The 110701-nt window shown below is 46.5% G+C and overlaps 22 protein-coding genes across 22 annotated transcripts; 12 read left to right on the top strand and 10 right to left on the bottom strand.

Moving 5' to 3' along the window:
• Nucleotides 1–20803: 20803 nt before the first annotated feature.
• Nucleotides 20804–22800, top strand: LAJ45_07625 (uncharacterized protein; the record flags this gene model as incomplete). Its single annotated transcript, XM_046117181.1, has 5 exons — nt 20804–20837; nt 20900–21974; nt 22051–22295; nt 22350–22645; nt 22726–22800. 5 exons carry the CDS (start codon nt 20804–20806, stop codon nt 22798–22800), a joined length of 1725 nt encoding a protein of 574 aa, XP_045969826.1.
• Nucleotides 22801–22839: 39 nt separating this feature from the next.
• Nucleotides 22840–23706, top strand: LAJ45_07624 (uncharacterized protein; the record flags this gene model as incomplete). The annotated part of the gene is made up of 5 exons (XM_046117180.1): nt 22840–23103; nt 23169–23249; nt 23322–23351; nt 23402–23524; nt 23578–23706. The coding sequence occupies 5 exons, from the start codon at nt 22840–22842 to the stop codon at nt 23704–23706; spliced, it is 627 nt and encodes a 208-aa protein (XP_045969825.1).
• A 3082-nt stretch (nt 23707–26788) lies between these two features.
• LAJ45_07623 (uncharacterized protein) lies at nt 26789–27265 on the bottom strand (the record flags this gene model as incomplete). The annotated part of the gene is made up of 2 exons (XM_046117179.1): nt 26789–26929; nt 27011–27265. The coding sequence occupies 2 exons, from the start codon at nt 27263–27265 to the stop codon at nt 26789–26791; spliced, it is 396 nt and encodes a 131-aa protein (XP_045969824.1).
• Nucleotides 27266–34120: 6855 nt separating this feature from the next.
• LAJ45_07622 (uncharacterized protein) lies at nt 34121–34803 on the top strand (the record flags this gene model as incomplete). The annotated part of the gene is made up of 6 exons (XM_046117178.1): nt 34121–34170; nt 34254–34271; nt 34388–34439; nt 34508–34618; nt 34664–34696; nt 34756–34803. 6 exons carry the CDS (start codon nt 34121–34123, stop codon nt 34801–34803), a joined length of 312 nt encoding a protein of 103 aa, XP_045969823.1.
• Nucleotides 34804–38349: 3546 nt separating this feature from the next.
• LAJ45_07621 (uncharacterized protein) lies at nt 38350–40340 on the top strand (the record flags this gene model as incomplete). Its single annotated transcript, XM_046117177.1, has 7 exons — nt 38350–38530; nt 38603–38738; nt 38794–39020; nt 39078–39492; nt 39549–39926; nt 39993–40117; nt 40171–40340. The coding sequence occupies 7 exons, from the start codon at nt 38350–38352 to the stop codon at nt 40338–40340; spliced, it is 1632 nt and encodes a 543-aa protein (XP_045969822.1).
• Nucleotides 40341–46219: 5879 nt separating this feature from the next.
• LAJ45_07620 (uncharacterized protein) lies at nt 46220–47146 on the bottom strand (the record flags this gene model as incomplete). The annotated part of the gene is made up of 3 exons (XM_046117176.1): nt 46220–46517; nt 46576–46747; nt 46807–47146. 3 exons carry the CDS (start codon nt 47144–47146, stop codon nt 46220–46222), a joined length of 810 nt encoding a protein of 269 aa, XP_045969821.1.
• A 3640-nt stretch (nt 47147–50786) lies between these two features.
• On the top strand, nt 50787–51775 carry LAJ45_07619 (uncharacterized protein; the record flags this gene model as incomplete). The annotated part of the gene is made up of 4 exons (XM_046117175.1): nt 50787–51037; nt 51099–51310; nt 51372–51551; nt 51606–51775. The coding sequence occupies 4 exons, from the start codon at nt 50787–50789 to the stop codon at nt 51773–51775; spliced, it is 813 nt and encodes a 270-aa protein (XP_045969820.1).
• Nucleotides 51776–51956: 181 nt separating this feature from the next.
• LAJ45_07618 (uncharacterized protein) lies at nt 51957–54071 on the bottom strand (the record flags this gene model as incomplete). The annotated part of the gene is made up of 5 exons (XM_046117174.1): nt 51957–52006; nt 52319–52358; nt 52466–53411; nt 53513–53819; nt 53885–54071. 5 exons carry the CDS (start codon nt 54069–54071, stop codon nt 51957–51959), a joined length of 1530 nt encoding a protein of 509 aa, XP_045969819.1.
• Nucleotides 54072–54835: 764 nt separating this feature from the next.
• LAJ45_07617 (uncharacterized protein) lies at nt 54836–59038 on the bottom strand (the record flags this gene model as incomplete). Its single annotated transcript, XM_046117173.1, has 9 exons — nt 54836–54985; nt 55059–55184; nt 55242–55352; nt 55407–55853; nt 55918–56228; nt 56289–56524; nt 56584–58234; nt 58297–58388; nt 59028–59038. The coding sequence occupies 9 exons, from the start codon at nt 59036–59038 to the stop codon at nt 54836–54838; spliced, it is 3135 nt and encodes a 1044-aa protein (XP_045969818.1).
• Nucleotides 59039–61179: 2141 nt separating this feature from the next.
• LAJ45_07616 (uncharacterized protein) lies at nt 61180–62936 on the bottom strand (the record flags this gene model as incomplete). Its single annotated transcript, XM_046117172.1, has 6 exons — nt 61180–61428; nt 61480–61609; nt 61667–61958; nt 62012–62372; nt 62435–62634; nt 62711–62936. The coding sequence occupies 6 exons, from the start codon at nt 62934–62936 to the stop codon at nt 61180–61182; spliced, it is 1458 nt and encodes a 485-aa protein (XP_045969817.1).
• A 3365-nt stretch (nt 62937–66301) lies between these two features.
• Nucleotides 66302–67477, bottom strand: LAJ45_07615 (uncharacterized protein; the record flags this gene model as incomplete). The annotated part of the gene is made up of 3 exons (XM_046117171.1): nt 66302–66585; nt 66645–67234; nt 67344–67477. The coding sequence occupies 3 exons, from the start codon at nt 67475–67477 to the stop codon at nt 66302–66304; spliced, it is 1008 nt and encodes a 335-aa protein (XP_045969816.1).
• A 2978-nt stretch (nt 67478–70455) lies between these two features.
• LAJ45_07614 (uncharacterized protein) lies at nt 70456–70837 on the bottom strand (the record flags this gene model as incomplete). Its single annotated transcript, XM_046117170.1, has 3 exons — nt 70456–70561; nt 70621–70717; nt 70780–70837. 3 exons carry the CDS (start codon nt 70835–70837, stop codon nt 70456–70458), a joined length of 261 nt encoding a protein of 86 aa, XP_045969815.1.
• A 3042-nt stretch (nt 70838–73879) lies between these two features.
• On the bottom strand, nt 73880–75297 carry LAJ45_07613 (uncharacterized protein; the record flags this gene model as incomplete). Its single annotated transcript, XM_046117169.1, has 3 exons — nt 73880–74278; nt 74357–74803; nt 74878–75297. The coding sequence occupies 3 exons, from the start codon at nt 75295–75297 to the stop codon at nt 73880–73882; spliced, it is 1266 nt and encodes a 421-aa protein (XP_045969814.1).
• Nucleotides 75298–76578: 1281 nt separating this feature from the next.
• On the bottom strand, nt 76579–77585 carry LAJ45_07612 (uncharacterized protein; the record flags this gene model as incomplete). Its single annotated transcript, XM_046117168.1, has 5 exons — nt 76579–76651; nt 76717–76862; nt 76948–77139; nt 77207–77316; nt 77384–77585. The coding sequence occupies 5 exons, from the start codon at nt 77583–77585 to the stop codon at nt 76579–76581; spliced, it is 723 nt and encodes a 240-aa protein (XP_045969813.1).
• Nucleotides 77586–77605: 20 nt separating this feature from the next.
• Nucleotides 77606–78407, top strand: LAJ45_07611 (uncharacterized protein; the record flags this gene model as incomplete). Its single annotated transcript, XM_046117167.1, has 5 exons — nt 77650–77652; nt 77794–77850; nt 77918–78102; nt 78246–78336; nt 78405–78407. The coding sequence occupies 5 exons, from the start codon at nt 77650–77652 to the stop codon at nt 78405–78407; spliced, it is 339 nt and encodes a 112-aa protein (XP_045969812.1).
• Nucleotides 78408–79263: 856 nt separating this feature from the next.
• LAJ45_07610 (uncharacterized protein) lies at nt 79264–80013 on the bottom strand (the record flags this gene model as incomplete). Its single annotated transcript, XM_046117166.1, has 1 exon — nt 79264–80013. One exon carries the CDS (start codon nt 80011–80013, stop codon nt 79264–79266), a length of 750 nt encoding a protein of 249 aa, XP_045969811.1.
• Nucleotides 80014–86741: 6728 nt separating this feature from the next.
• On the top strand, nt 86742–87934 carry LAJ45_07609 (uncharacterized protein; the record flags this gene model as incomplete). Its single annotated transcript, XM_046117165.1, has 7 exons — nt 86742–86754; nt 86802–86850; nt 87153–87188; nt 87241–87331; nt 87413–87446; nt 87719–87769; nt 87834–87934. The coding sequence occupies 7 exons, from the start codon at nt 86742–86744 to the stop codon at nt 87932–87934; spliced, it is 375 nt and encodes a 124-aa protein (XP_045969810.1).
• Nucleotides 87935–89188: 1254 nt separating this feature from the next.
• LAJ45_07608 (uncharacterized protein) lies at nt 89189–91298 on the top strand (the record flags this gene model as incomplete). Its single annotated transcript, XM_046117164.1, has 7 exons — nt 89189–89209; nt 89272–89317; nt 90473–90578; nt 90649–90663; nt 90716–90751; nt 91097–91110; nt 91177–91298. 7 exons carry the CDS (start codon nt 89189–89191, stop codon nt 91296–91298), a joined length of 360 nt encoding a protein of 119 aa, XP_045969809.1.
• A 1025-nt stretch (nt 91299–92323) lies between these two features.
• LAJ45_07607 (uncharacterized protein) lies at nt 92324–93206 on the top strand (the record flags this gene model as incomplete). Its single annotated transcript, XM_046117163.1, has 3 exons — nt 92324–92352; nt 92518–92817; nt 92876–93206. 3 exons carry the CDS (start codon nt 92324–92326, stop codon nt 93204–93206), a joined length of 660 nt encoding a protein of 219 aa, XP_045969808.1.
• A 3888-nt stretch (nt 93207–97094) lies between these two features.
• On the top strand, nt 97095–97359 carry LAJ45_07606 (uncharacterized protein; the record flags this gene model as incomplete). Its single annotated transcript, XM_046117162.1, has 2 exons — nt 97095–97262; nt 97327–97359. 2 exons carry the CDS (start codon nt 97095–97097, stop codon nt 97357–97359), a joined length of 201 nt encoding a protein of 66 aa, XP_045969807.1.
• Nucleotides 97360–102616: 5257 nt separating this feature from the next.
• On the top strand, nt 102617–105390 carry LAJ45_07604 (uncharacterized protein; the record flags this gene model as incomplete). Its single annotated transcript, XM_046117160.1, has 5 exons — nt 103630–103746; nt 103812–103819; nt 103877–104171; nt 104230–104509; nt 104564–105390. 5 exons carry the CDS (start codon nt 103630–103632, stop codon nt 105388–105390), a joined length of 1527 nt encoding a protein of 508 aa, XP_045969805.1.
• LAJ45_07605 (uncharacterized protein) lies at nt 103284–103596 on the top strand (the record flags this gene model as incomplete). Its single annotated transcript, XM_046117161.1, has 2 exons — nt 103284–103458; nt 103526–103596. 2 exons carry the CDS (start codon nt 103284–103286, stop codon nt 103594–103596), a joined length of 246 nt encoding a protein of 81 aa, XP_045969806.1.
• Nucleotides 105391–110701: the final 5311 nt, after the last annotated feature.

The raw sequence follows: 110701 nt of genomic DNA, 5'->3' as shown, positions 1-110701 counted from the left end.
AACTAACCCTAACTAACCTAACTAACCCTAACTAACCCTAACTAACCCTAACTAACCCTAACTAACCCTAACTAACCCTAACTAACCCTAACTAACCCTAACTAACCCTAACTAACTAACCCTAACTAACCCTAACTAACCCTAACTAACCCTAACTAACCCTAACTAACCCTAACTAACCCTAACTAACCCTAACTAACCCTAACTAACCCTAACTAACCCTAACTAACCCTAACTAACCCTAACTAACCCTAGTTTCGTGTGTAACCCTAGCTAACCCTAGTTTCGGTGTTTAACCCTAGTTAACCCTAGTTAACCCTAGTTTCGGTGTTTAACCCTAGCTAACCCTAGTTTCGGTGTGTAACCCTAGCTAACCCTAGTTTCGGTGTGTAACCCTAGTTAGCCCTAGTTAACCCTAGTTTCGGTGTTTAACCCTTGTGAGCCTTATATTAATACCTATTGCTATACACACATTGGACAAACTATAACTCTTAACCATGAGACTGTATTTCCTTCGTTGGGCTTCAGAGGCCGTTGGTGTAACATCTGCCGCTTCATCTAGCTCCTTTGCCCTGTCACCCAGTCATAGCGACATGGAATATTATCCACCTTGCCCTGCTCGACCGCATCTCTATCTCCTTGAGCTTTGCGAGTGGCCTTTGCAGCCCTCCACGCCGTGATATCTGCTGCCAATACCTCAGCATCTTCCTTCTGCCCCACCTTCTCTCGAATCGTTTCTCGTATCACTTCTAGAGTGCCCACTTCGTTCTTTACACTTCTCTTCTTCCATGTATCCATCATCCTAGAATTTGTTGCTTGACATTCAAAAGTCAGCAGGAGCCTTTCACAGGGCTGGAGACGCCTTACACATGATATCTATATTCTGGCTCGTGTTGAAGTGCAAACCTTCTACGTAATCTCCAGTTGTCTACCATCGGAGGACAAACCAGATCCCAGTACAGATCATGCATCTGAATTCCGGAAAAATACCATTGATGAAATCAGGATCCTTTGCACCACGCATCTTTTCGTATTTGTAATACTTCAGAAATATCACGAACAGGATTTCTGGAGCCTATAATTGGCGATGGCCTGTCTGAAGTCCATTGGAGACTTCTAAAATGCTAACAGAAAACAAGAAATCTTTACCAAATAATTGTCAGGGTCAGTAATGAAACGTTTCTTTTCGAGTAGATAATTGACTTTGGTGGCCCATTTATCAGCTGTAAGAAGCACATTCATCCCATATAGGATACCATTCGCCATATAGTCTTTGATAGCATAAATAAGGTGTAATCTCACTTATAAAAATATAATTTGAACCTAGTCGCACAAGCAAGGGCTCCCTGAACCTTATAGAAGGCTTTAAACCTACTCACGTCTGTTCTAGAACTTTTAGTCAGATTTGAAGTTGTATTAAAATGATTGTTTGATTCTGTCCAAAATCTTCGAATATTAACTATAAGACAGTCTAGTTGTGGCCAAGGCTCCTCAAGCAGTATATAACACTTGAGACGCTCTCCAGTGTGTTTAATCATTAGTTTGTATTCTGGCAACTTGCTATCTGACCCGCCAACTGACTCCAGTACATGTGTTCGATATTCGGTGGAGGTCCTGGGTGATGTCCCTGTAGAGCATCCAGAGCAAAGTGGGCAGCTCCAGAGGTTCAAGGGAGTGAGCAAGACACGAGCATCCATGGGAGATTTGAGAAGACAATTCGCCTTAGCAGCTGTCTCTAGAGACAAGTAGAAATCTCTGGAGACATACGGTAGCTTGCTGATGTAATCTGATTCGTTGATAAACTAAACTTTCCGGTTCCTGTTGATGATTTATGGTTTCAGTTGTAATCATAATTATATAATTGGATTGATTTGCACCCTTTAGACTACTATCCAGAGGGTACGCCAGTTGCTCGCTTGTTTGTCCTTACTACTCTTGTATTACTCCCAACCTTTCCGCTTGGCCCTGGGATAGATTAATTGCCCTGACGCCTCCTGAATTTGCCAGATCAAGTGCTTTAGAACCTGAGTCACGCATGATGTACCGCTTCCTATATGTCGGTACTCTATTCTCTCCTGGAATACACCTCTCCACGGTACCAGGCTCTAGGATTCACAATTCCCCAATGAGATTACCAAAACATCATTCGGAAGATGATCTCTACTGCCTCCATAGCACCCACGACTGCACCTTTAGCATTGGTCCATTCAACACCGTGATACTCCACCTAATACTCAAATGATATACTATTTAAATATCCTAACTAACCCTAATACCGTATACGGAAAAGAACAAATCCTTCACTATCTGCCTTAGCACTCGCGATTGTTCTACACATCCTACTCTCCCTCCTTTCCTAATCCCTCGCTACAGGTAATCCCGGCTACTCCTCTTACTCCTACCCCTCCTCTTCGGTGTCAATACCGCGAGGTTGGGCATTAATCACTTTGTATTGGGTACTGTCGGAACCAACCCGACCTCCTGAAGCACTCGTGGGTGTTCTTTGAGCATCTTGGAAATCGGCAAGATCCGCAGCCAACGCTTCATCATCCTCGTTAAAACCCTCCTCCGGTAACACCTCAATAGTTACCCCCTTTTTATCTCGTATCTATTAGGGTCATCATTTAGAATACCGCTCGCAATACTGGCATCTAGAAGTATCATTCCTTTTCTCAAACATTGTCTTTGATTACCTTCAAGGTGGCCTCCTGGTTCTGTTTATTTCTCACCTTCTAACTGTTGCTCATACTGTTGAACGTTTCTACTCGAGTTTGGATATCAGTTGGGCAATCCCGTATAGCCCTAATAGCTTCCCGCATTACTCCCAAGCCACTCGCCATATCAATGAGTGCATCGGGCCATACTTACTCACAAGACTCTCATTCTTTGACTGAAAATTATCAGACTTCAAGTAGCTCCTTGTGGACTAGGCCCGGTTGCCGTGCTAGATCGCTGTCGATATCAGGCAAATAAGGGTAGGGGTTATGCGCTCTAGGAATTCGGGATCCCTAACTCCTAGCATTCTTACCCCATCAAAGTATTTAAAATACAATATATCGATAATTCCCGTAACGGCTGCTCACAGAGTGCTTGCCAATTCCCTCGCTACTCGGTAAAGAACGATATGTCCGGTAGGTGGGAGACGACCTTCTGTTTCGAGAGTGCATGAAGGAACAATTGATATAGCGCATAGAAGAGGTATACTCATATAGATAAATAAGTGCAGAGCGCCTAGACTGTCAGGGTGTTGGGGGTGCTCTCTGGGGTGCCGGCAGTGCTCTCTGGGATGTCGGGAGTGCTCCGTAGCATGCATTCTGACTGGGTGCTACAGTGGGTGCTACTCTCCTTTGTTTACGTATTACTTTAGCGCCCCGACGAGTTCCTCTCTAAACCGTTAACCACTAATACTAACATGTTGAAGAGCATCGAGGGGCGAGATAGAGTCGAACCTGTACCACGTCCACCGATACGTCAGAAAAAGCAAATACCTCCGCTACCACGGCAGTTGGTTTCCTTTGAGCATTGCCCAGTGCTCTGGCATTGATTGATTGAACTGTATGAGGTCTCTTTCTGACAGTCAAAGACCTCTGGATGGAAGATTAAGGGGAGGGCATGAGGTTCATCCTACTGTTCATCCTCATCCTCCTAAGAGCTCTCATGGCCGTTTATCGGAGTCTCATAATAGTCTGAGTCGCTAGTATCAATTATTTGTTCCACCTCAGGTAACTAAATTGCCTCAGGCTCCTTTTGTGTTTCAAACTTGTCAGTATGATCCTCGGGGAAATGAAATTCTACCCTCCAAGGACTGCTCCTCCCAGTGGAGATTTCGGAAGAACCGGGAAAACCTTTTCATGTTATTTGGGTAACAGTTGTCAATTGACTAGTGCGAGTGCGGGGCTGGCAGTGGGGTTAATAGTCAGTAAGATATCTCACACTCATCAATCTCTTCATCTTCTTCAAGTCGTGTTAGGAGTAATAGGCGCTTTGGTACAGGAGGTGCTGTACTGGAGGAGTGCTTGGAGGAAGCCATTTTGATGACTGGTAGGAATATCCGCTGTACTCTACAAGCACTCGCGATATCTTCAATTAGAAATCAATTATTGGCGAGAAGATTTGCGCCGCTGTATTCATATGACAGGGATCATCCGGTGTTACCATTATTTCCGAACTCAACCGAATCATTTATCATCACTCGTTTTACTGCACTTTCTGAAGAGGTACCGGGTACTCTTAGAACAATCTAGGAGTTTGATTCCACTTTGAAATAATAGTAATGCAGTGACTACCTGCACTAATCTAACCACAACATATAGTTCAGCTCTATTCTGGCGTTTGATTCCTGGAGGACAACCCTTAAGTAGATGTAGTAATATCCGGGTGTGTATTGTTCATTGTATGGGGTGTGTTCTGCGAAGATGAAGAATGGTTCATTGTTCAGTTAGATTTGTTCGATGATAGTAGATTGAGTTGATTGAGCTTGTTGGGTTTCGGCGAAATGTGGGGGAACAAGAATTCCTGTTGTTAGGATTCTCACGAAGCAGAGGTTCAGTACGCCTTGTTGGGAGATGACGGATATCCCGGATCGGTTGGGGGTAGGAGAGACTTGTCAAAGTCTTCTTTTCCTGCCTGCAGTGCTCGGTGGGGTAGAGGGGCGTAAGGGGGTTGTGTATGCCAGGTTATGAGTGTTTTACTCCGGTTACGAAGATTGTTTCCATGTGTTAAACAAGTGGTTTGGGAGGGATAAGAGTTCACAATTCAGGTACCAGAGTGTCAATAACTTGCCGTACAAATAGATATACGATAAGATTTTAGTATATTCTGCGGTCTACTGACACACAGGATCGTGTTCCAAAAAATTTTATCGGTGTTGTTAGGATTGTAAGTTGTTAATATTATATATAAGAATTTAGTTTATGAGTATATTTGAAAATTTTCTTTAGGTTTCGGGGTTAGCGGCTCTCAGACAAAACTAAGATGTTTCAAAAGAATTCGGTGTGTGGGTCGGAAAAAATAATCCAGTAAGTTACCAGAAGTAATCCATTGCCTTAAAATTTTGAGCAACCCTAACAAGGAGATATATAAAACCAGACTGCAACAATACACAATATGGAATGTCGGTCATGGATCGTCACTCACATATTGGGTTTCAAGTATTGCGAATATCATGGTCCGAGATTGAAATCTGAATTACTGTTAGAAAACACACCCGGGCGGTAAGCTGAAGACCAGAATCCGAGTCGGTGCAATAAAACACACCGGAGTCGAGGAGTCACGGTGGGATTCGTCCGATGCGGTAACCTAGAGGTCGGAATCCGAAATTCATGTATTCCATCGAAGCGGAGGATGGGGAAACTCGGCAATCGTTAAATTTCGAGCTCCGTCATGATCGTGGGCTTGGGGCGGTGCAATCGGTACCATGCAGGCATCGATCGTGGTACCCGACCGGTGAGTGACGGCGCCGGAACTGCTCCAGGACAGGCCGCCAAGACTCATAGGGAGTTACCCTACCCAACAGACCCCAACCAACACCTACGCCCCTGCCATCACGACCACGACCCCCGGTACCTACATACTTGACGATGGTGATCGACTCGGGGCGGCCTATTTAATCGGTAGGCAAGGAATCGGGAATTGTGGGGCGACGGTTCCGGGGCAACCTCGAAATTCGGTCCGAGATTGCGCTACCAGACTGCAACAATACACAAATGTGTATTTGGTGGAGATTGAATCTGTGTTGTGGGTACTTAGGGTTACAACCGTCCCTCTCAAAGTGTAATACAGAAATCTGTATTTGGTGGAGGTTGACACTGGGATGTGGGTAGTTAGGGTTACGAGCGTTCCTCTCGAAGTGTAATACAGAAATCTGTATTTGGTGGAGGTTGACACTGGTATGTAGCTAGTTAGGGTTACGAGTGGCCATCTGGAATTGTAATTCAGAAATGTGTATCTGTCGGAGATTGAAGCTGGATTGTGGGTAGTTAGGGTTACCAGCATTCCTCTCGAAGTGTAATACAGAAATCTGTATTTGGTGGAGGTTGACACTGGGATGTGGGTGGTTAGGGTTACGAGTTTTTCTCTCGAAGTGTAATAGAGAAATATGTATTTGGTGGAGGTTGAAACTCGGTTGTGGGTAGTTAGGGTTACGAGCATCCCTCTCGAAGGGTATTACAGAAATCTGTATTTGGTGGAGGTTGACACTGGTATGTGGGTTAGGGTTACGAGTGGCCATCTGGAATTGTAATTCAGAAATGTGTATTTGTTGGAGGTTGAAGCTGGATTGTAGGTAGTTAGGGTTACGAGCGTCCCTCTCGAAGTGTAATGCTGAAATGTGTATTTCTTGGAGGTAGAAGTTGAGTTGTGGGTAGTTAGGGTCCGAGATACACCAGACGATACAAAGAGATTTCTTAACCCACCTACGGAGACTTGGATGCCCCGCAATGAGAGCTTTGTGTCATTTTATTAAGGGATATCGTCGTAATATATCTAGATGCAAAGTAAACTCCTAGTGTCTGGAATTATTCTAAATAGTGTGGTTTGGGATTGAAATCCGAATTAGTTTGAGAAAAGACATCTGTGGCATGGAGTAGGATTCGGCTAATGATGTACACAGGAGGTAAGAATCAAGAGTGTTTCAACAAGGTAACCTATAGGTCAGAATCCGAATGAGTTTAAGAAAACCCACAAGAGATGAGGAGTGGGATTCGCCCGATTCGGTCGCCAAGACTCACAAGGAGTTACCCTACCCAACAGCTCCCAACCACCCCCTACGCCCCTGCCATCACAACCAAGACCCCCGGTACGTACATACTTGACGATGGCGATGGACTCGGGGCGGCCTATTCAATCGGTAGGCACGGAATCGGGAATTGTGGGGCGACGGTTCTTGGCCAACCTCGAAATCCGGTCCGAGATTGCCCTACCAGACTGCAACAATACACAATATGGAATGTCGGTCATGGATCGTCACTCACATATTGGGTTTCAAGTATTGCAAATATCATGGTCCGAGATTGAAATCCGAATTACTGTTAGAAAACACACCCGGGCGGTAAGCTGAAGATCAGAATCCGAGTCGGTGTAATAAAACACACTGGAGTCAAGGAGTGGGATTCGCCCAATGCGGTAACCTGTAGGTCGGAATCAGCAATTCATGTATTCCATCGAAGCGGAGGATGGGGAAACGCGGCATCGTTAAATTTCGAGCGCCGTCATGATCGTGGGTTCGAGACGGCGCGTTCGGTACCATCGAGGCATCGATCGTGGTACCCGCCGGGTGAATGGCGGTGCCGGGAGTGAACCAGGACAGGTCGCCAAGACTCACAGGGAGTTACCCTACCCAACAGCCCACAACCACCATCTACGCCCCTGGCATCACGACCACGACCCCCTGTACCCACATACCTGACGATGGGGGTGGACTCGGGGCGTCCTGTTCGACCCATAGCCACGGAATCGGGAATTGTAGGGCGACGGTTCTTGGCCAACCTCGAAATCCGGTCCGAGATTGCCCTACCAGAACCCTAACTAACCCTAACTAACCCTGACTAACCCTAGGTGGCTGACCACTTTTGTTTAACTGCTTCTAAAGTGGTCTTTCTATTGTGCTGGCATTGATGTCTCCCTCCCCTCAATTTAGCTTTGTTTTGTTGCAGTTTTGTAAAAATTTACGTTTCCGGCTTGTTACTTGAGTTAGTGTACAATATGGTGCCTACTTGCTATTGAGACAGGGTAATTTAGTACACAATCTGGCACCAAGTAGATGTCAATTAAATCTCCGTTGTACAGCTATTTGTGACTCGATCTAGCCATTGCTTTGGTTCCTACATCGGTTTTCGTAAAGTTATCTAAATCTAATAGTAGATGCAAGCAGAAGGTGGTAATCAAAGTAGCAGGTAAGGTACCAACAGCTGAGGTATGAATGGGGAATCCTCACAGTATATTCTGTAAAATTTGATATCATTCGCCACTGACCAAGGAATCAGAACTAGGTTACGGCATATATTGTATTTCAGATCACCCAAATACGCAAAGCATGATTGGTCATCTCAGAGATTGGTTAACCATGGTAGGTGAAAACCACAGGGAGCATGGAGAGCCCAGATTAGTGGGATTAGTGCACCGTTGACAGCTAATTATATATGACTCCATTGTTTTTTACTGATCTGGATTTGTTGGCGGAGAGGTGGTGGTGCAAGCCCAGGCTATGAAGGTGTAGGCTGTGGAGGTGAGAGTTATACATGAGAAAGTAGTGAAACCTTGCAAACCTGTATGTATTGCAGGTGCAAACTTGCTTTCGGTCAGGACGCAATGCATCCATACAGGTAAAACAATCGCTTCACGACGCTTGTTCTAGGAGGCAAAAGCAAGTCAACCGTACGTCCCCTATATAACAAAGGAGAGGTGGGTGAAGGGGACTGTACAGCACGTAGAACTGCATACTATAGGGGTCTCCGTGTTTTTGGGGATGGGGGGGGCTAACCTTAACCCTAAGTTCACCCCATCAGAAATGAGTATAATGTACTGCGCCAACCCCGGTCACGTCTTTGCCAACTGCCCCTCCGCCAACCGCCCCCGTTGCAACCCACCGGCTATGAGGGGTGCCCTCCTCGCACCTGTCCGCACCACCGATGACCCCGCCCCCCCGCCGATCGCTAGCCCCGCCTCCTCCGAGTCGGGTTTTCACTAGTCCCGGGCTTGATCAATGGCCCCTGCCCGGGACCACCTAATGTTTTTCCTTTGTCTGCGTTCTCTATCTCTGGCTTTTCGGTATCGTCTGTGGAGGATAAATTGGATGGTGATCATTTTGTTGCTTCTTGTAACATTGTAAACAATAAAACTCCCATTCAAACCTACGCATTGATTGATACTGGTTGCTCCGGGTTCGCATTCATTGATGAGACATTCGCGCGCCATAACAACTTCCCTCTACTCCCACTCAAATCACCTCGCACCCTCGAAGTCATAGACGGCCGACCCATATATTCTGGTCAAATCACCCACCTATGCTACTTGCCTATGTCCATCGATGACCACCGTGAAACCGTCCCTTTCTTCGTCACCAAACTCGGCTCCTACCCCTCGGTACTAGGAATCCCCTGGCTCCAGTTGCATGACGCCACTCTGCGGTTTAAGGAGAACACCATACAGTTTGAGTCAGAATATTGCAAGCGCAAGTGCAACGCCTCCAAGAAAGCCGCGCCCGTCAAAGCAATCGCTCCGCCACCCCGCTTCCACCTCGTCAGCTCCGCCGCCCTCTGCCGCTTCGCTCGAAGGGATAAACTTCAGATCTTTAGCGTAACCATGGGGGAGATCGATCAAGCTATCGACAAAACCCCGAAGGACGACTGGAGAACCAAGATACCAACGCAATACCAAAGGTTCCACTGTATGTTTGACGAAGACCTCGCTAATGAAATGCCACCACGCCGGCCATATGACCACAAAATACCGCTCAAAGAAGGGAAAGAACCACCGTTTGGTCCACTATACGGCATGTCCCGCGACGAATTGATCGTCCTCAAAAAGTACATACAGGATAACTTGGAAAAAGGCTCCATACGAGCCAGCTCCTCCCCTGCCAGTGCCCCTGTCCTATTTGTTAAGAAGGCTGATGGAACTTTGCGTCTTTGCGTTGACCACCGCGGCCTAAACGAGCTAACCATAAAAAACCGGTACCCCCTACCACTCATCAGGGAAACACTCGACCGACTGTCCAAAGCAAAATGGTACACCAAGCTCGATCTCCGCCAGGGATATAACCAGATTCGAATGGCCGAAGGCGAGGAATGGAAGACAGCTTTCCGCACCTGATATGGCCACTTCGAATACACGGTAATGCCCTTCGGCCTCACCAACGCACCGGCCACATTTCAACACTTCATCAATGACTGCGTCCGCGAATACCTCGACCTATTCTGCACGGCCTATCTCGACGACATCCTGATCTACAGCGACACCCTCGAGGAACACCAAGCCCACGTCAAAAAAGTCCTTGAAGCCCTGAAGTCAAATGGGATACTGCTGAAACCGGAGAAATGCGAGTTCCACACACAGAGCACCACCTACCTCGGCCTCATCATCGAACCCAACGGCATCCGGATGGACCCTAAGAAAGTAGATACAGTTCAGAACTGGACAGTCCCTAAGACGGTCAAAGATGTACAAGCATTCCTCGGATTCGCTAACTTCTACCGCCGATTCATATACGGATTCTCCAAGCTTGCTGCACCGCTAAGTGGACTGACGAAGAAGGACAGAACATGGGCATGGATAAGCGAAGCCCAAGCCGCATTCAACACCCTCAAAGAAGCTTTCACTACCGCCCCTGTTCTCGCCCACTTTGACCCCGAGAAGGAAATCACTGTGGAAACCGACGCTTCGGGCTACGTCTCCGCCGGCATACTCTCACAATACGATGACAATAATACCCTCCGACCTGTGGCTTACTTCTCCAAGAAGCACTCCCCTGCCGAGTGTAACTATGAAATTTACGACAAGGAATTACTGGCAATCATACGATCCTTCGAGGAATGGCGCCCGGAACTCGAAGGAGCCGCACACCCAATCGCCGTCATATCGGACCACAAGAACCTCGAGTACTTCATGAGTACCAAACAACTCAATCGGAGACAAGCACGCTGGGCAGAATACCTCTCAAGATTCAACTTCGTCATCAAGTACAGGCCGGGGAAGCAAGGAGGGAAACCGGACGCATTAACAAGGAGATCAGGAGATCTCCCTGGAGAGGGGGATGAAAGACATTTACATCAGAGTCAGACCGTGTTGAAGAGGGAGACCTTGGAAACCAAACTAAGTTTGTTAGCGGGCTCTTTATCAAATGAACCCGCTGAAAAGAACGCCTCACTGGACAAACTATTTGACGAAGGATACAAAGCTGACCTATTCCCACAAAAGATACTAGACATGCGAAACAGAGGCAAACAACAGTCGGAGGAAATATCACTGGCCGAATGCAGCGAGAACGAAGGACGACTATTTTACCGCGGTAACCTCTACGTGCCTGAATACGACTCCCTGAAACTCCAAATCCTCAAGCTTTACCACGACGCTCCCTCTGCAGGACACCCCGGACGCGAAAAGACATTCGAACTCATCAGTAGGGACTACTACTGGCCTTGCATGTGGAAATATATTGGCCGCTATGTCCGGAACTGCCATACCTGTCGACGAAGCAAACCAAGCACCCACGGAAAACTCGGCGTACTCCGTCCCCTACCAATACCCGAACAACCCTGGCAGGAAGTATCGATGGATTTCGTCACTGGCTTACCGGAGAGCGAAGGATACGATGCAATCATGGTAATCGTGGACCGACTGACGAAGATGCGATACCTCCTACCTTGCAATACAACCGTTAACGCAGAAGATGTCGCCCAACTATATTTACGGAACATCTGGAAACTCCATGGTCTCCCCACGCACGTCACCTCTGACCGTGGCACACAGTTCACTCCCAAATTCTGGAAAGAGCTGTGTAAACACCTCGAAATCGAAGCAAGAATGTCCACTGCCTTCCACCCGGAAACCGACGGTCAGACCGAAAGATTAAACGCCGTGATGGAACAATACCTGCGAGGCTACGTGTCCTACCAACAGGATGATTGGGTCAAGTGGCTGCCTATGGCCGAGTTCTCTGCTAATAACCAAGTCTCCGCCTCCATGAAAGCCACACCTTTCTTTGCAAACTTCGGCTTCCACCCTCGGTTCACCGTAACGATCAAACCTTCCGATAAAACACCGCCCAGTCTCGACGCCAAAGACTTCGCCGGGAAGATGTTGGAACTACACGAATACCTACGCACCAATATCCGAACAGCACAGGACCAACAAGAGCAGGCCACCAACGCGAAGCGTACCCCCGCGCCCCAATATAACGTCGGCGACATGGTCTTTGTCTCAGCCAAAAACATCCGCACCACCCGCAACTCGAGAAAGCTCGACTGGAAAAAGCTCGGGCCGTTCCCCATCAAGGCAGTCATCTCCCCCTACGCCTACCGAGTCGACCTCCCCCGGAGCATGAAGGTACACCCTGTCTTCCATGTGTCGCTATTGGATCCCGCCGCACAGGACCCCGTACCCGGTCAGGTACAACCACCTCCGCCCCCGGTCATTGTCGAACAAGAAGAGGAATACGAGGTCGAGGAAATTTTGGACTCACGGGAAACAAGGAATAATGGCCTACAATATTTCGTTAAGTGGACAGGATATATCGATCCTACCTGGGAACCCGCCGCCTACCATAATGATACCGCAGCAGTCGATGTCTTCCATGCACAGTACCCTGGGAAACCGGGGCCGTCTGAGACAAAGGCTAGGACTCAGGCTCGCAGGAGCTCGCGCTTGAAGGGGGGGGCTACTTTCATGGATCGGTTGATGGGTCTCAAGGGGCGGTGATAGCACGTATTCCGCAGGGTACGATATGCGACAGTAGGAGCTGTTGATTTAGTCAAGCGAGGTCAAGCGAGGTCAAGCGAGGTGCGAAGGTCTTCGTGAAGAAGAGAAGTAATAGCGTATGTATTGAGAACCAGCGTAGATATAGAAGTGGTCCTGCCTGGTATGATATGCCAGGTACGGACAATGGTTGCGATAGAGAAATACAGAAGACGTTGCGTAAGGAAACAAGAAGAGAAAGGAAAACAGGAACGAAGCGAGGGAGAGCCCCCTTATTATACCCAAGGAAATCCTGCGATGACTAATCCCCAATGACTCACACCACGCAACCGAACAGAAACCCAAAGAACACGATAGAAACCTCCTGACTAATCCGACTCCGCGTAATCCGACGACCCTATCAACCGATCCATGAAAGTAGCCCCCCCCTTCAAGTGCGAGCTCCTGCGAGCCTGAGTCCTAACCTTCGTCTCAAGCGGCCCCGGTTTCCCAGGATATTGTGTGTGGAAGACATCGACTGCGGCGGTATCATTGTGGTAGGCGGCGGGTTCCCAGGTAGGATCGGTATATCCTGTCCACTTAAGGAAATATTGTAGGCCATTATTCCTTGTTTCCCGTGAGTCCAAAATCTCCTCGACCTCGTATTCCTCTTCTTGTTCGACAATGACCGGGGGCGGAGGTGGTTGTACCTGACCGGGTACGGGGTCCTGTGCGGCGGGGTCCAATAGCGACACATGGAAGACAGGGTGTACCTTCATGCTCCGGGGAAGGTCGACTCGGTAGGCGTAGCGGGAGATGACTGTCTTGATAGGGAATGGCCCGAGCTTCTTCCAGTCGAGCTTTCTCGAGTTGCGGGTGGTGCGGATGTTTTTGGCTGAGACAAAGACCATGTCGCCGACATTATATTGGGGCGCGGGGGTACGCTTCGCGTTGGTGGCTTGCTCTTGCTGGTCCTGTGCTGTTCGGATATTAGTGCGTAGGTATTCGTGTAGTTCCAACATCTTCCCGGCGAAGTCTTTGGCGTCGAGACTGGGCGGTGTTTTGTCGGAAGGTTTGATCGTTACGGTGAACCGACGATGGAAGCCGAAGTTTGCAAAGAAGGGTGTGGCTTTCGTGGAGGCGGAGACTTGGTTATTAGCAGAGAACTCGGCCATAGGCAGCCACTTGACCCAATCATCCTGTTGGTAGGACACGTAGCCTCGCAGGTATTGTTCCATCACGGCGTTTAATCTTTCGGTCTGACCGTCGGTTTCCGGGTGGAAGGCAGTGGACATTCTTGCTTTGATTTCGAGGTGTTTACACAACTCTTTCCAGAATTTGGCAGTGAACTGTGTGCCACGGTCAGAGGTGACATGCGTGGGGAGACCATGGAGTTTCCAGATGTTCCGTAGATATAGTTGGGCGACATCTTCTGCGTTAACGGTTGTATTGCAAGGTAGGAGGTATCGCATCTTCGTCAGTCGGTCCACGATTACCATGATTGCATCGTATCCTTCGCTCTCCGGTAAGCCAGTGACGAAATCCATCGATACTTCCTGCCAGGGTTGTTCGGGTATTGGTAGGGGACGGAGTACGCCGAGTTTTCCGTGGGTGCTTGGTTTGCTTCGTCGACAGGTATGGCAGTTCCGGACATAACGGCCAATATATTTCCGCATGCGAGGCCAGTAGTAGTCCCTACTGATGAGTTCGAATGTCTTTTCGCGTCCGGGGTGTCCAGCAGAGGGAGCGTCGTGGTAAAGCTTGAGGATTTGGAGTTTCAGGGGGTTGTATTCAGGCACGTAAAGGTTACCGCGGTAAAGTAGTCGTCCTTCGTTCTCGCTGCATGCGGCCAGTGATATTTTCTTCGACTGTTGTTTGCCTCTGTTTCGCATGTCTAGTATCTTTTGTGGGAATGGGTCAGCTTTGTATCCTTCGTCAAATAGTTTGTCCAGTGAGGCGTTCTTTTCAGCGGGTTCATTTGATAAAGAACCCGCTAACAAACTTAGCTTAGTTTCCAAATTCTCCCTCTTCAGCACGGTCTGACTCTGATGTAGATGTCTTTCATCCCCCTCTCCAGGGAGATCTCCTGATCTCCTTGTCAATGCGTCCGGTTTCCCACCTTGCTTTGCCGGCCTGTACTTGATGACGAAGTTGAATCTTGAGAGATATTCTGCCCAGCGTGCTTGTCTCCGATTGAGTTGTTTGGTACTCATGAAGTACTCGAGGTTCTTGTGGTCCGATATGACGGCGATTGGGTGTGCGGCTCCTTCGAGTTCCGGGCGCCATTCCTCGAAGGATCGTATGATTGCCAGTAATTCCTTGTCGTAAATTTCGTAGTTACACTCGGCAGGGGAGTGCTTATTGGAGAAGTGAGCCACAGGTCGGAGGGTATTATTGTCATCATATTGTGAGAGTATGCCGGCGGAGACGTAGTCTGAAGCGTCGGTTTCTACGGTGATTTCCTTCTCGGGGTCAAAGTGGGCGAGAACAGGGGCGGTAGTGAAAGCTTCTTTGAGGGTGTTGAATGCAGCTTGAGCTTCGCTTGTCCATGCCCACGTTCTGTCCTTCTTCGTCAGTCCGCTTAGCGGTGCAGCAAGTTTGGAGAACCCGTATATGAATCGGCGGTAGAAGTTAGCGAATCCGAGGAATGCTTGTACATCCTTGACCGTCTTAGGGACTGTCCAGTTCTGAACTGTATCTACTTTCTTGGGGTCCATCCGGATGCCGTTGGGTTCGATGATGAGGCCGAGGTAGGTGGTGCTCTGTGTGTGGAATTCGCATTTCTCCGGTTTCAGCAGTATCCCGTTTGACTTCAGGGCTTCAAGGACCTTTTCGACGTGGGTTTGGTGTTCCTCGAGGGTGTCGCTGTAGATCAGGATGTCATCGAGATAGGCCGTGCAGAATAGGTCGAGGTATTCGCGGACGCAGTCATTGATGAAGTGTTGAAACGTGGCCGGTGCGTTAGTGAGGCCGAAGGGCATTACCGTGTATTCGAAGTGGCCATACCGGGTTCGGAAAGCTGTCTTCCATTCCTCGCCTTCGGCCATTCGAATCTGGTTATATCCCTGGCGGAGATCGAGCTTAGTGTACCATTTTGCTTTGGACAGTCGGTCGAGTGTTTCCCGGATGAGTGGTAGGGGGTACCGGTTTTTGATGGTTAGCTGGTTTAGGCCGCGGTAGTCAACGCAGAGACGCAGAGTTCCATCAGCCTTTTTAACAAATAGGACAGGGGCACCGGCAGGGGAGGAGCTGGCTCGTATGGAACCTTTCTTCAAATTATCCTGTATGTACTTCTTGAGAACGGTCAATTCGTCGCGGGACATACCGTATAGCGGACCAAACGGTGGTTCTTTCCCCTCCTTGAGCGGTATTTTGTGGTCATATGGCCGGCGCGGTGGCATTTCATTAGCGAGGTCTTCGTCAAACATACAGTGGAACCTTTGGTATTGTGTTGGTATCTTGATTCTCCAGTCGTCCTTCGGGGTTTTGTCGATAGCTTGGTCGATTTCCTCCATGGTTACGCTAAAGATATGAAGTTTATCCCTTCGAGCGAAGCGGCAGAGGGCGGCGGAGCTGACGAGGTGGAAGCGGGGTGGCGGAGCGATTCCTTTGACGGGCGCGGTTTTCTTGGAGGCGTTGCACTTGTGCTTGCAATATTCTGACTCAAACTGTATGGTGTTCTCCTTGAACCGCAGGGTGGCGTCATGCAGCTGGAGCCAGGGGATTCCTAGTACAAGGGGGTAAGAGCCGAGTTTGGTGACGAAGAAAGGGACGGTTTCACAGTGGTCATCGATGGACATAGGCAAGTAGCATAGGTGGGTGATTTGACCAGAAGATATGGGTCGGCCGTCTATGACTTCGAGGGTGCGAGGTGATTTGAAGGGGAGCAGAGGGAAGTTGTTATGGCGCGCGAATGTTTCATCAATGAATGCGAACCCGGAGCAACCAGTATCAATCAATGCGTAGGTTTGAATGGGAGTTTTATTGTTTACAATTTTACAAGAAGCAACAAAATGATCACCATCCAATTTATCCTCCACAGACGATACCGAGAAGCCAGAGATAGAGAACGCAGACAAAGGAAAAACATTAGGTGGTCCCGGGCAGGGGCCATTGATCAAGCCCGGGACTAGTGAAAACCCGACTCGGAAGAGGCGGAGCTAGCGATCGGCGGGGGGCGGGGTCATCGGTGGTGCGGACAGGCGCGAGGAGGGCACCTCTCATAGCTGGTTGGCTGCCACGGGGGCGGTTGGCGGAGGGGCAGTTGGCAAAGACGTGACCGGGGTTGGCGCAGTACATGCAAAGGTTATTGTCTCGCCTCCATTGCTTCTCAGCAGTGGAGGTTTTCCGTTGGCCATTGATGAAGGTGTAGCGTTGTTCGGGGGCCGGTCGTTGGGTGGGGCGAGCCTGCAGGGCGGAGAGGTCCATGGGGGCGAGGCCTCCAGCAGTGTGGGACGGATGTGCAGTGGCGGGGGGAGCGGTAAATTGACCCATCGTGTTACGGATGGCCTTTTGTTCGGCCTTCCGGCCCCGGATCTGGTTGTCGATGGTCATGAGGGTGGTCGCATAGGCTTCCACAGTGTTTGGCCGGTCCGTCCTGTAACTCATAGCATCCTTGAGGTCCTCGGATAATCTTTCGGCCAGAGCATCGATTTTTGCCCCCTCATTGTAATCTAGGTATGCCACGATGCGGAGAAACTAGGAGTAGTACGTAGCAAAGTCTCCTTTGCCTTGTCTGAGTGCGACGAGTTGGCGGCGGGCGGTTCCTCGGGGGTCTGGGTCTCCGAACGAAGCTTCCAGGTGGGCGACGAAGGCGGCGACGGAGGAGAAGGGTGCGGCGGGGTTGGCGTTGACAAGAGGGACGACCTGGTCTAGGGCCCTTCCTTCCATTCGGCTAACAGCATAGATAACCTTTGCTGCTTCGTTGCGGAACCTGTCGTCGTTGACCTCGAGTTTCATCCGGAGTTGGGTGATAAACCCAGGGAGCTTGGAACGGGTACCATCGAATTTTTCAGGGTCCGGGAACTTTTCAGACCTGAAGGCGGGGGCGGCATTGGACTGTGGGGCGGCATTTTGGGGGGCGATGTCGATGGGAGCAGGGGCGGCGGCGGCAGCACGGGCGATGTTGAGGTTCAGGTTGAGCTGGTTTATCTGCTCTTCCAGGTTATCGATGACCTCGTTGGCGGCGGCGAGTTGTTGGCGGGCTTCGTTTCGCTGAGCGATGCGGAGCTGGGAATTTTCGGCGAGGTGGGTGAATAGGGCGGCGGGGTCTTGTTCGAATTGCTGTTTGAATTCCTCCACATTATTGGGAGGGAGCCATGCAGGTGGGTCGGCGGTGGACATGGCGTACGGTGCGGATGATGACGCAACGTAATCTCAAGGGGCGGTGATAGCACGTATTCCGCAGGGTACGATATGCGACAGTAGGAGCTGTTGATTTAGTCAAGCGAGGTCAAGCGAGGTCAAGCGAGGTGCGAAGGTCTTCGTGAAGAAGAGAAGTAATAGCGTATGTATTGAGAACCAGCGTAGATATAGAAGTGGTCCTGCCTGGTATGATATGCCAGGTACGGACAATGGTTGCGATAGAGAAATACAGAAGACGTTGCGTAAGGAAACAAGAAGAGAAAGGAAAACAGGAACGAAGCGAGGGAGAGCCCCCTTATTATACCCAAGGAAATCCTGCGATGACTAATCCCCAAAGACTCACACCACGCAACCGAACAGATACCCGAAAAACACGATAGAAACCTCCTGACTAATCCGACTCCGCGTAACCCGACGACCCTATCAACCGATTCATGAAAATGGGGTCGTCGGGTTATGCGGAGTCGGATTAGTCAGGAGGTTTCTATCGTGTTCTTCGGGTATCTGTTCGGTTGCGTGGTGTGAGTCATTGGGGATTAGTCATCGCAGGATTTCCTTGGGTATAATAAGGGGGCTCTCCCTCGCTTCGTTCCTGTTCTCCTTTCTCTTCTTCTTTCCTTACGCAACGTCTTCTGTATTGCTCTACCGCAACCATCATCCATACCTGGCATATCATACCAGGTAGGACCACTTCTATATCTACGCTGGTTCTCAATACATACGCTATTACCTCTCTTCTTCACGAAGACCTTCGCGCCTAGCTTGACCTCGCTTGACTAACTCGACAGCTCCTACTGCCGCATATCGTACCCTGCGGAATACGTGTTAACACCGCCCCTTGAGAGCGGATTGGGGTGGGGGAGACCTCTGAAAGAGTTCTTTTCCTGCCGGTGAAGTTTGGGGGAGTGGTCGGGCGGGAGTTTGTTACCGATACCAGTTTGTTGTTCCGGTCGCGAGTTTGTTGGTTCTCACTTAGAGTGTGTTGGTGAGGGGTGGGGTTCACAACTAAGGAACCAGAGTGTGAATAACTTCGCGAACGAATAGATGTATGATAAAATACCAGTAGATTAGGTGGTCTACTGACATACAGGATCATGTTCGAGTAAAAGTTTTATCGGAAGTGCGAAACAGAAATGTTTGTATTCGAATGTTTTGATGTTACGAGAGACATGAGCCGTTCCGTATTGAAGGAAAGAAAAGGAAGGGAGTAAAACCAAGAGTGGTGCCTCCTAATATAAACAAGGAAATCTCAGCGATGACAAATCTACAGTGATTCATAATTTTGTAGCCAACAGAACCTGACAGAACTCAACAGAACCTTTCTGACTAATCTGACTCCTCATACGCCAGTTTTTTAACTAATCGATACATGAAATCCTATATATATAAGCACACCATCAATGCTGCCTTGAAGAGATCCATTATACAGTGAAACAGTAATTGAGTACCCAATATCTTTACTGTTGTCACCATTTTGCAGCTCTTTCACCAGATTTTCTGTTCCTACTTTACCTAACTATACTACCAAATCTGTCTTTTTCATTAATCAAAACTCTCTGGTATATAGTAAAAGTGATTTAAAGTTTATTTAAAGCTTATGAATCCGAATCTTATCAATTATCTTCGCTATATAATAGTCCTAATATCAAAATCTTAATTCTCCTATAGCCTAATGGGTAGATTCAGAGATTGAGGTATAGTACTAGTATACTTCCAATGCTTTGGGTTCAACCTCTCTCCTCCTCATTCTGGCTTAAAAATAGAATAAGTCTCAAGATTGAATCAGCCTAAAATTGAACAAGGCTTACATAAGCATTCAATCAAATAAGTATTAAAGAAGCCTTAAATCAAATAAGTCTGAAAAATAAATAAGGTTTAATTGCTGGAGTTCGCTGTTAGTGACTTGAAATTAGAATAAGCAATACTAGTATACTCCCAAAACGGTGATATCTGCCTTATTTGAGCCTACTTTAACGATTATCTTTTTACTGCTTCCCGTAGTCAAGGTATGTAAACACTGCTTGGCAGGGAGTTAAGCTTTTTGTAATCAGTTAACACTTTTTATATTTTGCTCTGACAACTGCGTCAGCGATATAAGTAATTGCCATTGAGCGATTCTATTCTTTAATTGTATTTGGGTATATATATTTGCCCGGATAAATGGCTAACCGGTAGATGCTCCAATTGTGGGGAATTTTATGGTAGATCCGTACAGTGCAAATGCTAAGCCCTCTAGCTGAAGGGCTGTGTCATACATACTGCATGCATTAATATTTGAATGTGTACATATGGTAAGCCTGGAACGTTCCACCGGTTCGCATTTCAGCTCTAAACTTGTAGCCTTTGTGCGATGGAGGCGAGATATTACTAATACTGTGTACTTATGAGCTGTGCAACGGGGCTTATTCCACGCTGTATATATACGACGGGCCCAGTTTTTTGTTCTCCCTCGCTCCCCTACTGTGACTCTCTGGTTTCTCGTGTATTGGTACCTATCATTCAGTATGTGCTACATTCATCAATTGATTCTTTGAGAGCCTTGCTTATCCAAAAGAAACTTTTACCGACGCAGAATCAGGAGAGTCAAGGTTTCGAGAGGATATTTCGAAAGTGTAGTTTCTTGCATCAGCGGATTTGGAACCCAAGATATATCATTGGGGCTCTTGTTACCACTGGTAAATAGGCATTTCCACATAATCATATCGAATACACTCATGATAAACTAAGATTCCTAGCGTTGATAGCCCTGCCATACACTTACGCCCTCTCCAAGTTATCCGTCCCAATCCTATCACGGCCATCTAGCTCCCTCCCTGGAGCCTTGTCGAGAATCAAAACCACCCCCGCGCCTAATTTCCGGTAAACCTTCCAAGTGATGCGGTGAGTTATTCGGCGAGCGAGGAGCTTGGCGTCGGTAGCAGGGCAAGCAAAACTCAACCGGGCTTTACTGACGGCGGCGGAGAGGGGGACAGAGAAGCCGTCAGGCTATATCTTCAAGAAGGGGCAGATATCGAGGCCCGTTACTGGTCACAGCTCGGGGAATTTAACAATGGGTGCGTTGTTGTTAAAGCTGAAATTTATAGGTGTGTTACACGCACATCTAACGTGTGCAAGCTTGGGAAATATATGTGCTGGGGTAGCCCAGTCCATCGGACAGACCCTCATGACCTTTCTCGAACAGCCTTGCAGGCTGCTGCGGACGGAGGGCACACGAGTGTGGTGGAGTTGTTGTTGGAAGCTGGTGCGGATGTGAATGCACCACCAGCGAGAATATTTGGGAAGACCGCACTACAGACTACCGTGGAAGGAAGACATGAAAGGATAGTACAGCTACTCTTGAGCGAAGGTGCAGACCCTAATAGACCAGTCTCATCGTATGGAAGGACCGCATTACAGGCCGCCATAGAAGAAGGACACAAAATGATCCTGCAGTTGCTTGCATACAAAGGTGTCGATCTCAGTGGAGCTTTGAGAGAAGCTATTGAAGGACAGAACGAGGACACTTTGCAGTTACTCTTAGACATTGGGGCCAACATCAACATCAAATATCCGGACGGAGATACGCTATTGCATATTGCTGTCAAATGTCGGTTCGAACGCATAGTGGAGCTACTTCTATTCTCCGCATATAACCAGCTGCAGCCCAATACTGACGGCCCCCACACAACTGGGCTTGGGAATGATCTACGCCTTGGCCCGACCTTGAAACCAATTGATCTCATCGCCGCAATAGACCATCAACAGAGGGATATTCTACATGCAGCATGCTCGGATTATAATGAAACTATATTCCGTTTGATCTTGGGGAAATGCGCGCCCAATCACCTCAGTGCTCGAGACACCTTTGGCTCAACCCCACTTCACCTTGCAGTCAGGCATGGGAGTCTACCGGCAGTACACCTATTGGTTTCCTGGGATGTCGATATAGATACTCGTGACCTTGGGGATCAGACTCCGTTGCAGATTGCAGTTGATAAGGGACTCGTCGATATCACGCGTCTTCTGCTAAAGAAAGGTGCTACAACTGACCGTCTAACGGTGAAGCATCTGCCAATCTTGATACACGCATATGATGGCGGCAATCCTAGTACTGGTCATGTTGTGTTGTGTCGAACTCCCGGGAAAGGAACCTCTGTTGAGTCTGTCTCTGAGCCAGACTCTATCGTGTCCCTCCGGCGAAGGTTTCTTGATACAAGGTCGTGCTCGATTCATTTTGTGGCGTAAGTACCCAACTCTATGATATAACTGTGATCATAAAGATCTCCGCAGCTTACATAAAATACATCAATATTGTAGTCTAAGGGTTAAACTAGAATTCAACTCAGACTCTCAAAGCTCTAGGGGCGAAGTATCATTCGTAGACCCTCGAAGCTTAATCAATCATAAACTCGCGCTGCGTCATTATACATGCGATTATTCGAGGATAACGTCTGTGTCCTGGCTCTGGTCAACCGTGGATGATCATGGCTCACTATCCAATCACCAACCACAATTTTCCGCAATCCCCAACAAGGATGTTGTAGCCTACAGTGGAGAAAGAGGTAAACATCACTTCGTCTGGCGATCTCTCCCTTATTTTTGACCATTTCTTCCAGTAATATTTATCGGTTATGCATACTTCTGCTGTCCAATCCGACGTAAAAACCACGTCTCGCAATCGTTCACACCCGGCGTGAAGGCAGTGGAGATATCTTGGATCATGCTCGCCGCCGATACCGCTTCGAGGTCACAAGTTTGCTCTCTACGGATGGTGCAATACCGGGGCACTTTAAATATGAGAAACATCACAATACCACGACATGCAGCCGAGTTTGTGACATGGTTTTTTCAAGATATCTCTGAGAGGTGGAGAGTTCTTATTGAAAGTGCAATGTTGCACATCACTGAAATAGTCCGTTTCTCCTGCTTTCTTTTTACATGTCCATTCCGTTTGTTCTAATTCGCTCAACTAATTCTTCTCGATGATCGTAGCGCCAAGTTCAACTAAGTCAAGGGGGGAGAAACCCTTTTGTTATACAATCTTTACTTAAGGATAGCCAGGAGTAGTCAAAGCTCCGCAAGAACCACAAAGAGAATCATTTGAAAATGATAGTGCTTTTGGAAGCATTCAAGGGAAATTATGCGCTCTATTCCGAACTACTCCCCACTCCCGATTCATCCGATGTGGGCCTTGGGCTCGATACCGAAATACCCAAGTCGTGCCATAGCCCGGTAGTCGAGCCACGCACTCAAGATATAGAGGCGCTTCCTCCAATCCGCCGGCTGTCAGAGCAGATAATGGAGTTTGATGAGATATATAAAGCCGCATTATCCGAGCTCGACCGAGAATCGAAGGAGATGATTGAATTGGTGAGAATACGATGTACTCTAGCTCCTGTGAGATCGGGAATGGAGCTAACCTTTACGTTGGTTAGGAATTTAACTTAGTTTCAATATACGAAGCCCGGCGTTCCATTGAAATGTCCGAAAGCATGAAACGCCTCAGCTGGATTACGGTTAGATAACACATATATACCGAGGTTGTTGTAAATACAATTGTGGTCATGCGCTTACACTAAATGATCTAGTTCATATTCTTACCACTGATGTTCATCACGGTAGGTGAATCCTCATGAGATTGATTCGAGTTTTGCTGACCCGTATTTAGAGTTTCTTTGGAATGAATGTGGATATTCTCGCCAAGGACCCAAGCTGGCACCTCTACTTTTTTGTGTCTATACCATTCTTGGCGATCGTGATTGCTATTTGGGTTTTGTGCAAATATCTTCCTGTTCGTCCCAAAGTAGATCATAATACTGTATCATGAGTACTAACTCCATTTAGACCCCAGAGTTCTTTGAAAGAAGCGTCGGTAACTACTTGAGTTGGGCTTTTGGAGAAGGAGAGAGACGGCCAAAACCCCTTGCGTTTGAATCTCAGGCTATAGATATAACTCCAGGATACAAGTGTTAGTACGCCAAATCTCAAGGACTTATTGTGATATGCGTATATCAAATCGAAACTCATTGTTTTCTATAGCTTCAATCGGGGGTATGGCTACAGGTTGGTTGTATAACAGAAGGCGATCCTCGCTCCCTATGAACCATGCTCATGTATATGTATGATAGGTATGATATGTTGTAGGCAATTGCAACTGATACCATACATCGGTCTTGCTTCTTGGTTGACAAGGCCTTTCGAGTAACTTCAGTAGAATACTTTGGGCTAACTATAGAGATAATACTTCTAGGTAATACTTGAAGTGAGTAGTTTACTTACGCTACCTTTTCTTAGTCCTTGGTTGCTTCGGGATTTAGGCTTAAAGATCTGATGGTTCTTGGGGCTGGCGAATCCGTTGCTTCAGTAAGTCAATGTTTTATGGCCATGTAGGGAAAGATTCTCGTTCTGTTTGCAGAAATATATATACGTTTATTACTGTATATTATTTATTGTAATCATCAAATACATTTCAAAAGCTATAGCGCTTTCATTGACTTTCTCTCTAAGAGTTATAATATCCGGATGAGCAAAAGCGAATAAAGCTATATCAATTTCTTATTAGCTCTTCTCTTCGTATATGTATCTGTTTACTCTCTGCGATCGAATAATCTTTTTTACACATATAATTCACCTTAAGCAAGCCTTCACTAAGGGGTCCGATATAAAACATATAAGGCTGACCCTCTGTACGATCTTAGCGACTAGGTACTCTGTCTACCGGTTACATCGAAAGCTATTGGCTAGCCCCCAAATGCGGATATATTTACGGTGTGCCCCTATCTAGTCACATTGCCATAACTGTAAGGTTGGATGCAATTATTGAATTAAACAAAAAAAAGAGAAAAAGAAAACAAAAAAACCCCTATCTAGTCACACCGCATCACTCGTGAGGGTCAATGATCCCTATCGCAGTACCAGAATCCACTGCGGCGATAGGTCAGTGAAATCCCTTGAAGTAGATATATATTACCTAAAGATTGCTTGAAACCATATCATCTTGTATCTAACAAATTATGCTTACAGTAACAGCTGGCATTATTAATATATGCACATGCCAAATCTTCACAGAGAGATCCACATCTACCCCCTTAAGCCGCCAGACCGGATTATAATTATAATGCCAGTTTCTAGTCTGGTTTATTGTTCAGGGCATGGTGAACGTTCAACCCAAATGTTCCCAGTGCAGATTTGCGCACTATCTTTGGCATCTAGTAATTACTTATAGCTGGCGTACGTGAGAGCCTGCGCTACATGCCAGTATAATGGCAGCATTGAAGAACACATACATACAAACATACCTGATAGTAGACGGTTAGAACTGGTATTATGATCCGGCTTGGCTGCTGAAGTGATACTTGTCCGTCATTCTCAATTCTTGGTGTGCACGGTGGTAGAAATTAAGGTGTGCAAGGTTGCTCAAAAGGACGGTAGGCTTGGCACAAGAACCTCACCCGCAGTGCCCCACCCGCAGAGCCTCAACGATGAAGATGACGCAAGTCGTAACATCAACACCTTCTTAACTCTACCATCGTTCGGTTGAAACCACTCTATCAAGATTTCCCATGCCTTGCTAGCTAGTATTTTATTAGGTGGGAGAACAGCACAATGTCTCCACAGTGGCTAGAAGTACATGCCTCCTACTCATATAGACTCGGGGATCGGCTCGACACTTTAGGCGTCCCTCGAAACATGACCATCCTCCTGGCTTGCAATGTGCTTTCTTCCCCCTTCTAATTCTCACTGCTTTCATTCCTCTGACTCTCATCACTCTAGATCTGTTCATCCCATATCTTAAAATACCTAATACCTACATAACACTATCAGAGAAGACCCCCGCTACACTGCGCCTCACCTCCGAATATCAAAACTGAGGCCCTCTCAACACATATATGCTTCTAGTGTAAAACAAAACAATCTCAGGTTGACTTGTATGTCCATACTACCTTTTATGGGGGTTGCAAAGCCTAGGCCCTGCGCAGAGGAGGGTGTATTATCCAACCCATGAGGGTTAGATGCGGAAGCCCAAGGTTAGTTAGGTTTAGTGTCAGGTTATATCTAGGGAGGAAAACAGTATTTATTTCCTGCTCGTATTCCAGCAGACTTTATGATGTTTTCTTTTGCACAGGACACTTCGCGCCCGATTTCACCAATTACCCACTACTGACCTCGTACCAGATTTCCTCATAAGTTCATGCAAAACTGAATGAGGGGCCCCCCTCTGAACGACGACGAACCCCAACTTGTATACTTGAGCTTAATTACTAACTTTTAATACTACATTCTCCGTGGCGCAATTGGCTAGCGCGTTCGACTGTTAGATATCCAAGGATCTTCCCTGGCATGTTGTGCAATCGAGAGGTTGACAGTTCAACCCTGTCCGGGGAAGTTATCATCATAAACTTCAAGTACTTTTTGTCTTAACTCGGCGCGCGATTAACTTTCCCTAGTCGCTTCTCGTGGGCTTAGATACACTATCCCACCTTTTGTTTGCCCTCGCAGGCATAACGGATAACGATCCCTTCAATCCGTACGCCTTACAATGAGGTTAGGTTAGCAATTCCGGATTTTCAGCTATAAATCATCGCCGTCTAGAACTCTGGAATAACAGAGCAGGTGATTTGCATTATTATTCCACTCATTTTTATCACTATCCTTTACAAACGCGAGCACACTTTATTCACCTACGGGTGGGAACATGTAAGCGATTCCTAATACAAATCACCAATACCCAGCTACATGAGTTTCTTTCTTAGGTCTTCCCCGACTCAATACAAGTTCCCAGATTGGTGTATAAAATGCTCAAATTCGGACACAGGACTCAATGATCAAAGAACGCATCGGTTCAGGTACTTGTAAGTAAGGAAGGTTTATAATTTAGACAATAATTAATCCTCATCCTAATTACATATTTCTCGGCCTCGATACCACGCCATCAATCACACCTCCTGATGAACACTCCCCATTGAACTATCTTTCCTCCAGTCTCTGCATCCAGAAACCCCCCCCCCCCCCCCCACCGATCCAATTAGATCGACCTCGCGGTAGCGTTCTAACACTAAGATTTCACTGTGACCGTGACCGTCGCGGTGGACGCCACACAACCAGTCGCTACACTAGTGACTGGAGCGGCCGATGTTGCGGCCGATGTTGCGGCCGAAGTAGGTCCAGCCGAAGTCGCCGCGACACCAGAGCAAATCTACATATAGGGAACATATATAGAGTTAGCCACTGCAGGACTTCAATTGTTGCTAGCACGGAGGAGGTGGAAATATCTTACCCAGTAGTTGGCCCACATGTTTGTACAGTCGGCGGTCAAGAAGGGGTTGTAGGAGGTGAGCTGGGCGAGAGTGATGCCGTACTTGGTGAAGATGTCGTAGCAGGTCATACCCGAGGCGATGTAGTCCCAGCGGTTGCAGCTCTCGACGGCAGCACCCTGGGTTGGGCCTGGGGCGGCGACGACATATCTCTTGTCGAGAGATGCGGAGGCGAGAGTCGCGGTGAGGAGGGTGGTGGCGAAGAGAGTGAACTTCATTGTGAGGTTTTGGAGAGGTGGTTATTAGGATTAATTAGGTGAAGATATAGTTGAAGTTGAGTATGAGGATGAGGATGTCAGGCGAGGTGAGGATTGGTCAATTGGAGGATATTGGGGCGGTATTTATGTGAAAACTGTACTCTTCTCGATTTCCTTTCACGCTCTCCTCTCGTCTCCTGAGATTTGACAATATTCCCGTACCGTCTGTCTATCGTCTGGTTAAACTCAACCCCTAGCTAGCATCACCATCGAGATAAGTCCCCGTTAGAGTAATTTCGATCATTACCCATGTTGTTGCTACCGTGCACTTTCCTAAAGCGGATGCTGGCAATAACGGGTGAGTCAACCGCTGCTGTGCGGTCCAGGATATTGTAAGCAAGTAAGTCCTGCAGAGTGCTTAGTGTTCCAATATAGGACAATGTAGGTACGCCTGATCATGAGCGTACCCGTGCACAGGCCAGTGTGCAGGAACGCGGCGAAGAGCCTCAGGGGCAGAATTATTATGACGGCAGTTTACGAACGTATTTTCCCAGAAGAACTGGGAACGGTTGCATGAGTACCCGTGAGTATATCAACTCATAATATAGCATTGAGTTCTGCCTCTATTTCTGGAAGAAATAGAGTTCCAATTGGACTCTGGGGATCTTGATATACTATTAACAAGCTTCGCGATCTCGCCATGTAGTTACAACCCCACATCGAAGCTTTAATGTCCCCCAGTTTGGCATATATATCCATGGAAGAGGGCTACAAAATCCAATAAGGTACCGAGGTTCGGATAATAAAACAGGAACCAGAATTCTTGACCGATTGATTGGTGGCCAAGCTGGGGCACAGTAGAACATTAATTAATCAAATCTGTCCATATTAGTACTGCAGTCAGTCATCAATAATATAGCTAAGTAGTACCCGATGCCGGCCCTGCAGGATGCAAATGCTTAGTACACACCTTGCTAGTACCCTATCTGCTGGAGATACTTTATTGTGGTGATCCCCTATATACTTTATGTCTATCAAACCCGGATCAGGGTGTGTGAGTCAAAAATATCAACAAAAGTAGCTAGCTTGCAGAACCCTACCAGGGTAAATGTACAACACATCCCTGGACATCAATCTAATAAAGTGGGTACCATGGCTCAGATCCACTGCTCGCTTATAAAGAAAACATTTAAATAACAGCCGAGAATATATATGTTGTTAATTCTTCCCGTTGAGATCTAGGATTCAGGTTATTTATATGTCATCTTGAACTCTGCTAACCTGTATAACACGCTCCCTTTTACGATCAAAGTACACATGGTGCTAATTTCTCCGGAACCCTTGTGACCTGGTAGGTCCGCTAGCCTCTGGGGAGTCATGATTGATAGGCATGGATATTTAATCCTACCTGTGACACAAAACCTTCAGGGAGATTTTTGAACGTAAATTGTTCGTTAGCGCTATTTGGCATGGAATTGAACCCGTTCATCCCTCAAGTTGCAATTGGTGATGTCGAGGATTTTCGCTCGTGGTGGCTAACAAGCTATAGCGAAGCACAGCATCCGGTTACAATTGTTGAGAGCCTCTTCCATGTTGGATAATGTGTTAGTGAGGCCACATTTCTACTCCTAACAGCCCAACGACGTCCCAAGGATAGCACAGGACACGGTGGGCACACCCGTATAGTCCTTATCTTGACTGATGAGGTATTGACCTTCTAAACTTAACACATACGGTATCTAAGACGGAAACGAAAAGATACTCATTTCCGGCCTTGAGCTCATCTGATATATTGACCCATTAAACTAACTGCACTAGGGTCAGGATATAATACCTTAAAGTGCCCTCGCTGCTTTAACTTTTTATACTACTAGCTAGCTGTGAGTCCCAGTTAGCTTAATTGTAAGACATACATACCCTGCATGGTTTGTAACGACATCATGGGAGGCAGACCACACGTCTTGTACGACTACAATGTATGGACTAGTATGTAAATGCCGATGCCCTATGGTCCCTTACATGCAATACATGCCCTTTAGTACGCCAAACAAAACAATCTTAACCAATTCAGTCAATCGCATCATATTGACGTTACATCCGGCCGGGCGGTCATCGGTGGTGAACAAAGTGGTCCACGATGTGCACTCCTTCGACTAAATTCAAGTTTGCCATACACACGCTGCGTTGGTATAGATTAAGTGATCAAATCCTCGCTGACTTTTTAGTTAAACGCCCTCTTCGACTCATCCTCAAAAAATGCACGACAATGTAGCCCATAAATAATACGATTATCCTTGTTCTATCAATTAGTGGCATATGAGTCTATTGCTTCTCCCATCAAACCTCCCCACGGTGGCTCGTAACGAATTGGCATATCACGGGTCAGTCTATCAAGACCTATTAACTTGATCCGTCACGCTCACCATTTTTGCAATATGGAACTTAAGATCCACCCCGAACCACCCCCCCATACAAGATTCATTTTCCCGTCAAAGACGGTCGATTTAAACACATTTCCGATGATTCGTTTCACACAATGTTTAACGTGAATATAAGATGCGATCTTTCGATTCAATTCCATAATTGCTTAGAGTGTATAAGCTGATTTCGTCGAGATCACCATATTTACACCGTGTTAGGGGCCATGGTGTTCCCTACTGGTTCTAATATATAGCCATGTTAATGTACCAATTGATTCATTAACATACACAAGCTGGTTAGTTCGTGGAAAAATACTCTAAAGATTTATTTACACGGCGGCGAATTGATTGTCGATCAACGTCGAAGAGAATGTGTTTTTAAAAGTAGAATTTGGAACTAAAAATTTATTGAGATTCATTTCGTCATCAACACCAGATAAACATCTAATAAGTGTATAATTATATAACTTGCATATACATGTGCTTTTAAAAGCTTCTCATTGGCTCATTCAGTCAGATTATATTTCGCTTGAAACATGTTGTGTTGAATATGAACACAGGGTGTTGTTGGGTCGTGTTGGGTTGTTAATAGGTTTTCTTCAACTGGAGAGATTTTCTGACATATTCACTGATGGTGATATCAAAAAGGCACATGTTGAAACATTGCCTGCCAGAAGGGGTTGAGGGCCGCGCAGCGGCCTGAGAGCCCCTAGTTACAGGGAAATATAGAAAATAAGCCGTAAGGCGGCTTGGCTGTATATTAGACTAATTGATATACATACTACTGGCCAAAGGCCAGAAACCACTCGTATTTGTTTACAATGATTCATTCCATGCCAATACTTAACGTGAGAAATATTTCAAAGCTTAACTAAAACATGCTATATCTAAATCACAAACAATCATCCCCTCAACAGCTGAACACTGTTTATATATAGCAAACCTCGTACATCACTGTTGACTCAATAAGGTTTCGAAATGCATTATTTGACAAAAAAGGCTACTTTAAGTTGGTCGTTTCCATGATAAACTTTGTTTGGTAAAGTTTACCCTATTAGCGGGTGTAAAGTTGGGATGAGACACGATATACAACTAATCTTCACCAATCCTCAGATAGCTTTTAGACAAAAACGCTCCAAATAAAAGACAATGCCGAGGGTAGTTTCTTAGCTAAATTGATCCTATCGCTCTATTTTAATTCCCTACCTATTTCTCACCAAACCATTATTTCCCCTCACCCCCGATTGCTCCTTAAGTGCCCACTCTACGGATCCAGGGGTGTATCGTTAAGAAAGCAGCAAGCTGTGCGATGCAGTAGAGGGTAAACGCAAAGATCCATTTCCACATCTCTTAGCGAGATCCAAACTGACTACATATATATACGCTCCGAGTTCCAACCCTAACCAACTCTAACTATTCTCCTCCTAGGCCCCTAAACTATCCACTTCAACGATATCCATACTCTTTCCCTACAGTCCATACTACCACCCCCATAAATCGTTACATATCATACCATACTCCATACCTTCATGGGTTCGCTAAACCTTCAGACACCTCCTTCTAACCAGCAGTGAAGCGAGACTGTTACCCGTGCTTGAGAATTCCGTAGTCGTGTTGCTAGGAAGCGGAATTGGTGTCACAACCCATCACTCGAGTCCTTTCCCGTTCCCTTGACAACCAACTTCCACCGCCAACCACGGGCCTCTTTTCCCCGCCTAGAGTCTCTACCCCCTAGTCTAGCGTTAAAAAACCAAAACCAATAGCATCGAGGAAATAAAATAAGTCAATACCCATCCCGATGTGTTTGCAGCACCAAGGTGTATTATGTACACAGCCGAGCGAGGTGAACCTACGCCAGTCATGCATGCACCCCCAACTACACACATTCAATCATCTGATGAGCAAAAAGATAATTGACAGGCCCTAATCCGGGATTGAACCGGAGACCTCCTGCATTCAAGAGAACCCAAAGCAGGAATCATACCACTAGACCATCAGGGCTTATATCAACCAACTCTGGTGATCACTGAAATTCAAATCATTACTCAGACTCTTTATCTGTTGTTCGTGACCGAAACTCTTATGTTCAGCTCTTGATTGGGCTTAGCGCTTAGTGAGTCCAGGTCAGATATAGAGGTTGCAGTCATCAGATCTAAGGGAGCTGACTATAGCCTTGATACAACGGCGTTGGATGTGACGATAGGCCGAGTTTCGTTCTGTAGAGATTGTGCTGACTCGAGACAGGGCTGGAGACAATATCACAAGTCTCCCCCAAACCCAAAAACCAGTGTAAGTTATAACGTATCCAAACAACAAATAGTCCTCATAGGGCTCCTCGTAGCCCTCTCCCAAGAAGCAATAGGAGTCCTGCTCAATTGTGGCCATAGCCAAAGTACCTCCCTCTCTCCCATTGCAATGTCGAGTCATGATCATTGAGACACTTCTCGATGACTCACCTCCAAGGAGTTACTCACCCTACACCTATACTCTTCACAACAGGAGAGTTCACCTGCAAACGTTGCTCTATTCCACTCCACTCTTCTTCTTTATCCCTCGTTTTTTCAAACGCGGGATATATACGGCACCAATCTCATGAATTAAACAAAAAAAAAACCGCACCAATCTCGAGATATGGGTTAGGGTTGTTAGGGTTAGGGTTTCTTCTTCACCGAAGAATTCCTCAGTGACAGTCATGAGCACCAAATACTCATACGGAGGGCTATAAATACCAAAGACCACTTCTCCAATGTACCAACTAGCAGTCGTTCTAACAAAAACATTAAACTTCGGTCTCAACCCAATTTTTGGGTAGCGAGTGATATCTCATGTCTCGCCTAATCGCTATATTACAAGCCTCACTCTCACAACCATATCATCCCAACCGGCACTTTTCCCGGAGAATACTTTTGACGGGCGGAACGACGCCCCGCCCCTTCGGCCGGTAGTACGCAATGTACTCCTACCCAGGGGCGTTTTTGCTCCTGTTCCTGATGCTGATGGTGGTGGTGATGTACTCTACAGAGATGATATATGACATGACGGCGGGAGCAAGGAACTAAGCGAGTGCACTGTGGGGTGTAGCACATAGAGTGTTTGCGACCGTTTGGCGATCAGGTGGACGCTGGGCATGGGCTTGTCTATCGTGGGAATCTCAAGGGAAGAAAGCTGGAGGCGAAGCCAAACAGGCGTCGGGGGAATTCAAGCCCAACACCGAGACTCACTGGCGGGGAAATGATACTTGTGTGGGATGGGGATCCCAAGTGCCGTCAAACCGGTCAGATTAATACAATATTGTCCCTACTCAGAGGAATAAGACAATGCAATTAACCTGGGAGATGCATAGGATTCGTGAGTATGAGTACTACGTATTTACCTGCATGGAAATAAACAGTAAAATTAAATTCAGAATGATTAATAAACCCCGCGCTCACTGCCACGGCCGAATTCAAGGGCATTGTTCATGAGGGGCGTGTACGTAGTTTCACGCCCTGCATGTTCCCATTCGAATCGTATGTTTCGCATGATCCAAAGCCTGAACCTGCCCAGGAACGGAGCTTTGCATTAACGTAGGACCGACATGATACTCTTTTGTGTGGTTGGCGGCTGGGAAATAGGCACGAGTGAGTAGCTGTGCGCCAAGCTATTCACACACAAATCCCTAACGTTGACAGATACACCACTTGGGGGACGAAATGAGACTACAAAAAACAGCCATTGACAAGTGTATGCAAGTTGATAGTAGTAATAAAAGGACCCTAAACTCAGCTGTCAACGGGACCTTCTCACTAACATAACGATTGGTATATATAACCTGGGGAACGTACACTCCTTACCTTCTAAATAATTCACCCCCTAGGCAGGATCTGCATTCGTCAGTTGCAATGAAAATGAATCGGGATAGTCTAATAAAAAACTATAGCTAATTATCACAAAGCCTGACAACTGTGACACAACAAATGAAATCCAAAGTAAACATACACCTCTTGCATTCGTATAATAATGCGAAAACACCTCCAATTAATAGACAATAGGCGGGAAAAGACACCCAAAAGGCAGAAGGTCGAACCCATCAAAGGATTATATCCCCCGAGAACCGGTCCCAAGGACAGATTAATACCCACAGACACATATATCTCCCCAACCCCTCCCCATAGAGAGCTAGTACAACCTCTAAATCCAATTCGCTCTCCAATTCCCCGCCAGTACCACCACCCCCGCCCTCACCAAGCTCAATTAATTTCAAAATGAGATCTACGCACCCGCGCGGCACCCCATTACTTATCCACCGTCCGTGCAACATACTAAACGTTATGTCAGCATTATAATTATATGTACCTCCCTTAATCTCTTCTCTCTCTCGATCCCTTACTCTCCCTATCTCTCCCTATCTCTCCCCGATCAGACTTCCCGTGCGTGTCGAAACTCCAATCAGCTCATGATCACTACTAATCCATTAATGCATCCTAACACTATAATATCCCTTCCTGGCGCGCGCTCGAGCAGAACGTAGGTACAAAACTCTATAATCCCAGATCCCAGGACCAGAACTTTACTCTCACCGGCGGCGGGTGGAAATTAAGATTATGTAGGAATAAGTACTCAAGCGGGTAAACTCGGGCGCGCGCGGTTATACCAGTAGGTTTTGGGTTTTGGTCCCGCGAGCGTCTTGCTGTACCGCTGGGTCTCACCAGTCCCATATATTGGTTTCTTCTCTTTTTGACAGAGAGTTAGTATACCATGCATTTAACGCGGGTAGAGAACCCAAGGGCTTGAACGTATATCCTCATAGCCCCTCTACACCGCATTATATATGTAGCTGAAAATCGAATCAATCGGACCGAAGGATCCAAAGGAGCACTCATCCAATGCATCTCCAGGCCACCAGGATCATGATCATATATACACGTTCGACCAAGCGCGAAATGCGCTGCTTCTAGAAGCACTTTTGTGGAACGTCTAGGTAGTGTAATCGCACTTGGGGTTGCCGTTGCTCGGATAGGAGGCCGTTCCTGTAGTTGAGAACAGACTGCTGGTACTTGTTCCCATATACTCATTTGCAGCAGACACCTGTCCAATCTCACTAATTAACAGTACACGCGCGTGTGCAGCGGCATGCGCGAATCTGCTCCATCTCACTAGTATCTCCTTCCACATCCACCACAGCACAATCTCTCTCTCTCTCAACTCCCCGACCACGATCAAGAGCTGTAGGTACCCGGCACTTTACTCTCTACCTGCACTGCACTGCACCCCCACGGACAACTATATCAGCCAACCAGCCCTCATATTCTCACTCTCCCGCCAGCACTTGCCCTCCCCGTCCCCAGCAGCTAGGAGTAATATTAATCCGTCCGTCCGTCTGTCTCACGCCTCTGTCTTACCTCACACCACTCTCACCTATCCACCAGCCATTACCCATCACCCATCACTTCCACCCTCAGCTCTCCCCCTTCCCTCCTTCCTTCCTTCCTTCCTTCCTTCCTTCCTTCTCTCCTCTTCACCGGACACACACCCACAAATTAAGGTTATTCCACGCACCCACGTGTGCCCGCCTCCCTTCCCCCATGTCCATTTCGGCTAAACACATGCATCCGTCACACACCACGGTTTACTCATCCGGTGCCCGTCTGCCAATTTTAGTCGCTTGGGGGCGGTGTTTAAGGTAGGTATGGGGTTAGGGTTACAACCCATCCTCGTATCTATGCATCTCGAGTTCGAGTTCTATATGGAGAAGACTACTCGAACGGGGCAAAAGAATGGAATGGAATGGGATTTAATCAATGGAATGGAATGTTACTAGTATAGTTGGCGCGGGCCGTGGTGTGATCTGTCGTGATTGCGGGTGACTTGTCCATACTTCTCTCTAGCTGTGGAATTCTGCTAGTGTTTTCCTCTCTGCTCGCGACAGCCAATTGTCTGGCTGTCTGGTGACGACAGGAATCTGTATGTGTGTGTGTAATGTGTGCAGAGGCCCATTTATCCTAATCTGGCGGATGGGGGGAGTGTGTGTGTGTGTGTATCGGATAATAGTTTGAAACGGTGGACAGTACCACAAGGCTGAGTGTGAGTGTGGTGTCATGATCAGGGGTAGGAAGGCATATCCAGACAGACAGATTACAGTAACACCAGGGGGTAAAGAGGTCAAGCAAGTAATGATTACATTATCCTGCCCTCCCGCCGCATCTGTAATCTGAAGATGTGCTGTATTTAAATTTAGCAACATGCACCTCTCAAGCATTGCAGCGAGAGTAGGTATCGTGAGAACTAGCACTGTTGCAATTGTTGACTTCCCCCCGTCGCTAGAGTATGAACCTGTCACTGTCGCTGTCACTGTCACTGTCACGGCACCTGCCCGACCAAAGTGCACTTCGGCGCCCGTAGCAATGCACGGGGCACACGCTGGCTTTTGGTCACTCAAGTCAAAAAGTAGCACTTAGCTACAGGGCTATGCTACCGATTCGCCGGTGAGGACGTACGAGGACGTCAACGCTGTTTCGGGTAGAGAGCACTGTTCCAAAGATACGATAACTATAAAAAATATGATCTATAACTCAATGGATTATAGACAAGATTGATCCCCACGTGTGGGGTATCCAGGCCTTGGTCGCCCGCTTATACACAGATAAGATGCAATACTACACACCGTTATGCGGTCGCTATTTTCTCCACCATTTTTTCCCTGCTCTGCTTGCAGTCTGGGGGAGTTTTGCATGTTTCGTTTAATTAACAATACACAGCATGATCAGAGGCAGGCTAGCAGACTTGTAAACTCGTAATGGCAATGCTATAGCTATTCTATCGATATGCCGATATGCCATAAATAACCACTACCAATTCTCGATAGATGTCCGATAAGCCCTACTGCCTACCTGTCTGCCCCCCGCGCAGTCAGCAGGCACGACGGACAGAAAGACTACAACGACAGGCACTCCCGAACCCTGCCGAAGCTGCTCTACGCAACGAGAAAGTGTAACCCCCCGCGACCTGTCTGTCTTGTCTGTCTTGCCGCCCAAGCCATGTCTACTGTCGGTACCTGTGGATAAGGTTCGCTCAGTCGCATGAAACTCGCTGCTTATCCTAGTATCTTAGACGAGCGGGAGAGGCGTGGGTGGGCGCTGCACGACGGTTGTTGAGCCTCATCCTGAATGAATCAATCTAACCAACCCAACACAACCCATCAACTAGAATACTCAAAGTGCGTATTTTTAGCACTGCTGATAATCAACACTTTCAAGAGCGCCGTCATCAAGCACTTGATCTTGACTCGAAAACCCCCCCCCTGTTTATCCGTACCTACTCTATATGTGCCATATCCGTCTTCCCGCGCCGCCGCCGCAGGACAAGTACCCGTTCGCTGCAGTATTGGCACTGTACACTGTACCCTACGGCCACAGGCATCGTTAGAGTAGATCATTTCGGTGCCACTTTAACTGAGTTTCCCTCTCTCTCTCTCAAACCAGATTAATTAATCCTTCGCAGCGAAACCTAGAAGCACAAATCCACCACCGCAATCCCAAAGCGGTAGAGTGGTCAGATTAACTAGCGGACATCTGGCGCTCTTCCAGAATCCAAAGACCCCGTGCGGGAGCATATCGCTACCAATGGGTCAATCTTTGATAAAAATTTCTGATGTGGCTCCTGTCCTCTATCGTAAAGACAAAAAACAAAAATGTAGAGTAGTTGTGTAGTATGTGGCCTGGCGAGAGTCGGGCTTCTCGGGGTAATCAAGCCACCACAATATCCAGACCACAGCCTATGTTGTAATAGAGACAGCAAAACAATGATTTAATTTTTTTTTTTCCCCAGCTCTTCGTCGTAACTATTGGCGTTTGGTCCACCACATCCAAACCTGCCTAACCAACTTGGATAGAGCGCTCACCCCCGTGCCTCCTTCTCTAATCCTCAGCCGCATCGTCTGATGCGGGCACATCGTCCCAATGCTCTGGTTCTTTGATGGGTCAGTACTGGATATTTGCTCAATCCACTGGCAATGTTCAGATACATGCGGCGATAGGGCAACATGCGTCAAGGCTATCTTTTAAGGTCGCCTTGGCACCCGTGTGGAAGAAGAGATTCGAGAATTGGGAGTCTCGTTACGTACTAATATAATACTGAGTGTTTTTATCCGTAGCCAGATCATAGCGGGATGGAACGTGAGATGAAGTCAACGAGATTCGTGGATCGATCTTGCATTCCTGTATCTGGCACTAGTCCTTCGGCTTGGTTTGGTTGTTGTGGCTGAATTGGTAGAAAAGTATCCATGCCAGAGGCACTTACAGTAGAGTACTGCTAGTAGAAACGGCCGGGGTCTGCTGCTACTGCGGTACGTCTAATATTCGTCCCCGATTTGGGTGTTCAACGGACGTGGGTAATGATGATGGGTGGTCACGGATGGTATGGTCCACATACCTGCTCTACTATGCCATGTCTTATGCGTCTCCGCCTCCCTCATATCGACCAGGGAAGGTCAAAAGGCACATACTATATTGATTGTAGCCATTATTATAACCCGCGGGTGTCGTGCCAAGGATAACCACACAGCCAGGCATTTTCCATTATACGTAGAGACGTAGAGCGTACTAGATATAAACTGCATCTCTCCACGCTCTTTTTTCTTCTTTAATCAGTCAGTCACCCAACTAGCCAGTCACCCAAACGACACGGATAGAGACTTTACCTGACAAGATGTCTTCATCATCACCAACACTCAACGTCCCCAACGCAACACCCATTGCCAGTTCCCAAAACTCGCTGTTCAGCAATGACACCACACTCAATGAAGGGCCACAATTGACGCTACCGGCGCTCCAAGAGGAGAACGCAGTAGACCCAGTACTCTCGCCGAGGAACTGGCCAAATGGCAAGAGTAAGCTATCATCTCTTGGTTCATGACTATTTCTCTCATCTGAATTTACGCTGATGGAAATTACTTGAAAAGAGACAAAGATTTCGGCCATCATGTCCGTCATGACTTTCATTGTCACAATGAGTGCCTCAGTAGTTTCCCCTGCTATCCCAAACATGGAAGTCTACTTCAAGACCACCAGGATTGTTGCCATTCTCTCGCTTAGTTTGTAAGTATCGTCCTCTTCCTTCCTTTCCTTGATGGATACTAATGAAAAGTGATAGATATCTTCTCGGTATCGCCTGCGGAACCATCGTCTTTGCCCCTCTGAGTGAGGTTTACGGCCGCAACAGGATCTACCGGCCAACCTGGTTCCTCTTCTTTATCCTCCACATCCCCATTGCGCTCACAGATAGCTTCACGGCTCACGTCATTGTCCGCTTCATCTGCGGGTTCCTGGCGTCACCTGCATTGACGGTTGCTGCTGGGTCCTTTACTGATATTTATACCAGTAAGTTCTCGACCCTTCTTTCGCCTAAAAGTCAAGTATTAATTCATCATCTTATAGCTGAGGAAGTCGGAATCCCTCTCGGGTTCTTCATTCTTTCTGCCTTCCTTGGTCCTGTCGCTGGCCCCGTTACCGGTGGTTACCTAGCGCAGTACGCTCCCGGTGGTGTCTTCGAATCATGGCGCTGGATCATCTGGTTCATGATGATCTTAGCGGGGACACTTGGACTTACTCTTTTCTGGCTGCCGGAAACTTTCTACCCTGTGATCTTGGAGCGTGAGTCAAGGAAGGTCAACTTCAAGGACATCAGCATGGAGCCTGGCATGGACGCTGGTATCGAGAAGAAGCATGCTGTCAAAGCCGTGGCTGGATGGAAGGAAGTTTGTGGAAGTATGGGCAGGCCGATCATGTTGCTGATCAAGGATCCGATTGTACTTCTGATGAGCATGTACCTGAGTTTGATCTATGGTATCTTGTAAGTCTTCTTCTTCCCTCTTTTCTTTACTATGGCCTCATACTGACGGATCATAGGTTCTTGTACTTTGGTGCCTACCCATACGTCTTCACAGGCCGCTACGGATGGAAGCAGGGTCCTTCAGGTCTCACCTTCCTCGGCATCGGGCTCGGCGTTCTCCTCTCGCTGCCCACGGCCGCACTTGGCAACAAGCACTTCTATCTCAAGAAACGCCACGCACGTGAGGCCATGGGAATTATGGGTGCATACCCTGAGGGAAGACTCCCGCTGGCAATTGTAGCGAGTGTTGTGGCACCTATCAGTGCTTTTTGGTTTGCGTGGACTGGATTCAAGGATGTGCACTGGATGTGGCCAGTTGCTTCGGGAGTGCCATTTGGATGGAGCATGGTCACCATGTTTGTGTGTGTTCTCGGCTATCTGGGAGAGGCATATTTGTGAGTTTCTCTTTATCTTCTGCTTGGATATTGTCTTGGAATTAGGAGACTAACTGTGGGTTTCAGCGATATGTCGGCCTCTTGTATGGCTTCTGCCACTCTCCTCAGGTGTCTATTTGCATTCGGCTTCCCGCTGTTTATGCCAAAGATGTATGGCAACCTTGGTGCCGAATGGGCCGGTACTATACTAGGTGAGCCCTCATCCCATCATTCGATATCTTCTTCCTGCTAACAAAATCCTTAGCCTGTCTCCTTGTTGCCTTCGCACCAATCCCACTCCTCTTCTACAAATTCGGTCCCCGAATCCGTGCCAGAAGCAGATACGCCACCTCCTCCGGCACAGTGACCCAGCCAAAGTCCTCCGCCTTCAACTCCGAGACCTACATCCAGTCAGCAGAGGTTTCGCCAGCTTAATATCACTCCCCTTTTTTTTCTCTCTCTTCCTTTTCCTTTCCCTTTTCCTTTGGTTCTGGTGTCGGAGTTGTAAGGGTGTATATATAGAATAACTTAGACCAAAACGACCGTGTTTTCCTTTTTTTTTTCTTTTGTTATCTTTACTTGAGTCTTTCTCTCTGGAGTTAGCGGTTTCTTCTTGTTGGGGGGAGTTTTCAGCCGTACGACATGCATGAGCGAGGGGAGAGAAGGTCATCAGCTGGTCGTGATGCTGATAATGATGATGATGATGATGGTTGTAGATGGAGGTTTCCCTTATGTTAGATAGATGGATGCTTGTTAGTGAGAGCACAAATAAAACCTAGTTACACACTGATCGAAGAAGAACTAGCTGGTGATATCTGTAACTTGTACACGTGTGACATTCGGTGATGAGAAGTGCGACGACGGTCTAGTGAATTTGCATTTCCCATCTTTCCGCACCGCATCTGCTCGGACCTATCGAGCGAGAAAAGATATGACTCGCAGTGCGCCCGATAACACCCAAGAACCTCCTAGAGACACTGCCTGCCTGAGATGCGCGAGTGAGATCCAGTGAACCGAAATAACCCTAATCCTGGAATATCTCGACCGTCGATGTTCCGCTAAATTCTGATATCGGGCAAGATCTTCAGAGGGAATTGTTGCTTACTATATAGCCCTTCCTCTCTCCCTCTCTCATTCTGTTCTCCTGTTCTGACGTTGGGAAAGCCACCACGGCCAGTGAGATGCGGGCCATAGCGAGCTGACATTCTGTTTATTTTTAGTACCCGACACCGCATATCCTACGTCCCGTCTGGGACAATATATATCCCAATATCTATGCACGCAGAAAGCCATAAATACTTGACTCCGGCACTCTAGAGTAATCGTAATAAGTCAACCCTTTTGTTTCCACCAATCCCCACTCAGGTTGCTCGAAGAACCAATAGAGCAAATCCCCGAGTGCGCCAAGAGCCAAGGAATACTCACATGCCATCACTCGCCCTTTAAGCATTGTAATTTCTTTCATTTAACGAAAGATCCGATTTCGTTTGCCAAATTAATTCCATGCCCGCTTACCTGCCCCATCGAGTTCGAAATTAAACCGCCAGTTTTTCTCTCTCCCCGAGTATCACTGTAAAATTATCCCAACCCTAACCCTTTGTTCGGGGTTTGGTTTCTTCGGATCCCATCTCTGGCCAGTCTGATCATGCATGGGACTCATCGGCTGATGTAACTTGCTATGTAGATTATCATAGCCCCGCACGCCAACTTTAGGATGGGCGGGGTGGTGTATATCGATGATGATACATCTCTTCTCCTCTTTCCACCCAATATGCCCTGCCAGTACTCAGTCGAAAGGGGAGAATCGGTCTTCGCGTGATTATCCAGCTGGCCAGGTTAGAGAAATGAACCCGAATAGCCACTTTGGTCTCCCGCTCACGTCTGATATAACGCCGCTCAGTTCTCTTGCTTCCCTCTCATATAGGTATGCTGTTGCAGCACCCATCATTGCGCATCGAGGGGTGCACGTGTCATCTGTTTTAGAGTGCTTTTGTGCAGCAAAACTCCAGTGCCGAATTTCATCAGTCTTAAGAGTCGGAGTTGCCAAGACTCTTCAGTGTTCTTAAAACAGGTTTGGGCGGTCAGGTACCAAGATCATTCAATGTTACCACCACCGGCTGGTTAGCGACTATAGAAAATTTTGGATTCGCTGATCGACGGTGCCGATTCAATCACTTCCGAGCGCCGTATAACTCTCGTCCGTGCGTAGCTTTCTGTGAATGTACGTTACACCCTTCTTAGAATCGAAGAAAAGGTTTTCACATATATGGAATCATAGATACTCACTCGGTTTCTCATCCGCCTCACCTAACAGACTTTATCGATTATTATACTGCGAGGGGGCATTTAACTATAGTTCCTTATTTTTTGCAGTGTGATTCTATCGGTTGCAGTTCGTTCGGATGCTAGTTGGACCATTCAGAAGTATTCAAATAGGCAACGAATGCGGCCATGCAAGAATTGAGTACCACAGATAGACAAAAAATAAGCTACTTCATGGGGCCGGACAGGAGAGCGAACAGAGTGAGAGATATGAGCTGTTTCTAGGCTATTGATGTCACCTTCTACCCACCACGGAGGTTCGGCCTTGTAACTTGATGGTACATAGCAAAACAACATCCACTGCAAAATGAAGGACACACTTATGGATCTCTTCAACCTTCTCCCTCACCCTCCCCCCGTTTCTATCCGAAACCCACAAGTACTGTCTGGAGATCGAAGATGGCCTGGAATAGTGTTCGAGGATGGTGTACTTACGCTCATGTTCCTGAATACCCTCGCCATATATGTATTAGTTGGCACGTGTAGTTTAATTACGTATTTCACATTCCTGTGTGGACAATCTGTCACAACCGCGAAAAGGACACTTGGCGCACAAACGAACTTTCTAGAACCGCCTGAAAGTTACAATTAAGAGTCCATTCACAAACCATCACTCGATAACGGAGGCTACAAGAAATTGTTTTTTGGTTTTGTTTTGTTTTGTTTAATTCATTAATTTACAAGAAATTGTTGATTTCTAGCTTCCGAGTAATCTTGCAAACAGAACTGGAAATTTCGAGACCTGATCCGGATATCTTGTCCAGAGAATTGACGAAACTAGTTTCTCACAATGTGGATATTTTCAGGCCACTTTGGTGAGCCCCGAGTGATAGGAGATGACGCTGACCATTCTAATTTTAACTATAGCATGGAACGAGACGAGACGAAGCGATAAGAGATTCGGCGCGATAACTTAGTCTTAAATCTCTTTCCTTTTATTACATTAGCGTCTAGACATCACTCTTTGGCACTTGTATTTTTTTTGTTGGCGTCGGATGAAACTTCCATGTTGTCCAGACGGCACGTGCTCTCTCAGTGGCTCTCTTATCAGATGATTCTGTTCTTCCTTTTCTCCCAACATCATATCATTCAATTCAATACTTTGTCAGCTTCTAAAGAAAACCTTCATTACCGATTTAATAACTCTATCAAAGGCAACTATAACATATATTCTATTGACATTCTCACTCCAGATAACGCTCCGAAAAGACTAGACTCGGGCCTCGTACGAGAAAGCCCAGTCAGGTCCCAGGTCAATTACACAATGTTTCTAGAGAAAGCTATAACCCAGGCCAGTCTCTTCGACCGTTTGTCTGTCCCTTTCACCGTCACGTCAAACTGTTGTATATATAGAGGCCGCGCAAACCCATCTCCCTCACAATCCATAAATATATAATCTTGCACTTACAAGCTTATTCAGCATAGTAGGGACAATATTTTGTATTCCAATCTCCCGTTAATACCTCTCTAAAAGCACTTCACGGTAAACATTACGGTGTTACATAGAATGCGGATAAATCCAAAGGTAAACAGGGCCGAAGTACCCCAATGCCGTCCTTCGAACCTGCTGTGGTTTTTCTACCGGACCACACCAAGTAGTGATACAGATATGCTACTTCCGCTGAATCCATGAGTACAAGTAGCTCCTTGAGTTGGTGCCGTGCAGACGACTTAGAACCACCGAAACCACCCATATAAAGATATGAGTCCTACATAGAGTCGCCTCTTTCTTCTTCAAGAAACCGCCGTGGAGCTGCTCTACCCCATCATAATATTAACCAAAATACTAGCACCACTAGATTCCCCCAGCCAATCGGCCGGTCCAATAGCGCACTGATACAATATTGATCCTAATTTTAGGTACTTTAGCGATGTGGGAGAGACACACCTTCCCCGCAATTGAATGCAAGTTGAGCTTGTATGATAGCTTGCAGCTAGGCGTATGATGATACTTACTTTCTTCATAAGAATATCCCGGTCATAAACTTATAACGGGAGTGGCTGTGTATCTGTACCTACAGCTGGTGGTGACACGAGATCTCGGTGTCTTGGCGCCATTTTGAGAAGTCATTCCAAATACTGAAACCCCCATGCACGAGGGATTAATGAGAAATAGAGCATGTAGACGAATCTTCTTGAGAGTCCCAGTGCTCATCTACCGTTATTGCACTTTCCACACCGAACTCGCTAAGGCCGTAGGTCTATCCAGCACCATTGCATGTCGGATGCTATTTTTTGCTGGGGCCAGTGATAGTATGGATTCATGATTCTTTTCTTGCAGGATTGGATAGTCTCTTTATTATCCATAGAAATGAAGAAACTGTTTTATTGAGACGAGTCAAAAAAAAAAGATCCAGTTAAAAACAGTGGATTCAGTGAGATTTGAACTTGATAGCAACACCCCGTTTCGATCGGGGGACCTCCGGGTTATGAGCCCGGCGCGCTTCCGCTGCGCCATGTTGCTGTTAGAACAACATTATTTTTTGCTATTTGGCCCACTCAGTAAATTCATAATATGAAAGAGATTTTTGGTGCGGCTCAACACTTCGTCCCTGGAACTAAGCTTCACGCTAGAAACGTCATCCCTGTCTCGAATCGCGGGTTTCCCATGGTCACGGTTTCTCTAGCTCGTTAATTTGGGCGTTCCTGTAATTTTGACAGGGACGAGGCGGTGGATCTGATAGGCGTGGGCTTGTCGTCGTAATCTAGGATCCCCTTCCAGTTGCAACTCAGTGTTGGGAGACAGGGCCTATCAGATGAAACTCCAGAGCGGCTATCCAACGAGCTAGACCATGGTAGAGCTCAAGTAGAGCATCCTCGGGGCAGACAGGCAAGGAGAACCAGGAAATACACGCTGCAGGGAGTGGCTCATTTTGGTGGAGTTGGTGAATAGGCGCGAATCAGAGGCTGTTGCCATCTAAATGCCATTTCCAGATTTGGTATCGTCGACTAGTCAGGACCAGGAACGAGGCCCAATCACCAGAACAAGCACTACTACACCAACCTCAAGTTATATACAGTCGCTCACCTACTGACGGCGGGTCCTGTCTGATGGTTCTGTTTGCAGTAATTTGCCCTTGGCGTCCATACCCTAACTCTGTTATTGGCCTCAAATCCCTGACCGCCGTCAGACAGGATCCGCCTTCACCCCATGAGTGAGTGTATCTCCATACCTTTCGGTAATCGCCACCCGGAAGAAGCTCTGCTATACCCCTTATCGATTAGAACTATGTATTGACAGTGGCCTCCAAATTCCAATACGGCACGTAACCCCAATATATGCCCATAGTTGAGGCCTTTGTAAGCTTAGTGCTCAAGTAAGCCCTAAGGTACGTACCTACATGTACTATCCATCCCATCTCAGCTGCCAGTTCCGCCGCAACGTGAATCCCCCCCCATTCTTAAAGAAGGGGAGTATTCAGGGAATAATACGAAGCTTAATCTTAAACGCGCAGATTCGGTCATGATCTGTACCAACAAGCGGGACATGTGATACCGTGCGAATCACTGTTCAATGAAGCCTATGGCCTGGCCCGGTCAATATATCCGTAACCACCCCTGCCGTTCTTGACCGTAGTCTTGGCGTGTTTGGTCGGTGCACCGTGAATCCGTGATGCCGTTCCCGAGAGAGAGATAGTCTGGTCACCAGGGTTAGGTTTGGGGTTTGTTGGTTTCTCTATGTTTTGGGGACGCTCAAGAATCATTGGTTGGTTCACAAGTGCAAAAGGACCAAAAGTAATAGAATAGAATAATATGATTCATTTCACAGAGATTGCAACGTAGAAATTTAATGAAATAATTTTTTGTACAGATGCCCCAGAAATGTAAGTTCTAAAAGTACATACAATGACAAAGGAAATGACCCCCAAAAAAAGAGAATAACAAAGGGATAATGCGTAATAAAAGTTATCGGCTACGTAGTAAGTAACCAGTTATAGAAATACAGTCAATGTATCATGCAAGTCCACCACATTCATCACACCCCCCCCCACTTAATACCCTGAGGGAGATGCGACACCAGCAGAAGAAGCAGCAGCTGTGGTGGTAGGCGCAACGACGGCGGTGGTGCTAGATGTTGCGGTGCACTGGGTTGGCATGTCCATGTCAGATGGCTTCAAGGCCGAGACCGCTGTGCACCACTTTGCGGTCCTGTCCTCGGTGATATCGCCTGCATCGATGCACAACTCGATGTAGTTCTTGAAACCCTCGTAACCATCGGTAATGAGTCCTTCATAATGCTCGCGTTTGCATTGCTTGACCAAATACCATGGTGCAGCTTTGAATGTGAGGCTGGAAAAAGACATATTAGCATGGATATCCTAAAGCAGAATGGGGGCTAGAGACATACTTTACGGGAAGAACAAGTGCACGGATGGAGTTCATGGTGTCATTGCTGAAGGTAGCGGTCTCGGCTTCGGTGACCTCTGCAGCAGGCTTTCCAATGATAGTGCTCATCTCCTCATCAAGCCCACACCAGAGAGCGAATTTGTAGACCCATTTGAACATCAACATCGCCTTGGCTATTCAGTTTGTTAGCAAAAAAAATCCTACGCTTGCCGGGGAAAAAAGGTATACAAACTTCCTTGTCCAGGCCTTCCAGGGAAATGATTGATATTGTAGACAAAGTCGCCAGACTCAAACGCGATGAGCGATGCTAGCGCCGCCTTTGGACCCAGCGACCAAACTTTGTATGCCTTGAAGGCATTGTTAAGTTGCTCCGTTGCAACAGTGGCGTCTGTGCATTCATCAGGGAATGAAGCTTTGGTGCAATCCGCAGAGTTAGGAGCGATTGCGAGCACCTGCGCTTCGGTCAGGGCGCCGATCTTGGTGTTGGTTGAGAAGATCGTCGCCGTGACGCTGTTGACGGCGACCAAAGATACTAGGGAAGCGAACAAGACATTAGAGCTGGAGAAATACATTGCTGCTGTTGTGTGCGAGTATGTGTTGGGAAGCTGTAGTAGATACTGTGTTTTGACTGGTTGATGGGTTGAGTGTCGGTGCAGATGTTGGAGGGAAGTTGTAGTTTATGTAGTTTTTTGTAACTGTGTGAGAAGGAGGACCCTTGCGAAGCATCTGCTATGTACTTGTTATATAGCCACAGCATCTACAGCTTGAATGCGGTTGCCAACCCCCCGCCCCTCAAGTCCCCTGCCTACTAGGCCGAAACTGCACCCACAAAGGCACTATTCTATGTGACAGGCATACACCTACACACTTCTTTCCTCTAAACATGGATCCTTACTCACTAGCTACCTAATTGAATTGACACCCCACTCGACGCTGTGGGTTGTGGTGGTTGGCGGCGGTGGCTCTGTCAGCTAGAATAAACTGTTGTGAGTTAGCTGCGGGAGGGATCGATTGGACGAGAGTGCTTCTCGCGACCAGCTGGCACAAAACGTATGTACCCCTGAGAAAGGAAAAAAAAGATTAAACGCATGATGATGATACCTAAAGGAAGTTGTTGTTGTCAGTCAATACCCGTCTAATTTCTTTTCTTTTCTCACTTCGCCTACACAGCCGTTTTCCCTTCCTATTTTCTCACTGTGATGTCTCTTACTCCCTCTTTTGGAGTATATTCTAAGAACTGTCGAAAAACAGTAACGTTGGTGGCTAGTGCTTAGTTTCGATCGTGGCGCTGTCTAGCTTTCCACTTTGGGGCTGCAGGATAAATTTCTCTCTGCCAAGCCACCCACGATCTACCCCTCTCAGGGCTGAAGGAAAAGCGCTCAGGGTATATAAATAAAGTTACCCGATATTTTATTGGTTTTCGGTAAGGCGCGTGGGTTTGTAAGGGTCTTGCTTGTTTGTGCCTTTACATACAGATCATAGAGTGGATTAAATGGGGTAGGCGACGCAGCTGGGGAGGGGGGCGGTGTGCCACGCCCACCCACCCCAACTTGGCAATTTGAGAGTGAAAAATTCAGGAACAAGATACAATGCGGGTTTCACATATGGGGGACTGTTACAGGCAGGCGGCTCAAAGAAACAAGTTTCTGTCGATGCTACTGGTCGAGGCCCGTTTATCCTCAACCCTAACCTTTGGTAATAATCTGCGTAGCTGAAACGCTCGGCTCCGTTTGTCAAATTGCCAGGACCGCGGATCACAGAAGATCACTCGGTTGTTTTTATTGGGCTAGCTCACATGCTTGCCAAGGAGGAAGCCATCACAGAAATAAATGTGCAAAATACGGTTAGAAGGGTCAAGCAGGGTAATACCGAAAACGGATGTGCGTAGTACTAATGTGTAGCAAGCATGTCACCGCCCTACATGTGTATATTTGCGCGGTCAGCATCTTTATGACCGCTTTTCTTATGGGTGCCAGGAATTGTGACGGGTGAATAATTTGTTTTCATATCGATTGACAGTACATAGGATCCTTAGGCGAGACAAAGTCTCCTTTTGAACTAGATCTTACTGTGCATGAGCCGTTCTGACTAGAACCGAACGCGGAATGCATTATTCCTAGCAATTACCAATTTGACTTAGCCTCAAGTCCAGTTTAGACTCGTGCCGCAGAAAACCAGGACGATCAGGAATCTAAGATTTGTAAATGGATGTCCAGGCGAGCGAACCTACATCTTCAGAGAAAGAGACATCACAGATACTCGTGGGAGAGAAACTTGATGTCTCAAGACCACGTCTTTTCGGCCACGCTAAAAAGAAATTACCATCGAAGCTAAAATTCCGGGATATGCTAATGAGTCATGCACGCACTATCAATGTTTGCTCAAATAGCAATTTCCAAAGTTGTTCTAACAGCAACATGGCGCAGCGGAAGCGCGCCGGGCTCATAACCCGGAGGTCCCCCGATCGAAACGGGGTGTTGCTATCAAGTTCGAATCGCCTCCAGGCAGTTCATTTTTTTTATTTCTCATTGACATCTCCTTCTCTTACGAAAGGAAGACATATCTCCATTTCTATGTGTAACCCTGGAACCATGGGCTCGGGGAATTCACTGTAACGCGCGCTTCTTAGTTAGGCCCATTCTCTGGCGCCGCCCAGCCGGCAATCAATCACAATTTATCACCCGATCTTAAAAGTTGATGTCGTAGATTTAGGCTTAAACTAAATATTTGTCGCGCTTATCTAGAAATTTTACAGGCTCAATTGCCGTGCCCAAGCCGATTCGACATCACAAAAGAAAACTCACTCGCTGCAAGTCGTTCGTATCGGACGGATAAGACACTTGACTTAGTCTGTGGAGTAAGCCACGTGCATACAGCCACGTACAAGGCTCTGGGATTAAGTGAGTGAACGGATCCACACCAGTCAACACCCCATTTAGTTCACTCACTTAATGCCAGAGCCTTGTACGTAAAGAATAGCTTAAATTGTTCGACCACAGACCACAGTCGGGAGAGCGTTCATCACAAAATCGGCCATAGCTCACTGTGCTCTCCATCCCGTCTGACAGCCTTTTTTTCTTTTCTGCACGTCGTGACTTAAGCTTCCCACATACATAGATGCGTCTGCAACAGGCTTAGCTTAGGATATATCCACAGTGATATAGACTAGAGCATCGTGGCTGTAGTGGCTCTATATATAGCCCCCAGAGCCTGGTACCTACTCGAGAGCACTCAGCAGGCCCTGTACCTAAAGTTAGACCCTCTTTGCTGACAAAGCCTTATGTGGCCAGCACTCTCTCTCTGTCACGAGACCTCGACTGCTGCAAGAGGAAATGCAATTATGATAAATAAGTGTCGAAACGGTTTCATGATGAGCCTACATCCGAAACCCTTCCAAAAAAGCTTGATTTCCACGCGCGCGGCCTTATTGGATAGGGCAGCCTATATTTCTACCCCTCTCGGAGTCGCAATCAGGGGTACATATATTGTAGGCAGCAGCGATCAGGGGGGCGTGTGGCCAGTTAATTCTTCTTCTCGGGTCGTTATGATGGCGAAGAAATCTGCCACGCGCTTTCACACTACCAGCTTGTATGTACCTACTTTATTTTACCCGTCCGTTCCGGTCAAAGGTTTGTCCGTTTAGCTGTCTTTTCGGTGTTTCAAGAAGCGCCACGAAATCTCTTGAAATCCATGTGAATATAGAAGCAATTATGCATTTAAGGTTAGGGTTACCACAACGACCGGCGTTGTTTCCGGGGCAACGGTTTATCCTTTCCCGCTATATACCAAGACATGGCAAACATAGACGTCATACATCCAAGATGTGTAGGTATTTCGCAGCAAATTAAAGTGTAAAGCAAGCCCAAGTGGAATCGAGCCATGCTGCCGCCCCGCTACTAACTACTATTGTGTGTCGGTTGTGGATGCAGGTAATGATCCATTACACGGTTATTAGACAGGTATGAGGTCACCTGTAGTGGTATCAAAAATCATCTAAGACGGCCTTCGGAAATGTTTCACAGCCAGCGAGATATGAAATCCGCAGAGATTGATTTATAAACTGAGCATGTGTGGACAGAGAAGGATTTGATATTTATATAGCTCCCCGTGGGAATTAGAATGCGTCCTCACATCTTCAAACTCACAGTAGTTCGTCCAACAGTTGTGCCAAAAAACTTTACTTTGATCCATACCCATATCTTTAAAAACGCAATGGCTTCTTATACATCCTTAGACCCCTCAGCTTACCCCAATACCGGGCTCCTCGCATCGAAGCTCTTCGACGTCAGCGGCTTTAAAGCTGTCGTGACGGGTGGTGGAACGGGTATTGGGTTGATGATAACCCAGGCGCTGGTAGCCAACGGAGCGACAGTTTATATTTCCGGGCGTCGTAAGGAAGCATTGGATACGGTTGTAGAGAAGTATTCAGGCAAGGGTGGTCCACATGCTGGAAAGATTATTGCGTATGTTGTTCCTAGCGTAATTAGGATGAATATGAAGAAACTGATAGTGGTTAATATTTAGGGCGCCAGCGGATATTACGGATAAGGAAGATATCAAACGCCTTGCCCTCGAGATCAAGGAGAAGGAGCCAAACGGTATTCATCTCCTTGTTAACAATGCCGGCGTTGCAAAGGAGAAGGAAACCACTTCATATAAGACTGGAGAGCCAGACTTCTCCAATGCCGACTCCATCACCGAGCATCTGTGGAAAGCAACCCCGGAGTCATGGGCAGGTTAGTACTACCGCCCGATTTCTCTTCCAGGTGATCTTGAAATAACACAATTATTATATAGAAACCTTCGAGACAAATCTGACGGCCCAATTCTTCTGCTCGGTTGCATTCCTACCACTCTTGTCAAAAGGAACTGCAAACACATTAGGTTACTCAGCATCCATCATCAACATCACCTCCATCTCCGGTGTTCTTAAAGGAAGCAGCTCGGGACAGTTCGCATATGCCACTTCTAAAGCCGGTACCTAATCTCTTCCATCGGCATGGCGACGTCCAAGTGTTGACATTTATACAGGATTTATCCACCTGACACGGATGCTGGGAACCACATTCGCCGAGTGCAAGGTTCGTGTCAACTCCATCGCACCCGGCATCTTCCCAAGTGAGATGACAGCCGACAGCTCGGACGAGAATCAAAAGTCGGAGCTTAAGGGCATGGGAAAAAGTCTTCCTGCTAGTAAGTAAACCCCGGGTATTAGTATGTATTTCGAGTGATTGTTAATGATCCTTTTGTAGAGCGCACTGGAGGTGATGCTGATATGGTTGCTGCGGTATTATATCTTGCTGGCCCTGGAGGTGTCTTCCTTAACGGACAAGTGTTATATCCCGATGGAGGTATGTTACTTCATACTGTGTCCCCAGGATATCAAATACTAATTGCTGTTGTAGGAAACATCTTGACAAGCCCTTCATCAACTTAAATCCCCATGGGTGTTAGCATTTGCGTCTAATTTTAATTGTGATTAACGAATCCATGTACTTTTACTTGACGAAATTCAATTCTATGTTTGTTCAAAATAAAAAATCCGCTTAGTGGGGTATAAAATGAAGATAAAACCAACAACGCCTAAACATGCCAGAAATTTCGTTTCTTCGAGATGCGAAGAAGAACCAAATAACGGCCGCCCCCCCCCCCAAAAGTCGGCTCTCTAACGCCTAAAAAAACAACCAAAAACCAAAAAATAGCCCCACAAAACGTGCTACTGCCGTAAAAGAAGATCTGCCCACCTTTCAAATATCGTCTTCTCCTTCCCCCATTTTTGTTCCTCTATTCACTCCCCATCCGTTCCTCAGCACACTCTCAATCTCCTCCATCCTAAGACCTCTCGTCTCAGGATAAATCCTATAAACCGCCAGAAACCCGCCCCCACACACAAGTGCATAAACGACAAACAGCCCCTCAGCTCCGCCCCACATCCATTCTACAGCAGGAAGGAAAGTTGCCCCAACGACAAAGTTGAGCACCCAATTTGTAGCTGTAGCCATACCAGTTCCGAGCCCTCTGACACGCATAGGGAAGAACTCGGATTGTACGACCCACGGGATAGCACCGACACCGATTGCATAAGCTGCCACATACGTCATCATAAATATAATAAGTAGTGGGGTCCATATGGAAGGTGAAGGTTCTGAAGCAGTGGTGGTCAGAATTGGCAGATGGTGGAAAGCTATCGCACACAATAATAGCCCCACTATCATACCCGGGATCGACCAAAGTAAGATCCTTCTCCTCCCGATACGGTCAATCAATGTGAAGGCCAACGCAGTAAACACCAGATTTGTTCCAGCAACGACCATAGCAGTAGCGGTAGGGTTCTTGAACCCCACTAGGGAAAATATAGTGGCAGAGTAGTACATGAGAGAATTGAACCCGCAGGCCTGTTGAAGGCCTTGGAGCAAGCAACTTATTGCCAGAGCACGCCGATTGGCCCCAACTGCAAAGATCGCTCTGAGCTTGGCCATGAAGGGATCTTTTGACACAGTCTCAACACCCTGTTCGATACCACCGAGGACTTTCTCAACTGACGTTTCAGAGAGGTCGCCATAGACCTTCCGTACAACTCTTGCAGCTTCATCGCGACGAGAGTGCTGCACTAGCCACCGCGGCGTCTCTGGCATGAAAAACATAAACACGAACTGGAAGCATGCAGGGACACCACCGAGTCCAAGTATAAACCTCCAGCTAAGGTCTTGAGAGAGCGTTGGAGGGGAAAGGATGAGACCAACAGCATAAGCAATCAGCTGCCCGAACGTGATAAACAAAACATTAATAACGACCAGGCGACCTCGGTGGGATGGAGGGGATAGCTCGGAGATGTATCTGTTTTCGTTAGCAAATATCGAACAAGAGCCCGGCCATACATCGCAAACGGGGGGGCGATGGGTGCTCATGTAGGAAGATTTCCATCCGGTTTCACTCACAGCGGCACAATCAGACTTCCAACACCAACACCCAAGCCCACCACAGCCCGACCTATCACCATGCTGCCCACACTCCCGGCGAGAGCCTGCCATAGGGCACCAAGAATGAACAGAACATCTGCAACCCAGATGACCCCTCTCCGCCCAATGCGATCTGCCAGCAATCCAGCAAACAAGCCACCTACTAATGCACCGAGTGATGTGGAGGACGTTATCAGGGACTTATCCCACGTTGTTACAGGCTTCTCCGGCGTGGAGAGCGACGGGCCAAGGTGCAGTAGTGCAGCCGATATGGAAGCTGTATCATCTGCAGGACGTCAGTCTTGTCAGTTGCAGCGTCGTAGTCGAGATAGGGAGCCTTTGTATACTCACAGCCGAACAGCAGACCACTTATACCAGCTGTCAAGGTGAGGAGCCATATCCAGCCTGTCATAGCCCCATCTTCGGGACTGTCCACGTTTTCCGTGGGATCGGAAAGGACATCTGGATTCGCTATCAAAGGCTGGGTACTGAGTGACTGTGGGTCATCGTCGGTATCGAGGCGAGAATATTGAGACATCTTCAAGTGTGGAGCTATGGGGAAGCTATCGCATCCAGTTAGGTTCCCAGGACGGATATCCGATACGCTCTGTTTCGTTGCAGAGATTGGTTTAAGATCCGGTGGCTCCTTAGAGGAAGTAGATATAATGTAAAGTGATGAGAACGATTAGCACCTTTGTGAGCAGGAATGCTCCCAGGCGAGCGCACAGGATCCGGCGATGTTTTACATGGTGTTTCTCGGACCAAGGGGCTCCGCGGGGTTAGGGCTGTTGTCCAGGGTTAGGGTTATTCTGACCAATAGACGACCTCCTGGCCTAGCTACTCGGACACCACCCTCACTCCAGAAGTCACTTGAAACATTGATCTTCTCTTTTCTACACTAACTATCCGAGTGAGGGAGGTGTCCGGGTGGCCAGGGAAACAGTCTATATTATTATGATGGTCTGCTGATCTGCTAACCTTCACATGACGTTTTTTCCGCGCCTGGGCGTGATCACGTACGAATAGTAGAATTTGCATTCAATCCTTATAAAGAGACGGATCCCATTAAAGATAGTCCCAAAATATCCATATAATAAACATAGTAAACGGCAATGACCTTGCCAGTGGTAAAGAAGGAAAGATAGAAAAAAACGCCAGTAGAATCATTACCCCGCCCATTTTTACCATCCCCATCCATTTCGTACCCCATCCATTATCAATCATTACAGGTTTATCCGTAAATATATGCCAATCCATTGTAAGTTTCAATAATTCGCAATTGTCGTAAATGCTCGTGTGTCGTTAAGTGAACTTAAACTTAGGGTTCTTAAAACTAAACCCATTTTCAAGATCATCCATAGGACCGCTCTTTTCTCGAAGTCTAGGTGTAGGAATAGGTGGCAATTTATTCCAAAGCGTCATAAACATAGATTCACACCACGTACCAACGTCCTGGAAAGTCTGGCCTGTGAGTAATCTCGGAGTAGGTCTCGGAAGCTGGGACATCGGGAACGGGAAAACATACGCTGGAATATTTGAACATAGCCCATCCGGCGAGGACCATTACAAATAGTGAGAAACTCAAAACCACATACCACCACCACTTAACCGGACCAGTTTCCAATATATCCAAGTTCATACCAAACAAACTCTTAATTCAACTATTAGCTTTTATCTCCCAATAAGTGTTGCGGAGTATGATGCTTACAGCTACGAAAAGCAATGGTAGAAAAATAAACGTGATCCAGGTGAGGCGTTTCATGCTCTGAGCAGTTGTGGTGGATATACGTGCTTCGAAAATGGAAACCAAGTTAAATTCCTGTTACGAATTAGCCAAACCACATGACAATACTTCATAAAGGTGAGTTCTCACGAGTTCGATCATGTCCTTCGTCCTTTTCTCCAACTTCTTTATATTTTCTCTGCAGTCCTTCTTCATAGCATCTATCAATTCATCCAAATGTTTCGTCTCGTGATATATTGTATCCTTTTTCTCTTTGGGATCTTTCCCCTTTCTGTCCTTCTTCCTTTTCTTCTTCTTCTTCTTTTTCTCATGCTCGGGACAGTCGGAAGAAAAGATTGATGACGTTTCGCTCTGTGTACCGTCCCCAAGGGATTCCTCTGTTAATGTTGCTTTGTCTTCGAAGTGGTTGACTTCATCATAAAGCAGTCGCTTCTCGCGGAAATCTTTCACCAAAGCTTTGGCTTCTCTCACGTGCTGCTTATACAATGTTCTGAAATCCGACCATAGTTGCGCATCTCTTAAAAACGTTCGTATAAGACTTGTGGTTTTTCCTTCTTTAAGCAAGAGGTTTTTCCGCTGGGTGGTGGAAATTAGAATAAGTTTACAACACCAGTATATCGCTAAGGTATTTGATACATACGCTTTGTTTGAGGTGTTCCTCGGCTTTATGAAAGATATCCAGCCACTTTTGATGTAGATCTTCGATGAACAGAGTAAAGAAATCAACTCCATGCCTTGGCACACAGCCATACTCCAAAGTACTCCTGTAGTTCATGGAGCGGAATATCTGCTGGTCCCCAGATCCAGCCTTTCGCATGATCCATGAGATCTGTGTTTTCTGGATCTCAGTATGGAAGCACGATTCCTGTGGGGTTTCATCAGGTTCAAGTTGTGCCACTTCTGGAGGGATGTGAACGACAAAGTCAAATGCAACATAGCAGACCAATAGCGCTTTGAATTTTGATCAGCCATAAGATCACGACACTTGAGGTGGATGAGATAGAAACACACCTTTAGTATGGGCAGTTGTTGCGATATTTCCAATGTTTGGGATCCCAAGACCATAGTTCCGTGTAGGGCCGTGTAAGTCTTTCCTTGGGTTCACCAGCGCCCATATCCATTGCACATCAGCACCGCTGATTTCTGGGCGAACATTACCATGTAAAGCCAAATATTTCGACATGAAGTTCCAGGGATCAACGAGTCTTTTGCACCTTAGATCATCCCATTTGAGCCCATTTGCATTACTATTATAAAGTAGTTAGTATAGTTCTTTTCAATTATTTGTTGCCTGTAGTTTACTTACTAGAATTGTTTCAATGGTAGCAAATCCTCTGTCTCGATCCCAATTTTCGCATTGTCGATGTCAACCTTCTTGATATCGTTCGCACCGGACGTACCCTCGCTTATCATAATGATGTCGGTGTCACCTGCGTTCAATACTGCTTGCCAACTCTTTACACGCGATTCCCGAATATTATCACCCCTGCCAAGCATCACCTTCACCAAGTCCTCATACTTCTTCTCCAGCGCCAAATGCAATGGCCTCCGAGTTCTATTATCTTCAATCTCCATATCAGCGCCTGCGTCTAGCAGACTGATAAGAAGTTCCTTGCACCCATTCTCAGCAGCATAATGCAGCGGTGTCATTCCATCGTAATCCGCATGGTCGATAAATGCACCTAGTTTCACCAGCTCCTGCAACGTCTCACTACTCATCTTCAATGAGAACAGGCACGTTCTTCCCATAGAGTTTCTAGTGTTTATATTCACACCAGCGTCCAGCAGCATCCTCACAATCCTCAGTTGCCCAGCATTTACAGCAGCCTCCAGTGCTTCCGCTCCATACGATTCCGTTTTCGCCGCTCCCGTAGAAATCTCTGCTTCCAGGATGAGCCTTACAATTTCTTCATAGCCCCCTCCCGCTGCAGCCTGCAGTGCCGTTTTTCCGGAAAATTCTGATGTTGGAGCATCCGTGTCTGCACCGGCGTCGATCAATATTTTCACGATTCTCTCATGGCCGGCCTCTGCCGCAGCCTGTAGCGCAGTCCTCCCGGAAGAGTTTGCCGGCGGTGCATTTATATTCGCCCCCTTTCTTAAAAGCAGAGAAACTACACTTTCTCTTCCCTCCCCCGCAGCAGCCTGCAGCGCAGTTCTTCCAGAAAACTCGCAAGGTGGGGCATCGATGTTTGCATCAAATTCCAGTAAGATCTTGACAATGTTTTCATGCCCTGCCCCAGCTGCAGCCTGCAACGCTGTTCTACCATGGAAACTCGATGGATATGCATTGACGTACGCCTCCGCCCTGAGAAGCATCAGTACCACTTCGTCATGCCCGCCCTCCGCTGCAGCTTGTAAAGCTGTTCTCCCGGACGATTTGGATGGTGGGGCATCAACGTTTGCGCCGCAACTTAGCAGGATTTCGACTACATCCATGTGACCGCTTCCCGCTGCTGTCTGTAGGGCAGTTCTACCAAAATCTCCAGTTGGGAGAGCATCGATTTTCGCCCCAGCGCTTATAAGCCTTTTCACAATCCCACCATATCCCCTCTCCGCCGCAGCCTGCAACGCCGTCCTCCCAGAGTACTCAGCAGCAGGTGTAACCAAAGATGCCCCAGCATTCAACAGTAGCACCACCATGCCCTCATGGCCGTTCTCCGCCGCCGCCTGCAAAGCGGTCTTCCCGGATATTTCCGCGGCGTTGACATTTGTTCCTGACTCGAGGAGTTTCTTGACCAAACTCTCGTCACCGTCTCGAGCTGCATTTATCAGAGTCTCACGGGCCGCATCTGCTATGAATCTTCCGCTACCGTCCACAACCTCGGAAATATCTGAGACTGAAACTGTGAGGCTGTGTCGCTTGGGAGTTTCTGGGGGAGGGTGGAGCGAGGACAGGGCGTTCGCCCTCATGATGGGTGCTCCTGGAAACGACATTGCCGGTACACCTGCTCCTCCTGCTGATGGTTGTGGGTACGATGACATTTCCTACGGGGGGGTGGGATAAGGGGGGTGTACGTACTCTCTTGCTCGAGGGTACGCACGCTTTTACGGAATGGACAGCTAGATTCGAAGCCGTTCCGACTATCGGGGGGTGGCTGGGAGTCCTCCAAACTGTCTATACTCTAGACAGTATAACAATAATGATTCTGGGTACTGCGGTAGGTATGTGGGTGGTGATGCCGATTACTCAACTCCAACCTATCAGGTCTTAGGTGCCAGCTAGCTGAGCCGTCGTCCGTTAACCTCGTGGGATTAAAAAGGGTGCAGTTCTTCTTCCTGTTCTGCTTCTTCTTCTGGAAAACTGGTACAGATCAGAGAGAGATACACATACCCGTCGAGTTATTTTCCCAGCTGACGGTCCGTTGTTGGGAGAAAGAATCGGTCTGGTCCTGGAGAGCAGGATCTTTTCTTCTTTTCTTTTCTCCTATGTCTTAGCCTTCCAGGCTAGACGGGCGTCCTTTGCTATTAAGGAATTGGAAATTGAGGATTAGATTGAGGTCCTCAGTCTTTACTTTCCTCTCCCTCTCACCAGTGCGTCTTGCTTGTACCACTGAACCAGCCATACAAGGCTGAAATCGCCTCATAGAGTAAGGTAACGGAGCACGAGCACGGCATTGGGTCCAGTTGTCTTAAAGAGCAAAGAGCCGGGGGGGGGTGAAAAACGTATCCACTCGGCTCATCAGCCACCCACCAACCCAACCAGAGACGGCCACAACAATTTTTCATGACAGAACAATGGGATGCACCCACCGATCCCACATTTTGGACCAATTTTCCTCCCCACCCCGGCCGGCGGGGACGGGTTGGTTGCTGCTTCGCTGTCAGTTGAAATTTGTCTCAGCTGCAGGGACCACTCCTATTAGAGGGTACACCGTGCGCATTTCAACTTTAGAGCTAGGATCAGTGATGGCTCTCTACATAAGCCTCCTCCGGGGTGGTTGGGGTCTTGGTATGGATTACTAGAACGAGTATGGTATGCGAGTGCGAAAAAACCGAAAGAACAAAGGTCGGAAAGAATGATTCGACAGAACTTCGATGTTTTTTCAGCACATCTGCTCCATAAACCGGGTAAATTGCCCGCGATAGAGATCGGGTATGTAATGTATGCAGCACATAAAATGCCCACCTACTGCAGGTGTAGATAGAGTGACTCTCTCCCTTTATCAAGGGATGATATGACGTCTAGAAGACTGCCTATCTCTCCGTCTGCGGGGATGAAGGTTGCGGGGACCCTTGAAAGGTAGAGTACTCTAGAGCAGACTGAGCTGAAAGACACATGGATCCAGCAAAGGAAAAGCAAAGTCAAGGTTAACTGCCCACCACTCCAACAGCAGCGATGTTTCCGATTGTTAAACACATGCATGAGAAGGAACATATGTGTTTTCCCTGAGGAGACCGAATTAAAATCTTTGCTAAGTAAGCGTGCACGTCCTATGGGTGAGTTCGTAGGAGAGCCAATAGACAGTGCACCACAGGAGTATCTGTGCATGTGGGGTACTCTATCCAGAGTATGAAATGGTTGTGTATGATAGCTCACGTGCCGCGCGTAAGACGAGGAGATTAGGTCTCATATGGATGATAGATAATCGAAGTCGATTTTACAAAAGCCAGGTCTTCATGACCAGCCAATAATTATCGACGGGTGTAGTTGTCCATTCGAGCCCCAAGGTGCAGGGCAACTACATGTGCAAAGAAGCCCTGATAGGCATGTAGTCAGGTTACACTTTCTACTCGTGTCGGTGTGACATCCGAAACGATTAACTGTAGCTGAGTAATCGACCTCCTCCACAACCTCTCACTCGTTGGGCCCAAGCATTTGTCAGCCAGTGACAACAGCCAGCGAGCCATGCCTGCCTGTTTATCCTTTCCAATACCAGTACTTACAATAACCCAGTCGAAAGGTATCCAGCACAACTGGATCGTCCAACCTCATTGATTGAACCCAGAGATTTCTAGGAGATCCCATCCATGGTTGATCAATTGAGTCCACTGTATATATATATAAGAACAATCCCTTTGGTTCCCGAGGTGGATAATATCGAATGCCGCAAAGCACGACCCCAATATGCAATGTTTATCGTCTCGAGAGTAGCATCCATCGGTAGTGCCTATACCAAGGGTTTAGTTACGACGGGAGTCAATCCTATGCATAGTGACATCGTCCTCGACGACGACTACATGTAGCAACTAAGGGTTGGCTTGGTGTTACCACCGCAAAGACTGATTGATGACCTAGCTATAGTTAGATATAAGTACGTTTTAAACTGGCACCGTTTCAGACCTCAAGACTGGGAAATGGGCCATTGACATACAAATTTGGTTTTGATTAGACAATGATGGATCCATAACTGAAGTCCCCAACGAAACTACCTGTTATATTGTATGATCATATCAGCAGCAAAAGCAAGAAAAAGAAGTGGCCTGGAGCGGAATGCAAGAACGGGAAAGTAGGATGTGAATGCTGATGGTGAAGAGGGCCCTAACCAACCCCCTCCCCCCCCCCCCCTTTTCCCCTCCCCCACAATCATTTTCAAGTTACTTTTACCCCGCAGTTTTAACAGATGGCGTTACTAGAGCCCAGCAACAGCTTTGATTATGTCCTCAAATATCGGGACTATTTCGTCCCGGGAAGCAATCTCGGTCCAGAGCGCGAAGTCTACACACCTCTAATTGATACCGAAATATATCCAACTCTAAAATAATCAAAGAAAAAAACCTTCCGTTATCATGCAGAATGAACACATATGCGCAGCACCGTGGCCAAACCAAAAACCGGTACAAACTCTAAACTACCTATGGGGAGTAGAGATCTAAAGACGTAAAATTACAAATGCCCCACCTTTTGAACACCAAAAAAAAACAATCAGAATCTATGTAAAGTATATATATACAGACCTCATAATCACAACCGCCCCCGCGGGCCAAGATATGCCCCTCGCCGTATGGTGAAACCTCTCTCCGTTATTACTGCCGTTCGCGGCGCTGGCTCGCGCTCGGGCAGAGACCAATCTTCTAGGACCTCCCGTGGTTTTTCGGGGGGCTCGTCTGGCTTCTTGAAGGGCTGCCGGTGCAAAATCTCATAATCACTCAAGGGGTCTCTACTTAGAGACCGACGGAAGACTGGCCGCACCAGCTGGTTCTTCTCCCGCTGCTGTTTCTTCTGTTCATCTCTCTGCTGCTCCGGGTCGCACGTTGTACTTACCGGGCCCAGATATCCCTTCCCGGGAACATAGATCTGTCGAACTGTTTTATCTTGAGATATCCGGGCGCGATTTGGCACATCGTCTCGATACGCCCTGTCCTCCGCCATTTCCGTCCGATCTTTCGACATCCTATTTCCGCTCACACATTAGCCCAAACCTTTATCTCAGGAGCTGTGGATAACAAACCAATCAGTCCCCATCTCCAAGTGCGCTAGCTCTACCGCCACTTGTGCTGCTACTCGAGCATTGTGCATCAGCATCACCTTCTCCGCTGCTACCGTTCTGTCTCTATTATTAAATTGCCGGATTGTAGACACTATTTTCTCGACCACCTCCTTGTCCTTCTTACTGTGTTTCTTGCGTTCCTTGAAGTATTTATGAACACTCTTCTCGACTATTTCGAGGTTCAATTGGTTTTCGTACGGGATGGGATTGCACAGGAGCTGTCCCGTTTCGAGTCCCCATTGGTGACTTGTATCTATCACCCACTCATTAGCTGAGACTAGGATAAACTGAAGGGTATATGCTCACAGATCATCCTCGCGGCATCTTTTGCGTCCTTCAGCACCAACGGACTCTGAAGCACTCCCTCAGTACTATAATGTGCTGGGAGCTTGACCTCCATCGCCCCCCCTCCAAACGTAGCTACTGGCACACCCTTCGTTTCCAGGTACTCTATCGTCCCTTCCGCATCCATATAAACCTTTGGCCCCGAACATACCACTGCCACGTTCCTCCGGCCGAGCTCGTTAATATCAGCGGAGATGTCCATCAGTGTTGTCGCCGATCTATGGACACCCCCGATCGCGCCGGTTGCGAGGACCTTGATACCAATCATCGATGCAATCGTCAATGCCGCAGACACCGTAAGACCACCGCTACGTCGACCTGGCTGCAGTCCGCAAATCCTACAGTTAGCCCGCCACCGAAGAAACCGGAACGAAGCAACCATACCATCCCAAGCACATACGGCAACTCCCTCTGCGAGACCTTCATCGTAGCTCTACGCGCTATATCGTAATAGAGAGCTGGGTCCTCAACACCAACATGCACCCTCCCAGCCAACACCATCATCGTTGCCGGTATCGCGCCCATCTTCCTGATCTCCCGCTCCACCTTGGTCGCATATTCTGTGTTGTGTGGCTCTGGCAAGGCTAAAGAAGAAGAGAAAAAAACCTACTTGTCAGCACTCAATTCCCCGCGCAGACAAGAAAGGGCAAACCAACTAACCCCCCACCTCACCCGGGCAAGTGATGTTCGCCGACTCGAGTGCTACGACGGGCGCCCCACGCTGCAGCGCAGTTTGGATTTCGGGGGAGATCGTGATGAACTGGAAGGACTGTGGCAAGGATGAGAGCTTGTGCACGCTGCGGCGGTGATGGTGCGGGCATGATCTGAGTGTTGGTGGTAAGAGCACATGTCGCGTTACTGTCGTGAGAAGTTTGGTTGACGACATTTTCTGGGTGTATGAGGACCCTGTTTAATTTCCTATGGGTGGATTTTGGTGGGGTGAAACTTCTAGGGGAGGGCAGGGTAACAATGCATGCTAGTGGGGTGGATTAGGGCTTGGGGCATGGTGGGAAATGTGGATTTGAGTATACCTATTCCGTAGATGGAATGAATGCTTGTACAGAAAGATGCCCCCATTGTTGAGATGTTTCTTAATTATCGAAAAATTGATGGTATGAGCATCTCCGGGCTGTCAACGTAAGCCGAGTCCTAAGGATTCAATCCGAGTACGTCGATCGACTACCACATGCACAACGATTAATCCAACCCAACAAAGATTTCTTCAATTGATCAAGCGTTTCACTAATCTCCAACCAATTACTTATCGGCGGAGATTGGCCAGAAGGACTTTCAGTAGAGAAACCGGATCACTAAGCCCGAGACTTTCTTTTTGGCGGAGATTATTATGATACATGTACAGTGGGGTTTAATAGTTGCAACAAGTCTAAGTCGGAGGAGGCTGTTCAACTTCAAATCCAACCTTAGCTACTCTAGATCATCCGCATAGATATAAGCTAAATATAAACACAGGGAACATGTCCAGTAGATCTCGTCGTAAAATTTAAGCTTGACTCGTCTATCTTTCCTGCATGCACGTGCGCATTACTAGATCAGCAGTTCGGACAAGAGTAGTAAGAACCAATGATAATCTGTCAGGCAAGGGGGAGAGCCTAGTACTCCTGTTTTCCCCTCTCTCCTCTAAATACATGTAGTAGTGCATCAAAACCGTTCCTGTGTAGAGCAAAACGTTCTTCAGATCTAGATATTAGTAAGACTGCGCTTCTGAAATTGGGATCAGTTCTTGAATTTCAACTCAGTGCATAGTAATGTAATCTTCTAAAGCTCAATTATGATTATTAGAGATTCGTCTTCGTCCTGCTCAGTGGATATATCATCGCCAGCCAACAATTAAAGACTAAAAAGGAAAGAGAAAAAAAGAAGTTGGTTCACCGTATATACAAAATGGAAAGATGATTCTGTGTGAAGAAAAAGGTATTGCAGCCAACCAAGGAGGTTAATTGGAATACTTTGAGAGGTCCTACCCGGAGTCGAACCGGGATTACAAGAATCAGAATCTTGGGTGCTAACCATTACACTATAGAACCTTGTGTGACCGAGTCAATTTGACATCTATGAAGAATTTTCAAATTCTACATGTAATTGGTTAGTTCCATTTGCTAGTGGTGGTTAGCTTGGCCTTGGCATGGCTACAATTGTCGCTGTTCAGGACAGCGACAAGCAATTACAAGTCGGGGGCCTATCAAATAACAATACCTGAGTTAGGCAAACAGTTCTCGGCTGAGTTACGTACACACGTCCTAGCAGTTGTGAAATAAATTTTGTGAGATATCTACAGGTCAATGATAGAGGTTACGCAATCCCCAGAGTCAAAGAAATTAAAACCAACGCCGCACGCGTCATGAGCAGAGGCTAGAGTGTTTCTACATGGCCCATTCTCGCTACTGGTACCATTTTTTCTCTATCATCTCTTAAGATCATCTTTTATCATGGATACTAACTATATGTTGTAACACCACCCGTCAAGATTCAATTACCCAAATAACCAGTTATGTAGCTGTCCGGTCCCCGCTGCAGAATTGATTAAATTTCAATCTATTTGCCAGGCCAGACTAGACCAGATGGGACTACATGCGCGTGTAATCTAGAAGCCTACTCAAAGTACCTAGCTCGCCTGATTAACCTGGGAATATTTAAGATTGGACAATTTACGTGTCGTGGGATGACCTGGGCTGTCTTTTTTTGCCAAATGCTTCTTTCCCCATGCCCAGAGAATTAGAGCGCCGGAACCTGATACGGGACTGATACACCCCCACAATTCAGAAGTATCTTCGCCATCCCTTCCTTCCTGCCTGCGAGCTCTCGGGCCGTTTCAAAAAAAGCTTACCATGGCATCCCTCTCGGCCCTTGAAAGAAAGGAGATAAGATTATATGCATCACCGACTCCTTTACAGGATAGATACAACCATCCTGGGGCCTGGAGGATAAGATAGCTACATCACGTCCACAACCCTGACCCTCCAGCCACCTCCGTATTGTATCCCTTGAATTCGATTCTTTTCCTTTATAATTGTAGGTATAAGTATCTACCCATCTCCCTAGTATCCTGTATCTAATCCATGACCTCTCGCGCATCAGAAAAATAAAATGGGGAGGTACAATTAGGAGTACACGTCTTGAAATGCTAGTATCTGCTTTACATCGCAAATGCCTGTACGGATCCTTGATATTGTGAGTGCATAAAAAAAAAAGCTACGTTGAACTTTCTTATACACATAACCCTACCCTTATTATGTGCATCCATATCATTACCACGTGTTTTATGCAACCAAAAAGCTAAGGTTGCCTGCAAGCCTATCGACGTCAGCAATAAACGACGCCAGGGACGACCCATCACGACGCGGAATGAAAGGAGATGAGGAACTTGCATATCCCATGGTAACAAGCTGTCCCCCACTGAATTCCTCTATTTGTTTCCCGGGTTGAAGGTGTACGTCGGTAAACAAAATAACATTGCCATTGCCATTGCAAACAAACTACTTATATTCCATACCTGGCCATGGCCATGGCCATGCCGATACCGATACCCCATACCCATACCATCCACAACACAATTCCTCTCCGTGCACGTGTCAAAATATCATACCAGTGGATGGATCGGGAAGGCAGCATAATTTAAAAATAAGGGTGATGAAACGCGCGGCTCTTTACGCAAAACACCTTCCCCACAAATCAGGTCAATCACAACGCGGAAGTGAGCAGTCTTTTTTTCGTATGTGCAAATGAGTGAGTGATAATGCCTCTATTTTGTGCGTAATAACGCACTGACACTGATTTTGATATATATGATGTGTAAAAACAATAAGAACAGGGACCCCAAAAAAAACCAGACCAGCACCAATAGGGCGATGCAAATACAGGAAACAAACAAAAAATAAAGTACAAATAATACAATGTTCTTTCTTCGTCCTCAAACAAGCCCCCAATGAATACAGTAGGTAACGTGATACCGTGTTTTGAAGGGTATGAAATCTATAACTCGATTTGAATGAGGGAGAGAAGAAAAATAGAAGAGGAATAAATACTACAAATAGAGTACAACCTATGTCGTTCGGTCCGAACAGTAATACTTACAAAAGCTAGGTCATAAACCCAAGACAACCATCAGATCAAAACAATAAATTCCGCAAACTAACACCACCACCCAAGCTCATCGAGAACAGAGGTATCATAAGACACTAAAAATTTGAGTAAGATGACAAGGAAACCGGTCTATCCAAAATTCTTTTATATTTAGGCGAATGGGGCACGCTCGTGCTTCAATGCCCTCCTGGTGGCCTGCTTCTTGGAGCAGTCGAAAGCGCCACCCCATGGGCAAGAGCCAGAGGAAGTGTAGTCGTAGCAAGAGATGGATCCGTCGGTCTGAGACTTGTACCAGCATGGTGGGCAGGCAGTTCCGGTGCAAGGCTTGTCAGACATTCCTCCAAGGTATCCAGTGGCGGTAGAGCAGGCAGCAGCTTCGGCATCTTCGTCTTCGTCAACGTAGCTGGAATCATCGGAGTTGTCGTAGGTTGGTCCTAGAATGAGATGTTAGTACATTGAATAAGATAAATTGGAGTATATGGGCAGAACTTACCAACGAAGTCAGAGTCGACGATCTCAATATCGAAGCAGGTGGACCAAGAGTTAGCCCATCTGCCGTCATAACCGGTCTTCTCGTTAAGAGCACCGAAGCCAGAATCCCAGGCCCAAACCCAGACCATAGAGTGTCTTCCGGCCTCAATGTCCTTCGGGAGTGTCAAATCGAAGTAGTTGGCCTTCTCGTTCATGGTGTTTCCAGTGATGAGAGTAACGGCATCAGCGCTGAAGTTGGCCTGAGCACCCGGGAGCCAGTTGGCCTCAGTGAGGTCGGACTTGTATTTGAGCTCGGTTTCCTTCTGACCAGCCCAATAGACACGGACGAGACCGGGGTCACGGTGGTTGGGGGAACCGATGTCCCAGCGTGAGTGACCGTTACCCCAGTGACGCATGCGAAGAGTCTGGCCAGGCACAGCGGTGGTCATAGGGTACTCTGAAGGGTATGTTGCTGAGTCCTGGCTCCCGGGACGGCAAGCAAGGCCCTCGGTGTTGCTGGCGTTGTTCAAGTTCCATGCGTAGAATGAAGACTCCTTGATCCAGTCGTAATCGTAGATCTTGTTACGCGGGAAACCATTGCAAGTTCTCACTCTACAGAGAATAGAATATCGTCAGTAAGGTATTCATCATTCCAAGAAATTGCTTGTGAAAAAAAGAAAGAAAGAAATTGTTATTATGTAAGGGGTAGATGAATACTTACGGGTCAAGGTTGGGGTTGGCAATGCACTCGTCGTAGTTGGTGACATTGGTGTCAACACAGGCGAGCCATGAGTGAGCGGCGGCGGATCCAGCCATGAGCGCGGAGGCGAAAAGAGAGGTTGCTTGGAACTTCATGTTGATGATTGTTTAATTATTGTGCTGGTTCGAATTAATTGACTAATTGAGGATGTTAAAAGCTGCAAAAGAGTGTGCAGAAATCAATTCTCAAGAGAGTGTGAGTAACGACGAAAAGAATGAATGTCAAACACAAGTGAGTGAGTGAATGTGTTGGTGGGAGAAGGATGAGAGTGAGATCTGTAGGGAAGGAAGTCCCTTGGTTCTTGTAGTCAGAAAGGTTGAGGAGGGAGAAGGGGAAAAGAGAGGAAAGGGACTAGGGCAATGGGAGATATGCCGAGAAAGCGTGTGTGTGTATGGAAAGGGGAGGGATGTGATGGGTGGGAAAAGAGAGGACGGTGCGGCAATCCCAGTCTCGGGTTCCTTGGATATGCAACTGCAGCATCCTTCCCACTCCAGGCTGCTAATGATGCACAGGGCCTGGCAGTCTGGGAGCTTTCTGCAGTTCTGCTGTGACTTGCTTGCTGCCTTCACAGTCCCTATTTTCTGCCCCTCTCCCATAATGGTTACCAAATGCTGTACCTTTGTGCTTTGTGCCCTGGCGGTGCTTTGATAGGCATCCACCCTCGTTCCCCCCCCCCCCCCTCCCCTCCTTGACCCCAGTAGGTTGTCAATCCCTGAATACGGACGTTTCAGCCATTCATTGGGTTATTTCCATTTCAGGGGAGGCTCTATCTGGATGCAAATGTTTCCTCCGATTGTCGCCCACTCACAGCATGCGCTTAACCTGCGTTTCCTATTAACGGTTTGTTCGTAGTCAATGGATCCCATTCCCCTTTAGGAATCCTTCTTTCTCAACTCTATACCTCATTTCACTTCCCCACCCACTATTTTCTCGTCCTCCTCCGCTCAAGATTCAAGAGAAGCGTCACGTCTCTCTAATCTCGTTTCATATCAACCCTTATACCCGCCGTTACGGGTGATCCGGCACTCGGTTGCTGCCTCGACCACTAAGCTAGAGCATGATGTAGCTTTTTTAATTCTGTCTGCCCTGTGCGAACAGCCTGTCTCCTCATCTCTCAGCTGTCACGACGGTTTATAACATTAGCGTATAATTGGTCAATGGGGGTCTCCGTTAATACCATCTATCGTAATTTACATAGCATCATCGTCTGCAGCCCAGTCAGGCAATCAGATAGCCTGCTGTAGATGTTTAGCTGTTGTTGTGGGGGGACCCCATCACATGCGGCTGTCGAGTGTACCTGAGTGGCACAGTGGCACAGTGGCACAGTCGGGGATTTGATTTTCTTCCTTCTCTTTTCTCTCCTCAGCCAAAAGCCTCGCCGTTCCTGCATCTCGGTTGCTCCCTGCCCCTGTTGCGTTCGTTGCCCCTGAACCTTACCACTCTCTGTCAACTGGTTGACTTTTGGGTGGCAACCTATTCGGTACGCTAGACCGTTGCTGGCCTGTTTCCATCTCTCAACTCTGTTCGGTTGTCCCGTCTCTCGCTCTCTCCGTCGCACTCACTTTCTCTCTCTATGTACTGCGGACCTTTCCCATACCCATGAATCTATGTGACCACCATACTCTACTCTACATGCATGCTCTACATACACGAACAAGCCAAAACAAAGCACACGGCTCGGCTCTTTTGTGAATACAGCTATGCAAATACATACATGGACCTTATGTATGCTGTGTGCTTTTCTGCAATCCTGTAACAGCATATTTTAATTTTTTTTTTTTCTCCATCAGTATACTTATTTGATGTTTTGTTTGATCTCGGACCGGATTCGACGGTTACGGCCTTGACTGCTGCTTCCCAGCAGTCGCTTCTCCGGAAAAAAAATGGAATTTTGATTCATCCTGTTTGTGTTTGATTTTGTTCTCTATATCCATTGGCTGCTGCTCGTTTATTGCCGTTGGTGATCTTTAAAAACAAGGCGAGATTTCGTACCTGACTTGGACTGCTCCGTGCTGGCTGGATGGCTTGTCTGGTCTCGATCTACGGACAGGCACGTTACAAGATCCAAGTGCAAATGGCGGGCTTGGCCACCGCAGCCTCCTTCTTCTCTGCCTGGTGAATGGGCGAATGAATAGAAAGAAAGTCAAAAAGCAAAGAGAGAGAGAAAATCACCCTTGGCACAATCTCTTCAAAATAGAGCTTGTTAACTTCTAGAGGGTTCGTCCAACCGTCGAGAATTCCATCCCATCTCACGTCCCCAGCCTTTCTATCCTTTCCTAGACTAAATCATATTATTCCTAGCTAGTCCAAATCAACTTCACCCCCAGACTTTCAACTTCCCTCACTCAGCCCGAGTCAGCCGGCAATCCACTCCCGTCACCCTGGATTATTAACCCCCCCGGGTCTTCCCCCCCCCCCCCCACCTATCACCCCCGACAAGGGCGTTTGGTGGGTTGATGAACCTAGGCCAGATGAAATATATTAGCCCAACGTGGCCACGCGTCCGCTCTCCTTCTCGGTTCATAGGGCAGCTTCGTCTTCTTAATCTTTGTCTCTATGGACCATCTCATCTCCCTCCCCCTACCATAGTCAAACTAACGTGATTATCAGCAAAGAAGCTTTTCAAGATCCCACATCAATGTTGAATGAGGAAAGGAAAGAAATCAAAACTAAGACCTCGGATCGATGGCCTTGCGAGTCTTGCTTGTCCTTCCCCTCATTCAATCGGTTAGCCCCTACACATACCTGTAGATATGTAGGTACGCAAGGCAAATCTCCCAGGGAATAATACTATGTGTGCAACTCAATCCGAGTAGCCGTAGGGTGAATTCCTAAATGTTACAAAGTAGCATCTCCATGATCTCTTGCCCAGAGAATTGACCGCAAAACTGGGAAATTGAAATTAATACGGCACCAAGTCTTTTTGTGCACCGATTGATTTGCGTCGCTACCGCTGTGATGGCATTTTCGAAATGGCTTCTTTGAAAAGAAGGCACCCTACTCCATTCTACATGACTAGGTGAATGTGGAGATGATGGGCTGCTAGCTTTCTTGAATTTTACAGTCAAAGATTCTAGCGTCTCGGCGGCATCTCCGATCCTTCTTCATCATTATCATCATATTCTTCTACTTTGGCTCTTGTTCCGACTCTCCTTCTATTGCTCTTCTCCTTCTTGTTCCTGTTCCTTTCTCCGCAGAAATTAAACTGGGGAAATACTCGGATGTAATCAAAAATCACCTTCCTGAGCCGTACACGCATATCGACCAATTCCTAAATCCAAACAAATGACGCCAACTATAACCGACCTCCCTAGAGTACCATAGGCCCATCCCGACTCCAACCACCACCAACCAGCAAAAATAAGATATAGATCGACAACCGTTAAAGATTACCTACCTGAATCTCCCCTCTTCTCTCCCTCCTCTCGCACTTTCCCGTGGTGCAGCTGGCCCATACATAGAACAAAAAAGGGATCGTCGTCCTTCCCGAAATACAAAACATATGCCCCCAAAATGGTGGCGGCTAGAATTGCAAGCAAGTGTGAGTGAAGTGAGGTGTCTTACCGCGCGCGCACGCCCAATGAGGTGTTACGGGGGGGGAGCGTTTCTTTTTCTGGGGGACTCTATGCAGCTGGTAGTTGCCGTGGGGAGAGCGGTGAGTACCACAGCTCTGCATATGGAGAGGAGAGTAGAATTATCGGAGGTGCGAAATGCAGGTCCGCCCGACGGGTGGCAGACGTACACGCGCGCCGACGGGTAGGTTGAAGATGTATTTCAAACAAACGGCCGACATACATATTCCATGTATTCGCACCAGGGTCCCGTGAAATATTCACGAGTAAGATACTGGGAGTAAGAAACCTAGTTATAAACCGGTTATAAACTCAGCTCCGGTTGAGAGGGAGTAAGATACTGATGCAAGGTTAGGGTTATTTAAGCAGAAACAATCCAACGAGTGACCGTAAAGAGTGAGGAAGAAAGCACTAGAAGAGGCAGATACAACTAGCCTGACAGTTGAAGAGGCATTCCGCGTTTTTTTTTTTGGCTTACATTATCGGAGTATCATGCAGTTATAAACATCAGTTTCCAACAGCTCGAGTATTTTGCTCTGTTTTAAACACGGTCTCGAGTATCTCACGGGACCCTGATTCGCACTGCGTTCTACCCGTTATACAGTACAATCCAAATATGAAGTACAGCGATTCACAGTCATTTGGCGAATACACCCATTTGGCGAACAGGGATTAAGGCCAATAAGAATCAAGATATCTTAGTCAAACTCGAGGTTTTACTGGTTGCTGGCTGGTTGCTACATACAAATTCGCCAAATGGGTGTATTCGCCAAATGACTGTGAATCGCTGTATCTATATATGGCCCCCAAACAATGAGGTAACTAAGTTACGTAGATAGTAGATACCAGCCAGCCTCCTCACCCACAACCGTCTACCCGTGGTTCAGTCCATTGGTACACGTTGTTACTATGTCCTCACGGCACAATTGGAGAGATCCGATCTTGTTATTTGTTGTATGTGTCTGTTTTTTGTTTTTGGGTTGCGGTACAATCAATAAAAAGGGATGAGACGAGGTGATCTTGTGGAGCTTGTGGTGGTGGTGGCGCCGCCCGACCGCCTGTTATCGCGATAAAGGACGTTTTTGACGGGTGGGTGGGGGTTTCGGTTTGGGACAGGTTGGGGGCGGCGTAGTGGTTACTGAGGAAATAGCATCGTGGGGAAACATTCGTGGAGTTGAGCAATGGCGGTCAATTGCAATTTTGAGGTGTGAGTGCACTGCAGTAGTTTGCGTGAGGCGCTCAGTTACCATGCCCGGGTAGAGCACCCATACGTGGTGCCTAAGTGTAACTGTACCTGATGCCCCTGAGGAATCGAATTGAATTGAACAGGCGAGAGCAGTCGGTACACGTGATATTTCAGAGCAGCAGCAAGCCACACGCACCGTACTCGTATCCGTATCCTTAGATGGTGTTTAGTTAATAATCCAGCCAGGTATGTTAGGTTCCCGCACAGATATCGAATCGAATCACCTCAGAGCGCACGGCACAGCTCGTCTAACAAACGGCCCGGGTACTACTTCATACCGACCGCGCCTCGAACTCGGCAAAGGCCTCATGCCGACATATGCTCTGATGCCTGGTGCTTGTCCGTGTGTCGGTGGCGATATACAAGTAATCATTTTCGTCTCTGAAGTTCGAAGTAGGAATGGAATGGTAAATCGAGTGATAGGCGATGATCCGCGTCTTCATGCCGGTTTTGGGTGGTTCCGGTATAACGGGGTGGTGGTGCAAGGGGGGTGCGAGTGATTGTGTGTGAATTGGTCGAGGGGATTTTTGGTTTTGGTTGGTTGATTGGTTCTGTGGGAGTATGTAGCTGAAGGTGGTAGGCTCAGCGGCGTGAAGTTGTGATTAACGAGTTGATTGATGAGATTTGATTGACTGATTTACTGATTTACTGGTTTACTGATTGACATTGACTAACCGATCAATTCACCCACCAAGCACGTACAACCTTCCGGTAATGGCATCAAAGTAATAGAGTCCTCTAGCTGTGCGGATACTTTCATGTAATTTCCTCACTCCATATATAAATATTTCCAAGCAAGTTGAATCTCCGGATTACCTACCACAAGTCAAAGAAACAAGTAACACCAGAGCTTAGTGTGGCATTTTTACTATCCCTTTTGGCCCTCAGGCTAGTCTCGTTCCCAGCCTGTGGTGTAATGCTCCAGCACAGAATCAAAAAACACAGGCTGGGCGCGAGACTACCATCAGGCCATTCTCAACTTACAAGTATAACTCAATGTGGCGCTTTCCGCTCCGGGAGGCTCTCAGAGTATTCCTGCCAAAGCATTCTATTGAAATAGATCCATAATTTATGTTGCCGGTTATGGTCTACTTGAGCCTAGTTTTGCTAGACTTATGGGTTGGTCTGACGGCCAAAGGGGTAAGACTATACAACTTTGTGACTCTGATTTGGTCGGAATTGCTGTTTAAAGGATCCAGAACTGTTCCTAGCATCCCCGTAGTGCGGAAAATCGAGTGATAATCCATGAACGGGACAAAACCTCAGATTACATTTATACGTGTAATGCAGCGTCAGAGTATAATCATAGTCGCATTAGAAGATCTCTACAGAGCTGGATTTATGTTGGGTGTGCCCGTTGTGGGTGATTGCATGGGATGTCACTCGTCCGAGTGATTCCACGTAGCCGGATTTCTGGGGTATTTCTGTAGGCCAGAGAGTCGGACGATTTGGAGTGAGTGTCGGTACCCGGGGGAGACAAATGTGTTCAAGACTGCGGAAATCGACTGGAAGCGCAATAAACAGTCAATTATGAAATAAATAACTTGCGGAAGAAATTGACTTTTTATAGCACGACTCTATTCAAAGAAAGAACCTATATTACAAACTAAGAAAAAAGAAAAAGAATGATAAAGATCCTCTAAACTAAATAAATATATACCCAAGCAATCACCTCCCCATCACGCAGTCGCCTCCCAATCCAGCTTCCCCATCAGCACATAACTCTCCCAACTCCGGCCCCTCTCCTCCAGCTTCAACTCGCCTACCTCCCCGCCCGCGCTCGCCCACCCCTGAAACAGCTTCCTCCAATAACACACCTCGCCCGCGGGCGTCAAGTACCAGTCGCGGAACAGCCGCACCGTGTTATTCGCGATGCGCTCCGCCTCGATGGGGTGGTCGAGGTAGTACTGCACCTTCTCCTCGAGGTCGGACCAGTCGGGGGCGACTTCGACGTAGTTTTGGTCGGGCCCTGAGGACTGCAGGAGGAAGGATTGGTATTGGCGCCAGGCGAGGCGCGGGGTGATGATGATACTGCGGCAGTGTTGGAAGTAGCGGAGGCGGCCGGAGTAGGTTACGCCCTGTTTATGAATATTGGTGTTAGTATCATCCACAATATAGCACTCGAGCTCCTAGGTAGGTGGAGGGGGAAGACAAACCTCGGTATAGATCAAGAACTTGTATTTGCAAAACTCCTCAATCTTGAGCGCATTTGTTTTCCAGTCCAGCTCGGCAACATCGCTCCACGGCTTCCCTTTCGCCACCTCCAACAGCTTCCCTCGAAGCTCTCCATTCCAGTGAACTGTCCCCCGCCACACCGCAAGACCCTGCTTGTCCGCCCAACTGAGTGGTCGGTCCACCTCCTCGATCTTTTCCTTCGCCTCGGCGTATGATCCAATGTGCGGTTCCGGCCAAGACCAGAACCCGTAGTCGGGCATGATCCATGTGTCGTGGACCTCGCCATCGTTGCCGCTCCATGCCAGCGACCACGTGCTCGGTGCCGGATGGTCGTTGACGAGGAATTGGAACTCGATGTTGGGGATTTCGGATGGGTTAGGGGCGGTAAGAAGGGAGCGATGAATCTGGTGTAGAATTGCGTATTGGCGCTGTTTGTTCCCCCCCTAATGTCAGCAAAAAAGAAGAAGATTTGGTCGGGTGCTATTTAGCTAGCTCTACTTACGTGCCAGACATCGTCGCCTTTCGCGACAATGTAGAGCTTCCCCTTGTAGATCCTCGCCTTCACGTAACCCTTATCGCCATCGTGGAACGGGATCTCGCCGATATCGCCGCGCGCCTTCGCGACATCAATCTCCGTGAAGAGGCCGGGGAACTTTGCATCGCACTCCTCCGAATTGTAGAAAAGGTTGTCACCGTCCGTGGCCGGGTCAAAGGGGCGCAATGAGGGCTTGATCCAGCCCTTGGGGTCCTCCGGCGGCTGCCCGTAGTTGGGGTGGTTTGGCGTTTGCTGCACTTGGGGGAGCAGTGGGGTGTATTGGGACTTTGTAAAGTGCGAGAGACTGAAGAGGCATATGAGCAGGAGCGAGGCGGCGATGATGTAGAGCAGCCGCGGAGGCAGCGAGGTAAGGAGTGGTGTCTGCATTTTAGGAGACCTGCAGCTGGGTAGGGAGAAAAGGAAGGGAATGTCTAGACCAGTGGGCAGGTGCTTCTAGGTAGGGGGTAGGGGGTACAAATAGGATTTCCTGGAAAAGCTCCTCTCGAGCTTTCTCGCCTCGAGTCGCGTCTTTAGATATCTCGGGACGTTGATTGACTGATTGACGCTCAGGAGGTCCCTTCGTTAATTGTTCTGCACAGGCTGTTTGCGATAAGGTAACTGTGGTAGGTATCCTTGGCCCTTGGCGAGAAATTCGCCGAGAGACTTGCTCTGGTTCATTACTGGATCTGGAACAGCACGGGACCGATCATTGCCTATGCTATGCTGCCATGGTAGGTAATTGGCAATTGCTGCTGGTGGTGAGGATCAGCAGTTGTGAGGGCTGCCATTTGTCGCGAGTATAACCCAAGCCTTTGTGCGAAACGCAGGGTCATTTATATCCATCACCACTGTATTTAGTTAGAGTAGGGTGTGTGAGGATTTGGAAGAGGAGGAATGATTGTTCGTACTTTGATGAATATAGAATATTGCCTGAAGGGTGAGGAGGAAACATGTAGGTAGGACGCGCTTTATGAGATGATAGTGCCAAGAGGAAATGTGTGCTCAGAGAGAGGTACAGATGCAGATGGTAGATGGAGGAGAGCGTCTCCACTCAATAAACTTGACTCGTTCAATCCAGCCGTGCAAACCTCTGATAGGAAACTTCTCTGTACTGTGCCTATTCTCGTGGTTACGAAGAGTCCTCTTTGAAGAGGTTTACTGTGTTTCTTCGACGCAGACAGCATCCTCCACAGACGCATTGGCTAGTCGAAGTGCACGCAACCAACTGATCTCTGCCGTCCTGTCAAAGCTCTCGATCTCTAGAATATTTGAAAAAGAGCCGCACAGCACAGGCCACATCAGGTTAGACACATACCCCAAAAGGCGTCAGGCCAGCCATCAATTATACAACCATCCCACCACCACCACCGCCATCACCCCCACCCTTTCGACTACAGCAACCTCTATTCTACTTGAAACTGGCCGGTCGATCTTTAATATCGAGTTTCGGTCCTTCTGGCCGACGTATCGACACACATCCGTAGCAAAGCTCGTGATTGGACACAGGGTCCAATATAACCTTCTATTCACATGAATAGTAATCTAATGTAATATGATCTGCTCTATTGGACTCTAAGGTAAAGCATTTTGAATCTTTCGTTTTTTCATATACACAAATACATCGTCTCACACACATTCTAGGAGTTCCATGAATAATAAATCTACAATCTAACCAGTCCACTTGGCCGGTCCAGGGATGGTGTAGGTGGTCGCCGTCGATGAGTAGATATCGATCGTGATACTAAGTGAAGGCAGTACTCGTTAGCATTCCGTTCTGTCAATAAAAACCACAGGATGCAAACTCACCCAGGATCACTCGCGGCATAAGCACCCGGGAACGAGGTCAAGTAGGCTCCCGACGGCACCCCCGTTCCACTGCCGGTAACGGTGAGCTGAGCACACTCGGGATAGAACTGAGGAGTGTTTGCTTGGTGGAGCGCAATAAGCTCGTGCTATGATTTCCGTCCCATGCATTAGCCTCAGGTACACCAGGAAAAAGCGGAAGAAGAAGCTGGGCGTGAATAGATATACACATACCCTGATCAAGTAGTTCCCTGGAGCAAGGTTCGCCGGGATGGTGGTGGTCCACTCCAAGGTATCCAGGACCACCCCGAGACCCCAGGACCCGGCATTGACAGTGCCTGACAGGAGACCTGCTTCGTCGATCTTGAACCACTTGAGTCCATCGCCGTCAGAGTCTGCAAAGGTGTCTCCTACTTTGGCCATGTACTATATGTGCACCACACGCATCTCGTCAGCGGATTGAATGCACTGATTGGTGATAACAATCACTCACGACCAAGACAGGGCCTTCAGCGTGGGTCCATTGCGCCCATTTGGCAACAACGGTGCCACCAGCTGCAACAGTAGCAACTAGAGCAGCTGGACCAGTCCCGGGAGTGTTGCCTATGAAACCAACCAAAATGTTAATCACTACTTTTGAAGTCATTTGAGAGGAACATGTGTTACGAACATTTGAGGAAGGCATCAGTGGGCGAGTACAAAGGATCGTAGGAGCTATACTGCCTCTGTATCGTGGACTGTCCAGTGGCTGGGTTGTAGGGCGACCAGCCGGGGTAGCTGGTGCCGTCGATAACGTATGTGGTGACACCGCCGTGGGCGAGGGCCTGCCCGACGAGGAAGGCGGACGTGGAAATGAGCGTGGAGAACTTCATTGTGATGGATGGTGATAGTGATGATGATGGGTGAGGGCGAGTGGTCAGATTATTGGTGAGGTAGATGGTGGGTATTTATACTGATTTTCTTTAGGATTTTTTTTGGTTTTTGATTCTGGCTGGCTGGCTGGCATGGGGGCCCTATGTTCACGGACGTGAGTGAGTGAGTGAGTGAAAAATTAAGATAAAACTTACATATATTACCCAGCTACTGTACTCACCAGACAAAAACCCAGTCTACCATCCAAAACACAATAAAAACCAGGTACGCACCCCCATATAGACGCTATACTACGGAGACTACAACCGGCCTACACGACCTCTCCCCCTAGGAAAAAAACAGAAAAAGGAAAGAGCAAGAGCGAAATAAGCCTTTACCGGAACAGCCGTCAAAATGTTCCGACGGAGCAACCATGGATCACACACCTTTTGGGCAGGGTGCGGTTGATTACCCCACACTCATGCGCCGATCGCTGTCACTTCTGTCACAAATCTCCGCAAAAAGATGGGCTAGTAGGTTAGAATTCCCGTACTCCCGTGATCTTCGCTGGGTAGAGTAGGGTGCTTGAAGACATGCAACGGGGAAGAGGTTGTTGGGCCGGAGATAGAGAGAGAGAGAGAGAGAGAGAGGAGGAGGATTGTTGGAGCTGATCTATCTAGATCTGCACAGCTAGCTCTAGCTGTCGCTTTTGATACCCTTGAGCCATGGACAGCATGTACAGGGAGCTGGAGATTCAGGAGTAAAGACGCGGTATGTACCGCTCAAGCTAGCATCCTGGACGTGAATGGGGGTTTAATTCGGAGCTTAATATCTGGCAGTGACGTAATTACTTTTCTGTGTTACAGAAAGCTCTTTCGAAGTTGCGTGCATGGTTGCGCCATCAGGGCAAAAAGTTTCGTTACTTGGCCATGGCCTGTAGGGGGGGTGTTGGGCGCCGAGTGAGAAGTTATGAACATAGCTGGAAGGGACTAGTTTGCGATATCCTGAGGAGCACATGGTCATGGCCAGGGAAACAACGAAGGCTGACCACCCTTTTTTTCGCCCTTTCTTCCTCTAGGAGAAGGTTAGACTGCCGGCAATATTTCCCGCAACTCCTCAGGCACGGGTAGGTACCTACGGATATTAGAAGCACTCGTCGTACTCCTTGCAAGTGAGTATAAGCATTTTAATCTCGACAGCATCCAGATCTACAGAAACAAGGCGAAACTCATTAGCAAAAAAGACAAGTCTCGATCCTGAAGCTACTTACATGTAATTATGTACTAACCCTCGAATTCACTCTTCCTCTATCAGGTGATTGGGATAGGTATGTAGTTACTTTCTAACTATCTCTACCGGAATGCGGCAAACACTTGGAAACCTTCTCCCCGGGGTCATTTGATCTGGTTCTGGATATCAAGCTTTCATTAAAGATATGTTTTTTTTTAACGGGAGGACATTCTAGCTTTGTTTTGTAAAAGGACAAAGCCATTCGGCTCGTTCCTCGATTTTACTTTTCGACCGAATCATTGGTAGTGCTTTGCACCGCCATAACTACTGTCAAACACTCTTCTAAATTTCAATACTATCAAACTAATTCTCTGATTGATGGGTTAGGCGAAAACAAAAACAAAAAACTAATTCTCTGATCTCCACCCAGCATCGACCATACTTACCGCATTGATTCAAAAGCTTTACTTACGCCTTCTTGTTATCCTCCTCGCATGCATCAAAACATGGATCTGCAACTGAAATCGAGTACCAGTTCATAATACAAGTAACCACTGCTATCCTGACCAACTGGAAAAAACACGGATTCATCGTCATGGTCTCTTGAAAGACCCCCCACCCACCGAGTCCTTTATTCTCGTCGGCCCCCAGGAAAGCATACGTCTCCTCCACAAGCAGTGCATCAGGGACCTCTGGAGCAAACCCCGTAGAACCCTGAATTATAATCCGCCTCATCTCCCCAGTCACAGCAGCAATCCTCTCCCCCCTATCATTCAAGAACACAGTAGCCCGCGCCACAGCACCCCCACCCACCTGTGGACGCTCCATCACGGGCACGGGACCATGCTCCACACCACCCCCCAATTGCAAACTATCCATAACGACCTCCAGAACGTCCCTCTCCTGTCTATCAGTGCTGTTCTTATACTCCCGCACCAGCACCTCACGCTCATGCAGCTGCTTCGCAAACTCCATGATCTTCAACATCGCCACGAACCGCATCGTCTGCGTCCGCGAGGTAAACACCCGGATCACCTCCGAAAACCGCGTATGCAGCAACTCCCCCGCGCCGGCGCCCCGCATTTGATCAGCCAATCGATCGCGAGTGGTGGTTCTGGCCCGGCGCTGCTGCTGCTGCTGGGAGATAAAGTTGCGGACGATGTAGGCTACTGCGGACCGGAAAGCGGCTGCTGGGCCGGGGGCGGTTTGGTCAATCATTTTGGTGGAAGGATTGTGATTTGATGTGGTTGAGTAGTAGTGTGGTAAGTTTGTTTTTGTGGTAATAGTTGCTTTGATAGCTAGCTGTACTGTGTGATGGGGTTTGGTTTGGTGTGCTGGACGAGGGCATTTATATGATCTGGCTGGGGTTGGTTCTTGAAATTTGGAATTTTCAAGTGGTGAATTTGGTCTGCCACTTGAAGCAATTTAGTAAGAGATATAAATTTCTCTTCTCGAATTCATATTTCAAGACCGAGCCCGGGCCCTCCATACTGATTTGCCATTGGAATGAAGAGCCACTGAGGACTCATATTAGCTGGACCGAACTAGTGAAAATTGAGGGGAGAAAACTCATACATTATCCCACCTAATGTTCGATAAGAGAGCAGACGTCAAGTATATTATTTATATTCGTGCAAAAAAGACTGTTCGCCCTTGAAAAGGTGATGGAAATGATATACGGTACGAGCAAGTCAAAATAAGTCAAAAGGTCCTGCCCGGAGTCGAACCGGGATTACAAGAATCAGAATCTTGGGTGCTAACCATTACACTACAGAACCATGACATCATTAGCATCTTATGTAATAATAAAGAAAATTTTATAAGCATTAAGCGAGTATTAGCATAGGGAACGGGACGTAGAATGGAATATGGATCCCGTGTTCCGCGTCATGGACAGTCACTCGTTTCGCGGCTAACCGGTAAATTGATAAGCGTAGTCGTGGGTTTTCTGGCCATGCTTGGGTCCGCGCGGGTAGCAAGGAACTTGTTGGAGTGTCACTAAAGCCGGAAGCAAGTAACAATAACATTGACAAGCAATTATATGTAATTAACAAATGCGAATATCTTTTCTTACTTACTACATGTACCGACCGCAACGGCGCTGCGGCCGGAGGCAATTAATAGAAATCGATAAGTGTAAGAGTGATGACTGTCTGGGGACGGCACGTACTAAAAGGAATTGTCAATCATTCCATACTACACCACAGTCAAGTACATGTAGTTATGACTTAGCAGATGTTGTGGGATGACATGATATGATCCGAACATAAATATATTTGTGTGAGGTAAGTTGGTGTATTTGCTGCCCTTGATTAAAATATATATAAAAGACTACAATACCATGGCTTTTTGTTATATATATCCAGGATGCTATAAATGGCAACCAGCACATGTACTAAAAATATAAAATCAAACTAACCTAAACTAACCTGAAATAACTGAATGCAACTAATTGCAGACCGTAGTGGCTACGATCTGGAGTTGGGTACTATCGGTGAAAATAACACCGTAGACACTACGGTGTCAGATATAGTGTAAGCGATAGAAGTAGCACTGTAGAGTCTACGGTGAACCGTATAACATAAGAAACAGATAGAGTAATATTGAGTCTACTATCTTCAATACAGGGTAAACAGTGAGAAGAACACCGTAGATTCTACGGTCAACCGTGTAACATTGAAATTTCGAATTAACCGGTTATTGACAACCAACACATGCACCAAAGATTCTAGAATCTCACTATAAATGAAAAAATAACAATAAAAGTAACTCTGAAGTAGATGATTTACATCCATTGAGACAACCTGGAAAACTTTTGGGTTTTGGGCTGGTGTTTTCGGGGTGCATTAGACGGTTTCTATGGTCAGTGGCAACCTTGGTTACAATCTGTAAAGTTGGAGTGAAAATAGCAGAAAGTTAGGGAAAGAACACCCCAAAGCCAATTTTTTTCTTTGACACCTATGGTGGAGGGTATTGCGTCACGTGTGGTGGGTGCCATTATATATCACAGAAGTCCGTAGCATTGCGGCCTTCTACCGTTAAAATAATGAAGTTTAACATTTAAATATTATAACTACAAACTTGTCGGTGGCTGCGTCGTAGAGTATGTTGCGCTGCTTGAGTCTTCGGTTCAAAGGGATTTGAGAAGAAAGCAAAAACCGAAACTCAAAAGCCGTCCAATTCTTTCTCCAAATACCTCTCGCAAAACAAGACATATTATATCCCGGTTTTTTCGATGATGTATGATACTCCTCCCAATTCCCGTCCTCGACAGAAGTACGTATATTTATGGGCCCAGCCGTCAACGATCAAGAACACCAGGGAAAAAGGAGCGTTAAAGAGCTTACTAGTACTACAAACAAAAACAAAACATGATAGTAGAATAATGAAAGTAATATATCGGAGTCCACACGAATCAATTTCTCCTCCGACAACGCAATGCGTTTGTTATTCCATCCCCGTCTGCTGTCTCGGGGATCGCGGTAGAGTTCACGCGCGCCAAGAACGTCTAGCTATCGAGCATACCGCGACACCCGAAGTAGCCTTAACTCTCAAGGGTAAACGCTGCGCCCTAGACATGCTGTGGCCTAGTGTAGCAAAACCAACCGACTAATGTCATGGATGCCGCGCCTACTTCTTCTCAACACAAGCATCGATTTAGGGGCCGGAGATGCGGATAGTAAAAGCTAGGCAGTGAATATTGCGACCGACGAGAAGCGGAATGAATCCATCTATACTCTAGCTAAAGAAGCCAAATGAGAGGAAATAGGTGGATGAACTGGCCTTAGAAATTGCAGCACTTCTTGATCACGGCCAGTAATTACTATCTAAGTTGAAAAAAGGGGTATAAGTATCTTAGGCTTAATCGACTTAGTCGAGTGCACCTGGACCCTAACATGTAGAGCTGTAGATACAATGCGGTGAAATGAATGATCGCATTCGGGCCAGAAGCAACCAAAACATGGCTTTTACCCACAACGCATTAACGCCATAAATGTCTGGTGTTGTAGGAACAGGTAGAGGTATTTATAAGTACCCAGTGTTGTAAATTTGGTACATGCGCGACAGTTATTGAAGGTGCTACGTGGCTTAAGATGAGAAGGGTTCATGATGTTGGTCAAAAACCCATACAAACTTGAGGTTTAGCAAGTCCGCCCACAAAACTCTGTAAAAATTGATGGAACTATTCTTCCTATTGATAAGCCTATATTATACAAGGCCTCATGTTGCCGCCTTCAGAGTTCGTGGAGGAGGAAAGGGTCGAAAATGTTAAATCTGGCACTGATCTCCGACTAGGAGTTATCCACAGATATCATGCATACAAGAGTGTGAAACTCAAAAGCAAAGTACATATGTCTAGATCTATCCGTGATGAGGGGTGATAGAGGAGACTAGGATTTCTTCTTTTGTATGTGCGAAGTCTTTCGTGCGTGCAAAGCCGTGAGCCGGTCGCGATGGATGAATTAGGTGCACGTGTTCCGAAATACCAACACTCTGAGCTCCGAGTAGACTAGAAGGTTAGATCCGAGAGAACCTCGAGTATACTCTGGTCCTAAGGAAAACGAGTGATCCAGGACGAGCTGATAGAAAACTAAAAGATAAAGTAGACGAAGAAGGAGAATGATCCGGTTGTGTCTGAGATGATTGAGGCTTGTTCCCGTAGAAACTGGCCTTGTAGCTTAATGTCAAGTAAATGAATCAACAAGCCGAGAGCCGTCTCCCGAACACTCTCTCCTTGCACCATTATAATTAGAGACTCTAGGTAGACGTATGAGAATCGTGACTCTATATTTCTTGTTGGTAGATTGAATAGGTGGCAAGGAGCACGTGGGGAAAGGAAAGAAAGGAAAATGCGAACCCGCATCCGGGGCGAAGCCAACAAACGAGGTAATTAAACGCAGGGGACGAGCAAAATTTGGCTAACACAAAGCTTTTTAAGCCCCCTCTAGTACTTGGACATGAGACTCACCCTCTATCAAATCGACAAGTAACACCCCACTACCTGTGCGGTATGTACCTAGAGTGGGGGGTTAAACGTGAGACGGGTCTAGATAGGACGAAAGAAAAAAGGAAGGAATGAAGGAAGGTAATCTCATTGTCCGAAATTTGGTGCTCTCGACCCAAGTTCAGATTCAAACCTAGAATTAACTGGCCAGCTGGTAAGGCTGTAATTAGGAATATTATTCTAATTCCGCATATTACTTAAACATTCAAAAACCAATGTAGGAGCGTATGTAATTAATAATAGCTTGTGCTAACTTTATAAAATTGGTGATATATAACAGCTACATTGAACAGTGACAAACTGCTCATCTGGAACCTGAGATATGGCCATCACAAAGAAAAATGTGCTGAGATCTGTACACATCTACATCAATATTGTGATCGAACCAGCACAAGTATGTAATCCTCCACTGCCAAGCGCGGGCGTCATGATCACGGGGCGCTCAGCGCCAACTCCGCATAGTTGCATACTTTACAGCCGCATATCCCTAAGAGCCGATGTGCCTTATTCTAGGATGTAGATAGCGCAAAGCCTTGCATAGATATCGGCTAATAAAGCTGCTCTTTCCTTCTTAACTGGTCCGGAGGGCATTTACATGTGCCCTGGTGCATTTACATATGCGCATGTACTATGAGATACAACACTAATTAATACGTAATATGAGTGATATTTGATGATGCTTATCCTCATAATTATAACGTATAGAATGAGATGCGTGAAAGTGCGTTTTTCGTAAGGAAAACAACTATTCGGTTTGAGAGTACATGTACCTATATGTGTAATATCATAGAGAACATACATGTAGACAATTCTTTTGTGGCCGATCGATCACTCAGCGGTAATCATAAAGTTGTTGGTGTGTTGAGCCTGCAGGGCGAACCACCAAACTAGAAGGCGCTAAGGTAAAAAGAAATTCTCAACTTAGCTCCTATTTATTTAGAGTCCAATTGATTTAGCAAGCCAAAGGCCTTTACGACGATATTGACAATGATTCAGCAGTCCAATTATTATTTTCTGGTCAGCTACCCCGAAGATCTATTATATTAGTAGTAGACAATAAAAGTCAGATCAAAGTGATACCGATCACCTGGTGTCTGGAGTTTGCTATTCGAAGGGTGGGTCGCCATGGTGAGGCGGTTCAGTTGGTCAGGGCGATTGAGGTGCTGTCATCTGGAACAAATAGCCATTGCACTAGGAGAATAGAAGAAGGAATGGTTAAGAGCTCATGGCTGACTATCGACAAGCTTTCAAATGTTATCTTGCCTTTGATTGCGTGCTATATGCTCCTCGCATGCAGACTTCGCCGTCAGTCGCATTGTCGTGCTACGTTTGTGGTTTAAGGCTTTAGAAATGCATGTAGCTATAGGAACTCTGTGGACACTTCCACCCACATAGTGCAGGTAAAGTACATGGCCTTGGTAATATAGCTACATTCGATGTATAATACAAAGTCTTTTACGTTGATCTGAATTGCGGGCCATAATACCCCCCACACATTACTCTAATACCATATGGCTATCCTATATGCATGTACCTACATAAGCTTTAATGCTTATAGGTCATGCGAGACATTATAGGAAGAGAAAAAATATTCACAAGTGAATCCGGAATACCAACTTCCGTCGGATACTTTACAGCACAGACTCTCCTATTTTGACAGGCGGCATGGCACTGCAAATTGTTCGCGCCAAGCCCTAGCAGAATGTTCTTCTCAGATATCATTGGCTGGGATTAGCCGACAGCAACCGCCGAAGTATCCCAAACCGCCCAATGACAAGTCAAAATCCCGCCCATCCAACCTCAACCATCACAAATTCTCTATCTCAATTAGGGCCAGGGGTGTAGTTTTGAGGGGAATAGAGGGGTTAAAAAGATGATATATTTGATCATGGGTCATAAAACTTGATCATGAGGGATGTATGGGCTTTCGATCTAATCATGATAACTCCTTATCGAACAATGGAGTTTGATTCCATTCGCCAATCAGTAGGCTTGAAAGGGGGGGGTATTTGATCAAAAACAAAACCGTTGCATAAATGCCTATTTTGCGCAGCCTCCTAGTCAAAAGTCTCACAAATTCCTAAATATGCATGTGCTTAGGTTATAGACCGCGCTGGGCCATTACCATGCATTTAGTTAACTTTTCGATCCCACAAATCTCAGAACTTGCGGCCAAAGGTTCCTCCCGGTTGTGGGAAGTAGGATAAATATAGAGAAAGTATTTGAAGCAACTAAAATTAGTAGATGTTGTAGAAATATCAAACTTGTTTGACAACTTGACTGTAGTACATGTTCCGAACTTGATTAATTAACCTGTATTCGTTAACTGTCAGTACATGTAGTTGTGAGTGAATGAAAACTAAACCCAAGAATCTCGATAACTGGAAATTCGACAAAATTACGCCTTAAAAGGTTGATTCCTTTGATGACTTACCTTCCACAGTAGATAGGCACCGAAATGGCTATCCAACCAGCGAAGGGCTACCTGATTATAACAGATCTCCTCTTCGTTCTTTCTTGTTTTAATCTACGGTTAAGAGCATCTAGTAGTCTTAACAATCTTTCTATTCGTCAAGCTGCCAGGCAACACATGTATAGTTCTCGTTCAAAAATCATGGGACAACGCAACCGCGAGTTGCTACGGGGGCTTGTCCCAGGATTTTTGACATGGAGTTAGACCGTGTGCACCTGTGTCGAGCATGTACCTGTGCCGAGCACCTTATAATAAAGGCAGCATTTTAGCCACCATTTGGAGCGGATCCCTAGAGATCAGATAAGATGCTCGGCACAGGTACATTCTCGGCACAGGTGCACACGGTCTATACATATCACATATATAGCTAGGTACTCTGGTGTATGCACCATCATCGCCCACACCACGTGCAACCAACGAAGCATAGGCACGATTGTGGCTGAATTGCCTTATGGGATAGAATACCGCATGCCGAGCTCGTGTATGGAGAACCTACTGGGCAGTCACACTTTAGGTTAACACGAATAGGTATCATATCACCGTGCAACACTGTACCCGGTCATCGGAGAGGATGCAAGTAAGCAAGGTTAAGCACCAAGTGCAGCCGCCACCGCCTATAAAGAATGAGATGCTGACGCTTATTGATTGTAAGGTTGAATTGAAATCGGTAGTATGATGAGAAGCGTCTATGTATTATACGTACCTTGTACACACAAATTCTTTGGGCTACGGGATGGAGAACCAGAACTAGGTCGATACCCCAGGAAAGTACGAGGAGGAGGGTAGGCCTTGGACTACTGTTTTTCTTCTTCTTTCGTCTTTCCTTTCCTTACGCTTGTGAAACGTACTAGAAATGAATACATAACTTCGGAAAGTTAGTCTGAAGGAGAATGAAGAAGAGGCAGTGGTGGCCGAGTAAGGAGCGCGTGCCAGGCGTCAAATATTACCGTAATGACAAGAGGAGCAGCCTATCGGTGAAAGCTCCAACTAGGGCTTACCAAGATCTCGTTGGATGGAGTGGTCGGGCTTCTTCTAGAAGCGGCGAAAATTGGGATTCGGTGAGTACCACTGGTGTAGCTAGCCATGTAACCCATATAACTATAGTAAAACCTATAGACTCACTCCATGCTTGATCGTAGAGGCTGTGTTTAGTTATGGGCATTATAATAGAAGGTGAATGTGTTTGGTTGATGGTATTTGTGTGGCTATCTCGATATATTGTTTCGGCGAATCAATCAACGCAGTACGTATTGCCTTGAAGTTAAGGGCGTATGCAGCGGTAAGCAAGTAGGCGCGAGGAATACTACTGACTTAAGGCACCGAATTGATAGCGCTAGTGGGGAGATGCTTCTTTATTAACTGGAGCGTTTGCCGTTGGTGGCAGGATCGAATTCAGTATTGGCCTCTTTGGTTCTATGGTGGACTTTGACGAATCTCTTATTAAGGCCGGTCGAGAGCTATCTATCTTTCCTTCGATTTCACAAAGGTGCAGAAGCGTAAGTAAACAAGATGAAGATCTGGAATTATCTTGGTTTTTCAAACTTACTAACATATCAAAAGCCAGCCGCAGTGCCAAAAGTTTTGTCACCAGCACACACACCAATCCACAAACTGGTATACCTCCTGTGCGGCTTCAGTGTCATTCCATCGGTGATCTATGATGATTGTCGGCCACAGATTTATTCGATAAAAATCGGAAATTTTTGATAAAAGTCCCATGGACCTTTCGTATACGTACCCTTATATCTTTTCCACCACAAGCTAATATATTTAATAGCGCAATAAGGACCAGTCGGCATCTAGACCACGTCTAGAATATTTGTTCAATGCAACCATCGAGTTATTGGGAGATACTTATGGTATCGTAAGATTAAGAAAAGGAATGCAAGCTGGGATTGATGTAGGTTGTTAATTTTCGACATAAAGTTTTATCTTCTGCCTGTGATGTAAGCTGAGGCTAATACGTGTTCTCTGAGGGGTCCCGAGATCTACATACATACGTATACATAAACTTATACGACCAGTTAACGCACAGGCCGGTACTTGCAGATTTCGTATTCTGTCAACTTTGAACTCAGCACATAATCTTTGAAGTACCGATCATTGAGTGAACCGATGGTCCCATGAACGACACCGAACCTCAAACACCCGCATTTTCCTCTTTCAAGTGTAAATACTCCTCGATTTTCAGGGTATGAATGTTTAGTCATTGTGGACTACATCAAGATTTGATTTGTTGCTAACAGTACCGCTCTGGGTATCACTATCACCTCTCTAGATCTAGCCCTGGATTACTGCTGTACGTGTGATCGATCTGTACTATCAACTTATTCCGGGAGTTCTGATTTCCTACCTGGGGACAATTGCCAGGCCTAAAAAGCCGTGAGGATCGATACAGTGTAAGGGATAAGAAGTATATGTAAGTAAGATCATCAATGAGGTGTATATATTCTCTTTTGAGGTTTATGCTTATATAACGTATGCATGCATATGTTGTGGGCTGGTATATATATTTGATTGATGTACCGGGTATACGTACTTTCGGGAACAGCACGTCAGCCTGAACATGTGTTGGGACCTGGAGCCGATCATCCAGAATTATGATTTTGCATACTTGCATTCCGGCAATCCTCGATTTCGCATCTTATCGCATCACCCGATTATGCTAGAGCATATACATATGCATACCTCCTCACTCGTCCGTTTTTTGTTCTGGAACATCTACACTTTGTGATGATGCTTACAGAACATACCAATTGCAAAAAAAGTCATCATTTCTCAAAGCCTCGTCGACTGCCTGAGTCTTGAGTATGATATGAGCACTAACGTCATGGTCGATTACTATATATGAAACATTAACTTAAAGGCCAATGGCTTGTTTCGACTACCAATTGCAAGTTACGCTGAAACACAACATGTATCTATTGCGTGGAAAGGTATTCTCAAACTCGGTGACCCTCATAGCTTAGACAGTTCACTACTAATTAATCGTTTCCAGATCTATGAGGCGTACGTCTCTGAAATCTGTGCTTGTATGAAAGAGTGTAGGTATAGACAGACAGTGTCCTGCTTGCCTAATCGAGGTTCATAATTTTGCCTAACGGTCTCTGGGCCCGAGAGAAGATATCAGATCAGCAGAGCTCTATCTTTATTTCATTCACTCTATTTCCTGGCATATAAACTCTAGGATCCGTGAGATGCGATTTCCGTGGAGCGAGACACCCATATATACCCGATTTTGAGCTGTCAGATGTAACAATGGATGGCTCGCATAATCAAAGTATGCGCTTTAAAACACCGTGGAGAATTTATCGGGAACCTTTAAAGTCGGGTGTTATTCAATCAATCGCGAGGTCTGACCTTGTGTGACATCGCCTGCGGAAATTCCTCTCGCTTGGTCATGTAGATCCTGGACATGTTTGAGATGAAGTGGTTTTCGCTTATCTCTCGTCTATGATTACATACTGTTGTGTAGACCTTGCATTTATGGTCAGCCTTATCCGGAATACCATGAAGCATTAGTATGAAGAATTATTAATACCAACCACAACACCTAACGGGAAAAATCGACGGTCCTCCGAAAAATATCGCGGTATTACTGCAGCATTTCAACCATTTCAACCATTTCCACCGGCCTGGACATTTAAAAAACCAAACTAGGAAGTGAAAGAAGTCCTCAGGCTCTGTAAATGTCTGGCAAACAATCATGTTTAAGGACGAAGATGTTCAAGGAGAGAAAAGAAGTACTCCCATTACGAGTTTTCGAAATTTCATATGCCTGACATTTATTGTTTAATGACGAACAGGATGGCAGCAATATATCCTCTTGAACCCTTGAAAGGATAATACATAGGAATTTCTTGCAAAGGATTACTTGGTATATAAACATTCCTCTTCTGGCCGGCCTTACGAGTATGTAATCATTGCTGATATATAACTAATAATAGGCATCTGCCGCTACTATCTTATCTGATATTACTGTTCGGGAGGATGTCTTGGCAAATGGATCCAATACCGCCAATCTACGAAGCTCCAGATCTATAGCTACAATATTATACCTTCGCGCGGGTGTCGGGTAAGGACCTTTAATTTGCTCCTCGATACTTCCAATCGTTCCCCGCAATCAAGGTACTTCCATCAAACTCGCTAATATAACGTTCCTGCGCCGCACTAGGATCGCGGCTGCCTATCTGTATCAGCCCTTACAACGAGCGAGCGAGCTCGCCATTTCGCCAAAGTAAGGAACGCAAACAAAGAAATACGAAACGAACATTCCGAAGTAACCGCATATTTACCTACACATAAGTATGTTCGTGAAAGTCTTTGCAAGGAACTGTCATGTTTGCATAGACTAATTTCCAGGCAACAATATTAGTGAATCATTGGTTATGTTCAGCTTCCATTCAATTTGGTCAAGTACATAAAACTCATTAACGTCATAGCGATTTGCCACCGAGATATCATCGAACCCGAGAAGTGTATTTTCCTACATGTAGTTGCTAGTGTGAGGCTCTGTTCGCTATCGTCCTGATTGGCTTGCTGTGCCATAAATTTCAGCCAGCGGTAGCAGCTAGCACAAGAATGGCGCTGAGAAACCATGTGAAAGTATGTTCATGTCTCCTTCGGATCATAAAAAACTTACTGGTATTTTTATTTAGGCAGATATCTCAATAGGTTTTGGAGGCTCAGTCAACCAATGACTAACTGCATAATTCCCCCACATGTAGGTACAAACGGTGCACTGGTCCGTCGGCCAAACGGTCGGCTATTTCCTAATCATCTATCGGTGGCGACAATATTTCACACGTTAATCTGCCATGCAGGTACTTGGCTTTAGGTAAATGTTGTTCGACTTTGCTGTGTCTCGTTCTACACGTGGATGTTAACTCGAAATCTTTCTAAGGCAGCAATATTATCTCTTTGGAAGACTGCCTTCCTCGCGTTCTCTCCGATCGTTCACCAGATTCCCGACTCTATCCCTTTAATAATGGGGAAATGGGACTAGCTAGCGAGATCTTCCCCTGATCTGAGCGGCTATTTTTGGCGACCCATATTGTGGGCGCGTATCATATCGTCCACAAACGTTGGCGCCTGCGCGCCACACACCGCCAGGGCAGGATCCGAGTTTGTTAAGCCTCGGGGGAAGGGTAGTAGAGAAAAGATGAGAAGTCTGTGGCTTTGGTAAATTTTTTTGGCTTGAAGTTGTTTGATTGCTTATGTATCCATGGCTAACTACATACAATGTCCATTTTGCGTGGGTTGAACTCGAAACAATAACCACCAAGTACTCAACCCCGCCACAAAATAATCGTCTAATTCTAGATCTGAGCTTATGTTAAGAGACTCAACGCATGAATCCCCTTTGTTAGTTGGAGTGCCCGGTATTATCTATCGCCTCGACAACTACATTTACAGTATTCAACTAGTACTCTATACCAACCCAAATTGTTTTACTCGATGTGTTATTACTAAACGAAAGAAGAGGGGAGGTGCATCATGCCTAGATACCTAAAACGTCTAATCCAGTAGTACTCTCCCAGTTCCATGGTTTAAAACGATCTAGAAGTCTAGCCGGTGAGGTCAAAAGCCAGGAAGGAGGAGGCTTGGCGCACCAATTGTCACTGCCTACGGTGGCGGGGGTCAGATTTCTACTTCAGTGTTTGGACCACTGGGGGACCTAGCAATTATTGAACTATGGTCAGTAACTTATTGGTACCTTTGTATCCTGGAAGTCAATCCTCGGTTATTCTTACACGTTCAAACGGTTTTCAATGCAGTTGAAACATCCAATCCCAACTTTCCTTTCACTCATAATCCCCCGGACATATGTCACCTGAGGTAGCCTCGCACTGGAGATCAAATTTTAGGGATTATTGCCTTGTGAACTCTCGGAGAACCTCTATAACGCACACATGAACCGCAAGCCCAAAAGGGTGCGGCGAGGTTCGAAAAAAAAAAAAAAACGGTTTAGAAGCCTCAGATAGACCATATATCAAAATTTACCTAGCTTCCTGCAAGAATGAACGTCATTAGGGCGAAGCTTGGACACCATGGTTACATGTAATCTTCCGAGATCACGGTACGCTAGATATCTGTCCGAGATCAGTCGAAAACATTTCTGTGACCCTCTATCGAGGTAGAATTTACAACTATGCGGCGGAGGAAATCATTGTGTGCCTTGAGCATTTGATTGAGTATGTTCAAAGTTCGGTCATTCTACTAATGTCGGAAATCGCGTTTAAAGACAGAAGCTTCCCTCCATCTTTCAGTCTCTCTATCCTTCTCATACCCACAGCATCCGATACTTAAACGCGCCTACCGCCCTTCACGCTTCCAACTCCAGCTCTATCATTTTCAAACATCGATTCATTACTACTACTACTACTACTATTACTACTACTCCTACTCAACTTCCACACTCGATTCTCAATCACATCAATCGTTTTCACCATCCCATCAAGATCCTCTTTCAATTAGATCCAAACTCCACCCGAGCCTTTCACCATGTGCCATTTCAAAGTTGTCAAATACAGCGGCTGCGGCTGTGAGCTCAAGCTTGTTATGGCTTGCTGCTCACAGGGAGACGGTGCTGGCAACTGCAGCGGAGCATCAAGATACGAGAGGGTGCTCCAGGCTGGTGTCTGTGGACGTGCGAATTGCAGCTACTACGAGCACCAACGCCCCAGCGGAAGATGGGCTTCAGGGAACTCGAGCACCACCCCAAATATCCATATCAATTTCGACAACTTTGGAGTCCACCCCAAGGGCCCTAGTCCTTCACCCGCTGCTCCCAAGCCTACTCCGGAAATACCAATGCCTACTGCCCCCAAGCCATACTTGTACGATATGAGAGAGTGCCGCAACTATTCTCAGGGTCCTTACACCTCCATTGATGATAATGCGGATTACGACTTTACATTGGATTTTGAGTAAATTCTCAATCTACAGCTTTAGTTCAAGGCCTGGATTGAGTTTGTGCTGTGTTTTATGTGCTCCATTTCGTTACTTTTTGATTTCTACCATTCGTGGATATTGTATTACTATCTCATGTACCACCAGTCCTAATTTGGGTGTTTTGCTTTTCTGTTCTTTTTCTTAGACGTACACTTAGACGGGATTTTATGGGGATTCGCTAGACTGAGTCGAACTGCTTTTGTTTTCTTTTACTTAGATTGTTTGGGGGAGGTTGATTGATGATGTATTTCTATGCAATGCGATATTTATGTCTTGGCACTTTATATGTTTTCTTTTTTCTTATTTTTCTTTTTCTTTTTCTTCCGAATGTGTAACAACAGCTTAGCTCACAGTTATTTTTTTCCTTTCAATTGAATTCTACTGCTTTTAAACCCGAAAAGAGCTTCTTCCTATTGACTCACATTTGTGCATTGCATGATTTTCTAAGATATCAGTACCACCCCGGCTTTAGAAACCGGCCTGGGGCTGAGGGAACGGAAGAGAAGGGATCAATTAAAGGGAGAGGTCAAAAAAGAGTGAGAGAGAGCTAGAGTTAGATCTGACGTTGAAAGAGCCGAAACGGGTTACTAAACCCGGTCGATCGATCGGTCGGTTAGGTTGATTGGGTGGGTCGTTACCACTAGCACTACCCATGATCAACATGCTTCGATATATCATTGGCACCCTTTTTTTTGGTTGCCCTTTTCCCTTTTTCCCTTTTCCCACTGCACACTCACCCCTAGTGACATATGCGGGCATCATCTTCCACCGCCGTATTTTGAGGCGGTGCACGTGCTCAAGCTGATGTGACCGACCGACTGACTGCACTGACCGCACTGGCAGGTTCAGATTGTGGGGGGGGGGGGGGTAATTCACAGAAGGAAAACGCAAAAACAGCTAGCCATATAAAATCGTTTCAAGGGCATAACTTACGCTTAGGGGTGAAAGGGAGAGGGGGGTGCATTGGGTACAAAAGGGCATTGGGAAGGATTACATTACTTAGATGGGGCCTTGCCGTTTGTAGATAGGTTACCATGAAGGATTCGCGAGGTAAGGGTAAGTATGTCCACAGGCAACGTTGTGGCGGGTCCATAGGTAGAATGGAAGGGAAGAAGGGGGGGAGGGACCAACGTTTGTGACGCTGCCGAGGAGTGGAGAGATGGCGCTTGATTTAGATACGCGAAATTAGGGCTGTGTCGCCGATTTGCAGTGGGGACGTTGGGTGGGTGTAGTGGGGTTCAGATCATGGGAGTTGGGATGGGATGGGATGGGATGGGATGGGATGGGATGGGATGAGTGGAGAATGGATGGATGGATGGATGGATGGATGGATGGATGGGTAGGATGTGCAGGGGAAAGGGGGTGAGCCCGCGGATGATGCGTGCTTGCGTGCTGCAGCTGGTGAGGCTCTTTTTCCCCCTGGCTTCCCCTCCTTTGCTTTTTTTGTGCTGACCTCCGGAGAATAATTCCCAACTGAAAAAACACATGTGCGCTTCGTCTACTCCTCCATGTACTCCAACTACATGTACTACTCTACCTACGCCGGTAAGGTAGTACCAGGTTTGTTGACGGATTAGAAAACACAAAAACACAAAACACAAAACCAACATGAGCATCATCATCGGATTGGCTCAGATTCATGCACGGTGCGCAAGTTGGACGCTTTTTCCCATGAGATGGCGCAAAGGCATGAGGATAACCAATCTTCTCTTCGGAGGAGGAAGAGAGCTAGAGAGTGAGTGAGAGATTCTAGATCACCTATGGCCATCATCATCATCATCATCATCCCATCGATCGGCCTTGCTGCGCTGCACCCATATTATCCTCATCCCCCCTCCGGACTCGATTTCTCCACCTCCTTTCCGCCGCTTATTTTAGCGAACGTTTACTTTATGGAGGTCGAGACAAACCGCGCCTGAAACAGCCAGCCAATTGCGCCTGTAGACGAGGACCGGGGTGTTGGGGATGGGAGGGCTGGCTTGGCGGCAACGAGTGATATCAAAAGCACGCTTAGCGGCACGGGTAGGGCAGCATATATCACTTGCTACGTACTAGCTACATACACAGCTATCAACACGCCGGCGCCCGCACCACCGCGAGATCTATGGATTACAACGATCAATGTATCATATCACCGCACCCGGAAGAGGGACCGACCGGCATGGGCTAATACATGTACATACACTGCTGCTACAATCATATCATATCAAGCTAGCTAGCTACTTTACTATGCCTTGCCCTACGGAAATCCTTCCTCGTGTGGTCATGTCATCGCAGTCAGCGACATGTTTGGGCGGCCAGTCATTCATCCGCTCGAGGTTTCAGGCTTGGGACAGTAATGCTTCATCCTTGAAGGGCCGGGTCCATGAATCGAGGCTGGACGGTCTCCGTGGTGGGGTATGGCTACGGTGACGGTGATGGGTGGCGGTGGTGATGTCCATGGCCGCGGTCGGGCGTGACTTACAGGGTCACAGAATTGCGAGGAAGGAAGAATATGCGGGTGCAAGTAATTGTTTTATATTTACTCACACAATCTCGGCATCTCAGTTGTTTCCACTGATTCAAACATTGCGATTGAGATTAGCACTTCTGTAGAGCCGCGTCTGACTGTGAAATATGGCGTAGGTACAGTATAACAGTGCAGACTAGATCAACATCCGTAGTCGTTTATCTCTCATTGTGACTGTCTGGCGATTAGGATGTCAAACATACATTGGAGTCGCAGAAGAAGAGTGGTATTCACAGACCTCGCCTACAACTATCGAATGTATGTGTCCTAACTAGGTCAATGGTTGACATATCATGACTCTTAAATTTCTCAATCGTACTATAAAACATTGAAACTACTTGACATACATGTAAGCAGTAGTATTGACATAGGGCTTCGGTAGTAAGAAAAGGGCAATAGGTGCTTATATTGATTTTATTAACTCGCTAAGCGCTTAAGCCTCACGACTACATAAGTCGTCTATGCAGTCATACGTCGTTAATCCTATAATTCCCGCAAGCTTACAACGTCGGAAAACTGCCGACTGCCAATTGATCATCAGGCGGAAGAGAGACACGCTAGTATTCCTCGCAACACAATTGCTTGCGCTGACGAATGACTCAGATTGTTACTATCCTTGGCCCGGTTATAACCGTCGATCTTGCCCCCAAAAAGAAAGAATGTTAACCCTAACCCACGCTGGACCTCACCCCTAACCCTTGAAAATTACTTGTATTTATCTACTCAAAAGTACCAGAGTCATAACGAGTGGTTTTCTCAGCCTGATAATCAATTGCCTGAGCGAAGGAATACATATGTAGATCTTTGAAGTGTTCTGCTCGGCTACGGCGATTAATTAGGCTATCTCGGAATCTGGGGATCGATAGCAACGTTAACTTTTCAGGGTTTGAATAGGCGACAAGATGATGTGCTGCGGTTACACTGATGGATCCAGCAAGCACGGTACTAACGTGGGATCTAAATGGGTACACATTCGGGCTCAGTAACGTAGATCTCGGGACCCTCCCAGAGGTACAATAGACTATACTAGCAGTTTATTGTGGCTATGATGCAAGTACCTAATCTAAGAGGTCCCACGTTGTCTGCACAAACATTGGAATACATAGCCATTGAGCTAGATGTTAAACTACATTCAACAGCATGTACTTATCTTAGATCGGTAGAAGACAACTCCTGATCGGGTCTAATGCAGGTACTGTTCGTGCGGAAGTTAGCCACGATCATTACCTTGAAGCTTTCAAGTGGCTTGTCTCGGCATATTGCTTGAGGATAACTATTCTCCATGTCTGTACAGCACGAAACCCACCAAAATAAGCGCAGAAATAACAGTGGGTGTCACGTGATTGAGCTATGCTCATATGGGCCGCTCTTGGCAAAACCCCTACCGCGCGACACCCCAAACACCAAACGTTGATCCTAGCCACGATATTGAAACAGTGACTTATAAAAAGATTAGGGTAAGGGATGTGCCCGCAAAAAAGAAGATTTTTATATCAATCGTGAGCACCAGCCACAGTATAATCCTGGTAAGTACCCAAATGCGCAAATCTCTGGTATATAGCTAACATGCAGTTCGATCGTTCCTGCGAGATCTCTTGTTGTGCCTTGATCCAAACATTTTAGCAGACCTCCGACCAGCAGACCGAAGGAAGCTAGTCCTTAAAACCAGCATTATTTGCGCAGCTGTAAATATTCCGTCTTCAGAAGACTACAGAGGCTATGCTGAGACGCGGAAGCATTGGTGGTCTCGGACTTTTGGCTCGAGCTCAAATCTATCTTTATTATATTCTCCGATCGGGGCCGGACGTGTACACGTTGGAAAGTAAGTCAGAAGATTTGTAGTAAAGTACTTATTGGGGAGGATTGATTGGGTTTATTGTTTTTTTTTTGTACCTATGACGTTAGTTAGCTATTAATATAGATATGCTGGATATCATGAATAGAATATCGAGATCAAAACTTAACCAAACAATCTTTTGACATACAATCTGCATCTCTTTTACCGTTCTAGAGCCTCAATCGTGGCTCATTCAATATCTTAAGCTTAGTCTTATTCTCCAGAATTATCGCAGCCGCAGCTTAAGAGGTAGAACCACAAATATAGAAGATTTTTGGCATAAAGCACATCTCGGAAGTAGGTAGATGAAAGGCACGACCCATGTAGCCAAGCTTCCCTTCCTGGCTGTCCTACTGGAGATTTTCTGTCCTTGACATCCGAAATCCATGGTATGGATTTTCTCCAATCCAGGTTACTAAGACCCGGAAAATTTGATACAGTCTAAGCCCTATCATAGCTTCTTCTTGACATGTTTTCTCGAAGGTCAGATCTCCTACGCCACTCTATGAGCCACTGTGACCCACCACAGCCTTGAGGAAGTTGGATGAAATAGAGCTCAAATGTACTACTAGCGGTTGAAACTGCAGTAAAAACCAGTAACCTATCCCGCATAAACCTGCCCCCACAGCCATCTGCAGGCAGAGATCCTTGGGAGTATCGCTTGCAGTAGATGTTTCCACAACCAAAGATATTAGGCTTCTGTGTCGGACAAAATTAGAGTATAATGCACGTATATCCTCCAAATGGAATATAGGTTATCCCGGGTCACAGCTTTCATCGGATTATATCTGATAGAGAATTCTGTAATTCATTGGTAGGCACGGATGGGGCTGCGGACTGCGCGTGAGAATAGATATAAATATATTACCAGGCTTCAAAGCAAGTGCTAGCTGTTGGACTGGTAAACTAGATGTTAGTATCCTGTTCTACTTCGAATATTTTAGCGTTTGATGTGTACATGTAGTACTAGCCTTGACTCCTAGGCCTCGATCAATTGTATATCAAATAATCTACAATTAGAATATAACCATCATATCAACAAAAGCATCACTACGCACCGAAAACAACATTCAACCTCGAGCTACATACATGTAGTAACAATTGAAGAGCCTAGACCGTCTTATTTGACATTGCCACACTTCCATTTCGGCCAGCCCGCTTCCGAGGTTCGGGCTGCACTATGTCATAATAAGTCCCTAAAGCTCGAAAGGAAGCCTCTTAGGCCATTTTTTTCTTCTTTTTTCTAGAGTGAATGTTTACCGGCGGAGAAAGAGACGGGATCAATAATCTTCAATGCGTAGCTAGGTGATAGTGTGGTAGAGGGTTAGCCGAGACGGAGGACGAAACGTATTCCAATCACAAGCTCGGCATCCATTTGCCAGTGAAAAACGCCAAGACTTGACATCCCTTCGTCTCGCTCTACCTCTAGCTCTATATAGACCTATGTACGTCATGTACGTGGAACGATTCTTGTTGTTGACGGGTTGCGGCTATTAGTTTTGAATGTCATACAATAATATATATTACAGCGTGGAATAGCACAGAGCCCTTACTAAAATTCGCGCAGCATCTATTCCCATTGGCAGAAAGGAGTTCCTAAAGAAGACCAATAATTAGTTGGCAATTGTTGGAATCACTGGGATACTTCAACGACTAGCAAGGCCTTAATGAGGCTGGCTTTCCACTGTGTAGTAATTGACTGACAAAGATGACTGTTAAGTTGATAGAATAGTCTTCAAATCTTCATATGACGACCCTCTTGTGCCCACATGTTCTTTGTAATGTCTCAACCGTGTCTTCCGCAATATGTTGCATCATATTCTGTCTTCTTGCTTAGTCACCTAATATATGGCAGATGGTAAGGCTAACTAATTAGCTACGTAACACGAACATATCCAGTTAAACCCAAACTCACAGCGATAACATTTTTTTATCAGTAAGTGCAAAGGCACTTATTCGTAGGCAGAACTATAGGGCTTTTTATAGCAGAGAAGCTTCCTGAGTTCTTGCAGGATCGGATATCTAGTTTGGACCTGTGATAGCCTTTGGTATATCTTTTCGAATCAAAATGACGGATGTCCCTCTAACTGATCTGCAGCTGCCTAGCATCTGACAACAGATTCAATGATATAAATCCATTTTTTTTAGCGACTTCACTTACTTACGTAATTACTTGCACTCGGCACAGGACAGTGAACCATGTGAACCATGTGAACCAGGTCTATAATGCGACACAAGACACTAGGGATCTATAAGAGCAAAGTTCTAACTTACTGACAGATGTCTCAAGTTTAGATGAAGATGACATGCAGTCCGAATTCAAGTTGCAGGAATTGACCGGTTCAATTACACCCCTAGCGAAATATCTTGAGAATCTCGGGGCCGGGTCTATAGATCTAAATTCTAAAGGTGCCCGATGACGGAGAAAGAGCTAAATTCAGAGCCCGAGCTCAAGGCAGACAATAAAGGACGACATAATTTTCTTTGTTGCCAATCGATATGAGTAGCTATAATGTTTCATGATATCCAATAGAAATTGGGCTCCAATACGTATACTTGCATTTTCTAATACCTATTATTTATTTGGAGTACGCACGGAAGTTTATCGGCCTTGGGTGCGAATCGACCTACAATATTTCAAATAGGGCTAACAAGAAATCGCTCCTAATATTTCTCCGGAAGATCTAGATTCTAATATATATGGAGTGACTCTTTTCGGTACGAGATCTATGTTAAAACAAGTGCCTCTAGCTGTTCTGCTTGCCTTCATTTAGATGTATGTTCGTACTTGAGCTCCCACGTGGTCATTCGCAATTGAATTTATTTCGAAGCCTTATGCTGGCATGCAGAATCCTGGGAGCGCGGCGTATGGGCCGTATGGTGCTTCAAGCTCATTAAGCGCGCTAAATCCAGTGGTGTACAATTGTAGATTGTTCTACTGGTTAATCTTCGAGAATCTTGCCCTGGCCCAGTGCAGTAAATTTGGCATCTCTACTGCCAATAATCTTGCACATTGCGAAATGAAGATCGACGCCTTACTTCACGATCACAGGTCTAGGCCTGGCACCAGCTGGCCAGGCTAGGTAGTTGCATTCAAGGAAACGATGAATTTACACCTTTTCAATTCGTTTCTTATCACTAGTGACTCCAAAATTTTAAATAAACCTATGACGTCTTCCCTTCTCTAGCCCTATATTTACGCCCTTCTTTAGAGGTATATCGTCCGAGGTGCGCGAAGAGCTAGAGGCTTACACATGATATGTCTCACTAGCCACATGGGCTGCCACACAAATGCTCTTCAACGCCTGAAACACCAACGAGCCATAAACGTAGCCTTATTTTCACCACCGCCTCAATGCTTAAATCCCCTGAAGATCTATTTATCGAGAGAGGAAATATATCCCTGAAACGCCAAAGGGGGTTAGTGGGTAATATGCTGATGCGCACGCGCGCCAGAGCCGATTCGAGTGATAATCTATGATACAATGCTCTTATGACGAGAGAAGCCCTGCAAACACGCTACGTACGCTGGCCAATGAATGGAAAACTTTCGCGCTTATAATCATCGATTAGGAGGAGTCATACGATGGTGATGCGGTATTTTGTAAGACCTGTGTTGGAAAATCTCTATTTCTGACTACTCGGCGAGTTTTGAAAGTGCTTATTTGAAGGCCTAATCACACATAGCGCCAGGAGAAACGAGCTCGGCAACCAGCGGATAGTGTTTACTGACCAATTGGCTGAAACAAAATCTGTGACATCTATCTAGTTTCCGTTGGCTTTATTTGTCATTGAGTTGTTTTGCTAGCCACATGGAAAGCCTAATGGACTCCGGCTGAGCCGGCTGACGCTAATTATCGAGTGACTGTACACGATGGATACTATCATGGGTTATCACTCGTTTACGTGAAAGGAAATGAATATATTTATCAAATTACTCAAGAAAAGTTGTCTAGCTCATCGATAATACATGTGATACAGCTTCTTATTTTTTGATTGTGTTTATGTATGTAGTTTGGTGGCCTTCGTCCATAGCTATAAGCCAAAGTCCTCCACCAGCATTACCTATTTCTCTCTACCACTATATGTAATTTGCTTTACGCCCATGGAATTATTTGCCAAGATAACCGCAGTTGTCTAAAGCATTCTAAAAGAAATCTGCCACTAGAAATTTTAGGCCAATCATCAATTTTGAAAAATGCTGGTTGCTAGTTGCGGGTAGCAAAATTGATGGTTGAATGTCAATCCACATACAAAAATGGACCCAAAACTACTACATGTAGGTGCGGGATTTTCAAAATCGATCTTTGGCCTAAAGTTTCTACATACTCTCTCCAAAAGCGGATTCTGCATATTTCTAGATCCCTCCTAGATGATCAACATGTCATAAGCACAACTAGGTAGTAAGCTTGAAAGAGTTTTAATTGGTTTCCCCACTGGATGATTTTTATCCATCCTTTCGGTTGACTACATACATGTACCTACATTAGGTTCGACACTCAATGAGCTACAGTCGCCCTCCGCTATAACGAACGTGCATATTGGGCCATTTTTCGTTCGGTACAGCAGATTATTCGGTATTATTCGGTATAGCAGACTAAATTCTTTGCTGAAACAAAAAAGAAGCTGGCCCAAGTGGTTCGGTACAGCAAATATTCGGTATAGTGGCATTCGTTACATCGGAGGGCGACTGTACATGTACTCGGTGCACGTGGGCTTCGTTATCTGTCAATTTATGGCTGACTCAGGCTAGAGGCATAACGTGCGATCGATAAGAGGTTGGGAACGATCCCGTAAACCTGGTTGACGTGCTGATCCGTGCGGTAACACGGGAAGAGTGGTTCCTGACACGGTGACGTTTCTTAACGGTTTAGTGATCGATCATCGCCGCCCGAACAATTCAACTCTACTCCGACTTTCTAGAGACTTAGAACATCGTTTTACGAATCCCCAATTGAACTCTAACTCTAGGTTTCAATGCCCCAATACTGGTCTCGGAGTTGATACCAAGCTCTTCCTAGAATGAAGAAAACATGGCCGAATATGGAAAACAATCCGGGATTTAGGCGTGTGTGTCTACAAAGGTGTCCAGGCAGTTCAGGCGATATATAAGCCCTCATCAACCAGCTTTCTTTTAGTCCTGTTCAAACCCTCAAAGGGCTCCAGCTCTTTTACAGATAGAAACCCACTGAACCATCAAACCATCAATCCCAAGATGCTTCCGAGATTTCCGAACTTGATCCCCATCAAGCCAGTCTAAGTAGGTACATCTCGCATCTCTCCATCTTCACCCACTAAGGCTTGAGATATTTACTGAAACTGCTTCTATGAAGGCCCGCAAAGATCCACATCCCTTAGGTGCTCGCTCGAGATAAAGCAGGTCCCACCTTCCGGATTAATGGAGGTATCTGTCATCGACAGGGCACGTAAGGAACGGGATTCTCTATGCACGTGTGTCTACAAATTGAAACCCAACCTTATTGGCACAAATCATGTCAGTAGAGCATATAGTAACTCTCGGGGACGTACGTTGCTACAAAAAGTGCAGTCGGAGTTACACTGATTGAAGAGGGAAGGTGTGGTCTTGGCATTTAATGACAGACCAATCGGAGTCGCCTACGGAGGCACGCTTCTTTTTTCATGTATCACGACTTTGAGCCAGTGGCTGGTGGAACCCTAAAAGACACGGAAGAAAGACTAACCTTTTAGAATGCCACGTGCTTCAGTTCATGGGATCTCGGGAAATCCTCTTTTTCCCGCTGCCGTTCAGCTAAGGAAATCCGACGAAGTCCGCTCTGTTGGTTCCCGAGACACTGTCATCAAGTTGGCATGGGCGCGGGTGTATGGTGGTCTTGGCCAATATTTACAATCAAGGAAGCTGGAAGGTACATTAATTTACATGCCTGATAGGAACGTAACCATTCGGCTAAGTGCTTTTCGCTCTTTTATAAGCTGTTCCTCGCCCTCCTCCGCTGGAACCTTTTTTCAATCAGTCTTCATTCACTCTTCATTCATTCGTTTAGAGAATAATCGGGTCAATTGAATAGCTTGGAACAATGTTGAACGTCAAGAGTCTGTTTTTGATCGCGTTGAGCGGCTTTGCAGCTCTCGCTGAAGCCGGAAGGGGTGGAAAGGATGGAAAGGACGGAAGGAAGCCAAAGAATTTCATCATGGTGAGTTGCTCCAAGTTAATTCTTCTTTTTCTAAAATGATCGTTGAAGTTAATTGGGTAACATAGGTCATTCCGTAAGCCTTCATTAATAGCTAACCTGAAGCTTCAACACATGCTGATTGCATTTACAGTGATGGTTTCGGTCCTGCATCAGAAACTATGGCTCGTGACTGGATGCACTGGAACAACAATGCTACCGTCGACCTTCCCATCGATAGAATGATGATCGGCCAGGTTCGCACTCGCTCTAGTGACTCTTATGTTCCTGATTCCGCGTCCACTGCGACTGCGTACTCCTGCGGTATCAAGGTCTATAACGGAGCAATTGGTATCGACGATGACGTCGAGCCTTGCGGAACTGTTTTGGAGGCTGCAAAGGCCCAGGGATACAAGACTGGACTTGTCGCTACTAGTAGAATCACCCACGTATGTTTTTCTCCTCATGGACTGGATTGCGGGGCTTTCACTAAACTAATATGGTTAGGCCACTCCTGCCTCCTACGTTGCGCACGTCTATGACCGTGACCTTGAGTCCAATATCGCTCTTCAAGAGATTGGTGTGGGCCACCCTCTCGGTAGCGTTGTTGATGTTATCATGGGTGGTGGAAGATGTTTCTTCACTCCCCAGAACACCACCGGTTCTTGCCGTGACGATGATATCGATGCACTTGAGCTTGCCAGGCAGCGTGGCTACACTGTCTTTGGAGACAGGGCCACATTCGAGGAGGACGTTAAGCTCCCATATCTCGGTCTCTTCACTCAAGGTATATCGAATCCCCCACCTCAATTTCTACAATAAATTCTTAAATTTAATACAGATCACATGTCCTACGATATTGACCGCGATCCCGCTGTTGAACCCTCTCTCACCGAGATGGCTCTGAAGGGTATCAACGATCTTTACAAAGCTACCAAGAAATCCAAGAAGGGTTTCTTCATCATGGTGGAGGCATCCAGGATTGACCATGCTGGTCATGCGAACGACGCAACTGGTCATCTCCACGACATTCTTGAATACAACCGTGCCATGGACGCTATGCGTGAGTGGATCGATGAGCACGATGACTCTGAGACCGTCCTCATCTCCACTGCCGACCACGAGTGTGGTGGTCTTACTCTTGGATACGAGCTCGACGGTGCCCCAGACTACTGGTTTGCGCCAGAGCACTTTGCCTCCTCTCACGGTTCATCCGGCAAGTATGCCACTCTGTGGAAGAACTACAAGTCAAATGATACCTCTGATGCAACTCAGTACCTCAAGAAGTCGATCTACGCCCCCTATGGTATCATGGACCCCTCTGAGGAAGAGATCACCCAAGGTCTTGCCCTTCAGTCTTCCACTTCCAACTTTGGCCGCTTCCTTGCATTGGCGTTTTCCAAGCGTTTGAAGGTCCACTGGGCTACCGGAGGACACACCGGTGTTGATGTTACTCTTTACGGCCACGGATTGAACCACGAGAAGCTTGCAGGACAGAGGGACAACACTGAGATTGCCCACTTTGCCGCCGAGCAGTTGGGACTAGATCTGGAGCCTATCACCGAGAAATTGAGGGCTGACAGGGAATTTGTGGAGAAGCTCGTGAAGAAGCAGCCTGGTGATGCGGCGAGGCTGAAGGGAAGGGACTTGACACACCACCACCACTAGAGGGGTTGATCGGGATATATGTGAAGGACAATAAAATTTAATGTTTATGGTAGGATAGCACGGGTTTGTGCGCTTACCAGATTGCAAAATATGGAATGCTAGTAATTCATTTGTACCATCATGAATTTCATAACTAGATCATCGTTATTAAACAATTATTTATCTATCCATCAAGTGATTGACAATATATTGCCCAAAGACCATCCCAAGATTTTAAGATCGCGCAAAACCTTTTAACTCTTTTCTTGACAAAGTATCAAACAGGAAATACTACTACTGGCTTATCCTTATCATCGATAGTGGCCAAAATTGTTCTCGTACGTCTTGGTCTTGGCATGTCTTTGATATTAATTCATGTACAGTTATCCCCGGACCCATCTCCAGCTATAAACTCCATCGTGCTACTTCTGGGCTAGTCGCTAGTCAGGGCTACCCCTCAGCATCTCGACCCCGCTCTTTAGGCCCTGAGCCCCCCAGTTTTTCTGAATTGGGAACATTGGCTTCCCCGTTTCAACTTTCTTTAGACAGGAGCTGAAGAAGCCACAGTTGAAACAATACGTGGTGGGTTAGGGTTTCTTTTTTGTAGATTTTAGTTTTTATAGTTGCGATTAGCTAGCACTTTTGCGTCGAAATTCGACAGAGAAAGAAACTCACTCCTTTTAAAAGTAGGTCTGGATAGTTAAGTCATACGCAGAGGAGGGAAATTAAGACTTCAATTGTAATTGACTGTAGCTATTAGTATAATACGCAATAAGCTTCGAATGGCTCATGATCATTCAATCAGTTATCACTCCCATTGCTTTTATTCTATTATCAATGAAATTATCTTCCCAAAGCAAGATGACACAATTCGGTATGATCCAAAATGAATATAAGGATGGCTGAGCAATGACATCGAAGGGTTAGGGGTTGGGTTCTACTTCATCTTGGCACGCTGCCAAGGTCAAGTATCACCTCCAGCACAGCATCTGCTATGGGCGAGTGGTCTAGTGGATAGACTGCTCGTCAGGCTAGATACCGAGCGTACCCAGGATACAACCACTACACACATAAGGTCCTGGGTTCAAACCAGGGGTGGGGGTAGCAGCGCAAATTCATTAATAAGTCGCTGCAGTACCTTTTGTAGTTCTTGTTCTTTTTTTTCTTCTTATTGTCTTTGTACTCTTAGCGTGTCATCTTGCATTATGTATTATCGCAGAGCATATATACCTTTTCTCTTGTTTTAATCATGAAATATCACTCGATTCACTCATTTTGCGTGACAAATGATTGATTGATAAACTCATTTGCGTGACAATGTGGACAAATATTGTGCGTTTGGTTGGATTCGGTAAGCGCTTACTTCTGGTGAAAATTCCTGTTAATTATTCAAACTCTAGATGGCTTAGGATGTAGATTTCGGATCAAGTACGTCGGGTTCCAGTAGGAATGGATACCAAACAACGCCAGATGAATGTAATTGGCCTCCATGGTCGTGATCTTAGAGTGACCGGAGGGGCTCTATTGGCGACTTCATTTTCAAGATAGGGGGAACGGGAACCCATTACACCCACCAGAGACGGCCCGCGAGGCATGAGGAATACATAAAAGTGACTTGTTTAGAAGTAGCTATATTGGTAAGCGGCATACATACATGCCTTCCTAATACCAAGTCAGCTGTGCGGATATATCTGCAATTGCGAGGCACATAGTGTTCTGGCCCATCCATAAACACTGCTCATATACAGATATTTTAACAAGAATTAATTTATCGAAACATGCTGACCCTTTTTCGTGGGGACCCATCCATGATCCATATTAATTCAGACCTAAATGATAAAATTTGACAATTTAAAAATCCTTTTGACCCTACAAAAAAAGGTCAGCATTTTTGTCCAGTCGAAGATACAATACCATAATGAGTACTAGGTACTATGTAAACCACTTGTTTTATTAAAACCCCGCCAAAAGAGGTTCTAGAATAGAAATAAGAACTGCAAAAATAATATGCAGGTACCCTCAAACTGTCTTCATGCGTCACTGTGCAGCTCCTGTCGCCAGTACCACAATTACCGTTTGTGATTAAACGGCTCTTGACTTCTAAACGAGAGTAGAAGGATCCGAAGAGATATCTATGCGCACGCTTAATTAAGCTTCCGTCCGTTCAAATGTCAAATGTCGGTTTAACATTGCTGATATTAAGCAACTAGGGTGACTTACTATGTCAGCATTCCTCATGCTGTGTTCATTGGATCCATTCGCAAACGGGTAATCTTTCCGTTATGTGTGTACCCATTCGTGAACATGCGATGTACCTACCCATTCGACATTCATGAATACGCGAATGGGCCAGAGGGTTTGCATTGCATCACATGTACTGTACCGGACTGGACTGGACATGAGTTTATCAGAGACGATCATATGCAGAGTTTCTGGCGTGAGCTGACGGTGGAGGAGAGTTGCGGTCTACTCCATGAGATGATCCTTCACATGATTCTTCGGACGATAGGTTCCTAAATGTATATGTGTTGCGTGGATCCGAGTACTCTAGCTGTGTTTTAGGGCTGAACAGCTTTAACGAAGTGGCCCGAGCTTAAGAAAGCGCTAGCTCAGAAGTGAGGGACCACTACATGTAGACTGATGTAGTGTAGCCTAGGGCTCCAATCAAGCTTTGTAGCTAGCTCTAAATTCTAAATTTGCTGAGCCAATCAACATCAATAATGAGAACGTACAGTAGTACTCTTAGATAGACTTTTATATCAATAGCTACATGTAGCTATAACTACATGTATGTGCGCATCCGTATTTCTCTGTTGTACCAAAGATGTACTTATTTATATAATATCTATGTGCGATGTACCTATATATACAGCGCTCTATGATAGGCTTCGTGCACCCGCATGTAACTGGCCTTAGGCTTCTGTACACTGCAGCCAGCTCTACGCCCAGATCTACGAGTGGTATTCAGTAATTCCAATGCACTTCTAGCTAACCCCACAAAAGCCGGCCGGCCGGCCTTATAAACCGTTATATAGCATGACATTCAGCTAAACTCAAACAAAATACACGTCATAATTGTCACTAAGGCAACGTCTTATGTGCAAAACTTGCCCTATTTGCAAATTCTACTATATATCGATGGCTGTGAGAAAATCACTTGCCTATCTTTGAGCACTTTAAGGTTAATCAGCGTGCATCGTCTAGAATCTCTCATCTATAAGCGAATTAAGACGATTTTCACGTTATGGGTATCTCGAACTCCCATTGGATTTCTGGAAGGCTACCCCGAGTGGATACAACGGTGACGGAATACCCTTTGTATGACCGGGTCAACTAGACGAAAAGACCCACCGGGCCAAAACCCATGGAAGATCTACTGAGGAATCAAAACCAGGGAATCAAGATGGAATTTGATTATTTCATGGTATCAACCAAGATCACAGGGCATCACTCAGATCTCTTTTAAAGGATCGACATGTTTTGGTCTCTACTGATCGGATTTACTGCGGAAAAGAAGAAAGAAAATACGATATGCATCTACATATGTCATACCACATGGCACCTCATAACGCATTGATCACTTGCTACCATGATTGGTGAGAACTGCGGTTCTTCCAGGCCCAAACACCAACCTTCCTGTCAGACTAGAGCACATACCCCCTGTTGAACCATGTTTACTCGTAGCTTTATAGCGTTTCCGAACACGACCAATATTGCATGACATACGAAAAAGCGCCAAATCCACCTTTTTGTATGTCATGCAATATTGGTTGTGTTCGGAAACGCTATAAAGCTACGAGTATGTGATACTTGCCATCCAGGCAGTCTAATTTTAATTAGATGTAAAGCGACCTAAAGTCGGGTAGATACTTTACTAGAGTACGTACTCTAGACACATGTATGTACAGGTACCCGTGAGACGAAGTTGACCTTTTGTGTCTAAGCTTTATTGTCGATATTGTGGAGGTACATATAGTTCATGCATGAACTGATTGGACCCAAAGATTTTGGAGAGAAACAAAGAATCGCATAACGGCCGAGACCATTAGATGCTCATCTTGTCACTGACACATGTAATCTGATATTATCACCCTTTCGTCTTTCTCAACCACTTTCCAGCGCAGAAAAACCCATAAACGGTAAACACAACCACCAAACAAAACCTTAGGCCAGTAGTCCAAATAAATATGTGGATCTAATAGCTCCCGGGGGCGGGCCGCACATTTGAAATAGCGTCAGGTCTTCCAAGGGCTGGGGCAACGCACACTAGAAAGTTATTAACTCTACAGCATTCGGTTATGCTGGTTCTAGGACCAAGCGAACGATTCCCAGCGTTAACATCCAGTTAAAACAGTCCGTTGATAGGATCATTTATATACCCTAGTCGAGCCTAGCTAAAGATGAGATCTCAATTAACCTTAGAAGCAGATAGTAGTAAAGATCGGGGTCCCGGATCCGGATCCCTTGGTGATCTACCCTGCAAGTTGCGGCTAAGAAACTTCAGCTGCTTTATCACAGCAACCAAGTCTAGGTTGAGTACCTACCCGTAAGCAGATCAGTAGCTCAGTAGCTCGGACCGAAGTAATCTACAACTTTATCCCTCTGATTGGTCAAGACTCAAGTGGATTGGGTGTACTGGTGGATGACCTTGTGATATTACGTGGTCGTGATGCATAAATATTGTGGCTTCGGCTTCATGAGACATCACCCAGCCCACCCACATTAAATCGACGAAACCCAAACCACCCCCGGCTCATAGGAATCTATATGGTTTCGCTAGCAATTGATTGATTTTGCAATTCAGAATGGTTAACCACGGGGGGGGAAATTGAAGGGAAACATATATGTAGTGCGTAGGCAGAGGAGAGTGCCTCCCCTCTCCAAAGGTCCTTTGCCTCGGCGCCTTGCCCCGCATTTCAATCCCCACTCAATGTAGATTTCCTTCTTTCTTCCCGGCACACACACACGGAGGGAGATCATGCATATCATACCTACCTGCATAAGTAGAAGCAGAGGGGTGCACTAGTAATATGGGTAAAAAGTACGAGTAAGAAAGTCTTCATGTAGAGCAGGTCGAGTAGAGTAGGTATCGGAAAATGCAACACGCATACGCGCTAAAGTACCAACAAATATGGCCTCACATGTACCTCTCACAAATGAGGCAAGAAGCTTAAATATTTGAGTTTAATTAGAGAGGGTAAGTAGAGATGGATGTGCAAAGCACACCCCTTCGCGAATTCGCAAGACGTCTTGCACGTCAGAAGGGGGCGTGCGCCTGTCCAGCTACGCCAATTGCGTAATGTGGGTTGTCAGATAAGGTCTTCTGTTCCTC

Source organism: Morchella importuna (assembly GCF_003444635.1).
Source record: "Morchella importuna strain M04M26 chromosome Unknown Morimp01GS024, whole genome shotgun sequence".
Lineage (NCBI taxonomy): Eukaryota > Fungi > Ascomycota > Pezizomycetes > Pezizales > Morchellaceae > Morchella > Morchella importuna.
This window is presented reverse-complemented; position numbering and strand designations above follow the sequence as displayed.